The 121896-nt window shown below is 49.4% G+C and overlaps 1 protein-coding gene across 4 annotated transcripts; it reads right to left on the bottom strand.

Moving 5' to 3' along the window:
- Positions 1 to 363: 363 nt before the first annotated feature.
- Positions 364 to 114108, bottom strand: IQSEC2 (IQ motif and Sec7 domain ArfGEF 2). Of its 4 annotated transcripts, none has more exons than XM_055003284.1 (13): positions 114004 to 114108; positions 33589 to 33880; positions 30902 to 31300; positions 24979 to 25859; positions 20533 to 20694; positions 17555 to 17677; positions 8446 to 8612; positions 7362 to 7501; positions 7129 to 7254; positions 4958 to 5057; positions 4495 to 4656; positions 2754 to 2927; positions 364 to 1338 (listed from the first exon to the last, which is right to left on the bottom strand). In XM_055003284.1, the coding sequence occupies exons 1-13, from the start codon at positions 114015 to 114017 to the stop codon at positions 989 to 991; spliced, it is 3090 nt and encodes a 1029-aa protein (XP_054859259.1). In that variant the 5' UTR covers positions 114018 to 114108; the 3' UTR covers positions 364 to 988. The 4 variants fall into 4 exon arrangements, with proteins under 4 accessions (XP_054859259.1, XP_054859262.1, XP_054859261.1 ...); XM_055003287.1 differs by having other exon boundaries at positions 24979 to 25268; XM_055003286.1 differs by lacking the exon at positions 114004 to 114108 and adding an exon at positions 71811 to 71833.
- Between the last annotated feature and the right edge of the window lie 7788 nt (positions 114109 to 121896).

Genomic DNA, 121896 nt, shown 5'->3' with positions numbered 1-121896 from the left:
GGCACCATGGGGGGTGGGCCGTGGTGCTGTGGAGGCGGGTGGCCGTGGTGGACGGGGTACGGCCCCATGCCGGAGGGGGGAGGGGGCCGCTGAAGGAGCTGCGGGGGGTGGTGGCTGAAGATAAAGTGCTTTGGTGCCTGCGGTCTGTGCAGGGTGTGCTGCCCGGGCCCCCCAGGCTGATGCAGCTGCTGGGGGTAGGTGTGGGCGAGGGCGTGCTGGGGGGCAGGGCTGTAGAGGGGCAGCGGTGAGGTGGGCTGGCGCCCGTGGGGGAAGGGCGGGTGCTGGGGGGCCGCCGTGGCCATCTGGTGGGCCCGTTTCTGCTGGCTGGGGCGGCCCAGGGTGTAGTGGTGGTGAGGCTGTGGGGTGGGGAAGGCTGGGACGGCTTGCTTTTGCGGGGGGGCTGAGAGCGGAGGTTGCTGGGAGTGGTGGTAGCGCTGCACCTGAGGCGGCAAGGGGTTGGACGGCAGCGCTAGGGGGGGCGGAGGCGGGGCTGGCTGTGGCGGCGGCGGTGGCTGCTGCGGGTAGGGGGGTGGGGGTTGAGCGGAAGGGCCGTGGCAGTACTGGGCGTGGAGGGCTTGCAGCTTGGACTGGCTGCCGTCGGGCAGGGAGGGGTGGATGTGGTGGGGATGGTGTGGAGGGAGGTGGTGGTGTGAGGAAGACGCGGAAGAGGACGAAGCCGAGGCCTGGCTGGGAGGCGTCTGGAAGGGCCCCTTCCCCCGCTTGCTGCCAAAGAGGGAACCCAGGAAAGAGGAGGAGTTTGAGGGGGGCCGAGGCTGGGGCTTGTACTCCTCGGGAGGAGGCGGCGGTGGCACTCTCTGGTGGGGACGTGGGCTGCTAATAATAGACCCCTGAAAGGAACAGCAAAGGCGGGCGGGGGGGGGGGGAAAGAGGGAGAGAAAAAGAGAGAAAAAGACAGACAGACAGAAAAAGAAAGGCCGGGCGTCAGACCATCGGCTGCGTAAAACCCTCCTGTCGCTGTGGACTGCCTTTAAGGTTCTGAATGGTCAAAGAAGACCACCGTTTGCCCCCGACGGTTGGCGTCAGCTAAAAGCAAGGCATGCTGTGAAAATCGGACCCGCTCTCCCCTGCCAAGGAGGCAAACACTGCCTCCTTTGAACCTCTGTTTGAACGCCATGAACAGAGACGGGGTGGGCAGAGGAGGGGGCAGATGCACAAGCAAAGAAAGAACAGAAAGGCTTGCAAGGCAGAGAGAGGAGGGAGGGAGGGGGCGACCCCTCTGCATGCGGCCCACCCTCCCCACACACACACCTGGCTCCAGCCCACTTACTTCAATGGTGCTGTCCAGGGATCCCACGCTGTTACGGCGGCCCCGCTTGCCTGCAACAGAGCAGGGGTTAGCGAGACCCTCCCCTTTGAAAAAGCCCTCCAGCTTGGATGAGGGGGGAAGGGGGGCCCTTGACCAAGGACAGGCAGCTTCTCTGCCCCATTCCCCCCAAAGCAGAGCAGCAGAGCAGAGGCAGAGTGAACAGAGAACAGAGAGGGGGGGACAGAGGGTCTTGTCCCTGTTCTATTTCGGGGTGAGACGGTGCGCAGGTGTTACTTTAGGTATGAAATTGCTGGAGACCAAGCATGCGCTTGTCCTGCCCACTCCAGAACCCGCTTCCTGGTGCAAACAAGTGGGTCACACGGAACAAGGAAGAGACCGTCCTGCCTGTAAGGAAGCAGGCGCCCCCCCCCCCCCCCGCCAGCTGAGACCAACTCTCACAATACCAAATTCTGGGGCTCTGCATTTTTTAGTCCAGTTTGAGAATTAAAATTAAATATTCTTACACCTACAAAGGAGAGCCAAAATAACAAGAGATGAGTGGATTGTGTGACTAGGGCTGTTTTCCCACTGCTTACCGGTCACGGAACATCGTGCCGAGCTCCCGGAACGACCGCGTCTTCCTGCCGGTCTCGTGCAAAATGGCGTCAGAAAGACGCTGTCATTCCGGGAGCTCGGCACGATGTTCCGTGACCGGTAAGCAGTGTGAAAACGGCCTTCGATTCCACTTCAGAAAAGTTTCTGCAGAATTTGAATGTTTCAAAATCTGGATCTACCTAAATCCTTCTGGGAAAGACCCAGTTTATACACTCATCGAAATCCAACTTTTCTTGGACTGCACTGCTTCGAGCTACAGGTGATGAGGGGCACTCTATCTATGCATGCTCCTGTTTGAAAGAATTCCCTGCAAAGAGAAAACAAACATGCCAGGAAGAAGAACTCGGCCCAGTCCTCCTGGCATGCTATTTTTCTAAGTGCAAGGTTGTTTGTTTGTTCTTGTTCGTCTGAAGTGGGACACTCAAACACACAAGGTAACATTTACAGCCTGAAGTGACCTAGAAGGGGCCTGGCCGCTTGATTCAGCCAAATGCTCAGGCTGGTCCAGAGGCTTCTGCAACTGCCCCAAGCTCCCAAATGGGGCCCAGAACAGGTGCTGAGATCAGCCAGCCAAGCACACGTGGAGGTCCTACGCAAGCTGGGAGGTCAAAGGACGCGCCCAATCTGCCTGCTTATATTAGAAGTCACTATTCATGCCAGACAAAACGAAGGAGCTCCACACATTGCCACAAATTCCAGTTTGTGCAACATTTTGCAGCGTCCCTCTGAAACTCAGGTTGTGTTTTTTAAAACTGACATCAACAGTGAAATGACCCTCCCCCCCGCCCTCGTGTCTACCAGACTCCTCCCCAGCCGTGCCCAGCCACGGGGCCGTGGAAAGATCTCGGAGTCCGGGCCCCCAGCCCCTCACCAGCATCAGAGAGGTCCCGCAGGGAGCTGCTGAGGGCGCCACGCTTCAGGCCTTCCCCCACTGTATAGGCATCCTCCAGGCTGCTCCGGGCCAGCGTCCCGTTCACCGTGTCCTTGGGCCCAGAGGAGGGGGAGGCGTTGGGGCGCATCACCCCTTTCTGCTTTTCCAGCTCCGCTGTGGGTGGGAATAAAAATGGACACAGGCACTGAGTGGCTTGGCTCACACGCTGGGCCTGTGCATTAGCTGAACCAAAGGAAGCCCAAATTCTATGCTTGGAAACGATCAGCAAAAATTGCAGACAGCAGCAGGATCCAATTTGAAATGCCCCAACACAGAGTCATACCCCCTGACCACTGGAGGACTGCCCTAACCCCTCCATTTGATTTCGTTAGCCTCCCAAAAGCCACATGCCACCCACCCCCCACTTCCAAATGCATGTCCCACAGTCAAGGTCACCTTGGATGGCATTGCAAGAGAACCGACCCGAGCATCACTTTCTTCTCAACCCTCCCTCCCACCTTGCCTTCTCTCTCTCACACACACACACACACACACACCCCAGCATCTGCCTCCTTCCAGACCTGCAGCCTTTCTATCTACGGCTGCTGGTGTTTCCAGAGCCTGGCAGTGCCTTTAAGAACCTGGGAGGTGCCCTGCTGGATCAGACCAGGGGTCCACCCAGACCAGCATCCCGTTGCATGCAGCAGCCAAGCAGTTGCCGCCCTGCAGGGCCAACGACGGGGTATAGAAACCAAGGCCTGCCCCTGGTGTTGTCTCCTAGCTCTGCGCTTTCAGAGGTGTCCTCTGCTTCTGAACACAGAGGTCCCCCCTTCCATTGTCATGGCTACTATCCATTGATGGACCGCTCCTCCAAAAACCTGTCTAATCCCCCTTTAAAGGCATCCACGCTCGTGGCCATCACTATGTCCACTGGCACTGAATTTTACAATAGAATTACTTGTTGAGTGAAGGGCTTCCTTTAGTCTGTCCTGCACCTATCGCTCAGCAATTTCATCGGCAGAAATGTAGACCTTCCCGACTAAATTTACCACGTCCACCATGTCCAACAGTCAGAGGAGGATGAATTTCTCACACCTAGCTGGAAAGCAAGGGCCTCTGGTACTTCTATCTGTGTGCGTGTTCCCACATTCTGCAGAGCCAGTTTGGTGTCGTGGTTAAGAGCAACAGGACTCTAATCTGGAAAACCAGGTTTGATTCCCCACTCCTCCGCTTGAAGCCAGCTGGGTGACCTTGGCTCAGTCACAGCTTCTAGAAGCTCTCTCAGCCCCACCCACCTCACAGGGGGATTGTCGTGGGGATAATAACGACATACTTTGTAAACTGCTCTGAGTGGGTGTTAAGTTGTCCTGAAGGGTGGTGTATAAATCAAATGTTGTTGTTGTTATAACCGTGCCCTGAATCTCAAAGCCCCCTATCTGTGGCAGCACCCAAGGCTGTAGGGTACAGACACGGGCACTTCCTCTCAAGGAACTGCATCTCCTTTTTGGCTTTGAGCCACCAGGCAGCAGAAAGCCTTCAGGTGCACCACCGACTTGTGTCATTCTCCTCTATCCAGGCTCCGTCTCCCAGGTTTCTGTTTTCTTTCAAAGCTTTGCTCACTATCTCCAGTTTCCTCAACAAGCTTCCAGCATGCCGAGTCGGTTGCCGTGTCCATCAGCAAGCGCACACAGCTTCCCCATTTTCTGTCCCTTTAACTCCCCCCCCCCCGGTGATCACTCACATTCCACACGGTACTTCTCCATCTCTTGGACTTCAGCAATGGATTCCCGCAGGTCGCTGGTAAATCGTAGCCGGTCCTGCAGACTGGGGGCGTTGAAGATGATCAAAACTTTCCTCTCCCCACCAGGGACCGCTGAGAGCAGCTTGATCCCAAACTGGTAATCTGGTTGAGAGAGACGGATGCCGGGGGTGACTGGAGCGATGACGGTGGATGTCGCAAAGGAGTGGCTCTGAGGGAAGGGGGTTCTGACCCCCAGACTGACGGAGCAGGGGCAGCGGAGAGGCCAGACCACAGGCAGGCAGGCAGGCCTGACTGAATGGGCCTCTCGCTCTGAGGGGCAAAGGGCACAGCACCATTAGGACCCAGAGAGGACACTGGGGCTGCCTGGGGTGGGGGCCTGGCCTGGGGTGGGGGGGGACAGCATGCCCCACAAGACTTCTGTGCCTACGGTTGGGTCACTCACAGGAATTCTGGAAGAGCTGCAACTGCATCTCAACAAGAGGGAAGCTCTGGCGAAAACTGTAGGTCACGAGGATCTTCTTCTTCTGGAATATCTTCGTCACCTAAAACATCACCAGGGAACAAGGAGAGATCAACAAGGAGCAGAAAGGACAGCGGGCGCTTCGCTCAGCCCAACACCCAGAAGTGCTGCTGACCTCTGGATGCTGGCTCCTGCTTCCCCTTCCTGGTCGAGAAGGGCTGAGCTCACAAGCTGGTCTCCTTCTTGCATCTTATTTTATATTCAAAGAGTTACCACTTAGCATGTAGAGGGCCGATTATGTTACGAGGCCCAAATGGGATCCTCCTGCCCAGAGGACAGCACGACCTACGCTGCCCGTCACGTACATCCTTCTTACGTCAGCTGACTACCAGCTCCTGGAGGTCAGGCCTCATTGCCACAGAAAGGAACTATGGGGTTTATCTGGCCTACACAATTCCCCCCCCCAACCCCCCCCCTCAAGATGTGGGATCTTGGTCATATGGACACAGATCTTGTTCTGTATGTATTAAATGGTTCTGAGGTCATCCAGTAGAATATTGTATGTTTTTCTCAAACTCAGTTTAGGAATCTCAGCTCCTGAACATGGAACACATGAAAATTATCTTGAAACCGCATTATGTTGAATCAGACCATTGGGCCATCCAGCCCAGTATTTTACTCTGATGAGGTGCCGCTCTACAAGGTCTGTAAGGTCTCCAGAAGGATATGGGTTTTCCCCAACATCTCGTGCCTGAGGTCCTTGAAATAGAGATGCCGGAAATTGAACTTGGCACCTTTTTTCATTTTTCCGGCTACCTTACCCTATTTGTAATACCTTACCCTATTATATTATATTCGCTTGCAGTATTGTAATAAACAGGGCTTTTTTTCTGGGGAAAGAGGTGGTGGAACTCAGTGGGTTGCCCTTGGAGAAAATGGTCACGTGGCCGGTGGCCCCGCCCCCTGATCTCCAGACAGAGCGTGCCTCCTTGTCCCACTCCCCTCTGTCTGGAGATCAGGGGGCGGGGCCACCGGCCACGTGACCATTTTCAAGTGGTGCTGGAACTCCGTTCCACCGCGTTCCTGCTGAAAAAAAGCCCTGGTAATAAACAACAATAATAATAAGCACGTAAAGCTGAGCCAGGGCCCTCCTCGCATTGTGTTAAACCAGCCTCAGTTTGCCAGGGGTTTCCTCATATATTTCATTCAGCCCATACCTTCACTGGGTTTACTGGCTAAATCCCCCTCCCCCTTTCTTTTCTTACGAAGTCCACTTCATACACCAACCAGTCTCCTGCACTGAGATACCCCCACCCACACCACAGGGACCATGCACTGCCCTGCGAGAGAAAATAAAGAGGACAGAGCAGAGAGCCAAGGGGCACGCTCCCTTCAAGGAATTCTGGGAACTGTAGTTTGGTGAAGCTGCTGAAATCCCCCCGCCCTCTGTCCTCTTGTCAGTTTCTGTTCTCCCCCCTTCTATTCCCAACCTCCCGAATATTCAGAAGGACAAACAGTCCTCCATACACAGGAGGAATTGTTTTGCTAAGTTCAATATTTTGTCCCTTTCTCCCCACTCCATTTCTCTCCACTAGGGCCCATTTATGTGGCCATCTTACAGTCGAAACACATGAGATGAAATACCTAGGTTCAACTTGTGTTCTCTTACCTAAAGGTTTGTCGGGAAGTGTAGGCGTCCTTGCAGCTTAAAGTTTAGCATTTACAGAGCAGCAGGGAGAAGTGCAGGTGTCCTTGCAGCTTAAAGTTTAGCATTTACAGAGCAGCAGAGAGGGATGTGCAGCCAGGCGTCGCTCTGCAGGGCCAGGCCAGGCGAGGGGAAGGGAAAATGCCGTGATGCACCTTGAGAGTGGGAGGAAAGGCGCCCCATGCCTGCACTTCCCTCCTTGCTGCTCTGTAAATGCTAAACTTTAAGCTGCAAGGACGCCTGCAGAGTGCTAAACTTTAAGCTGCAAGGACGCCTGCACTGAACAAGAGCATCAAAGCCAAAGAGCAATTGGCTGTCCGCTCATGCGCAGGCTCACTTGGTGGCCTTAGACAAGCCGCTGTTCTCGCCGCCCGATCCCCTCCATTTGCAGCAGGAGCATAACACTGGCTTGCCTTGCCCGAATGCACCTTCGCTATTCCTTCCTTACCACTAACAGGTCGTTGAAGAGGAAGACCTCCCTTTGGTGCAGCCCAAGGCGCTGGGGCCTGTTGGGGTCCGGTACCTCGTAAAGTTGGCAGCAGCAAACCAGGCGCCTGTGGGGCAGTGAGAGGACCTGGGTAGGGTAAACAGGAAGATCATGTTGGAAGAGGAACCAAAAAAAAGGGTGAACCCTGAGCCAGCCTGGACCCTTTTGTTTTCCCAAAGGCCTCTTCCACTCACCGGCTTTTTGCCCACAATCATGCGCTCGACTGCCTGGACCTGAGAGACATGGTCGTCGTTGGTGCGCAGCTCCCGACTCTGAATCCGCTGGTAAATCCCAACCAATAGATCACGGGGGATGTCCTCACCGTTATCCACCCCTGCGGAGGAAGCAAAAACGAAGAGGCTGTAGAGAGCAGAGAGCCCGTTCAATGACAAGACATTCATAACAAAACACTTCAGAGCGCTCCAAGGGTCGCATTCACTTTCAAGAGCCCTGCAAAGAAGGCCACTCATGTTAAAGGCAGGAAACAGAGACTGCGGAGATCCAGACTGGCTTGCTAGTCCGAGAGTTTGTAATGGAGCTGATCCCAGCAGAAGATGCGGATGGCCGTGGTTCTTTCCAGCATTCCCTTCAGCTGAGCAGCCCTTTCCAGCCCCGGGAAAGCTGATTCCCAGGAACACGTGGGTCAGCAGGCTGCAGTGGGGAGGGGGAAGGGGACAAAACTGCTGGCGGAAGGAAGAGGGGAGGGTGATTTTCCACCTTGCCTCCTCCCCACTGCAGCCTCCTGCCTGCCTGGGTATTAGACCAAGCGGATCCTGTCACTCAGGGAACAAACATTCTGGGGGTCAGAAAAGACTGCTATGGGGAAGGAGAGACAGGAAAAAAAATCCGCAATTCTTGCACCCATGGATTATGGGATCCAACACTGTATTTTCTCCCTGGTATCTCTGCTTCTGTTTTGTTCCTGTCCTGCCAAAAGAAATCAAATGATGGACTTTTTCTTCTTTGCAGCTAGTATCCGGTTCAATGAAACCCCCTAATCTTTCTTTAACATTTCCATTGATTTATTATGGAGGTCTTTTGGACAGCCAGACGGACACTCTCTCTCTCTCTCTGCTGGACTGGAAAAGTACCCTTTTGGTCCATCAAAGCTCAAACTACCTATCCCCCTGCCCTCCAGTGCAGCTCTCGTGTGGGTAGTCTGCTCCCCTAAGATCAACACACTGCGTTTTAGTTCCAGTGTTTCAACAACCAATGGGGATCCCAAGGAAAGTAAAAGATGGGCAGCGAGAACCCTTTAAGCTCAAGATTCTTGTTCACCTCTCAAGTTCTTGATGAAGTCATCTAGTTTCATTTTCCTCTCTGCCTTGACGCTGGGGCTGTACATGTCGGTATTAAGCAAGATGATGGCGAAAGCCAGGATGAAGATGGTATCTGGGTTCCGGAACTGACGCACCAAGGGAGCATTGCACACACAGTAGCGCTGGCTGCAAGGCAAGGCACAGAGAAAACCAGCATCAAGGCAAAACTGCCAGGAAACAGTAGAGATCCGAAAGACAGCCCAAGGCCTTATTTATTTATTTATTCCAAATATCTCTACGCCGCCTCTTCTGAGTCCTGCTTGGGATGGCTTACAATGAAAAAGCACAGTATAAAAACAAGCCGTTAAACATAAGCAGAATATAAAAGCTATCCATAAAACAGAACAGACCATTAAAAAGCTGATAAAGCCCCAATTAAAAGCCTGGGTAAGAAGGTGTGTTTTAGGCTGGAGCCCTAGAGGAAGGAAAGTAGGTGCCAAGCGAGCCGCAAGGAGGAGACCGTTCCAAAGGCAAGGTGCTACCCCCAAAAATGCCGTCTCTAGTCGCCATCCGCCTCGTCTCTGAAGATGTGGGCACAGAGGGGAGATCATAACTGGCAGGCTGCACAGGGTGGGAGGAGATAGTCCTTCGGGTCCCCTACCCCAAGTTGTTTCGGGCCTTTAAAAGGGAGAACCTGCCCGTCTAACTGTGCCCAGAAACAAATGGGCAGCCAGTGCAGACACTTCACCCTTGCATGCAGCCAGCTGTCCAGGGATCCCACGCTGCAGAGCTCTTCATGGCCCTGGCCCGACATACCTACAGGACCGCCTCCCTCCCTATGTCCCACCACAGCAGCTTCGCTCATCTGAACAGGGTCTCTTGCAGGTGCCAGCCTGCACATGGGTGAAATCAACAGCAGCCTGTAGACGGGCTTTCCCTGTGGTGGCCCCTGCCCTGTGGAACGGCCTGCCTAAGGAGGAGAGGAGAGCCCCCACGCTCCTGACTTTCTGCAAATGATGCAAACCTGAATTATTCCAAAAGGCTTTTTTTCTCAGATAGGAGGGCTGTATTGTAGGGAGGGGGAGGTCTCAGATGATTCGCTAATGAGTTAGGGACCAAAGACTTCACCAGCAAGTTGCTTTAAATGTATACTCCTATGTACTACCTGTGCTTCATGTTGTCTAATGTCAGTCCTAGAATTGATTATGTTCTGTTTCAGCAATTCTTCCAACTCTGTATTGCATCCTTCTCTGTCTTTGTAAACTTGTATTCATTTACCCCATGACATTGTTTATGGAAATGTTCTTTGTCCGGGGTCTGGGTCCCAGCCCCCAGACTTGGTAGGAGGGAACAGCGGGTCAGCCGGGCTGACGGGCAAACAGAGGGGGCAGCCAGCAGACAGCAGGTCAACTGGTCAGCCAGCTGACAGCAGGTCAACCGGTCTGACTGGCAGGCAGAGGGGGCAGCCGGGGAACAGCAGGTCAACCCCTCCCACAGGCAAATGGAGCCAGAACCTGCCGGTGCCAGGGGCAAGGGGCAAAAGCCCAGGGCCTCAGGAGGCAGGGGGAGACAGAGAGAGGCCAGCGAGTCCCACTCCCCTAGGGAGGGAAAGGGGGCTAGGCAAGGCGGAAGGGGGCAAGGGCAGAGGGATTGGGAGCCCAGCAGTCACCCACCCAAAGACCTTACCTGAGGAGGAGAAGCAGCAGCAGCCCCAACAACCCAAAGCCATGCCCCAGCTAGAAAATAGTAGCCTGGCCCAGGAGTTGCCAAAAGCCAAGCCACTCCAGGTGGGGCTATTGGAGGCACTCTGCAGGAAGCCCTGGGCAACCAGCCAAGGAGCCGCAGCTGGACCCACCTTCAGCCATCAGCTCTGCCAGGGAGGCTGGGCTGCTAGCCAGGGGACTGCAGCTGGACATGCCTTCAGCAATCAGCCAAGGCAGGGAGGCTGGGCAGCCAGAGAACAAGGCACAGCTGGTGCTGGTCAGTGGGGCCAGATCAGCTACCCCAGCTGCAACTGCTTGGTGCAGCCCAAGGCCAGGCTGGAAGAGGGGTGGGGCAGTAGAAGGAAGCCCTATAAAAGCTGGCTGGGAAGAGCCCTGTGGTGGTGGGTGTGAGTGAGGAGTGATGATGTGGAGTGAGAGCAGTAAGATGCAAGGGTGGAGGTTTGGAGGAGAGTTCTGGAAGGAGGAGATGAAGGAGGACGCAGAGGGTAAGCAGGCCAGGTTGAGCAGGCCAGCGAGTGGACTGAGAGGGAGTCTGGGTGAGGTATACCGCCCCTCCTTCCACAGAGCAGGGTCCTGCAGAATCCCTGGCCCCCCTGTGACGTCAGGAGCAGACCGCCCAGTGCCACGCCCAGCGGCAGCGGCGGCAAGCCCTGACAAGTTGGTGGCCCGTACGGGGAGAGACGTTCCAACGCAGGCACCAGTCAAGGGGCGGCCTCCCAAGGCCGCCGCCCCAGCGGAGCTTGGACCGTGGCTGGAGGAACGCCAGGATAGGATGTGGGGAAAGCTGGAGGCAGCCTACCCAGCCGCTCCAGTAGAACTAGCACAGACAGCGGAGCTGCAGAGGCAAGCCGGCGTGCTCACTGAGGCCTTGCCAAGGGTTTGCGCCCTCGTTTGGGAAAATAACCCACCGCCTGGCAAGCAGGTGCAGAGTCTATGCGCCACCGTGAAGATAGGCCGGCTGATCCTACAAGCCCTGTTGGACTCTGGGAGTGCAGTCTCAGCAATTCGGCCCCAGCTCCTCCCAGCTGCCACCCCAGTGTACCGCTGGATCCCGGTGACGGATGTGATGGGCCGCACCCAGCCGTACCCTACGGCCCTAATCACGATAGAGTACCTAGGGGTCCGCCACCAAATGGAAGTTGCCCAGTTAGCTCACCTACCCGTACCAATACTGCTGGGAAGAGATGCCCCAGGGTTCTTCAGGCTCCTCCAGCAGGCAGCGAAGAAATTGGGAAGAGACACCCCAGGGACCGCCGGGTCTCGGCTGAAGGCGGCAGGGGAAGTGACAGACCCACAAGTTGCCACTGCTCTGCAAGTGGAGGAGGCCAACGACCCGGGAGAGGGTCCCTCCACCAGGCCAGGGGCAGAACCACGGACTGGAGGCCCAGCTGGAACCCTGGCAGACCGCCCATTCCGTGATGCCCAAGGGGCAGATGAGTCCTTGCAGCGCTTGCGAGAGACAGCCGCTCGTGAGGAGGAGCAAGTGCGGGATGAACGGAGGTCCCAACGGCTCCCTCGCATCGAGAAGCAAGGAGGGGTCTGGGTTCGCATAGCTCGTGCCCCAAATGGCCAGGGGGAGGTCCGCCAACTACTTGTGCCAGCAGCCTATCGGGCGGAAGTCCTCCGCACGGCCCATGAGCATGCTTGGGCCGGGCACCTCGGGCACCACAAGACCCTGAGGAAGGTTCTTGAGCAATTCTTCTGGCCCTCCGTGAATGCAGACGTGAAGGCCCACTGCCGCTCGTGTCCCACCTGCCAGCGGGTGGCAGCCCGCCGCCCGCCGAAGGCCCCCCTCTCCCCGCTGCCCGTCATGGAGACGCCCTTCCAACGCATCGCAATGGACTTCATCGGACCGCTGCCACGCACACCCCGGGGCCATCGCTTTGCCCTGGTGATTGTGGACTATGCCACGCGGTTCCCCGAGGTCATCCCGCTGAAGACCATGCAGACCCCGGGGATGGTACGGGCCCTGTCCAAGTTTTTCGCGATGGTGGGGCTGCCAGATGAAATTTTGACGGATCGGGGGGGCCCGTTCCGTGCCACAGCCATGCGTCAGCTCTGCCGGAATTTGGGGATCCGGCAGGTGTTCACCTCGGCGTACCACCCTCAAACAGACGGGTTGGCAGAGCGGCTGAACCAGACCGTCAAGGAGGCCCTGAAGAAGATGACGCGGGACAAGCCTCACCAGTGGGACTTGTACATCGACCCGCTCATGTTCGCCCTCCGGGAGACCACGCAGGCCTCCACTGGCTTCAGCCCATTCGAGCTGCTATATGGGCGCAAGCCAAGGGGGATGCTCTCCCGGCTGACGGAACGCTGGGGGCCCCGGGCCAGCAGCCCCGCGCCCCCCATACAGGAGTACGTGAGCCGGCTCCGTGACCGGGTGCAACAGTCCCAAGCGGAGGCAAATCGCAGACTGACTCGCACCCAGTCAAAGCAAAAGGCCGCCTATGACCGGGGTGCGCGGATGAGGACTTTCCAGGCCGGAGAGAAGGTCCTCGTGCACCACTCGGTGTTCCCAAGAGAGGAAGGGGACCCATGGAGGGGTCCCTACCAGATTCGAAGGGTGCTGGGCCCCACCACCTACGAAGTCCAGTGTGGGGTCGGCCGGCGTCGGCGGAAGACCCTGCATGTGAACCTCCTAAAGCAGTGGCACGAGCGCCCAAAAGAGGAGTGCGGCGTGGCTGAGGACCCGCTAGAGCTCCCTGACAGTGTGCTGCCTTGGACCACTGATGCCCCGGAGTTTGAGGAGCCCAAGGTGGACCCTCAGCTCGACCCAGCTCAGAGGGCCCAGCTACAAGACCTCTGGGCTCGGATTCCCGGGGTCTTCTCCCGCAGGCCGGGCAGCACGAGCCTGATCCAACATGCCATTCCAACGGACCCGGGGCAGACAGCCCGGGCTACCTGGCGCCCCATCCCCAGGAAGCGGTGGGAGGCAGTGGAGAAGGAGACCGACGAGACGCTCAGGCTTGGGGTAATCGAGCCCTCGCGAAGCGCTTGGAGGAGCCCGATAGTCTTGGTGCCCAAGCCGGATGGGACCACCCGATTCTGCATCGACTATCGTGAACTGAATAAGGTGGCCCAGTTCGATGCATACCCCATGCCCCGAGCAGATGTGTTGGTAGACCACCTAGGGTCCGCCCGCTACCTGTCGGCCCTAGACTTGACGAAGGGCTACTGGCAAGTGCCCGTGCGGCCAGCGGACCGGGAGAAGACAGCCTTTGCCACCCCACGAGGCCTCTTCCAGTTCAAGAAGATGCCGTTTGGTCTACACGGGGCAGCTGCCACGTTTCAGCGGCTGGTGGACCAAGTGCTGGGAGAGTGCCGGGCGTATGCAATGGCGTACATAGATGACATCATCATCTTCAGCCCGGACTGGCCCACCCACCTCCAACACTTGGAAGCTGTCATGAGGGCCCTCCAGCGAGCCGGACTACGGGCTAACCCAAAGAAGAGCCACCTGGGGTTCCAGGAACTCCAGTACCTGGGCTTTGTGGTCGGGGGAGGCCGAGTTCGCCCACCACCAGACAAGGTGGCCTCAATAGCTGATGCCCCCCAGCCCCGGACCAAGAAGCAGATCCGACGTTTCCTGGGACTACTGGGGTATTACGGGCGGTTCATCCCCCACTTTGCCTCCCGAGCCGCCCCCCTGACAGACTGCTTAAAGAAGGGGCTGCCCAACCAAGTCCGGTGGACCCCAGCACTAGAAGCAGCTTTCAAGGACCTGCGGTCAGCCCTCTCTAATACCACAGCCCTGTGGAACCCGGACTTTGACCGACCCTTTACACTGGCCACAGACGCTTCTGACACCGGCCTTGGGGCAGTCCTGACTCAGGAACATGACGGAACCGACGTCCCCATCCTCTTCCTGAGTCGGAAGCTGCAGCCCGCAGAGAGGCGCTATGCAACAGTGGAGCGGGAGGCCCTAGCGGTCAAGTGGGCAGTGGGGGCCCTGCAATACTACCTGGCCAATAATCCCTTTGTCCTACTAACGGACCATGCGCCCCTGCAGTGGCTCCACCACATGAAGGCACACAACCCCCGTGTGCTGCGGTGGTACCTCTCCCTCCTCCCCTTCCGGTTCACCATCAAGTACCGCAAGGGGGCGCAGCATGTGGATGCGGACTTCATGTCCCGCATGTTTGAGTCTGACCCTGACCCCCACAACTCAAAGCTAAGCGGGGGGGTGTGTCCGGGGTCTGGGTCCCAGCCCCCAGACTTGGTAGGAGGGAACAGCGGGTCAGCCGGGCTGACGGGCAAACAGAGGGGGCAGCCAGCAGACAGCAGGTCAACTGGTCAGCCAGCTGACAGCAGGTCAACCGGTCTGACTGGCAGGCAGAGGGGGCAGCCGGGGAACAGCAGGTCAACCCCTCCCACAGGCAAATGGAGCCAGAACCTGCCGGTGCCAGGGGCAAGGGGCAAAAGCCCAGGGCCTCAGGAGGCAGGGGGAGACAGAGAGAGGCCAGCGAGTCCCACTCCCCTAGGGAGGGAAAGGGGGCTAGGCAAGGCGGAAGGGGGCAAGGGCAGAGGGATTGGGAGCCCAGCAGTCACCCACCCAAAGACCTTACCTGAGGAGGAGAAGCAGCAGCAGCCCCAACAACCCAAAGCCATGCCCCAGCTAGAAAATAGTAGCCTGGCCCAGGAGTTGCCAAAAGCCAAGCCACTCCAGGTGGGGCTATTGGAGGCACTCTGCAGGAAGCCCTGGGCAACCAGCCAAGGAGCCGCAGCTGGACCCACCTTCAGCCATCAGCTCTGCCAGGGAGGCTGGGCTGCTAGCCAGGGGACTGCAGCTGGACATGCCTTCAGCAATCAGCCAAGGCAGGGAGGCTGGGCAGCCAGAGAACAAGGCACAGCTGGTGCTGGTCAGTGGGGCCAGATCAGCTACCCCAGCTGCAACTGCTTGGTGCAGCCCAAGGCCAGGCTGGAAGAGGGGTGGGGCAGTAGAAGGAAGCCCTATAAAAGCTGGCTGGGAAGAGCCCTGTGGTGGTGGGTGTGAGTGAGGAGTGATGATGTGGAGTGAGAGCAGTAAGATGCAAGGGTGGAGGTTTGGAGGAGAGTTCTGGAAGGAGGAGATGAAGGAGGACGCAGAGGGTAAGCAGGCCAGGTTGAGCAGGCCAGCGAGTGGACTGAGAGGGAGTCTGGGTGAGGTATACCGCCCCTCCTTCCACAGAGCAGGGTCCTGCAGAATCCCTGGCCCCCCTGTGACGTCAGGAGCAGACCGCCCAGTGCCACGCCCAGCGGCAGCGGCGGCAAGCCCTGACATTCTTGACACTGTATGGAAATGCCTGCCCTTGTCCTTGCTACTGATTTACTAATCTCACAGTATGGAATTGGCCTTGAGTCTCAGTGAGAAAGGCGGACTATAAATGACATAAATAAATAAATTAAAATACCCCATGCTCTCTTCACCTTTATAGAAAGGAGCTATGGCTCAGTGTTAGACCATCGGCTTTGCCTGCAGAAGTCCCCAGGTTCAATATATAAAATATAAAGCAGCTTCATGTATTTATGACTTGAACTTCCCTTGACTGAACCTGCCATTGAACAGAGGGGTACCTGAGCAGCAGAAAAAAACCATGGAGTCCTGTGGTACCTTTGAGACTAACCACTGTATTGTGCTACATGCTGTTGTAGCTTATGCCACATCCATGGCTGCATTCACACAGTGAAGGTTTTTGATTTCCTGTCATCGCTGACGAGAATGCAGAGGCCTTCACACTGGAAACAGAGTAACTGTATGTTTTCTGTGCCATTTCTTCCATCGGCTGCGATTTTCTCTGCCACACCATCAGAGGGCTTTTAAAGTTCGTTTGCTTTTAGTACCGATTTTTAATTTGAAAACCTCCCTGTCCCTCCGGCAGCAGAGGAGGGCAAACGGTGACTGTGAGGGACTGATGGAATGAACATGATGCCGAGGTGTAAGAGAACAAAAACGTGCACCTTCCCTTCCCGATGGCTTGCTAATGTGCTTGGACTCGACTCTTTCTGGAAAGATTGTACCAAACCAGGCCTGAAAAAGAAGGCGTCAAGGATAGGGAAAGCCCGGAATGTGGATGATCCAAGGACACGTTGCACGAATGCTCAGAAAGCAAGCAAACTAAAAGCCTGCAGCAGCAGGGGGAAAACCTCCACGTAGATGGAATCCATGTTACTTACTGAACCAAATGGGCAAAATCCCTCAGATCTCACTCAGGAAAACTTAGGCCCCATCTCACACAGCAGGCCAGTGGGTGTACTCTTCGCGTGAGGGGACAAGAGAGAGACTGAGAATTTCTGTCTCTTGCAGTCAAGAATATTCTGTGTTGCCAGGTTCCTATGCGCATACATTGCACGGCACATATGGGCCTATCCACCCATTTTGGTGGCAGATGGATCGAGTGGGTGGGACACAAGCAAACGAGATCGATGTGCAGAGAAGCCCCAGTCACAACGACACACCGTGGGAGGAGGCCTGCATGGGCTCTCTCCAGGAACCCACCGTGTGTGAAGTCTACTCGGGAGGACCAGTTCACACAGCGGCCACCCCAAGCAGACTTCACACATGGCGGCTTGATGGAGCGGCAGCTTGGACAGATCTTGTTCCATCCCTAAAACGCAGGCTTCTGCTGCCTCAATTTACCTCAGGGTTGGGCACAGTAAGTAGAGGCGTTCTCACCCTTCAATCTTCCTTAAGTTTTGCTAGTTGGAGCTGTGTTCCCCCTCTCTGATATTATGCATTTTAAACACGTGAATGACAAAACCTTGCCCTACCCTGAGGCAATTTGAGGACATACAAGCCTTGAGATGTGTGATCCTTGTCGCATCGGTTCAAGCCCCGAATCTGTTGAGACCAGGCTCACACTGTGGCCTCTTCTTATCAAGGGCCTGAATACTTTCTTTGGCCTTCTCTTTGGGGAACCGTCCATGAACCAGCTGCAACCATCCATACAACTTGCTTCCCCCTCTCGCTGCAGCCTGGGGGGGGCGGCGGCGGGGGGGGGGGGCTGACCCTCAAGAACAGCGTAAGAGGCAAGGTGGAGATCTGCAATGGGAAGGGAGAATTGGCAGAAAGTGGCACTCTTCTTCCACAAGTGAAAATGGCATTGTGCTGGAGGAATGGCATTGTGAAAGACATGTCAATGCTTCTTTTATTTCTCGCCCCCCCCCCCCACTTCTGAGTGTCAGCCACTTCCTGAGTGACATGCACAGAACCTGAAGATGAAGAAGGGAAACCGCTTGTGCGCACCTCCACCTCAGGACTTATCAGCCATCACATGCTGCAGTGTCACAGTTCAAACTCCAACTGTGGTGCTGAACTAGATCCACTCAGTCCCCGCTTTGCCCACAAATTATTTCCACGTCTGCTCCAAGTCTTCCCCAAACCTACCAAGAAACCTTGGAAAGATGGAGATGCTCTGAACATACCTGAAGGCCTCTATGAGGCGCTCCACCTTCTGAGCTTCACCTTGCACCCGGATATGGGACTGGAACTTCCGCAAAGCGTCATCCAGGTCCATGCCGGAGAAGTCCATCTCATCGACCACACAGCTATCAGGGAGCAAACAGGAAAAGGACACACTTTGTGGCGGGGGAGAGAGTCCTCCACATTTCAAGCATCTCCTGCTCTCCCTGACCCTACGTCCCTCTCTAGGAACAGGCGCAAGGCCCATCTCTTGTGCCATGTTCAGAGGATCAAGAGATCATATTCAATAAGCTGCCTTTTGTTGCTGCTACTTGGCTGCAGAAGGAAAGGCTGGGAGGACCGCTCACCTCCAGGCAGAATATACGGTTAAGGGATTTTTCTGAGGACCTCTCCCCTAAAATCCTATGTGAGCATTATTGAAGCGGACCACCCACACAAGAGGCAAATTTGCCTCGGTAGGCAGACTCTTTCTCCTTAACTGTAGAGATTAAACTACACGTCAGCTCAATCTTGCAGTGAGGCGAGAAAGTTCCTTTCAAAACTGTAAACATTTTTCATTGTTATCATTCCATAACTAAGGTTTTAACCCTGAATGTGTTACTTCCCAGAAGCTTTTTGAATCCATAACAAAAGTATGACTTTGGCATTGAGGTATTTACATTACAGTGAGATCTTACTGGTCTGTCAATCAGCATCCCTGGAAGACGGTTCTTCAGGCCTTTGTTCAAGTCCTCCAGAGGAAACGCTTCTACAACCTCCCAGCAACTTATGCAGATTATAACTCGCCCTTAAAGTCAGGAACTTCTCCCAAGTATTTTTTCTTCCCACTCTGAGGAAGTCCAGACTCCTCTCTTCTTGTCTTTTTTTCCCTGTTTCCTCTGTTCTACCTTTCATCTTTGTCAGCATTTTAAAATTGTTACCCATCTTTCTTTTCTTCCAATGAGAAATGACCATACCTAATCTCTATAGACTCATTCTGGTGTTTTATGCACCGTCACTTTAAACCAGCCATTCCGAGCATTCGCTACGATCGACATGGACTAGGCATGGCTATCCTGCGTTCTGCACCATTGAAAGAGAAAGTATCGGTGTAGTTTCAGACTTTAGGGGGGAATTGCAATACACGTCATTTTTTTTAAAAAATTCGTGCATGCGTAGTAACGTTGCAACGTTACTACATCTGCTGTTCATCATTCCCCTCTCCTTCCAAGTGCTGACATTTGTTAATTTGACAGTCCTACTCCCGCCGAAATTGCTTTGGCAAGGATTGGCAGGGGACTTTTGGGCAGCGGAGGCTTCAGGCTTGGCAGCAGAGGCAGTTGTAGGCTTGGTGCACCCCCCACCCTTGTGGGCTGCCAGCGATAACACGCTTGATGCTATGCTGGCTGGCTGGGGCCAGTCTCCTAACCCCACTGCCTTTTGCCCATAATTTGCGTATTGGTTCGCCTGCAAATAGCACCAAGTCAGTGGGCAGCGCAGCTGATGTACACTCGGGAATCTCCATGGAAACCTTTTTGCCCCAGTAATGTAATGCTTCAGCATTTCAACTTCTACCTTAACACAAGTCAGGATAACATGGGACACAGAACAGATTCTGAAACACTGTAAAGTGACCGTGCATAAAACACCTCTGTGTTCTACCAGAGTTTTCCTGCCTCTATTTGGCTAGCATTAGCTAATAATAAAAGTTAGTATAAATACAGTACTTTTCCTAAATGCTCAAATCATTTTCACGTATGTTAGTTGCTTCCACACTAGCTGTTCAACTTGAAAGTGTTCTCATTGGTTCAGTCAGTTTTAATGGAGAATTCAGATGGCTCGGTTGGCCACTCATTGCACTCCAGTCTTTTCCAAGCTTATATGCCTGTCTTTTTTCCAGTCCTGATTTTCAGTGATTTTTAAAAACATAACACCCAATTTCAGTAACAGTGTGGGCAGTTAAAGCACTACTGAGTTTTCTCGGGGCTACTGTCCCTTTAAATTTTGCTCCATCCTGTCTACTTCCAGCTCAATTAAGCACTTCCTGTTTAAAGGAAGAGGGGAATCTAAAAGTACTCTGTGCAGTTCTGGAGGCCCCACTTCAAAAAGGAGGTGGACAAAATCGAGAGGGTGCAGAGGAGAGCGACGAAGATGATCAGGGGTCTGGAGACTGAGCCCTATGAGGAAAGGCTGAGGGCCTTGGGAATGTTTCGTTTGGAGAAGAGGAGATTGAGGGGGGACGTGATTGTTCTCTTTAAATAATTGAAAGGCTATCATTTGGAGGAAGGCAAGGAGCTGTTCCAGTTGGCAGCAGAGGATAGAACTCGAAGCAACGGGTTTAAATTACATGCAAAGGTATCAGCTGGATATTAGGAAAAACTTTTTCACGGTCAGAGTAGTTCAAAGGTGGAATCAGCTGCCTAGGGAGGTGGTGAGCTCCCCTTCAGTGGCAGTTTTCAAGAAGAGGCTGCATGAATATTTGTCAGGGATGCTTTAGGCTCATCCTGCATTGGGCAGGGGGTTGGACAAGAAGGTCTGTGTGGCCCCTTCCAACTCTGTGATTCTGTGGGTTGCTTTTCTGTTTGCAGTTAAAGCCCCTGCTCACTTTTTATTATTTTCCTTTTGAAACTGCACTATTACTTCAATTAGAAATAAAATAACAAGCAATTGCTTTGACTGCAAAGAGGAAAGCAACGCGGTCATTATTCCAGCACTCCTTGCAATAACAATGTATGGGAGGTTTGTCCTATCATCAGCAGGTTGGGGAGCTGGGTAGAGCTCAGAGAACAGGATCTTACAGGCAGCCACCCACAACTGAGCTATGATTGGAACCAGGGGCTTCCTGTATCATTAATCACGCTGTTAACCATTATCCTCACCAGCACAATTCCCGTCAGCTTTCTTGTTTAAAAAGAAAATATTAAAAACACATAAATGGTCTTAGGAATAGGTTGGATGATACAATTCAAGTCATGGGAGGAAATGATGCAGAATTCCTTACTCAAGGACGTCTCGATTGAACTGCTTTTGCCGGTTACCGAGAAATTCACCGATCATCTGCCGGCTCAGCCCCTTTCGCTCCAGTATGAAGCGTGCCACGCCCACCGGTGTGTCCGATAGGAATCCTCTCTCAATCAAGTACTGGATCCCCTTCTCAGGTTTCCTGCCGGTAGGATGAGGAAGAGTCTATATGCATATCTGAAATTGTTTTCATCTGGGACCTACGTCCCTCACGTCTGCAATATTTTGCAAAGAAACAGAAGCTAGAGCACCCGTTTCAAAGCAGCATGAAGTTTCACGATGCCTGCCGCTGTACTAGAATCTCAGAGGACTTCCCCCAGAAGCCATCATCAGTTGAACGTGCCAAGCGCACAGTGCGTTTTCTGTGCAGGGAAGCCCACCAGCAAGCAACAGATTGAAAATGGCTTCTTCTACCAACACACTGCTGAGAAGAATGGGGAAAGGGTTGATAATCTGTGAAACAAAATCCCAGAATTCTTGCAGGGGTCATGTCTGGTTGATGCATCCCACCAGAAGGATAACCAGAGTTTGATGGATCAGATCCATAGGAGATTAATACAGAGGGAAGCCAAAGTTGAAAATGAGAAATCACCCTGGAAAGGGGGCTACATCAAGGGGCTAGAGAGACAAGACATGTGGAAGCTGACAAGACTGTAAGGGAAGCAAGGAGGACAGGAGAGGTGCAGGAGGGGGGAAAGCTCACAGGCAGAAAACGCTGGAGAAAGTCTGGTGAGCCACATAACCGAGGCCAGAACGCTGCCGCTGCCCCATCAAAAGACACAAAACAAGAAGCATTTTATAATCCAGGCACGTGAGAAGGAATCACTGGAGCACCTGAAGGGGTAGAGCTCCCCTGGAACCTGTGAGAATAATACGTTTACGGAAACGTCCTTGAAACTGACTGTGCTAACCTCACACTCTGCAATCCGCCTTGAGTCTCAGTGAGAAAGGCAGACTATAAAGGACATGAATAAAAATAAATAAATAAATACCGACTGCGTCACTTCCACTCTGCAACATTGAAGGGTGCCAGTGCCCAGCCCCTGGCCCCAACAGTCAGGACCAGCCAGTTCTATAAACCGAAACCCCAAGGGGTAAATAGGACAACTAGCAAGGGAAACGCAGCTCTAAAATCTCTCTCCTGGTCTCTGTGTCCAGCGGGATAAGGCAGTAGAATGGAACAAGCTGTTTCAGACTGCAGGAAAAGGGTGCCGTTTTTGAATGCTCTCATGTATAAAGAATTCCTTGCTAGTAAATTAAAAAAAAACTTAGCACACGAAGGGAAAATCCACCTGTACGCTTGCCGTGCTTGTTTTCTCTTAGCAGGGAGGTATGGGAGCCCTCTCACTTGTGCCACTTCAGGGCCCATCAGAACAGCTTTAATTTGACTGAGAAGCAGCCACAGGAGACTGGACTTGGACTGAGGGCAGGGTTAGAAGGCCCAGTGCTGTGGTGCTTCTACCAATCCCTCCCTATGGCTGACTTTTAAATAAAAAGATACCCATCTCTGATCTGCCAGTTTGTCTAGTTTGCACCCTTGTTCTGCCCTGCACCTAGATTCGCCTGAGTGTCGAGGTTCTCCCCGCTGACCACAAGGTGTCAGCAACATCTTTTCTTGTTCTCTGCTTGGGGCTGAGTAGAACAGCTGAAAGAAGTCATGGGGTGTGTGTGTGAGAGAGAGAGAATGCCACGAACATCCAGATCAAAGAGGACGATTTTTTTTCTCAACAGAATAGTAATCAGGAACCCCAAATGAGGCCCCGGCTTAAATGCTGCCGTTATTCTTTCAAACAGGAGTCTAAAGGGACAAGAAGAGTATTGGTTCAGAGATGGGCCCGAGTCTGGTGGTACCCCAAAGACCAACAAGATTTCCTCTCTGGGGCGCCACTGGACTTGGGTCCTGCTGTCCTGTTGCAGACTAGCACGGCTACCTATCTGATTCAGAGACAGTATGCCCCAAATACCATTTGAATGTGGGCTGCTCTTGCCCCCTATGGTGATCTAGAACCTGAACAGTACTAGAACTCCAGGGATCGCACATAAAAGAACACAGAGCAGCCCTGGACTGAGGCAGAGATGGCTCTGCCATTAGGCCACGGCTGGCACTTCCTCCTCGCAGTGGATTGGGGGGCCTGGAAAGAACAGCAAGCTGGGAGACAAGCAAATCCAGCTCAAGTCCTGTGGAAATGTAGCAGGAATGCACGCAGAAGGGCTTTGGGGCTCATTTCAGTGGGACACATCATGCAGGAAACATCGGGGGAGGGGAGCCCTTGCACCCAGGAGTCAATCATTGTGCACATCGAGGGCACCGCCTGGATTTTCCTAGCCTAATCTTGGACGAAACTGCAATCTCCATCTGCCAGGTGGGGCACAAGTGAGCAAGGATCACTGCTGGAGGAGCATTCCTGACTTGGCACGGTGCCCGAAGCCTCAATGTGAGTCATGACTCCAGCTGGTTTAATATGAAGTGATGCCTCCCAACCCCCCCCGCCCCCCCCCAGAGCTTGCCTCCTGCATCCTGCCAGCAAAGCAGATGCTGCCTGGCTCAGTAGCAATTAAATCACCCGGAGCAACGGGAAGCCAAGAGCCAGGCCCTTCCCCCAGCCCCCTGCCTTGGCCCTGAAGACGTGCCTTCGCTGCAAGCAGCAGGGACCAGCCTTGGACAGATGGAAAGAGAGGTGGGAGGGGAGCAAGAACCGCAGGGGGCCTCCTTCATGCTGGCCCTGCCCTGCAGTGTTCCAGAACAGCTTGATGTGCAAAAATTTTAGCAGGGAGAGCTTTCTCCAAGAAATACAGCTTGGTGGAAAGCAGCACTGAATTTCTGCACATCTCTTGGGGGCACAGGCGGATGGCAGCCAGGGACCCCAGGTAAAAATTGGAGAGGTGGAACCAAACTCTACAGCCCTCCCGAAGGGCCCAGGATCAGTTTCCAGTGGAAATCCAGCCCTCTGCCTCTCTCTGAGCAAGTGCCGGCCCTGCACTTCATTGCCCGTTGCTTCGGTTTAAGAAGGCATAACCTCCTCCTTGGCTCCAGGCCTGCGCAGTTCACCAGCTGCTCTCCCCCCTCCCCCAACAGTTCGTTAATAATCCCTGATTCAGCTTGTTGGCTCTGCTGGAAGGAGGGAGGACAACCCGGCAAAAATGGAACCATCCCAGATGGGAGGAATGGCGCAATTTTGACAACTGTAGATGGTGGTTGCTGAGCAATGGGCAAGATGTGATGCACCCTAACCCCCCAATACTCAAATTCTGCAAGCAGGAAATCCCCAAACAGCACGATCGAGACTGAGTTACTCCTTTTCTGCACCCCGGTCCACATTTATGTTGCAGTTAGTTCTTGGGTGCCTTTTAGATTTTGAGCTGTTATTTTGGCCAGACACAAAGAGGATGCTAAAGAGGAAGGGTGCAGAAACCCTGAAGACTAGAAAGCTATCAGTATATTTTAAAGATGCCAAGGTGGGTTTTGGGTGCACACTTCAGTGCTGTGTTTACTTGCGCTACTCCTCTTGAGAGACCGACAGGCAGGCAGGTGCGTGTGCGCGCACACCCCCCACAGACCAGAGGACAAGCCAAACAATGGGGCCACTCAGCTCAGCCCGGGCTATAGCACTGACAGGCGGTGCTGGCTCACCCAGTGCCTCCCCCTGCATCCACAGCAAGGGGCAGCTGTGTGAGACGACGCAACTGGTGAGCCAACAGCAGCCCCTATTCCTGCTCAATGGTCTGAGCCAAGAGGGCCCTGCAGTGTGGGCACAGCAGCCAGGGCTTGGCTTAGCTGGTACCTGGCAGCCAGCACCTCCTCAGGGCAGTGGTCCAATGAGAACTTTCCTGGTAACATAAACATCCAGCCCTCCTCTGCTTTCGACACACAGGTAGACAACATCCACAGCTGTTCCCTGTGCACAAGGCACAAGGGCCGGGACATTATTTGGGGCAACAGAAGGACAGACGTTCAGCCAACTGCCTGACTTGCTCAAGGGCAGCTTGGAGGAGGAGGAGGAGGAGGAGGAGGTTCTTCTAGCAGGGAGCAAGGACAGCCGAAGGGACCACCACCAGGCATGCGCAGTGGGCAGCCCCAGGCACCTGTTCTATACTGGGCAACAGCCCCCCCCCCCCACCTCCTCCAAGAAGGCACGAGACGGCCTGGGCTGTCCCACCTTCTCTCCTGCCTGTCTGATCGACTGGGGCAGCTTCCGATCAGGCAGGCAGGCCCGCCCCGCATGAAAGAGCAGCACCAGGGCTGGCATTCATGTAACCCGTAAGTATTAAGCCTGTTCCAGTGGCCCCACCCCAGAGCCTCCTCTCCGGCAAGGCCACGTCCTCCCAGCACTTCTCTCTCATTCCTGTATTCCCCCCAATTTCCACTCCCATATTCTGTGCCCACAAGACCCATCGCCCGGCCCCAGCACCACCCCACATCTCATACTTGTTGAAGAGGTTCAAGCCGATGCGGTACTGGCGGCGCTGCACGATATCGTTGTTGAAGGCAGGCGAGTCCCAACTGTGCCGCGTCTCTCGCTGGTAGGTCTGTTTGCAGGGCCCGCCGGGGGCCGAGGTGGTGGCGGGGGCAGGTGGGGGAGGGTCCCGGAGGCTGTCGCGGGAGGAGGAGCCTGAGCTGCAGTTGATGGTCTCGTTGGAGTTGGTGGTGCTGTTGAGGCTGTCGTTGTCTCCGTCGGAGTTGTCTGGCGGAGGGGGCGGGGGCAGGCGGCCGGGGGCCTGAGGGGGCGGCAGAGGCAGAGGTGGGGGTGGCTGGTTTGGTTCAGGGTGATAGTGCCGGTGCGGGTGCGGGGAACGGGTGGGCCCGCCGGGGTGCTTGAGGGTGCCATGGGGGCTGCAGCCATCTTGCTCATACATGAGGCCCCGATTCAGAGAGCCCCGGTCAGAGCGGTCGCTGAGATCCACCGAGCTGTCGCTGGGAGGCTCGATGGTCAGCAACGGGAGGTGGGCGGCGCGCAGGCGGAAGTCCCGGCATTCCATACAAGGCGTGCTGCGCCGGCTACCACCCCCATTCTCCCGGCTATCCTCCCGCTGGGGCCCGCCCCAGTACTCTGGCCGAGGGGGTGGTGGAATGGGCACTCCTCCGCCGGACTCGGGCGGCTCAGTACTGGGTGGGCGCTCCAGCGAGAGGGGCGACGTGGGACCTCCCTCGTCCAGGTACAGCGTCACGTCACTGAAAGAAGTGGCTGCGCTGTCCCCCTGCTGCTCCTTGGACTCGCTCTTCTCCAAAGAGGGGCCGCCCGGCCCTCCCTCCTGCCCCAGTGGGTGGCAGTTCAAAGCTTCGTCAATGGACTCTGCCAAAGATTTTACCTGTTGGGAGGCACAGAAGGAAGTTAGCCAGGGCGCAGTCTGATCAGTGCCGCGAGTGCTCTGCTCTAAGGAAGGGGGGAATGGGACCGAAGTGCACCCAGGAAACCCAAGCTCAGTGCCCTGCGTAAATTAAGCAAATGCGCGTGTATAGTTAAGTATTCGCAAAAAAAATATATCAAAGCATGCCTTGGGGGGATCTTTTACAGCACTGACGGAGCCCGTCCTGAGCAAAGTTGCACCCTTCTAAGTCCTTGGAAGTCAGTGAGTGAGAAGGGCATAGCTCTCCTTAGGATGGCTCTGTTAGTGTCATGGGATGAGGAATGAAACACACATTAAAGCCCGGAGCATGAAGAAGGCAAGCACCACTCTTGAGACGGCCAGGCCAGGATTCCAGCTCCCGTTTAACCACAAAGCTTACTTGGGTGTCTTTGGTCCAGCCCCTTCTCTAAGCCTGTGGTCACTTGCAAGGCTGTTGTGAAGATAAGGGGTGTGTGTGTGTGCATCCCGTCCACAGCCCTGAGCATTTTGGGGACAGAGCCAGCTACCGAGACAATTAATAAATGGATAGCACTGCAAAACAAGCAAATCAAAAAAGAGAGCGGTCCTGGCGATTTACTGCCGAGGCTCAACAAATTCAAGGAAAGCCCCACAAAGCCCACTGTGGATGCAAGCAGCAGTCTTTGAGCCCCCTTTGGCTTCTGGCTTCAGCACGTGGCAACAAGGAGGGCACTGGCACAAAGAAAGCTTTATAGAAAAGAATATGGAGATGGGGATCCATTCACGTGGCTCTCTGCTTCCTCCTTGCTCATTCCGGCACCCCTGTTTGGCCACTCTCCCCTTCCTCTCTGGTGAGTAACGGTTATCTCCAGGGGAGGAGACGGGGGAACTTTTCTGGAACTGGAGGAAAGCTAGCTCTCCCCCACTCGCCTTTTCTTTGGCCTGTCTATGCGTCACAAATGGCTTCTGCTGAAATGCCACTGGTTAGCCAGGCTAGTATGAACACCATGGGCCCGTAACCCACAAACTTAAGCTACTTCCATGAAGGGTGGCGGGGTGTGTGTGTGTGTGTGTGATTCCCCGTTGTGTACTTGCTGCTGCTAAAAATGCAGAGGCATTTTCAATAGCAATGCATCCTACGTATGGGGGAATTCTCTAGTTTCCTCTCCATATTCCCTTGCACTCCCCACCAGGAGACTTTTTGCAAGCTTTTTTTTTAACGCAGTAGTTGCTGTATTGCCCCAACCTGCATAGCCCAGGTGAGCCTGATCTCGTCAGATCTCAGAAGCTAAGCAGGGTCGGCCTTGGTTAGTAACTGGATGGGAGACCTCCACCGAAGACTAGGGTTGCAGACGTGCGCAATGGCAAACCACCTCTGTTAGTCTCTTGCCATGAAAACCCCACCAGGGGTCGCCATAAGTCAACTCTGACTTGAGGGCGCTCTACACCACCCCCAGTTGCTGTATCACTATAGTGTTATAACACTATAGCAAGATAGTAGCTAGTCGTTTAAAAAAAGAAAAAGTCAGCAAAAAGGCCGCTAAAGATGGGAAGAGAGGGCAACAGACGGGAACGGCAGGCTCAAGGGAGAGGAAATGGTGCTGATGTGTGAAGAAGGGTCCGAAAATCCCACCACAGAGTGACCAAACCTGCTTTGAGTATGACAGTTCCAGAAAGACCATACCAAAGCAAGTTTGGGGAAAGAACACAAACGAAGGAGAGGAAAATCTGGAAGCTGGGCCACGGCACGATTAGGTTGTGCAGCAGTCTCTTTTTTAAAAAAGCTACAGATCAGATGCGGATATGTATCTGCAAGGCTCTTTCACTGTGGGGTATGTTGAAAACCTACGAGAAACAGTAAGACCCCTCCAGCAGATCCAGAGGAGTGAGCCGTGTTAGTCTGTAGCTGCAAAATAGTAAAGAGTCCAGTAGCACCTCTAACCAACTTCCTCTTTTTTCCATCTGCAGCAGACCAGGCAACGTCTCTTACCTGTCAACCCGTGACTGGTATAGACTTAACTACAGCGATCCAAGCAATGGTCATCTCTAGGCTAGATTACTGTAACTTGCTCTACACGGGGCTGCCCTTGAGCCTGACCCGTAAATTACAGCTGGTGCAAAATGCAGCGGCGCGTGTTATTATGAGAGTGCCAAATAAGGCACACATAACACCCATCTTACACGAGCTGCATTGGTTGCCAGTGGAGTACCAGATCAGATCCAAGGTCCCTGGACCCAAGGAGGCCGCCTAGCCTCGACTAGAGCCAGGGTCTTTTTGGTCTTGGCTCCCACCTGGTGAAATGCTCTGTCTGCTGAGATCAGGGCCCGGCAGGACCTACTATCCCTCCGCTGGGCCTGCAAGACAGAGTTGTTCTGCCAGACATATGGCTGAGGCTGGGCCTCCACCGGCCTGAAAAAAAAAGGGGAGTATAAAATCTTAACCCTCCCTGTGAAGGCTGTCCACCATCCTGTTTTAAATGTGTATTAATAGAAACACACTGCTGTTTTAATGATGTTTTAATGTAAATGAATTTTTATTGTATTTTAATATGTTGTTATCTGCCCTGAGCCCTCTCGTGGGAAGGGCGGAATAGAAATTTGAAATAAATAAAAATAAACAATAATAATAATATTTGATTTATATACCGCCATTCAGGATGACTTAACACCCACTCAGAGCAGTTTACGAAGTATGTTATTATCATCCTCGTGACAATCACCCCGTGAGGTGGGTGGGGCTGAGAGAGCTCTGGAAGAGCTGTGACTGACCCAAGGTCACCCAGCTGGCTTCAAGTGGAGGAGTGGGGAATCAAACCCGGCTCTCCAGATTAGACTCTTAACCAGTACACTAAACTGGCATCTGACGAAGAGAGCTGTGGTTCTCGAAAGCTTATGCTACAATAAAGTTGGTTAGTCTTAGAGATGCTACTGGACTCTTTACTATCCCACAGCAGAGATTCTGCTCAGTATTTTGGTGGCCTCACACCTGGCCCTTCTCTGAGATGAGATGTCACCAGACGGGATCACCGGTTCCTAAGTTTGTTTCTAAGCCTCAAAGGGCTAGAAATATGAAGTTTCTCAGGAGACCACTTACTGAACTCAGGACTGATATCTGCACTCGTCTGGTATAGATAAGAAACTGTAGAATATACTCAGCCAAGGATACCCCCAGAAGCGATGGTGGCATTCATGTGTGAGTAGCAGGAACCCTATCAGTGAGAAACAGCAAACATCTAAACAACAATGGTGTGCTATTTAGGGAACAATCCCGCGGAGGTGTACTCCAGAAGTCAGTCCCATTTAATTCAGTGGGGCTTACTCCCAGGAAAATTATCTCAAGACCGCAGCCTTACAGTGCAATCCTAACAAGAGTTACTCCAGTCTAAGGCCATAGATTTCAATGAGCTTAGACTGGAGTAACGCTTTTTAGGATTGCACTGTGAATGTAGTAACATTTGCATAAAATCATATATACATATATATCACAAATTATAAATATATATCTCAAATAAGTTCTTAAAAAACCAAGAAAAACAAGTGCCCTAGGTTGCTTGATTATACTTCATAATACCTAGGGCTTTACGTAGGCAAAGGTAGTCCCCTGGGCAAGCACGGAGTCATCGGTGACCCATGGGGGGGGGGGGGGGGCGTCGCATCACGATGTTTTCTTGGCAGACTTTTTGTTACGGGGTGGTTTGCCATTGCCTTCCCCAGTCACCTACCCTTTACCCCCAGGAAACTGGGTACTCATTTTACCCACCTCGGATGGAAGGCTGAATCAACCTTGAGCCGGCTACCTGAACCCAGCTTCCGCCCGGATCAAACTCAGGTCGTGAGCAGAGCTTGGGCTGAAGTACTGCCCTGTGGCGCAGAGTGGTAAGCTGCAGTACTATAGCCCAAGCTTTAGCTCCCCCCCCCCCCCCCCAGGCTTTATAAGTAGAGTTCTTTCCCCTTTAATTTAATGTGTGGAAATGGGTAGTGGAAGGTTTTCATGGCATGGAGGTAAATAAAGTCAACTGGCAAAGAACATTAAATTTCTTGGGGGGGGGGGGAAGAGAAGGGTGTTTTTTCCTCCAGGTTGTTGATATTTATAGGATATTTTATAGGGCTCAAAGTACTTCTCATATCATTCCATTATAACCCTTATGACTCAAGTTGTGAATGGGTGACGGGGGAGGGGGGGCTTACTTAAAAGTCATCCTGGTGAACTGATTGCAGAGGGAAGATTCAAAGGAGGAAGAGCCCAGTTGCTGAGCTGTTGTGCTACACCAGTTTACTGGCAACGCTGCGACTACTACTAATAATACTAATATTTGCAAGGCAGCTAATACAAGCAAGGCATCATGCAGAGATAAAAGCCACAGAGCTTGCCTACAGGCATATAGCCCTGTTGATCTCTCAAAATCAGGAGTGGGAGTTAGAATATTCTGCGCACACATTTTCACGTATCTCCGTAAAGAAAAGGGTCAGAGGCTCACCTTTCCATTTTACCGAAAGCTGAAACTTCAAAGAAGATGCTTGGAACTTCCCAGGGGTGGGATTCCCCCACTGGCCACCCCTAGCTATGACCACAGCCTTTAGTATATCAGATGAACATGAAGAAAAATTACTTGCCCTTACATCTGAACCCACTATGTATAAATCCTTATTGCATCACTGGAGAAATGATAAAACTGCGTTTTCATACCAGAGGCTCACCCCTCTCTACAGCAGGGCTCTTTCAAGCCTCAATAACCGCCCCTTTATCTGTCAATTACATCTCTGTTTTGTTTTGTTTTTAATGGCAGTGGAACGTTTAGAAATGGGTTTGGGCTCTCCCTCATTTTACAAGTGAAGTGATGGAATCCAGCAGGGAAATTACATCCGGATCCTCCATTATGATTTGGGCAGTCAAGCGAAAACAGGGATTTGAGGCACAGAGAAGGGGAAGCCTCAAGGAGTCCCTGCAAAATAAGGAAGGCACCAAGAGGAACAATCATAAAGGCCGAGGAAGGAGAGAAGCAAGTTCAGACTAGACCAGAGCGGGACAGCTGGGCAGGGCCTACCTGCTTAGAGAAGGAGTCCTCCAGCTCCGTGATATCGTTGCAGAAGCCCCCAGACGAGGAATGCAGGGAGCCACCTTCCAAGCCAGCCCGGCAGGAGCCGCCATAGGGAAGGCCCCGGTCTAGCAGGTGCGGGCGAGCGCTGGCCATAGTCCCTTCATCCAGCGAGGCGGGCTTGCCCTCAAAGTAAGGGGCGCTCTGGGCCTTGTCATACTCCTCGAAGGAGTACTGCATCCGCATGTTGGACAAGATGATCCGCCGGGACATGCGGCTCTCGGACGCTGAACTGCGCAGGCGCTCAAACTTCTTGTTCATGCGATACTGGCGGAAGGCCGTTTGGATGGTGCGGGCTGCCCTCCGGCTTAGGAAATAGCCCCCATATTTCCGCTCCAGCATCTCCACCTGTGGAGAGCAGAAGAAAATCAGGAGGGGATCGGAGGGGGGGGATTCGGGGGGGAGGGAAGGAAGGGGAAAGTAGACGGGAGAATCAGGACACGGGCAGTCTGGAGGGGACCATGCAAACCAAGGAAGCAAGCACAACTGGCTCTAAGGAGCACCTGGACAAAACCCCACAGTGAGGGGCACAGAAGCTCCGGGCATGTTTCCGCTTCCGCTTGGAACGTTTCCCCTTCCCCTTCCCTTCATTTCCACTTGGGCTTGTGCGCCGATTCAGATCCTCCCAGAACAAATATACACGAAGAGACGCAGAAGATTTTCAAACTCAAGTTTGAATTGAATCCAAAAAATATGTTATTAAATATTCTACCAAGTAAAAAGGTAAAGGTAGCCCCCTGTGCAAGCACCGAGTCACTACTGACCCATGGGGGGGGGGGGGGGGGGGAGACACGTCGCATCACAACATTTTCTTGGCAGACTTTTTATGGGGTGGTTTGCCATTGCCTTCCCCAGTCATCTACACTTTACCCCCAGGAAACTGGGTCCTCATTTTACCGACCTCGGAAGGATGGAAGGCTGAGTCAACCTTGAGCCGGCTACCTGAACCCGGCTTCCGCCAGGATCGAACTCAGGTTGTGAGCAGAGCTTGGGCTGCAGTGCTGCCGCTTACCACTCTGCGCCACGGGGCTCTACCAAGTAGTTACAAAAAACCAGGGAGAACTCTTCCAGTATGTGGTCACAGCTGCGGGAGTACTATATGCAGCAAAATGGAAAAACAGAATCTTGCCCTAATAGTCCTGAGTGGATAGACAAACTGTACGAACAGGCATCGAAGGCTAAATTAACTTCCTATGTGCACAACAGACCAATATCAGAATTCCAGAAAAGTAGAAAGATTTCTTTGATTATTTAGCTCAAAATTAAGAAAAATTAATAGTTAATATGTAAAGAGAGTAATCAAAACACAGACTTTAAAAAAATGTTGAGTATAAAATATGAAAGAGATGGCTGATTAAAAACTATTGATATTAAAATGTAGGTATAAGCACTCAAGGAGAGGGGAACTATTACATCAGCTAGTTGTATTGTCACATATACTGAATATACTTCTTTGTTGTAGCTGAAACGTAGCTCCAATGCAGTGCTTGATATTTTATATAGGATTCTATGGACTTTCTGCTGCCATTTCTATTTCTTCTTCTAAATAAAACTTTTTTTTAAAAAAGATCCTCCCAGAGCCTCCTCCGGGTTGAACCCCTCCCTCTGAGCTGCCCGTCAGTCCCTGCACAGATCCGTCCACGCCCAGTGGTGGGTGGCCCTGGCTTTACGGAAGACCCTCCCGGAGGCAGGAGCAGGGCTCAAACGCATCCTGGCCTCCTTCTGGAAAAGATGTTTAGGCAAGCATTCGGCAGAAAACTCATACATGGAGCATTACCTTGAGGATGAGACTAGCAACAGTTTATTCTTCATTAGTCCATCTTTTAATTGTTTATTTCCTGCCAGGCAGGTCTTTATCAGCCACCTTATTTATTTATTTATTAAAATATTTACACCCCGTCTTTCCTCTTGGTTGAAGGAACCACGAACTAACATTGTTTGATGGGAAAGGCAGGACATAAATGTTTTTCTAAAAATAAATAAATAGGCATTCATTCGGTTTCTTCTCCTTGCTGTTAAAGACTTCCTGGCCTCACAGATCTCTCCCTCCCTCCCTCCTGGCATAGTCACCAAAGTTTGGGGGAAGGTAAGAGAGAAATCTCACCCTGCTGGGCTTCCAACCTATTAGGAACCCAGAACAAATTTCAACGTATTTGTTTGAGGTCTACGACCATTAAGAACCATTAACATATATTTACAACAGTCTCAAGAAAATGGGACCATATAAAGTTCCAGCATGTAAAAGGTATAATAATCACACAATTGAAAATACATGTTAATTAAAATCATTGAGTCAAGTCAAGAGGAGGGAAAAAGTACATCTCTATGTATGACCTTGCTGTTTGCTGTGGGATTTTATCACATGGGCACAGAACTTGGCTATTAGCTTGGAGATAGTTGAGTACAAAGTGAAAACATTTATCGGCAGGATTTCTCACTGGGAAGGGCTTGGAATAGCCTGGGAAAGTGAGAGAGATTTGAGCAGGAACCAGTATTCCAAAGTGTCCTGTGCTTAGCAGGGCCTTCCACATTAGTTCTCATGACGGTAAGGTCACACATGGCGATATACAGGTCCCCTGGGTGTAGTCAGGGCTCCCCAGCCCTTTACAAGTTGTGAGCACAACAGAACCTACTACCTTTTTGTCCTGAAGGTCTGTGGAGAGCTCATAGCTGTCTGACAACGCCTTGGAGCGCTTGCTTTCCTCTTCTTCCTGCTTCCTCAGCGCCACACTGGCTGGTTGTAGCCGAGCACGCTGGGCCCACGGCAGCCCTGGTGATGGTGTGTGACAGACAGAGGAAGAGGACGACGACGGCGCCAAATCGTAGTGCTCGACCTTGGTCACCTCGGGGGCACAACGGTACGAAGGTTGACTGCCCAGACTGTCCGCTATAGCACCTGTCTCACTTCCCGGCGGATCTCCTTCCACGCTGTGGAAAAGGGAAAAGGGATTACAGCAATACGGAAGAAGAGCGAGGACAGCTGAAAAACCACACCACAGTGACCCAATAACACTGACATTACCCCTTTGACTCCTGTCACAGAATAGCCAATCCCAGCCAACTGGAAGCGACAAGAGTTTCCTGCTGCCCCCTCAGGGATCTTCTGATGGCACTGGAGACACACATATTGCCCTTTTTTGGTCCCGAAGGTCAGAATCAAAACGAAGAAGAAACAAAAAATGGTGCACTGACTGTGTGACATCACAATCAGTGCACACAGAGAACAGACGTCCAGGAGAATTCTGAAGATCCCCCTGATGAAGCTGAGGCGGAACGCATAGGAGTTATACAACACTAAGAATTTTCTCTTTGTACCAGTTTTTGTTTCTTCTTCGCTTTGACCTGACTTGGTGCGCCCCCCCCCCTTCTTCTCCACTGAAGGTCAGGATGTCAGCCTCTTCCACCCAGCCCCACTTCACTCTGCTTCGTCTTCCCACTGCTGATTTTTGAACCACTGCTGTCTGAATACTAACCCCATGTAGCAGCCACGTTTCAAAATGAAACCCACCAAGATACTCCTGTCCTGGGTGGACCGCTAGCAAATCTGTCACTGTGTAATCTGCCATGATGGCCGGAGAATCACTTCATATACTATGGCAAACCTGTGGAGGCTGTGTCTGTATCAGGATTACACCCTGAGACCAATGTTCAGAACTGGACTGAGATTTGGGTTCAAACTGCTGCTGGGCAACCAAGTTCGCTGGGTGCCTTTCCCTAGCTGCAATGAAGCATCCTAATCTCTCTTGTCAGATTGCTGAGAAGACAAAAGTATACCACGTGGTATACCGCTTTTAGTTCCATGGAGGAAAAAGGGTTCAGATGTAAGGAACATGAAGGAGTTCTTGCATTGGATGCCATCAGTGACGTCACAGGTACTAGCCAATAGGTAGGTGGTCATGACAATCACACAGCCACATCTCAGGCATCACAAAGGCTTCTGTAGTAGGGAAATAATGGTATTTTCCTAGTAACAACGGGGTGGATCCTATCCTTATCCTACCTCTCCTCTGATCAACGTTTATTAATTAATTAATTAATTTTATTTATAGTATGTATATAGTCACCTTCCTCATGGAGACTCAAGGAGGATTACAGCGTGTGAGTCAACACAATCAATGGCTGGGACAGACAATAAACGATGCATCCCATAAACACCACAATAAGAATTAGAAATAAGCAGAAATCAGATAAAGAACTGGAACCATGCTGCATCAAAACCTAAGTAAATTGACATGACCTATTAAATGACCTGGACAAACTCTCCAGTAGCAGCCATATTGATACTTCCTTCTGTTTGTTTGGCTGACGTCCTTCTACAAAGGAGCGTTCTATCAAATTAAGTGGCTCTTCCAGTTAGGTTGGAAGAAGGCGAGGCTCCTTAGGCTGCAAGAAGACCACACGGAGGACGGCTGGATCCACTCCAGTACGTTTCTGTGTGCAGAGAAAAGCAGTATTCTTGGGGGAGGGGAGGGGGGGTGAGAGCTTCTCTAGGTGATGGAATATGAATTCCACAAAATTAACGAGTGACAACTGCCTATCTGTGAAACTATACACTGGTTTCATGAAAAGGCACCAACAGTGAGTTTTTTTACAAACATGGATTAGATGAGGAAATATAGTATTGTTCCCTATTTATTTATTTATAGTCCCCCTTTCTCACTGAGACTCAAGGCTGATTACATAGCGTGAGATTAGTACAGTCAATATCAGGAACATTTCCATAAACAACACCATACGGTAAATAGATACAAGTTCACAAAGACATCAGCATTAGCAGGAATCCAATACAACACAGTGGTGAAGTCTACGGCTCCTGACTCATCAGTGGATCATCGGAGATCCCCTCGCTACAATACCGCCCTCCTATCTGAGTCAAAAGCCTTTTCGAATAGTTCGGTTTTGCATAGTTTGCGGAAACCCAGGACAGTGGGGGCTCTCCTGACCTCCTCAGGCAGGCCATTCCACAGGGTAGGGGCCACCACTGAGAAAGCCCGTGTATGGGCTGCTGTTGATTTCGCCCACGTGCAGGGTGGCACCTGCAAGAGACCCTGTTCGGAAGAGCGAAGCTGCCACAGAGGAGCATAGAGAGGGAGGCAGTCCTGTAGGTATGCTGGACCAAGGCCATGAAGAGCTTTGTAAGTGATAACCAATACCTTGAACTGAGCATGTTAACTAACTCCGAGTTGCAAGCTGCAAAACCCAAAACAAGGATAAATCAACTAAGCTCCATTCCGAGCACTGTATGCTCAGGGTAGGTACAACTGTGAAGCGCAAACAGCTGTCTATTAAGCAAATTGCCAACGCTCAAGAGTGGTATTCGATCACCTGCTTAACTACCATATTCATTTAAGTAGGCCAGGAAATAAAGTGATCTCCCTTAAACATCAGACATCGCAATCAAATTTGGTTAGTAAAGACGTTCACGCCACAAGCTTTGCCCTACGCAAGAACTCATTGTGCAAGTGGGGCCTGGAATCATGCTGGCCTGCCCGCTATTTGTGTGTGACAGCTAACATTGATACACAGGTAGATCTGCAAGCTGGACCCTTTGACCACAGTGTATCTGGAGGGTGCCATTCGACTAGCCACTTAACTGTGCCACATTGAATGATGGGCTCCACACATACAAGCCCCGTGCCAAGTTGGTTCTAACAAGCCGCTGGGGTATGGAGGGGTGGGCCACCAAACAGTGATCTGGAATGGCTGCACAGGGCTTGCCTCCATACCGGAAGTTCTGGGGTGTGGTCTCATGCATATCCCCGCAGATTTTTAATCCACAATAGCAAAAACAAACACAAGTGCTTTTGATACTGCTCTTTCCTTTGCTTTTAAAAATGTTTTCATTTTGCTTCTTTTTTTTAATTACAGAGCTAGCACCACACAATTAAGAGCTGCAATCAGCCTAATGAACTAGTCCCTGTTTTAACACTGTATTGCCACTTCTAATGAATCACCCCCACCCCTCCCTCCCCCTGGAGCTGAGTGCTAAAAGCACATCCTCACACATAGCCAGCTTAAAAAGGAGCCACACCCAATTTAAATTTAAAATAAAGCCCAATGGCTCAGCTGCATGACTCGTGACCCACGAAGCTGAATGCAGCCACCCAACCGCCTACCAAGGCCTCCTAAGTGTTCGGCAACCCCACTGCTTTGGCAAGTGAAAAAGGAAGGCTACTGAGCCCCCGGGCTGGCCATGGTACAAGGTGGAGGGGGGGGGCCTCCGTTTGATCTGGAGGCTCATAAGTTGCACTGGCTTGCTGGAGAACAGCACTTTTCAGCCCTTCTGGACTTGAGATCCCACTTTTAAAGGTGGCAGAATGGGAGCCACTGCACAGCAAACACGTTACAGGAAGTCCTGTAGCATTAGAGACGTGGCAGAAGAGCTGTGACTTCACCGATGGGGAAGAGGGTCTGTGCACTGAAAGCATGCGCAGAGCACTGGGCGACTGATTGGGGACAGGTACGCCAGGGGAAAGAGAAAGGCGGCAAGGGAGAGCTGTTGCGGGGGAAGACAGCCTCGGGCGAACAAGGAATTGTCTCTAATCTTAAAGAGTTTTGCCACTCAGTCCTAGCATGTCTGCAAGGAGAGGCAGGAGGCACGGTGTGCTCTTGCTCTCTTACCACAGGCACTAGCAGTGGGTCCTTCCAAAAGCCAAGAACAACGGTGGCTCTGTAGGGGTGGTAACCCCAGCAAGTGGGATTCTGAGACCCACCAAAGGGTCATAGAATCATAGGATTGGAAGGGACCGCGAGGGTCATCTAGTCCAACCCACTGCACAATGCAGGAAATCCCCAAATACCTCCCTCCCCCACACATACACCCAGTGACCCTTACTCCATGCCCCAAAGATGGCAAAAGGTGGTCCTCCTCCTAACCACAGCTGTAGAAGAAAGAGGGAGGGAGGACTACTATTCACGGGAAACCTGATCAGGTCTTCATGTTCAACACAATGACTGCTAGGCAGGCCTAAGGGGAAAATTGGGGGAAAAAATGGGGGACCAAACCCCAGAATCCTCTCGCCCCGGATTTCCCACCAATTATTGCAGTGAGAAAAACTAGGAAAGGAACACAGAAGATCTCCCCACGATGTATGTATGTACGTATGCCACTTGTATTCCGTTCTCCCTGCAAACTAGGCTCAGAGTGGATCACAGTAGAAACGTAAAACAGGCAGCATAACAGTAAAACGCTTCAATAAAAAATCACTGCAGCATTCCTACTGCCTAGGTTGCAGCCGTTTCCGGCTTCCTCTCTAATGCTGTAATTTTGTATAATATTTGTAATTTTGTTTGAACATAACTAGAAATTTCTGCTTTTTAAATTTCATAAATATGCCAAACAGTACAATTTTACATGCCCGCAGAGTTATGAATTATGCATTTTATGGCCATCACAGTAAAAATAACTTTAGGTTTGCTACGTATTACAGATATTTCCATTTTCTCCAAAGCTTGGGGCTGGTTTTTTGCCATTAAAAGTTTCTTCCCCCACCCCCACCCCCAGCTCCAAATTTTTTGGAAAAATTAAATCTCTAATCATAACCTGCTTATGTCCAAAACCTTCACAGTTGAAGGCAAAAAAACAGGTATTGGGAAACTAGGAATAAGGCTCCAACTTCAGGAAAGCCTCAGGTCTTCACCAGCAACTTCTTTCCTTTCATAGAACCCTTTCCATGACAATTTAATTGCCAAGGACACTCTGGGCTTCTGCAGCAAATTCATTGCCCACACTCAAGGTTCATTATTCCCAGTTTTCTGTAGGGTGTCCAGAAACTTGTTAAGTCTAAATGTCACCCCACATGAACTGAGAAGAGACCCGAAAATATGCCCAACAGTACCCGCCCGCCCCGGGTCTTGTGCACTGCAGGGTCAACTGACTGAGAACCAGTGGGGTGTCATGTTTAGAGTGTTGGACTAAAACCTGGGAGACCCAGATTCGCATCACCACTCTGGAAGCTTGCTGGTGTGACCTTGGGCCAGCCACACTCTCTCGCCATGACCTGCCTTACAGAGTTGTCGTGAGGATTAAATGGAGGAGAAGAGAATGGGGTGAGCCACTTTGGGTCCCCACTGGGGGAAAAGGCAGGATGGAAATGGATCTGAATACATAAATAAAAACTCGGTGTAGAGAGAGCTGTGCACGCAGGCTCTGTACCATACCAGAGATCACTTTAAGTGCATGCATTACAATGCCTAAAACACACCCATGCTAGGACTGGCCCGAGGCTCTCCGGTGCCTGAGTCAGGAAAATGAAACAATGCTCCTCCCTTTCCCGCTAATTACTAAGAAGTTCTCCTGGACAACAAAACTGCAGGACAGCACTGCTACGCTCTCAATCCAGCTTGGGTCCTCAGGACTGGATGAGCCTAGAGGTCCCTTTCAACCCTATGATTCTACGAATGCCTAAAATCTGCCTCCCGAGGCCGCTGCATTTTCTTGCCTGTAATACCCTCCCCCCCCCACCCTCAGTTTATAACCTGGCTGAAAGAGCCCCCCAGTCTGAAGGCCTAGCAGTAAATGCTTCGGTCTACTGTAAACACTCCTAGCAAAACATGACCGTTTCAGGTGGGCAGCCGTGTTGGTCTGCAGCAGAAGAGCAAGATTCAGGTCCAGCAGCACCTTAAAGACCAACTAGATTTCCAGGAGATCAGCTTCAAGAGTCTGGTGTATCTGACGACGGGAGCTCTGACTCGTGAAAGCTCATCCTCTGGATCTGGAAATCTAGTTGGCTTTTAAGGTGCTGCTGGACCCGAATCTTGCTCTGTAGCAAAACTGGCAATGAAGTACGCCATCATATTGCATGTTTTTTCAGCACATGTTCTATATGTTATTTATATATGTTATTTAATTGATTCACTTGAAATGTGGTGCTGGAGGAGAGTTTTGCGGATACCTTGGACAGCCAAAAAGACAGGTAAGTGGGTACTAGATCAAATCAAGCCTGAATTCTCCTTAGAAGCTAAAATGACAAAACTGAGGCTACTGTACTTTGGTCACATTATGAATGAGAAGGCAAGATTCTCTGGAAAAGTCAATGACGCATGGAAAAGTGGAAGGCAGGAGGAAAAGAGGAAGACCTAAAAAAAGATGGCTGGACTCAATAAAAGAAGCCACGTCCTCCAGTTTGCAGGATCTGAGCACGTCTGTTAATGATGGGACACTTTGGAGGTCTTTCATTCATAGGGTCGCCATAGGTTGGAGGCGACTTGACAACACATAACACACACATATAGCAACCATGACGCCCAACCAATGGAACTGAAGGGCACCAAGGTAGACACAGCCAGGTATTATAGCCAGCCTAGCATTTGAGGCCACACACACTCTTGGAAAACCAGCAGTTTTATTTAGCCCCTAGTTGGCTGCCATGCATGGTTAGGGAGCAGGGTGTGTGTGTGGGGGGGCGGGGGGGGGGCGGGTACGGCATTCTTATTTCACAGGCTACAAAGTTATGCGGCTCTGGTCTTCTATGATCCCCAAGATCATGAAGTCAGCACAGGGGGCTAAAGTCCCACCATGCCAAGAAACGCAAAACATGGTGCTTCGCTACTTTTCATTCCCCAGTCATTGTTCCTCTACATCTAGTTATGTGCTCACGACAGCATAATGTGCAATGCGGATTTGGATTCAAAGCCCGGCTCATTCATAAGCTCACTGGGTAATCTTGGACTAGTCATCAGTTCCAGCCCACCACTGCCAGGTTCACGTAAACTGTCCTGACCCCCTTGGAAGAAGAGAGAGCTAAAAAAAAATCCCACAAAATAAAGTAATTATGAACACTGGAACCTATTAGGCAGAAGTTAGGCAAGAAACTGAGGGGGAAAATATTCTCAAGTAGGAGTCAGTCTGTATTACCATTTTTCCACTATCCGAGCCTCAGACCCAAGCTAGACAGCGACCTGGGACTCGATGGACTCAGGTCTTCAGGTTTAAGAGGGGAACAGGGATATGGAACATTAACAGCTGTGACTGGAAGACAACGTGAAGCCTCATAATTGGCCAGGCCTTGTATAAACACCGGTACCTTCTAGGAACAAGAACACGTGAACACGGGAAGCTGTCTCACACAGAATCAGACCATCGGTCTACTCAGACTGATAGCAGCTCTCTACGGTCTCAGGGGCAGCTCTTTTCGCATCCCCTACTGCCCGGTCATTTTAACTGGAGATGCCAGGAGTGAACCTGGCACCTTCTGCATGCCAAGCAGGAGCGCTCCCACTGAGCCGCGACACCTCCCCCAGAGATTTGCCCAAAGGTCTTTGCAATGTCCCAGGGACCTCCAAGAAAATGTCCCATTTCCTGACGGGAGGGATGCCCCAGAGGGCATGGGGAGCTGACCTTGCACAAAAGAACTCTGTTCTCCTGCCTCTCCTAACTACAAAACGGGCATTCGCTCCAGTGGCGATCCCCGTTTGCAGCTGAGAGCATGGCCGTTTCCGCACGTCTTACCTGCCTGCGGAACACTGCGCGATTCTCACAAAACTCCCAGATAACAGCGTCTTCCTGGAGCGATTTCGCGCGAGAAGATGCTGTCTTCCGGGTCTTTTGCGTGATGTTCCGCAGGCAGGTAAGACGTGTGGAAACGGCCCATGTCTGCCTACCCCTCCTTTTACCCTGACCGGCGTTGACAGGAGCAGGGAACCATCACACTCTGCTCCTTCCTCCCAAACAGAGCACGTGCGTGCACTCTTCAGGGGGCACAACGCAGGGCATCTTGCCCCACCTCCTCCCTGCAAATCCAAACCCATACTTGTTTAACGGGAATGCCTTTCTGAACGTGCATTCCAATGTGCCTCTGAACACAGACGTGGAGGCAAAAGGAATTCACCCCTGCATTGCCAAGACAATCAGGTAACGTTCCTAGCCTTGCGGCACTGAGCTGTGAGGGCGGTTTCATCACAGGGAGCATCATCAGGGAACCCATGCCTGTACTACAAGGGTGGCTTCACTACCCACCTTTCACAGTGCTGCACAGCAAGACAGGAAATACAAGCCTGCATTGCCACGTAATCGAGGAGAAGCTCCCTGCCTTGCTGTACTGTGCATCAGGGACAGGCAATAGATCTGCCCTCAGCATTCAGTGCAGGAGGACAGAGCTCAGGCCTGTGTGGTGTAGGCAATACAGGGTACATTCACTTCCCTCTCCCATGAGGGCGATGCTTCCACAGCCCTCTCTGATGATGCTCCAAAGTCAGATCCAACTGGTTATGTACTGTCGTGATGTTATCTCACTCACTCGGTGATCCCTGATTGTTTGGAATCCTGGAATAGGAATGGAGAAAATGGTACGGCAGAGGAGGAAAATGGGTGTGAATAGCCACCCTCCCCTGAAAAAAAAGGTGTGACTGGGATTTTCAGAAGGCGCTTAGTAATCTGCAAAACCAAACACTTGTATTGATTGATACGCAACAATCCTGCAAAATAGGTTGACATTGCTACCCTGCATGGAGAATAAAGACTGACATTGAGACGGCGCATTGTCCTGATTCATGCTGGAGGTATGACTCAAAGTGGGGAGGTCACAGCGCACACTTTTTGCCATTGTGCATCACCCTCTGTCATGGCCAAGTCACAGGCAGAAGGATCGCCCCAAAGTAACTTCTCCCACAAACATTCATGTGGCAAAATTATTCTTCTCTAAAGCTCACAATCAGGCAATTGGTGGTTTATATAATGCAGTGACTTGCCAGGGCCCTTTCACAAAACCATTTCACCACATGAACCTGGGGAGGGGCAGCAGACATCTGTGGTGACGACCCACTTCAAGAGATTCACATTGGAGCTGTTTTAAAAAGTCACACACAAAGGTGGTAGAACCGTCACAACTACCATGGAGCTGGGGGGGGGCCTTCACACACACACAGAATATGAAGAAGCAGCAAAATTGCTCCCTGGGGGGGGGTCTTCTTGAGTCTTAAGAGGCTCAAAAGTAGTTAGCAAAAGGCACTTGACTGCCACAGGGGTGGGAAGAGACAGAAGACGGTCACGGAGTGGGACTCCTCCTGCTTCCATGTAGCTTGAACTTTGGAGAATAAGCAACGTGGGGGGGAAATGCCCTACTGGCAAAACTCACAATGAACACAGAACACCGGTCTCCTGAAAACCTACCCTTGAGCATGCAACAAGCTGCCAGAAGGGCACAACACAGAGCGTCTGAAAAATACTAAACAATACAGTGTAAATACTAGCATGAAAAGAAAGCCCGACTGGACATAACAACACAATGGCATGTTACAAGGTTCATTGTGAGAAAAAGAATAAAAGAGCATATAATGCACTGCAGGTGTGTGTTGCACAAGGGTGTGCAAATGATCAAAATCAAAAAGAGTCCAGAAGCACCTTTAAGACTAACCAACTTTATTGTAGCATAAGCTTTCGAGAATCACAGTTCTCTTCGTCAGATGCATCAAAAGCTCATGCTACAATAAAGTTGGTTAGTCTTAAAGGTGCTACTGGACTCTTTTTGATTTTGCTACTACAGACTAACACGGCTCACTCCTCTGCATCAAATGATCAAAGTGCAACAAACTCTTTTGTTTTTTAAAAAAACCTTCCACAAACAGCACTTTAAAAATCACAATAAATATGAATTGCTACAGGCAATTTACAAACACCTCTATAAGCAATATTCACTACCGGGGGAAGCAAGCAATACACCAACTGAAAAGCCACAATTAGTGTTCAGCATGGGCACTCCTGAGGAAACTAGATCACCAGGAAAGCAAAAACATACCACCGTGAGCACGGCCGCATTATATGCCCGCACGCAACACACCATCATGGCCTCTGTTCTGACAACACAGCGACCTTCAAACGCTGGTTAGCTCAGTGACGGATGCCTTGAATCCAGGGGACAAAGCGCGGCAGAGTCCGGCCCCAAGCCACCTACGCCTTTTTTATCAACTCAAACAGCATCTTTAAATTCAGGTCTGCCAGACAGCCACAAGTTCAAATCCCAGCAGGGCCCTTCTCTTGCTCTTTCTTGGTCATTCCTGAAGAAAGACAGTTCTCTGTTGCTCGCAGACGCACTTAGGCCATCCTTCCTGTCTAAGAATTCGGACATGTTCAAAGGAGCATTCTTTCCTATCAGGCTTCTGGGCAGCAGCTCAGCTGAAAGGATTTCCACTCTCCACTCCTTTAAATACCCTCCCCTCTTCCCTCGCCCAAGGTTTTCAACCAGAAACAGAACGTTCCTTTACTTCCCGTCTCCAAATGCTATGGGGCTGAGAGACAACAGCTGTGGCAGCCCACCCCAGAGGCGGCTGCATCTCACTGACGGTTGACATTCCATATGGCAGGGATACAGGCATGATCAGTTCCCTCGGCGCTGAGATGCAAGCCTTGGGGACATGTGTCAGGAGGACTTCCTCGGTCTATTGCTAGGAGATCAGTTGCGTGTGCACACATCTTGGCTCCATGTGTCACCCTTGGGACACTCTGAACCCTGGCTTGCACCTGCTTGAAGGATGGCATAATTATCATAATCCCACCCACCCCCCAACTCCATCCTGACCTTCCCAAAGCGCACACAGCCTCCCATGGGGCTTTCCTAGACAACAAAACAAACCTCTAGATTTTAAGAAATGATGCTAGCATCTGTCTAATGCCAGCTTTACCTCCACAATGCATGAGGAAATAGCAAGTTTGCTGCTACTGAAACAGAAACCAAACAAATGTAGTAAAAGGTGGGACCTGACCCTGTTACAGAGAGGGTGTGGGGGGAAGGGGAGGGCTTGCTGGTGTTTGGGGGGGGGGGGTTGCTTTGTTTTTAAAAGGTTGCAGACACTATGTTCTAAAGCAGTGAGCATTCAGCATCTGCAGAATTTTTAAACGACTTATCAAAAATTTAGCTTACTGGAAATACCGCTCCAGTGTGAAGCAGAAGGGAAACGTTGAAATGCTGTCGAAGGCACTAGACCAGTGACATGCAAGCACTCGCTTCCGCAAGAGAGGTGAGAGATGAGCCTCATTTTCCCAGCAACAAAGGACCGTGGTTGTCTCCATGCTGGGAAAATGTGACTTGTCTGCGACTGAAACCTTTGTCAACAAATGTCTGGCTTCGGCTCAGCAGCACTCACTGACTGCAAAATATTGCCAGGAAAGACCTCATAGATAAAGGAAGAAGGAAACACACATACCCACAAAGCAGACCTCCTTTTTCCTATTCTGGAATGGGACAGAACTACTGAAGAGTCAGGGCACAGCTGGCTTAAAATAATCAGAAAAAAAAACCCAGTCTCTAGAAATCGTAGAAGTAAATTCTTACAATTAATGAACGACCCAAATGCTATTTATATGTCTTGCAGAATTATCAGATTTGTCTATTTTTAAAAAATAGGCATAGGAGTCATTTTTATGCTAAAAGAAACTCATTAAAGAAACTTTTTAACATACTGAATTTTGGAATCTGATGAAAGGTGGTACACGAGTGACCTGAAGGGCAGACCAGTCAAATGCTTGGTTGGAAGGAGGGAAATCACAGAAGCGTCACCCCGAACACTGGCACAAGTATTTTGGGAAACATGAGGGCTAGACAGCTCCATTTGGAAAACCCAAAAAACAGCAGTGCCGGGCCTCGGCAAGACAACACACACAACACAAATTCCGTATGAGACAAGGCACAAAAGAACACACACACACACCTTGCTTACAAACTCTTAATGGAAGAGAAGCGGTATAAAAATCGAATAAATAAAATTCCTGTCACGCTCCTCTCTGCTTTCAAATTCTGATCATGTTAGGCCTTTCTAGAGACCACTAAATTCACACAATACAAAATTTGTAACATCCCGACAGGAAGCTGCAGAAATGCCATTTGTTGTATACGATGAATGCACAGATGTCTCCAGGGCTTTTTTTCCTGGGAAAAGAGGTGGTGACTCTGGTACTACATGCGCATGCGCAAGTGTGCGCACGTTCCCGGGACTGCACAATGAGACGTCATTTTGGGTCAGCTGGAAAAAGTTTAAATCGCCCTCCGCGAAAATGGTCACATGGCTGGTGGCCCCGCCTCCTGATCTCCAGACAGAGGGGAGTTTAGATTGCCCTCCGTGCCCCTAAACTCCCCTCTGTCTGGAGATCAGGGGGCGGGGCCACCGGCCACGTGACCATTTTCAAGAGGTGCCGGAACTCCGTTCCACTGCGTTCCTGCTGAAAAAAAGCCATGGATGTGTCATTTTGCCACATGTACATGTGCTGGAACCAACGCCTTCTTGGCACGTGGTAACATATACACATATGTTCATCATGTTCCACACACATGATGAACAAACTACACACAATTTCACACAATTAAGAAAACCTGCTCTGTGCGAAGCAAAATGGTTAGTTTCTCAGATTTCACCTTTTGTTGCCGGCACACGTTCAAGCTCATCTCCCCAGTCATAAGTGCTAGAAACTTACCTCTTGTCGACACTACCCTGTCCTTTCAAGGAAAGCCAAGATTCTTAGGAAGCTGAATTCTACACCCAAGACCACAGGTAAGTTGGTACGGATGGTATCTAAGCTTCTGCCGAATCATGGCATACAAACATTCTGCTTATGAATGAGACAGGCAAATGTGTTTCGTGTATTCGTCACAGGGCAGCTTCACCTACAAGGGAACCCTGGACAGTCTAAGCACGAGGCGAGGAGTTTTATCATGTCACCACCACTGACTGGAAACACAGATTAGATGCGAGGTGGCAAAATACACTTTATCACATGGCTGAATGCTGAGTATCACCAGCTTCCTATGTGACTGGTTGGGCTGGCACAGGCTAAGGCGTTGTAGTTAAGTTTACCAGATAGTGCTCCGAGGCTTCCCTTCCTTCCTTCCTTCTTTCCTTCCATCCATCCATCCATTGGTCCTCTCCTTCTGTCCTCACAATAAACCCATGAGATAAATTAGGCTGAGAGGCCTTAAAGCCCTTCACAACCCGAGACCCACACATCTCCCCCCATATGTCCCAGTGTACAATCCCCACACAGTCATCTGTTGGCAAACCCACTACTTAGGGCGGCCCACTTGGTGTCAACCAGAGCTTCAGCCTTTTCCACTCTGCGGAATGAGGAGGTGAGGGGCCCACTCAGTGCAGATCTTCCGGAGGTGCTGCAAGGTAGGGGGATCCTGCTGTGGGTGGGGGATCCCCTGCTCCCACCCTCCACCCCCGCTTACCTGGCCATCAGGGGGGATGGGATGTGCCACCCGGGGTATGCTCCTGGGCAGTGCGGCATGCTCCTGTGCTCTGCAGCGGTCCAATTAGGGCCTGATTCTGCCCACTGTAGAGCACGCAGGGCAGCACGTGACCTGTGCGATGTCACTTCCTGGAAGTGATGTCATCACGCAGGCCGGGAGCACAGTAGCACTCTGTGCACGTGCACAAGGGACATCAAAGGGTAGGTGCTGGGCCTCCAACCACCCGCCTGGGGGGGAGGGTAAGGGGACCTGGCAACCCAACGCAACACCTGCACGTGTGCCGAGGCTTCTGAGGCGGCTTGAAGGGCGGACATCTTGTGAGGACGGATTTGGGAGTTATTGTATTTTGGTTTTAACTGGAGACATTTTTAATCTACTATAGTAAGCCACCTTGAACCACAACAAAAGGTATGAGAAAATATTTTAATAAATAAATAGAAATACCTAAGGCCTCCCCAGTGAGTTTCACAGCTGAGTGGGGAATCAAACTGCATGCTCCTTCGACCCAATTTTATTTACAATACTTATATTCCGTCTTTCTTGCCCCATCAGGGCTACTGAGGAGGCTGATTCAACTCTCCAACCACTATCCACCTTGAGACTCAGTGAGAAAGGAAAACATGAATAATGTAAATTAATAAATACAAAACATCGGCTCTTGATACCGCAAAGGAATCCTAATACACTTTAGTGACTGTGAGTAATGGAAACAGGAGTGGAAGAAACTCCAGATTAATTAAATAGAAAAGAGTCCAGTAGCACCTTTAAGACTAACCAACTTTACTGTAGCATAAGCTTTCGAGAACCACAGCTCTCTTTGTCACAATTCTCTTCATCAGAAGAGAACTGTGGTTCTCGAAAGCTTATGCTACAGTAAAGTTGGTTAGTCTTAAAGGTGCTACTGGACTCTTTTCTATTTTGCTACAACAGACTAACACGGCTAACTCCTCCAGATTAATTAAAATATTGTAGCCCTGAGGGATCCCATAGAACTTCATGTCTCCCACCAGAGCCCTCTGCAAGATCCAATTTAGGATCTCTTCATTCAACTGAAGTTCTGGAATCCAGAGTGGAGACCAATTCTGGCTAGCTAATGAAACGAGAGATCTTCCTTTGTGGATAGAATAGTAGATGCTGGGAGAAACTTCTTTAATAGACCACAAGGGGAAAAAGGCCAGGACAGCAGAAGTATCACTGCTATGGTGGTGGAAAAGAGCAAGGAAACTCCAGACAATATGAGCAAGATTCGGGTCTGGTAGCACCTAAAGAGACCAGCAAGATTTCCAAAGTGCGAGCTTTCGAGAGACAGAGCCCCCTTTGTCAGACTCACGGAGTGGAAAAAGGTAGGCATCCAGGCAGAGGGTGGGGAGCAGTATTGCAAATTAGATTGTCAGGAAGCTAGCTGTAATACATGTTGTAATTAGCTTGATAGAACAGGGGTGTGAAGTGTATAAAATTAGCATCTGTGATGTGAGAAAAGTCTTATGTCCTGATTCTACCCTGGGGACATCATCATTCCAAAGAACATGGGAAAGACATCCTTCAGATATCTGTAAATGGTATACTACAAAAGTGGACTTCAAGCTTTCCAGACTCAGCACTCCTGAGCCGCAAAGCATGTGACAGGAAGTCATGTGATACTGGAGGCATGTGATAGGGGAGGGGTGCGTCAGAATATCAAGGCTAAAACTGCAGGCAGCCGAGCCAAAGACAGGAAACGCAGGCTGAGCACTAGGTGGTTTTATTGGAACGAAGGACAAAGCCAAGGGTCAGACCTTCTCTATCACTGAATGACCTTGCTTGCTGCTGTTGCTACTCTCACCATACGCGGAAGTAAGCAGCAGGAAACTACAGCACCCTTGCTTTCGACACATGCACGCTAGCAACAGGTTCTCCCACAAGGCAGTTAAAAAGGGCAACCCTTATAGGATTTCGTGACCTAGCAGCTGGGATTCTGCAAGCCACGCAAGGGGTCAAACCCGTAGACTTGAGAGCGCAATGCTAGAGCAGGGGCCTGCAACTTGTGGTTCCAGAGCCAAATGTGGCTTAGTATGGAATCAAATATGGCTCTTGAAAAATAAAACGGCATTTCTCAGCTAAGGTCTATTGGAGGGGTAAGAGGGATGCTAGAATAACTGGTATGTGACAGGAATGGCAGGCAAAGATTTTTATAGGATGAAATGGCATCTTAGAGAGGCGTTCCAAAAAGGGAAAAGAGAGAAAGGAACAGTTGCTAGTAATCCAAATATGAACCATGTGCAGATTTATGCCAGTGCACTAAAACAACTGCACAAGGTGCTCCAGTCCTGTGTATATTTATTGCTCATTGTGAGAATTCATGTGCGCCACTTTCTTAATAAAAGACTTGCAACAAACTGTGTTTCGGCTGAGGAAACTTTATGGGTTATCAATCAATGTATCAATTATCAGTAATATTAAGCTGTATATGCAAACAGACTTCCTGATGAAACCTTGTTGATATCTTGCTCTGAATTTTGACGTTGCTTGGCTCTTTACTTGTAAACGGCTACTGACCCCTGTACTAGTGTGCATTTGATTTCCACAAGCCATAACAGAGAAGCTGACTGGTGGTTAGGGAAGGTGGGTGGAAGGGTACCAGAAGGCTTCCACTGACCAATAGAAATGACGTGTTTTCTACAGGGGTATAAAAACAGTAGCCCAGCAGCACCTTAAAGATTAACAAAATTTATTCCAGCAGAAGCTTTTCAAATACAACTGGACCTTTAGTTTGCTGCTACAGATTAACATGGCTACCCCTCCAGATTTATTCAGAGATATTGCTTGGAAGTTCCCTATTGGGTCGTTTAGGGAAACAGTCTATGGGAAATTGTCTGCTTGAAATTGTTTGGAGGTTCCCAAGAAGATAATGCAGAAGGGATTGGGGGGGGGGGGAGAGAGAGAGAGAATATGCAGCTAATAGGTATCTTTGGGGGGTTTCTAAAAAGGGAAGAATTTCTAGGCAGGGTCTCTACTGAACATAAAACACTGGTGGCTTCTTCCTTGGGATATTACTGAGTCCCTGCAGTTAGAGGCCAGAAGGAGAGAAGGTATTCCCCCCAGCACAGTTGGTTCACACCTGAAGAGTCAGCAAAGAGCAACCTGGGGCAGGTGCGAAGAGGAGCAATGGTTATCTAGGAGGCTCAAGTATTGGGGGGGGGGTATATAAGAGCATAGATCTGGAGTTGCTGAGGGAGGGGCAAGGGGGGCCTTTGCCAGAGGAGAGAGGCAGCTGTCGATCAGGGTGCTTGGAGCCTCCTGTTGGATGAAGCCAAGGGGGGTGGGCTGCACCGAACCCCCTCAGAGAAAGTGTGGGCAGAGATGAGACAACTGAAGGGGGCACTGGGGTTATTTCAGGATTCCAACCCGGGGGGGGGGGGTTCAGAGGCCTTGCTGGGTGCCCCGAGAGGGGGTGCGGGGGGGGGTCCCCTCAGATGGCCAGGTGACGGGTGGGCGCTGCGCTCCGAGGCAGCCACCTGGGGGGCGCTGGAGAGGCGCAGGCGGGGTGGGCCGGGGGCCTGCGATCGGGGGCGGGGGGGGGCTCCCTGCCCCCCCCCTTCCACCGAGCGACGCGACGCGCGGGGCCGGCCGGGGAGGGCTGCCCGGGGTGGGGTGGGGTGGGGAGGGGCGCACTCACCAGTGCAGGAGCTTGTGCTGCAGCTGCCCCGGGCGGCGCTCCGACGAGCACTGCAGGCACCACATGGCTGGCTGGCGGCCCCTCCAGCCCGGACCCGTCCCGTCCCGTCCCGCCGGGGCTCAGCACCGAGGGCTCCCCCAGCCCCGCCGCCGCCCGCCCGCCCGCCCGCCGCGGCTCCTCCTTCGCTGCCTCCGCCGCGCACAGCCGAGGAGGAGCCGGGAGGCGCAGGCACCGCCCCCAGCCGGAGATGCCCGCTCCCCGCCCGGCCCCTGGCGTGCTCCCGGGGAGGGTCAGCCGGCCCCTGGCCCGAAGAGGAGGTGCCGGGCGCGGGGCGGGCGGGGCGTCTCAGCTGCCGCCTCGCCCTTCCTAGCCGAGCTGGGCGTGGGCAATCCTGCTTGCTTCTCTCTTTTCAAATCTGAAAACCGCCGGTTCTTTGTCTTGCCTCCCGGCTCCCTGCTGCTTTTGCGTTGTGCTGCTTTTTAAAAAATCACTTTGCACGTGCTCAGAGGCAAGTTTCTTCCTCAGCATTGTCCAGGAAGGCAGGCTTCACCTTGACACTTGGTTTACTCATTTGGATCCCAGCAGGGACCCAAAGCAGCTGACATCAGTCTACTCTCCTCAATTTTATCCTCACAACAACCCTGTGAGGTAGGTTAGGCTGCAAGTAACAGCCGGGTCCAACAGCATCTTAAAAGACCAACTAGATTTCAAGGGAGATAGATCAAGATGAACAGCCGTGTCTGTAGCAGCAGAAAAGAGCAAGAGACCAGTAGCGCTTATTAGCACTTATAACCTTTTGAGCTAATAACAATAACAACAAAAACATTTGGTTGTTGTGGGCTTTCCGGGCTGTATAGCCGTGGTCTTGGCATTGTAGTTCCTGACGTTTCGCCAGCAGCTGTGGCTGGCATCTTCAGAGGTAGCACCAAAAGAAAGGGATCTCTCCACACTGTGACACTGAGAGATCTCTGTCTTTTGGTGCTACACCTCTGAAGATGCCAGCCACAGCTGCTGGCGAAACGTCAGGAACTACAATGCCAAGACCACGGCAATACAGCCCGGAAAACCCACAACAACCATCGCTCTCCGGCCGTGACAGCCTTCGACAATACAACAAAAACATTTGATTTCTATACTGCCCTTCAGGACAACTTCATGCCCACTCAGAGTGGTTTACAAAGTATGTTACTATTATCCCCATGGATAGGGATGAGAGACCTCTGTAAGAGCTGTGACTGACCCAAGCTGTTTCCACACTGCTAACGGCAGTTCTCGCACAAAATTGTGCCAGGAAGATACTGTTGTTCTGGGAGCTCGGCGTGGTGTTCCGTGGCCGGTAAGCAGTGTGAAAACAGCCCCAAGGTCACCCAGCTGGCTTCAAGTGGAGGAGAGGGGAATCAAACTAGGCTCTCCAGGTTAGAGTCCAGCCCCTCTTAACTACTACACCAGACTGGCATACAGTACGTGTAAAATTCCTTTATTTTGTGTGCTCTGAATCTACTGCCAGTCAACTTCATTGGTGACCACAAATTCCAGTGTTATGAGAACCTTCCATCCCGTTTCCATTAGGCCTTTTTTAGTTTTAATGAACTTTACCGCTAGCTTGCCTGCTGGCATTCACACTATTATGAGTCACTTGCCAAAACCAAAACACAAAACTGCACACATGTATATACCCTGATTGAAGCATGTATCCATATCTGATACAGGGAACACCATCTATACACTCTTACGGAAGCAGCCCACCCCATAGCCCATAAGAGAGACTCACACACAACCACTCAGCTTTCAGAATAGAGGTCAAGTAATTCTGAAGGCAACAGGCCATAAACGCGCGCATATGTGAACATTAAACTTTGCCCACATGTTCAGCCTGTCAAGCGCATGAACACTGACACATTCAAAGAGGGAACTACAAGGGATGTATGGCTATATGATCAGAAACCTCTTTGTGCTCACTTCAGCCACAGTCACAGAACACACCCTGATATACCCTGCTATAACCATCTTTTAAACATATGTTCACATAGGTCTAACTATCGTTTACATTTTCCCTGGACCCCTCCTTGGGTCTGCGCAGAGAAGTGCCTAGAGTTCCCTATTCAATTCTCAGGTGCACCTGGGCCAATTCAGATCAAGATCACATCACTCTTCTTCCCCACCCCACGCTGTTTTCCCTACTTGAAATGCCCTCCAGGGAGGAGGCCTGCTATTTGCACCACAGGAGAAACACAGGTTTACACCCATGCGTGCCTGTGGAGTCAGCAGTGTGGCAAATAGAGCCCTCCCTGTCAGGGCCGTATTATTCATAAGGATGACTAGGCCGAAGCCTAGATCAGAGCTGTAGGGTTGCCAGCTCCAGGCTGGGAAATTCCTGGAGATTTGAGGGGTGGAGCCTAGAGAGGATGGGGTTTGGGGAGGGGAGGGACCTCAGCGGGGTGTAATACCATAGAGTTCACTCTCCAACTCAGCCATTTTCTCCAGGGGAACTGATCTCTACGTCCTGGAGATCAGTTGTAATTCCAGAAGATCTCCAGCCACCACCTGGAGGCTGGTAACCAGGCCATATTATTCATCAGGCTGACTAGGCTGAAGCCTAGGGGCCCCGCAGGGACGAGGGGCCCGTCAATTTTTTTTGCTGAGGCACACCCCACATAAATTACAATTAACTGATTCTCTTATATAACCTCAATTAATAAGATAATTAACTGCTTCCTTATTGAAGTGAAACAAATTGTCTCTTATATTAAAACAATTATTCATACATTATATATTTTAATAAAAAATAAAAATTTTATTCACTTCAAAGTATTACAGTATTGAACAATTATACCCCCAAATGTGCTTGCCTGAAGAGTTCTACTTGTGCAATAAAAATGTTCTTAAAATTGTGAATAGAATTCTTCAGGAGATCCTCAAAATGAATACAGGGCTATGTACGGTGGTATAGTACCTACCGTACCAGGGTCAGGCTGTAGGGTTGCCAGGCTCCCTCAACCTCCCGGCGGGGGGACAAGGGCCTAGCACTTACCTTTGGGGAGAGGGGGGTGAGTGTGTGCAGAGTGTGCACACGTGCCCCCCCCCAAGCGTGATGACGTCACTTCAGGAGTGATGTCATTGCACGCCCCCTGAGCAGGCCCGTTTTCGGGAGCTGCGGAGCGCTCCTGTGCTCTGCAGCGCCAGAAATGGGCCATTCTGCAGCAGATCCAGCCCATTTTTGAGGCACTGTGAAGCGCAGGAGTGTTCCTGCGCTCTGCAGCGCCTCAAAACGGGCCCGATTCGCAGCAGAATGGGCCCATTTTGAGTGCTGCAGAGCACAGGAATGTTCCTGCGCTCCGCAGCGCCTCAAAACGGGCCCAATCCATGCCAAAACGGGCCCATTTTGGGATGCTGCGGAGCACAGGAGCACTCCTGCACTCTGCAGCTGCGGAAAAGGGGCAGGTTTGCCGTGGATCGGGCCAGTTTTGAGCGCTACAGAGCGCAGGAGCGCTCCTGCACTCCACAGCGGCCCTGATCCGGGCCAAACCAGGCCCGATCCCAGCAGCTGCGGTGCACAGGAGCACGCCGTGCCACAGGGGAGCGCACAAGGAAGGTGTGCGCCCCCCCCCACTGCTCAAGTAAGTGGGGTTGGGGTGTGGGGAGCGGAGGCAGGGGATCCCCCGCCCCCACCGGGGGTCTGGGATCCCTATCAGGCTGTCAGCTGTAGTGGGGTGAAAGACTGAAGTGCTGGAGGGGCCCCGAAATACCTGAAGGCCTAGAGGGCCCAGCCATGGGTTAATACGTCCCTGCTCCCTGCGCTGTTTCAGGTAAGGAAAACAGAGAGGGGGGGGGCGAGGTGAATCCCCTCACACATCATGTTCTGGATCTGAATTAGGCCTGCGTGCATCTGGAAGCTGAGTTCCTGGCAGGAACTCACAACACATGTTCGAGTCCTCTGGACAGGTTAGGGTAGTCTATAAACAGGGCTCTGGAGAGGGGATTCAGTCAAGGCCTCCAATATAGACCATAGTTAAATTTTAAAAATCTAATCTGTACTTTGTTTTCATGTGTTGTCTTTTATAATTTTTTCATATGGCTAGGGGCTGGAAATGGGCGCGCTCTTCTTCCCTTCGCCTCTGAAAGAGCCTGGCTATAAATTCCAGTAAAGAAAGCTCTACTCACACAGATACATGCATGCGCACATTTGCAACACCTGAATCTGCATAGCTACAACATACACATACACTCTTCCAAAACATGTATATACCCCCCAACTTAGACAAATAATTCGGTAGTGTTTGGAGCACACCCTCAGTTTAGTGTTTCCCCACTCTATCACCAGCTTATTCTCGTCTCCCTGGTTAAAGGCAACACATAATGAAGCCTTCCTCGTTCCCCCCTTCTTTCCTCTGGCTGCACTGCTGCCCTCCCCCTCTGTTCCCCTCCTCAAACAAGTGACAACAACAACACAGCAAGGAAATTATTGATGAAGCAGAGCAGGCCTCAGATGTGGTTGCCATGGGGATGAGTGTGTGGGGGGGGGGGGTGAGATACTGTGTTGCCATGGATCCAGCAAGAGGGAGGATGGGTACCATCATCACCAGGGTAATGCTATGGAAGCCGACAGAGATGCTCAGCGGCCTGAAGAGGGAGGGTGTGCAGCCAGGATTTATGGGAAGGGCATCCAAGACGGATGGAGAGACCCCTCCCATTGGGGCTGGATTATGGCAGGAGGAGAGGATCTGGGAGAGAGGCTTCACAAAGAAGGGAAATCCTCTGTTTTGTTCAGCAGCGACGTTCCAACCCCAGACCAGGAAGGCGGCAAATTACATTTTATCTATGCACCCCCCTCCCACACACACACTTCAGTGGCAATGTGGATGTTGTGATGCTGTGGAATGTCTGCTAGGCAAAAGTACACTCGGCTGGCATCCTGAGAAAAGCAAGAGATGGGAAAGAAATTGGGATTCCTGTTCCCAAATTTACATGAAAGAAAAGAGGGTCCAGGGGAAACCAGGAGCTGAGCCTAAAACTGAGAGAGGGGGCCAGCTCTGACTGCAACACAGGAGTAAGAATGCAAGGGTTTTTATTCCTATCCCAAGAACAGAATATGCAGGGGAAGACTGGTTGACATATAAAGAGATTCTTGAGATAAATCAGAACAATTATTTGCTTAAAGGCAATGATGAATTGCCATTCCAATATGGATGGTTTCAATATATGCAGATAAAAGACTTATATGAGAAAGACAAAAGGAAAAATGGTTTTAGGTTACAAAATTCTGAGATTGAGAATTGTTTGCTTCAGGGGGGGAAGAAAATAATTTCTAAAATATATAAGATATTACTGAAATGGTTTACGGAGGAGGAGGTTGTTAAAGTTCAGATGGTCAAATGGGCAATAAATTGTAATAGGGAAATTTCAATGGAAGCTTGGGAAAAGGTGTGGAAAAATGTAGTTAAAATTTCAGCATGTACCACTGTGCGTGAAAATGTATATAAAATGTTGTATAGATGGTATTTAACACCGAAGAAGTTGGCCAATGGTAATAGCCAGATGTCTGATAAATGTTCGAAATGTAAGCAGCATGAAGGTTCATTCTATCATATGTGGTGGACTTGTGATAAGGCTAAGCAGTTCTTGGGGGATATAATAAAAGTTATGTCAGATATTTTACAAAGGAATATAAATAAAACCCCGGAATTGCTGCTATTATGTATGAACCTAGAAGATTTTGATAAAATGGACAATTATGGTATTTTATATGATCACGGCGGCCAGAATGTGTTATGCACAGTTGTGGAAGACTCAGGAGATACCATATATGGAAGATTGGATTCTGAAAGTTTTGAATATGGCAGAAATGGACAAATTAACAAGGAAATTGAAAGAACAAGAAGAACTGGAATATACATTCAGTTGGGAAAAATTCAAGAAATACGTGGAGAAGAAGTGGGACATGAAGGGGAAACTGTGGTCTCTGGAGAATTAAAGGGGAGATAGAAACTTAACTTAAGGTCAAAAAGGGGTATATTTTATTGTATTTTATTGGATTAGTATGGAGTTATAGTGTTATAGTAATAGGTATTTAAGGAATAGTATGTTACACATATATATGTATCTTTTTTAGTTAGTATATTTAGTAGTACTTATTAAATACTTATAAAATTTTTATATCTTTAATTAAGATAAGTAATATAGCAAGTGTAATAGTTAAGATGAGTAAAGAGATTAGTATGCATAATATAGATATACAGTATAGATTTTAAGAAATTATATGATATACTTTTTAGATTAAGTTGGGTATGGAAAACTGCTGGGAGTCACTAGAAAAGGGGGGGAAGATGGGGAAATAGATATGGGGTAGATAATGATTTTTGTGTGTGTTTGTGAACCCATCCAATAAAAATTTTTTTTAAAAAAGCAAGGGTTTTTATTCCTGTCTTTCATCAGGCATCGTCTATGCCATTCTGCCCCCTTTCCAAATGGCGCCCCTAAATAGAACTGCAATTTGGAGTTGCCAGAATGGTTGCACGCAGGCCCACTGTCATGGCAACACCTCCAAAATAGCTCTCACAGAAAGGATCCAGAAATGGGGAGGGCTGCTTAGTAAATAACTGCTCACCGCCAAGTAACTATTTAGATTGTGGGAGATTATCACTACACCCCAAAGGTCACATAGGGAACAGGGGGTTGTACATGTCGAGGTTTGTCACCCTTGGTGTGTCTGGGGATGTTACTCGCCCCCCCCCCCAGACACGTGGACACATATTGGTGCCTACACAAATACTGACACACACCCTGCCAGCACAAAAACACATGCCTTCTGACATATGCTTGATCACATCAGCAAAGACAGGCGCACACTGACTCAGCAAAACCTGACAAGCAACGCCTCTCGCTGCCGTGCTGCCTCTGCACAAGACTGCACAGTCCACAGATACATCAACAATATAAACACCAACGGCATACACAGCAGTGTTGTCAGGATACACAATGTGCATTGCAAAGTCTTCCTGCCCGACGGCACATATCAGCAAAGAGTCAAAACACATCCACCGCCAGCAACTTGGTGGGATACCAACAGCAAATAAACCCTTGAGACTCCAACACCAGATTTCTAACAGAAACACATAGAACATGTTTGGCTCTGGAATGTAATATTCTTCTCCTATACCGATCTAATACCTTGGGTGTTCAAAATACTTCGCATATATTACTTCAGTAAATTGCACAATAGCCCTGCAAAGTAGGCCAACTCTATTGTCTTTGGATTGCAAACAGGGAACTGAGGCTCAGGGAATAATGGCATGCCCAAGGCAAGAGAGAACATGGCTGAGACAAGATCTGAATCTGGGATTTGCTGCTCCATGGCTCCAACTTATTACCACCACACTAAGGGGCTGTGGAAACTTGGTTAATGTGTACTATACACACCCCACCGAGGAACCCTAGGGCAGAACACACATTCATCCCAAAGACAAACATCCACCAAAATTATTACAAGCTCAGGAGCAAAAAGGTTCCCAGAACCCATCTCAAATGTATTGCTTTGCAGAACCAAATCTGGAACCCACAACGATGAGGCACACAATCAGCCAGCCAAGATGTGTAGCAGCAAGACAACCGGCAAACTCACTCTCCCAGCGTTCCCTTTTTTTTAAAAAAAAAACTTTTATTAAACATTTTTAACAAACTAACAAACAACAACATTCAACATTTCCAAAGTGCAATATTGTTATAAGATTTCCATAATAAAATGTTTAGTAGCAAGTAAAATCTAGTCCTATTGGGTTTCTCTAGTTCTACCTGGGCCGTTTCCAGACGGCTTACCTGCCTCCGGAACGACGTCGCGCAAAACTCGCGCGAGAAAATGCGATATTTCGCGTTTCCCCGCAAGATGGCGCAACGTTCCGGAGGCAGGTAAGCCATCTGGAAATGGCCCTGGTTCCAAAGTAGTTATGCCAAATAGTAAAACCATACCTACATTAAGCTTAAATACAAACGTTCAAATTTCTTTCCAAAAAGGGTACCATTTCTCATAAAACGGTGTTGGTTTAAGAGAGTCTACAGATATTTGTAATCTCTCTGTGATTTTTTCCCTAGAGAGTTGCTCCCAAACCTTAAGGTACCCTGTGTCCAAATTTGGAGGAAACGGCGATTTCCATCTTGACGCTATGGCGTTTTTAGCTGCTGCCAATAACGAAGATATTAATTCTTTATGCAAAAGCACCGCACATGCTGTTCTTTCCATATATCTAGAAATATCAATTCCGGTCTAAATGGTACCTTAACTGATGGGATTAGGAAGATTTGATGTAGAACTGAATTCCCAGCGTTCCCTTGATAACCTCCCACTCCCAACCAAAACAACTTGCCAAAGGTAAGAATGGTCCTACCACGCAGGAATCATTTGCACAGTGCCCAGATGCAGCCTCCTCTGGAGTAGAGGCAGTTGTTTCTTTCAATCTGCCTCACTTGGCCTATTTTAGTAATCTAACAATGTTTTGGGATGGAAAAACAGGGATACACTGAACTGGAACAGTTTAACAAAACACATTACCTTTTCTTCAGTGGGGCAAACAGCAACTCCACTGAGGCATTTGAAATCTGGAACACTTGAAGTTAATCCTCCCCACCCCATCCAGAAAGATGCCATCACAAATTTCTCAGTATCTCATCTAGTTTGGTCATCTGACATACAAGCACGTGGGAAGAAAAGCAACAGAATATACTCGAGATATGCAACGCCCGTGCAAAAGCACAGCCTCCCCAGTTTCACTTTTTGCAAAATTTGGTAGCAAAGTCTAAAGGAGTGTGTGTTTGTGCGCATGTGCACATGAGAGAGAAAACCCCTTCCACCATCCCAGAGAAGCCCATACAGATATTTCACCTTGCAAATTTTACTAGAGAGGAAATTCAACGGCGATTCTCCTGCACAGCTCCCTTCTTCTCCTACTTCCAGGCGGTGCTTATTTCAGTCATCCCAAGCCCAGGAAACTGCTCTTGCTTACCCCATGGCTGCCTCCTCATCACTAGCTACAACATACAGCTGGCTACAAATCAGGTCAGAAGGGTTAGCCCTACCAGGCTGGAGGGGGACGTGGGCAAGGAGCTGTTTTGTTCCCCTCTGCTGCCCAGGGCGCTGCGGGCCATACTGGCTGCAGGACGTTCCAGTCTGACCTGTTTGGGCTGGGGAGGGTTCGCTTCAGCCAGCACTGCTTGGTTGGCTAAGCACCTGCCCAACTCACCTGATGCAACTGGACAGGTGGCAAGAAACGAACCCCGCCCTGGATACTAACAAGAGAATGCTGCCCCCAAATTCTCTTACAAGCCTTCAGATCTAAAGTCAGTGTTCCCCATCACACACAATGTAACCTCAGTCACTTAACAGAACATTTTAAAAGCACAGTGTCTCTCCTGTACACTCACACTATGCCAAATCACACACATACCAGCACCTCATGCACAAGCCTCTAGTATCTCCATCCCAGTTAGGAAAGGAATCCAGGATTCCTGGATCAGTCTCTTCTGGCGGGCAAACAATGTGTTACAATTTTTAACATGTGGTGTTGGGGGGTTCCCCAGCCTGACGCTGGCTCAGTCACATGTCAGTTACAAGGGGGCTCATTTCCCAAGAGTGCAGGGCCCTGATTCGGATTGGGACCAGGGCACAGGGGAAGAAGCAGCTCCAGGCCTTTTTCTCACACTGTTTCCGAATAGCGTCAGGGCACTACTAGACCCTTTTGTGAGAGGGGGCCTGCAAGTGAAGTCCATTATTATACACGCAGCCCCTCAACAGAGCAAAGAGCACCCTCCCGGGTCCACTTTGGTTTGCAACAATGGGCAGAGAGAAGGCTGAAGCCCAGGGCCCCGCAGCCCCCTTCTGGCCCTGACCTGCGCGCTTGAGAAATGTAGTCCTCCTGAAGCCCGACTGTACCATGTCAGGCGGGCTTAGCAGACTAGGCCCACAGAGAGGTAAATCCTGTGTCTGGAAATGCCATTTCAGCCGACTCACATGATTCAGTGCTCTTCCACACCCAGCCCACCCCTCGAAAGCCCTTCCACAGAACACTGCATATTCGGAGACGGGATTCTTGCCTCTCCTTTTCACTGATTTCTACAGAAAAGCATTCAATTACATCAGCCCCCTTCTTGCAGGCTGCATTGCTCAGACACAGGTCCAGCGCCTCAGCAAGAGGCCAGCTTGGTGTGGTGGTCAGACCATCAGACTAGGATCTGGGAGACCCAGGTTCAAATCCCCCCTCTGCCACGGAAGCTTGCTGGGAGACCTTGCCAGTCACGCACTCTCAGCATAAGCTACCTCACAAGGTTGTTGAAAAGATAAAATGAAGATGGCGAGATTGTTGTAAACCAATTTGGGTCACCAGTGGGGCGAAAACTGGGGGATGGATGGATGGATGGATGGATGGATGGGTGGGTGGGTGGGTGGGTGGGTGGGTGGGTGGGTAGGTAGGTAGGTGGGTAGGTAGGTAGGTAGGTAGATAGATAGGTAGATAGATAGATAGATAGATAGATAGATAGATAGATAGATAGATAGATAGATAGATAGATAGATAGATAGATAGATAGATAGATAGATAGATAGATAGATAGATAGATAGATAGGAGCAAATTAGAGGATTCTTGGGTAGCAAAACCTACCAGGTTGGGAACCTTTGAAGGAGGGTACTCCATTTGATAAGCAGGGCTTTCTGACAGGGTACGGCAAGCCTTTAACCTCGTGCCTTTTGCTAGAGTTAAGACAACCGCCCAGGTATGCCCAGAGCAGATCCAGCCAGTGGATCTAGTGTTTGTTATGATAACACAGACTTGCCGTCTTCTTTCCAGAGGCACACTGATGCAAAGGAGAACAAGGCTCAATAACACCAGCTCTAAAAGTATAAACAGGGTACGTGTTGGAGTCTTAAAAAGAGCTGGGGTTGCCAACTTTCTTCTTGCCAGGGCTCCTGTGACTTTAACAGCCGGTAAAAAGTTTTCCCACCAGCAGCTCTTAAAGGCACAGGAATATGCCCAGGAGAAAATAAGCCGAATGAGAGGCCTGTGGGCTTTGTGTTTGGGCATCGTCTCCAGGTAGCATTGCCATCTCTTTTTCCTACCCCAACTCCTCTGTCTTTTGCTGTAGTTAGACCTGTAGCAACTTAGCAGGCGAAGTTTTTCCTACACCTTATCTCCACACTTCTCCAAGCTTCAGCCTGCTCCATTAGCAACCTTTCTGCCATGAATAAGGCCAGCAGAAACAGGTGGCAACATTACTCCCTGGTCCGAGAAGAGAGCAGTGGCTGATGGATCCAGCTAGCAGGCAGGACTTTTGGTCGGTCAGCAGGCAAACGTGAGGGAGTGTTGAAAGCCAGATACGGTTGGGCCGCGTGGTTCTATGGCTAACGCCCTGGACTACAAACTCGTGCTCAGATCGTAGTCCAGCCTAGGCTTTGGGCAAGCTGCCGTCCCTCCACTCCTCAGTGAGCACTGAGGTAAAATTAGCGTTTCTTCCTCAGTTCTTCAGATTATAACATGGGAACAACAGTGACGTATCTACACGGATCACTGCATGAAAAAAGTGCTTGCCGCACAGCGTGTGTTTCTGTAAAATGTTGAGTCGCAGCCGATTTGTGGCAACCCCAGAAGGCTTTCAAGGCAAGAGATGTTCAGACGTGGTTTGCCATTGCCTGTCTCTGCGTAGGGACCCTGGACTGCTTTGGCGGTCTCCCTTCCCAGTACTAACCAGGCCTGACCCTGCTTAGATTCTGAGATCTGGCGCGAGTGGGCTAGGCTGGGCCTTCCAGGTCACGATTCTCCCTCCTGTGTCCCTGACCTCATACAAAAAGGCAGGATATGACTCTAGAGGCACACCCGGACAAGAATTGCCTTTTCGGACAGAACCTTTCACATGCACACACGCACACACATCTTTCTCCATCCCAGGCACAGCATTTCCCTCACAGCTAACCAGCTTCTTAGGCATGGCCCAGTCGACAGCTGTACTGTTTTAAGAGAGTGAGAAGGGAGATTTCCTTCAGCGCCTCCCTCAGCATTTAGACCACATAAAATTATTTCTCTGTAACACTTCTGGTCAGCTTGCTGGTATGGCTGCCAGCCACCTGGATGAAAAAAAGTCCCTGTCCCTTTCATAGAATGGGATGTCCTTCATTGCGAGATCTATTAATGGCTGTGCCACGCAAAGCTCCAGCTGCCCATTTCCATACATTATGCCTCTAGGAAAGGGACACGAGCAGGGCTTTTTTTCTGGGAAAAGAGGCGGTGGAATTCAGTGGGTTGCCCTCGCTGAAGACGGTCACATGGCCAGTGGCCCCGCCCCCTGATCTCCAGACAGAGGGGAGTTGAGATTGCCCTCCGCAAGGGCAATCTCAACTCCCCTCTGTCTGGAGATCAGGGGATGGGGCCACCGGTCATGTGACCATTTTCAAGAGGTGCCGGAACTCCGTTCCCCTGCGTTCCCCCCGAAAAAAAGCCCTGGACAAGAGACTTTTCTCCAGGCTGGTCAGCAACCGTATTGGCCGGTTCTACTCATTAACTGGCCAACCCTATACATATTTTAATCAGAAGGAAGTCCCGCTCTACTAGCCCATGATAAGCATGGTCAGGATTGCAGCCTACACAATTAAATACGCCTCTAGGTATACGTGCCACAAGCATAAACGCCTTGGCAAACAAAATGAGGGCACCATTGTCTGTTAACTCCCATGGGATTTGTACAGGGGGAAACTTCCTAGAGGAGTATCCTTTTGTGTGTCCGAACTCTTCAAAACAGCTCTTCTTCCTCTCGTGATGTCCTGCCTGCCTTACTTACTTTTTTTTTTTTGAAAAATTTTTATTGGGTTAGAATCCATTATTTCCACATTTACATTCAATTTTCCCCAATTTTTTCATCTCTAACCCCCTCCCTTTCCCCCCCTTTTTGTTGACTTCCAACAGCTTTCCAACCCTTTGTCCCCTTTCCCTTACTTTTATTAGCTTCCTCTATCTAAAACAAATATATATTCTCCATTATTCTAAGCAGTACATCCTTAACTATTTTTAACATTATATGCCCAAACTGTAAGCCTTTGTTTCCATCTTAGATAAACAATTTATCCCAATTTTTCAATTTCAGGTATTTCTATATATCATAAACCATATAGATCATACATTCGTTTATATCAAACAATTTGACTTATTCTCTATATATATTACTCATTCTATCTTTTTATAATAGTTCTATATATCTCTCCTCACGTAGTCAATCAATTTGACCCATCTATATCTTCAGACATTCAGTTTGGTACAAAACTTGTCAGAAAAAAAAAGAAAATATTGTTAGTTAATCGCTCCTTATATTTAGTCCTTATAATTAATTATTTTCTCTATGTTCTGTTTGTTAACCTATATATATCTATATATATGTCAATCTATTAATCTGACTGCTTATTAATTCACATTTATCTCTTCTCCCCCCGGTAAAGTCTCCCCCCTCTACTTCAATACTTCAGTAGTTCTCAAACTGCCACAGTTTTCCTCCCACCTCCCATTTCTTCTCCAGGTATTGTTTCAGCTTCTCCCAGTCTGTGTTGAACTGCCCTGAGTCCAGATCTCTCAATTTTCTTGTCATCTTGTCCATTTCAGCCATATACAGCAATTTGTAAGTCCAATCTTCAATAGTTGGCACTTCTTGTACTTTCCATTTTTGCGCATACAAAAGTCTAGCTGCTGCTGTCATATAAAATATCAACGTCCTGTGTTGGGCTGGAATTCCCTCCATTCCCAAGTTCAGTAGCAGGAGTTCTGGGTTCTTATTAATTTGAAATTGTAAAATTTCACTCATTTCTCTTATTATTTCCCCCCAGTACTGCCTGGCTACCTCACACGACCACCACATATGATAGAGGGAGCCCTCATGCTTCTTACATTTCCAGCATTTATTAGAAGTATTCGAATTCCCTAGCGCAATCTTCTTTGGTGTCATGTACCAACGATAGATCATTTTATAAATGTTCTCTTTGATATTAATACATGTCGTTGTCTTCATTGTAGTTTTCCACAAGTATTCCCATGCCTCCATTGTTATTTCTTTATTAAAGTTTATAGCCCATTTCACCATTTGTGTTTTAACTATCTCATCCTCGGTATACCACTTCAACAGTACTTGGTATACCTTGGATATTCTTTTCTTATCTTCTTTAAGAAGGGTCTGCTCTAGTTCCGAATTCTCTATTCGTATACCTCCCTTTACAGAGTCCGAATTATATAAGTCTCTGATCTGTCTATACTGGAACCAATCGTAGTTAGGTGATAGTTCCTCTTGTGTCTTTATTCTAAGTTTGGATGCTTCAGTTTTAGTTATTTCTTTATACGTTAAACATTGTTGTTCATTATCAACAGCTCTCGGGTCTATCACCTCATATGGAACCACCCACAAAGGGGTTCCTTCTTGTAGATAAATTCTGTACTTCTTCCAGATTATGTATAGACTTCTCCGAACAAAGTGATGCAGGAACATCGAGTTGACCTTTACTTTGTCATGCCATAAATATGCGTGCCATCCAAATATTTTTTTATATCCCTCTAGGGCTAATAGTTTCTTGTTCTTTAATGTCATCCATTCTTTCAACCAAACTAGGCAGATTGCATCATAATAAAGTCTCAGATTGGGCAGTTGCATTCCGCCTCTTTCCTTTGCATCTTGTAAAACTTTCACTTTCACTCGAGGCTTCTTGCCTGCCCAAACAAAATCTGATATTTTCCTCTGCCATTTTTCAAATTGTTTGGAGTCTCTGATGATTGGTATTGTCTGTAGCAAAAACATTACTCTTGGTAACACATTCATCTTAACTGCTGCAATCCTGCCCAACCATGACAAATTCAATCTATTCCATTTAATCAAGTCTCTCTCTATCTGAGTCCATAGTTTTTCATAATTGTTTTTGAATAGATCTATGTTCTTTGCAGTTAATTCGACTCCCAAATATTTCACTTTACTTGTTACTTCACAATCCGTTGTTTCCATTAACAATTGTTGTTTCTGCTTAGTCATATTTTTGCATAATATCTTTGACTTCTTTTTGTTAATGAAGAAACCTGCCAAGTCTCCAAACTCCTTGATCTTATCTATCACTCTTGGCATGTTCTCCAATGGGTCCTCTACAATTAACATTATGTCATCCGCAAATGCTCTGACCTTGTATGAATAGTCCTTTATTTTTATTCCACGAATTTCATCATCTTGACGTATTTGTATCATCAGAATCTCCAATACTAAAATGAACAACAATGGAGATAACGGGCAACCTTGTCTTGTTCCTTTACTTATCGTCAATTTCTTGGTCAATTCATCATTCACCACAATTGCTGCAGTCTGGTCTCTATAAATTTCCTTAATTGCTCTGATGAATCTTTCTCCCAATTGTAGCTTTTCCATAGTGGCAAACATAAAGTCCCAGTTTAAATTGTCAAACGCTTTTTCAGCGTCAACAAAGAAGAAACCAACCTCTTTGTCACAACGCTTGTCATAATATTCAATAGCATTGATCACTGTCCTTAAGTTGTCTCTTATTTGTCTGTCTGGCAAAAAGCCTGCTTGTTCCTCCTCTATGACTTCCGAGAGCCACCCCTTCAATCTCTCCGCCAATATCTTCGCAAAAATTTTGTAGTCATTGTTGAGTAGCGATATAGGTCTATAATTTTTCACATTAGTCAGGTCTTGGCCCTCTTTTGGGATCAATGATATATTCGCTTCACTCCAAGTTTCTGGAATCCTTTGATCCCTTAAAACCCCATTCATCACCTCTTTTAGGAATGGTGCCAGTTCATTAGCCATTGTCTTATAGAATTTAGCCGTAAGTCCATCTGGCCCTGGCGCCTTTCCTAGATTTGCAGATTGTATTGCCTTACTTATTTCCTCGTCAGTTACTTCACTATTCAACTTATTTCTCCAAGCTTCCGAGATTTCTGGAAGTTTGGTTTTCTCCAAATATGACGCTATTGATTCTTTGTTTACTTCTTTTTTATTATACAGCTTAGCGTAAAATTTATAAAAGGCTCTACTAATGGTAGCCTGCTCCAAATACGTTTTGTTATCTTCGCAAATTTTATTTATTATCTTCTTTTCCCTTTTCTTCTTCAATTGCCATGCCAGGTACTTCCCAGGTTTATTAGCACCCTCAAACGCTTTTTGATTCAGTCTTTTGAGATTCCACTCCAATTCTTTATTGCTCATTGCTGTTAGCTGTTCTTGAAGTATTTTAATTTCCTGGTATACCTTCTTTTTCCCTGGTCTCTTTTTTAGCTGTATTTCTTTGGCTTTTATTTTCTCCTCAATCTCTTGTCTTTTCTCCTCTTTCTTCTTTCTTGCTCTACCATTTAAGTCCATTAGTATGCCCCTTACAACCGCCTTGTAAGCATCCCAAACTTTATTGGTTGGTACTTCTTTATTCACGTTGTATTGTATAAAAAACTTTGTCTCTCTTCTCAGTATTTCCATATTCTCTCTTTCCTGTAACAAGTCCTCATTTATTCTCCATGCTTTCCTTTTTCTCTTTTTTCCAAATTTCCACATAATTGGGTTGTGATCTGAGCCTACCATAGGCATTATTTCTACCTCCTTAGTCCATAATGCTAAGTCTTTTGAGGCCCAGATCATATCAATTCTTGATAATGTAGAATGCCTTGCAGAATAAAAGGTAAACTGTCTGCTTTTAGGATATTCTCTCCTCCATACATCTTCAAGAGTCTCTTGTTGAATCAACTCAAAAAAAAGCTTTGGTAATAGTCCTCTTTTCTTTTGTGCCGTTGTAGTCTTTTTGTCTAGTTCCAAGTCTGTCACTCCATTGAAGTCTCCAGCAAGAATTATCTGGTCGTATGCAAGATCGTCTAAATGCTTCCTTAAATCCTCAAAGAAGCTTTCTTTTGCACCGTTAGGTGCATAAAGTCCGACTACCAACACTCTCTTTAAATTCCAAATACATTCCACTGCTACAAATCTAGCTTCCACATCTCTCATAACAAATTTTGGCTGTAGCTCCTCTTTTATGTACAACACCACTCCTCTTTTTTTCTTGTTGGAGGCCGCTACATATTCTTTGCCCAATTTTCCAGATTTTAAATATTTTACATCCTGCTTTCTGATATGGGTCTCTTGCAAACAAACAATGTCACATTTTTGTTTTAGTAGCCAGTGAAAAGTATTTTTCCTCTTATTCGGTGAGTTTAGTCCATTTACATTCCAAGATAATACTTTACACTCCATACTCATGATCTTGTTGGTAAGTCTTTTTCATTGTCCTTAATAAATCGCTCCATCTCTCGCTCAGATCTGATGCGTTTTTTGGCCCCTCCAAACTCAAAGGACACTCCTTCCGGTAACTCCCATCTGTACCTGATTTTCATGTCCTTCAAAATCTGAATTAGCACTTTATATTTTTTCCGGTCCAGTAACACTGATCTGGGCAGTTCCTTCATTATAATAATCGTCTTGCCATCAATCTCCAATGGATCTTGAAACTGTTTTGTCACAATCCTCTCTTTCATATTTCGTGTTGTAAACTGCACAATCACATCTCTTGGTAGTTTCCTCTGGGTTGCTATTCTCGAATTCACACGGTATGCCACATCTAGGATAGCCACAACTTCCTCCTCCTCCTTCCCCAGGTACTCAGCCAACACCTCAGTCATCTGTTCTTGCGCTGACTTTCCTTCCACTTCTGGCAAGCCACGAAAACGTAGCTGCTTCTCCATATGTTTAGTTTCTGCAACTGACATTCTCCCCTTCACCAATCTCATCTCTGTTTGTTGCGTGTCTGCTAAATTCTCCATCGCGTCTTCTACTGTTTTAACTCTCTGCTGCGTTCCTTGTAATTCATTTCGTATTGTTTCCATACCTTTTTTCACTTCTGACAGCTCCGATTTTACTGTCTGTGTAACCTCTTTAACCTCTTTTATCAGCTCCAATTTCGTGTCCTTAAGTTCTTTAATCATATCTAAAAGTTTTTTGTCCAGGTTTTTATCCAGGTTTTCTATTGCCGATTGCCACTCTTTTTTTGACATCGTGGGGCTTGCTTTAGCTCGCTCCCACGAATCCGCTCTCTTCCTTAACTCCGTGGCGTAAAATTTAACGTTTTTCTATTTTAAATGTCCCGGTCTTCTTATAGAAATTAAGTTTTAAAGAGTCCAAAATGTCGGGCGTCTTTTCTCTATGGTTTCTCTATGATTTTGTAATCCAAGATGGCCTACTTCCTCTTCCGCTGAAGCCGCGACCCTTCCCCTTTCAAAAATGGCGATTCCCTACTTCCTGCCCTCCAGCAAGGGCCGCTTCTCTCCAGCCACTCTATTGTTATTACGCACTTCCTGTCTCCCGTCTTCCCACAGCAGATCTCGCGATGGTGTCTTTTTCTCACAGCTCCAAAGCCACAGGTATTCAAAACAATAGTCCCATTTCTTTAATAACTTCTTTAAACTTAGTCTCTTTTTAAATTCGATTCCTGCCGAGTCTTCCCCTCCTTTTCACTAGTCTGTTGCAGTTTAAAAATCTACTTTTTTTCCTCTCTGTTTTTATCAATCTGTCCCGTCTCAGAAGATAATGATCTTTACCTTCTCTTCACTTTTCTCGGGTTGTAATCGCTGTTTCGATTTTAAGTTCTCCTCTCAGCTTCTTCCCCCAATCGATGCTTGGGTATGTAGGTCTTATGCCAGCCGAATTGGCCCCAAAACTGCCGCAGAGATTATAGCCGACCCGTCGCAAGGTGGGACCTCAAGGATCGGGGGGAGACTCGTTGTGTAAAGCCCCCCCTCATCCGAGATCTAGCTCACCCTAGGGTCTTGAGCGTTCTTTGCCTGCTCCCCGCCTGAGAGCAGTCGGCCGCGGGCTATTTTCACCCCGCCGGCCGGTTAAAACGGCAGTCCGGTCAGCTCCGCAAGTGGAGCTGCGTTAGACCTCCATGGATCCCAAACAGGAAGTCCCCTGCCTGCCTTACTTACGAGGAGGCTTCCTCCTGCCTCAGCAACTGTGGTAACTGACCCACTTTACACCAACATGCAGCGTGCTCTCTCTCCAACACCAGTTTACTTCTTTTGATTAATTAAAACTTTGCCAGCAAGCAGACACGTGGCGGGGAACAGGGTGTTGATTTGGAGGGAGGAATCAATCAGGCAGAGACGCTGTCTGGCTGGTTGCACGACAGCCAAGGTGTGTGTGCATAAAATGGCAAAAATTAAAAGGTAACAGCAAGAGAACTTGATATTCAGTTCCCTGCAGCCCTAGGCTGCTGGTGATCTGTAAGCACCAAAATGACAATAACAAGAAGTCACAATCCCAGACGCATGTCTGTGCTACAGGATCCAAACATCCTTTGCTTATTCTACAGAAAGTTGCTATCCCTGCCAAACTCTTGACTTCCACAATAGCAGTACCCAGGGCTTTTTTCCCCGGGAAAAGAGGTGGTGGAACTCAGTGGGTTGCCCTCGGAGAAAATGGTCACATGACCGGTGGCCCCGCCCCCTGATCTCCAGACAGAGGGGAGTTCCCCTCGTCTGGAGATCAGAGTTCCCCTCTGTCTGGAGATCAGCGGGCGGAGCCACCAGCCATGTGACCATTTTCAAGAGGTGCCGGAACTCTGTTCCACCACGTTCCCGCTGAAAAAAAGCCCTTGCAGTACCAACTACTTTTTACCAGGCACTAATAAAGACATGACCGTGGCTATTTTAATCTGTGTAACACATAGTGGTGTGTATTTTTTTTAATCCCTTGCAGATTGGTCTTGAACACACGCACACACCCTGCCAGGTCGTCCCACCCCCAGAATGGGAAAATAAAGCCCCTTTCAGCATAAACTGCCTTGAGTCTCAATGAGAAAAGTGGATGATAAATGAAGTAAATAAATTATATATATATATATATATATAAAATAAAATATAACATAGTCTTGTGACATCTTACAGAGAGAAGCGCAGGGGTAGAATTCTAATCCAAAAAGGAGGTCAGCCCCCAAACATTATATTTATCTGCCACGAGCCACAACATGCCACCAACTCAAAATGAGAATCTTCGGATGATAACTTTTAAAAAACAAACAAACCTGAATTTTAATTTTCTAACTATTTCTATTGTTTTCTATTAACACAAGTAACATTTTAATACAGAGAACCTAAAATTACAACAGTAACAACAACAACAACAAGGTAGGCTGTACCCATCTTTTAAAAGAACTAGGTAGACCAAGCCCACTTGAAGTCCACCCCTGCAAAAATGTGTCCTCAGCTGGCAGATCTATCATAGAGAAGAATGTCCGTGTGTGTGTGTGTGTGTGTGTGTGTGTGTGTGTGTGTGTGTGTGTGTGTGTGTGTGTGTGTGTGTTTTTCCACTGACAAATTTCACAATACATTTTTCAGTCTTCAAAGTGTCATGAGGTTTTTTTTTTTAAATTCCGTAACAGACTGACACATACGTTCCTCTGAAATTTCTGAGCTTTTCTAGGAAGGTGCTTCAATACAGGGAAGCAGGACTGGCGTCCATGCAGCGGTTTGGAGTATTATTATTTGTTTGTGGCATGTATTATGCTGCTCTCACAGCACTGTGTTCTAATTCTGCCAGGCCATTCTCTGCATTGTTTGTGTATCATGTTTGATACTTTTTTGCTTCTAATTTTTGTAAAGCCATTATGCTGTTTGATTGCATGTACCGCATTATATCCTTTCAGTTTCAGTGAGGAAGGTGGACTATAAAGTAAATATTAAAAAAAATACATTTCCATCACAATTTATTTATTAGAAATATTTGTATCCCAACTTGTAATATTAATGTTTGATTGGTTTCATTTTATACATGGCATGTGGGACATAACAAAGACTGATTGATAATATCATACCGTTCCTTCAAAGCACCGTAGTCTCTTAAAATGAAGAAGCTGTGCTCTCACAGACCTACACCCTGCTACCTTTCACTGTCAAAATTAAGCACAGCCCCTCACCTCCCTTAGCATACTGAGCAGATAATTCAATTTTTCTTTTTCTCTTAAAGTACTCCTGCATTGCTTACCTTTGTGTTGGTACTACTTGGAGGACCCTTTAAAAAAAGAAGATAAATCTTATAAATAAATGCTTTACCATACTGCAGAGGGATTTCAAAGGGGGATTAGAAAGAGAGACTGCTGAATTGTAGCTGATTACGAAGCTCAAGACAATGCATCCTCCTGGATTGAATAGAGACCTAAGCTTCCTGTCTCATTATCAATGCTGATTTCTCCACACCCACTACTCCTCTGCATACCCCACCCTATCCAATCACGCCTGCTATTGACACTCACTGGCTTTTGTTACTTATCTGCTATTGATATTCAGCATCTGAAAGCACTCCACTCACCAAGATATAAGGACAGATGGACTCACATTCTTGCTGTATCTGAAGAAGTGAGCTGCAGCTTATGAAAGCTCCTACCCTACCACACATTTTGTTAGTCTTACAGGTGCTACTGGACTCTTGCTCTTTTCCACTGCTACAGACTGACTAACATGGCTACCCATCTTGATCTTGCTTTACCATACATCCTCATTTTCACCTCTGAATATTACACGTAGTAATAACTGGTATCGAAGAACGAACAGTCACCTTCCCAAGCCACTGCACCCAAATCCAAGCAGCGATTCTCCCATCGGCCTCTTTGAGCCAAGGTGTCTTTAAACTCATGCCATTCATCCACTTGGCCCTGCCAGGGTGACTGCACACTTTCCGCCCTTGAAGACGCTGTTGGGGCTTGGTACCCGTCCGTTCTGGAAAGGAGGGTGCTGAAGTGAGGGGGTGAGAATAAAGGGCGTGCAGGACAAAGGCGAAGTGTGTTTAGATTTGCACAATGAGCAAGTGGGAAGCAGCTCGCGAGTCTCTCTTCTCCAACCCGCCAAGTGCAGAACAGACGAATCACAACATGCCTCCGAGCACCTACTGTGTGTTGGGGGGGGGGGTGCACTTCCTCTTATTACTTCTGCAGGGAAAGGTGCGCCAGCCCAGCTGAAAGCACAGAAGCCTCTTACTCCATCTGCAGCCCAGCAGGCGATCTCTGCTCTGAACAAGAGGAACGCTGCGTAGCACCACGCTTCTGTGCCCGGGACTGAACTATAGGCCCGGAATGGCTGCTGCGATTCTCTGGGGCCCTGGTCCCGTGCATCCTACAGAACTGTACCAAGAGGGCTCATTCCTGATGAAGTCGGGACACTTGAAGCTCTCGTGGCAGCACCCCTCAGACACTTGCAGTTCCTTGCACTTCCAGATGCACACCAGTGAACCAAGCAGACACAACCGCTGCTACTGAGCAGAGCTCAACATCCTCTTTTCAAGATGCCAGCCCCACACTGGCCCCCTTGACACACCCTCTACCCCCTTTTATCCTTCTCACCTCCACCGTGGCTACGGCTGCGTCCCAGTCCTTCATACGGTTTGTCAGGGTGTCACTTCCAGCCAGACCTCCGCATCCAAGACACGGCCGAGTGCTCTGTCCCTGCCCGGCCACTTCCCCTTGCTGCTTCCGTCCTCGCTCTTCCCCCTCCACCCAACTGCCTTGGCTAAAGAATCACTGCGTGGCCTCCTCAACAACTATGCCCCCCCACCCCACCCCACCCCACAACACACAAGAGCGGGCTCACCTCACCCAAGACATTCTGGTGCCTGAGGCACAGAGGCCAAGCAAATGAACAAAGAGCCCCCTCTGCCAGAAAGGTGCCCTCACGCCTCCCATTCATTTCAACACAGAGTGGATCGTGCCCCTTTGCCACTCTTAATGGCACCCCGAAGTCACCAGCTCACCTTGCCCCACGGGAGGGCCGGGCGCCTTCTGCAAGCAGCTGTCAAAGTCTCCACCTGACCCACGTGGCTCTGAAACACCCAAGGAGTGCCCCCTGCAGGGACTGGAGTGGCCCGTCGAACTGGGAGAGGCAGCCCGGGTGGCTTTGTGTGCATTCCAAGCATAGCTCAGGAGGAAGCCACACGTTCCCCGGCCGGCCGCTCCTCTCTCCTGAGTCATTATTTCCTCTCCACAGAAGACTCCCTTCCCTTTGCTCAGCTTGTCCTCCTTTCATGCTTCCTCATTCAGGGAGGCGGCAGCTGCCACCGGTCACCACGGCCAGGACGTGAGTAGTAACGAGAGTGCCTTCCCTGACACCGGCAACCCCACCCCACCCCACCCCACCAAAAAACAAACATGCAGTTAGAGTTGTGCTCTTCAATGGTTTCAGCAAGACGTGTGCAGGAGAGTTTCTGGGAGGGATCCTGGTGGGCCGTGCTCCTTCTAGGGCTGCTGCACATGACAAGCAAACCAGCCTCCCTCCCTCCGAGGTGACTGCCTCCTCTTGCCTTACAGCAAGGGTCTCTCTGCCTGTGCAAAAATATTCCATTTATGTGGACGTGCGGCTGAAAAAGAGCAGCAACACAAGCGGCAATCCCAGCGGACGGAGTATTGATTTGGGAACCGAGGATCAGATCTGAACACAACCACAGGCTGACCTTGGGCTGATCTCTAGTGCTTCATCCAGCCTCAGTGCCCCAATCTGCAAAATGGGAACAACAGTGGCCTAGTGGCCTCACTTAGGTGGATGAGCCAGACGACCCAAACTGCAGTCCCAAGGCAGGCCTAAGCATAGAGAGGCAACAAGCTATAGCATCGATCTTTAGCACCATTGTTGGGCACAAGGGGCAGGAAAGGAGCAGTGAGTCTGAGTCCCCAAAGCCACCACCTAACTCCTCACCGCCGTCTCCCCTCCCAAAGACCGTTTCTTTTCAGCATTGCTCCCCTCGCTCCTTGCAAGCTGAGGCGAGCATTTGGAAAGGGTCCTCGCCAAGAAACAGGATCACTGCATCCAGAGTCCGGGAGGCTACATCACAAGGCAGGAAACCACTCTAGATTGCATGGGGACAGGAGAGGACGCCTGTTCGGGGCTGTACCGAGAGAGGAAAGCATCCCCACGCTGCAGCCGCCACCGCTACCCCATCCAGGGCCAGCAGGCCCAACCAGTCTCCAGCTTCGGGGACAGCTTCCGTTCCCTCCATCCTTTGCAATGGCACGAAATCCCCCAGAATCCCCTGCGCAGAAGAGACCCTGAGTCCCGAGCTGTCATGCACGACCTTTCCAGAGTCCCAGCTGGACCCTAGATTTCCAATCCCAGGTGGGTCAGCAGCAATTCAAAGAAGCCCCGTGTCCATAACGGCTCTGCCAATGAAGGGAGGGGAAAGTGTGTCCCCCTCCCACACGTACATGGATCTCCAGGGCCCTGCAACTGTGGGGAGTTTCCAGCAGCTCAGTTTCCCACTGGCTTTCCCTGGATTCCAAACTTACACACGCTGCCCGACTGAACCACAGACAGAGGCGCAGAGCCAAAGGCCCAGCCAGACGGAGATCAGTTTCTGCAAACGGAAACCAGTCCTCCTTCTGTTAATTTGTTGTCCAAATACTGCTGACTTTTCAATGCCCAATAACAATGCGAACGAGAGCAGCCAGGCTCCTCCTGCTCTCTGCTGCTGCTGCTGCTGCCCACCTCCTTGAGCTCCCTCCCCCTCCCCATATCCCAAATTGGGCCCATGTTGAGAAAAAAAAATAAGGGGGAAAACTCGTTCTATATCTCTAGCGCATCCACCTCCGTATACAGGAATCGTGGCTCCAGTTCCGACCAGTGTTGAAAGCCCGACCCCCCCCTCCCTGAAACCCTCTACCCAAACTGGCTTTACAATGGAAACAGCTCTGGGAGGGGACCAAACATCCTGAAACTTCGTATAAATGCCATGTTTTGGCTGAAAGCAATGGTCTGTCCATTATTGGCTAAGCACAATGGCTCGGAAGCTCCCCCTCCCTGTTCACTCCAGCTTGCTGCACAGCCTGAAGCTGTGCCACCATACGGCGGGCCCGGAAGAACAGTGTGGTGAAAGGGGCAGTGGGCAAAAATCTGCCTCCCCCTTCCTCTACAGATGGGGGGGGGCAATAGTCCTGTTGGAGAAGCCTGTTGCCGCTCCTGTAGAGCAGCACCTCAGGGTCCAAGCCTAGAGTTTCGGATCCAAGATTCAGTACGGGGTGAGACTCCAACACAGGAAAATGATCTTTTGGGTGACTCCGTTCCAGAACAGCTGCAGTCGGAAGCATGCTTACTCGCAAACACATCTCATTGATCTTAGTGGGACTTGCTTCTCAGTAAGCAGGCTTGCCAATGAACAAGAACAAGCACGGTATACGAGCAAGATTAGGGCCCTGCAGCACCTTCAAGACCCACTAGATTTCCAAGAGTCAAATCTCCCCTCACAGGACCTGGCTCACCATCCCCAAGTGGACGCATGAGCATGGCGCAGGGGTCACTGGGGCAGTTGTGAATTTCCTGCATTGTGCAGGGGGTTGGACTAGATGACCCTAGAGGTCCCTTCCAACCCTCTGATTCTATGATCCAAACAACTCACCAGCAACAACAGACAGGTCAACAGAGAGACAAACCCGAGGCTACAACACACGACTGTGCCTGCCAACCGCGTCTGCTCAAGTGACACTGGCACAGGACCCAGAAGGAGACGGGCGAAGTATATGCCAGGTACACGCCATTGTCCATCAGCACTAGACTGGCCAAAGAACAGATTGTCCTTATGCAAGAGAATAAATGGACAGGAAGGGGAGATATTAAAAACAGAGACACTCTAAAGGCAATGGAGGAGCATTTCATTCTCCTCCACGGGAGGCTCAGAAGTTGCTGTCCTTCACCTCCCGAAAACATTTCAAACGTGTGATTCTGCTCAGCTGAAATTCATCCACAGATCCGACACACCAGCTTGGGCTCAACAGAGACTGGAACTGGCTAGCTCGCTACAAAAAGTAGTCCCTCATCATTTATGTATGCTATTCAATTTGCTTTGCTAATTCATCACCAGTTGGGACCGATCTACACCCACTTACTCTTTAGAGAGCATAGCGAAGAAACAAATTGGGACGGACTGGACCTTCCACTTACCGGACAAGTTCTTGGAGGAGCCTGGCAGCCGCGTGCAAGCCCAGCCATGCAACGCCCACAATGCCAGCAAAGCCACAGGCGGCATTTGGTTCAAACTGAGGCTGTAGTGTGATCACAACGGGTGTAGCTTTGCTCATAGGTGATCCTAAATGGCTGCCGCTGTTACAGTGGCGTGTGCTCAAGCCATTCAGCTCTGCCAGCCCTACAGCACTACTTGGCTTGGCCTTCTCCAGAGCTGCTCGAACTTCCTATGCAATGCACCTCCTCACCTCATTTTATAAGGATAGCTACCCCCCTCCCCCCCAATCTTTCTCCTGCTTGTACCTTATGTATTTCTGCCAACTGCACACAGCTGTCCTTGTGGGCTCGGGCCCACAAAAGCTTGTGCCACAATAAATGTTAGTCTCAAAGAGGCTAGAAGCTCTTTCTTATTTTGTCTGCCAAAAGACACACAGAGCGGAAGAGGAAAGAGGAATGGCAGTGGGTACGTTCAGTGGATTTACCTTTCCACTTGGGAAGAAAACAGCTGGGAATCAAACTGCACAGCTGGACGCAAAGGGCAGCTCTGTAATACATTTCTACAGGCACGTCCTGTCCTCCAGAGATTCTGGCTGCTGTCGATCCGCGAGGAATGCTACGGGTCCCCAAAAGAGAACGCTCGGCACAAGAGAACGCTCGGCACTTCACCAAATTACAGGTCTCAGGCTCCATTAGAGGAAGTCATGTCAGTTTTAAAACTGTTGTAAAGGAGATATACTGATGTTGTGAAATGGATATAACTCCCTCTTTTCTGCAGAGCAGCAGGTTTCCGTATTGGCTGCCTGCTTCTGGGTAAGACTCTGTGTCAGTCTAGCGCCACGCCCGGGTGAAAACCTGGTCTGGTCAACAGAGAACTGGGCTGGGATCTGGCAGACCCATCTCAGCCCCGAATGCTCTGTGCAAGGTTGGGTGCCACAGCCTGTCCGACACTTGTTAAATAGGAATGGAAGCCTGGAAAGTCCTGCCTGGACAGGTGGCCAGTAGGTGCGATGGAGTCCTAACCCCTGGGAGCACCTTTGAGACAGCACAGAGGCTCACATGGCCCAAACCATTTCATCAATAGTGGACAACAGAATGAAGATTGTGAAGCCTTGTGGAAATTAAGGATATAGTCAAAACTCCTGGCAGTGCAATAAAAACTCAGACACAGGCATGAAGGCCAGCACTCATCATAATTCAAGAGTGAATCCAGAGTCTGTGCTGTCTCTCTTGTGTTCTAGGCAATGCTGTTTGACCCATAGGAGAGCTAAATTGCCTGGATCTAGCCTGCAGAGGAAACCCCTCCAGCATGATGCTTCCCCTTGAACACCCTCCTTGCACGCTGACCCAATTTGAACTGCAGAATTCTGCTGACAGCCCTTAAAAAGCTGTTTTTGTTTTGGGGTTGGTGGCACTTTTTCACTTGCATATCTACACACTTAGATATACTTAGATATATAGATCACTTAGATATACACACACAAGCTTCACTTCAGGTCAAAATGGCACAGGCATGTTTCGATCCTTGCTTTTCTCAACAAACTCTATGGAAGCAGGGACCATCCTAAATTGTCCTTTCCATGTATGGGATTAAGAAAAGCGAGACACTTTTGACTACAGGCACACAGCGCACACTGACACAAGGGGCGTATGTTCTGCCTCTGACTTCTCTACCTGGTTGCAAAATGCCAAGTGAGAAAGTGTTCCCCAAGCATGGGGCAGCATGCGGGCCTCAGTGCTCTGTGTATGCGCAGCCAAAGCCAAGCATGTTGATGGGCCAGGCTTTGAAGTGCATGAATTCCCACGTGCACACAGATCCCGGGAGTGTGCGGTCACACACTGGCAGCCCTGTTGACAGGGACCTTTTCACACCAGGGCCCGTGGGAAGCAGGTAACAGGGGAAGAGAAAAAGAGAGCAGGCTTCAGTGCCAGCTGACGGGTGGGCCAAGATCCTAGCCACTGGCAGGCGTGCCAGCCTCTCCCAGAGCGGATGAACACTGCTTTCAGTCTTGTGCTTCATTGCAGGACCTCTGATGTGGAAGTTCCCCTTCCCAACCTCTTTAGTTCAACTCACCAGGGTATGAATCACTCACACGCAGCTGTCTAACCAGACCCCTGGACCATCAAGGTCAGGACTGACTACTCAGCCTGCCAGGGGCTCTCTAGGGTCTCAGGTCGAGGTCTTTCGCATCACCTGCCATCTGTTCCTTTTAACTGGAGATGCCGGGGATTGAACCTGGGACCGTCTGCATGCCAAGCAGATGCTCTTCCACTGACCCACGGCCCCTCCTCGGACTCTGTGTACTGGTGTGAAAATGGCAGCCATGTGTATTTAAAAGGTTGATCACAGAAGAGTCCCTATTATTATTTTTTTTGCCAGTAATGAAGTAGCATTGATTCTGGAGCGAACGGCAGTATCACTTCTGTAATTTTCCTAATTAAAAATAACAAAACAAAGAAGAACCCATACTGCTATTTTGCTGGGAGTGGGAAATCTAGCTGCCCATTAACTTTAGATGACTGCTACAGGAAAATTTGGGATCCGATCGTTATGGAAAAAATAAATGATAATCTGAAACGATCAGATTCTCAATCAATCTGATTTCGAATACACCTGGTGCCCTGTTTTGAAAAATATGGCTGAACAAGATATTATTCCCCTTAATACGATCTATAGGAAATTGTTATATTTATGAATGAACCTCTGACTTTGATTGTAAACACAATTTGAATTGAGATAGATGGACCCTGTGTTTGTATTTAGCAATTGGACAAGGTCATAGTTTCCCACTATGGGATAATGTGTACGCTATGCACTCTGAATGTTATATTTCACAATTTTGTTAGTATGTGTTTCTTTTGGAAATAAAACTGTTCTTTAAAAAAACAGAAGAGTCCCTATGAAATGCTTTTTAGAATTCCAATGCACACCCAGCTGACTGTATTTCCTAATGGCACTTCTTGTGAAGATGTTTTGTCTCAAGCTATGCACCTAGAATCACAAGTTCTGACTGAGAGCCATGCTACGATGAATTACACGAGGAGGAGCACGTGAAGGGAGCTGCAATGTTAGCCGGGAAGCTGAGTTTTAAAAGAGATGGGAAGGCTCTGTCAATGTCCCCTCTCTACAGAGCCACGGAGATGGCTGCTTAGAGGGTTTGTTAATTTCCTCTTTGCCTCTGGAAAGCTCTGTCAGTTTCACCTCCCCTTCTAGGAGGCAAAGAGGAAATAAACCTTCTGAGCTGTTTCTCCCTGGCTCTCTAGAGAGGGGAAATTGACAGAGCCTTCCCATCTCTTTTAAAACTCAGCTTCCCGGCTAACATTGCGACTCCCTTCACGTGCTCCTCCTCATGTAATTCGTCTCTTGTAGCATGGCTCTGAGATTCCTTCTGCCGAATCCTCCTCTGGATGGAAGCCAAAGGTGGGAGAATACATTTTGGAATGCCCCCCGGACCCTCAATCTCTGGGGCCAAGGTTTAGAGACCCTGTTCCCATCCTGTTGGTACCTCCCTCCAGAGTAATCTCAATGCCTCTGGAAGAAGGTACAGACAGGAGGGGCACACATCTGCCTTGCTCACATATAACAGAAGGGGGGGCTAATTTTAAATTCGGGGGTGCAGATGACGGCAGCCGGACCCTCCTCCCTTGCCTCACCACTCTTGTGCTCCCTCACGGCGCGCATTTTCTCCCAGCCCAGAAGACAGCCAAGTTGGGATGCAAAGGACTGCACGGGGGAATAAAGTCGGAAGCACTGAGGCAGGGGAGGGCATGTCTCTCCTCAACGGGGTGTGGAGGGGCAGAATCACTGCGTGGGGGAGGGAATCGCCACACGGAGCACCGAACTGGCTGTAGGGGGTAGAACTATGTATCCTTGGGGGAAGCGTGGGATAAAAATAAAAATATACAGACAGCATTTCTCATTGCAGTCCTTTTTGATGTTTGCATTAGATCTGCCCCACACTTCCTATGTGAATGGGGAATACACAAGAACAACCAGCATGGCGAACACTGTCCCATATAGTCTGGAACCCCAGCAAGTTAGCCTTTGTATCCCCATCCTAAGACACAGGAGCCCCGTGGCACAGAGTGGTAAGCGGCAGTACTGCAGCCCAGGCTCTGCTCACAACCTGAGTTCGATCCTGGCGGAAGCCGGGTTCAACTAACCAGCTCAAGGTTGACTCAGCTTTCCATCTTTCTGAGGTCGGTAAAAAGAGTACCCAGTTTCCTGGGGGTAAAGGGCAGATGACTAGGGAAGGCAATGGCAAACCACCCTGCAACAAAAAGTCCAGTAGCATCTATAAGACTTACAAAATCAGTGGTAAGCTCCTATCCTACCATAAATGTTGTTATTCTTCTAGGTGCTACTGGACTCTTGCTCTTTTCCACTGCTACAGACGGACTACAAACATGGCTACCCATCTTGATCTATCCTCATAAGGTTGTTGCATGTTGTAAATATAGAAGACTCAGGCATATCACTATGTATTTATATCTACTTCAGTCATACCCTTCGTTTCTCCCCAGTGACTCCCCCAAGTGGCTTATGTCATTCTTTTCTCCTCCATTTTCTCTCCACAACAACCCTGTGAGGTAGGTTAGGCTAAGAGTGAGTGTGACTGGCCCATGGCACCACACCAAACTTCCACGGAAGAGTGGGGAATTTGGATGTGAGACTCTCAGATCCTAGTCCAACACCATCCATTTCATCCTACCTTTCTTGCAAAGATTTCAGGGCTAGAGATTTGAAGGCCGGGGGCAGGGGATAAGAAAAACAGGGAAATATTTGTTCCATTTTTTCCCCCCTTGAAGCCTTTGGAGAGCTTCATGGGGAAGGCCTATGAAATAATTTTTTATTTTGCAATTCCTATCTCCCAGAAAGCACCACTTTACCCATCATGGATGTTGAGTCTCTATATACCAACATCCCTCACAAAGATGGGCTACAAGCTATCAAGGACGTTATCCCTCATAACACCACGGCAGACCTAGCTACCAGACCTTGCTTATCGGTCCTTTCTCACAGCTGCTCCAACAGTTTATACTTTCAGATTAACAGCACTACCCATGGGCACCTGCACGGCATCACGGTATGCAAACATTTTCGGGCTGACTTAGAGCAATGCTTCCTCAACTCCTGCCCATTGACAACTGTCCTAGTTAAGACTTATCGATTACATTTTCAACATGCAAACACAGAGGGAGGGAGCTCTCAAGAGACCCCACCAGCACTGAGCAATTTTCACCCCATCATCAACGTCAGTGTGGATCCATCCAGACAACAAATATATTTCCTGGACACCACAGTGAAACTACGTCATAGGCATATACGCACCCCTTTATACTGGGAAAACCCACCAACAGCCACGCATACCTGCCTGCTTCCAGCTACCACCCCAAATACAATCTATAGTCTACAGCAGGGCTTTTTTTTCTGGGAAAGGCGGTGGTGGAACTCAGGACCGCACAATGCTGTCACTTTGGGTCAGCTGGAACGAGGGGGGAGTTTTTAAAAGTTTAAATTGCCCTCAGCAAAAATGGTCACATGGCCGGTGGCCCCGCCCCCTGATCTCCAGACAAGAGGGGAGTTTAGATTGCCCTCTGGAGGGCAATCTAAACTCCCGTCTTGTCTGGAGATCAGGGGGCGGGGCCACCGGCCATGTGACCATTTTCAAGAGGTGCCGGAACTCTGTTCCACCGCGTTCCCGCTGAAAAAAAGCCCTGGTCTGCAGTCATATATTTACAATCCCATTTCCTCAATCTCTCCAACAAGGACTCTCACCTGAAGGATTTACGTCACAATTCCCACGGAATGAAGTAAAGAGTCCGACTGGCAAAATCAGACTGACAATCAGCAAAGCCTGCTACGACAGGCACAAACCACAGCACACTACCAGTTGTCACCCACAAGTCACAGCTCAGACTGGTCCAACACATCATTAATGATGTACAGCCTCTCCTGCAGGAGGAGATTTCTCCTTCACAGGCCTTGGGTAGAAGGCCTTTCATTGCTTACAAAGCTCCCCCCACCCAGATTTAAACCAGCTTCTCAGCAACAAACATGAAACTCTCAACAGAGAGACAAATCTAGGGACCAAACCCTGCAACAGACCTAGATGCCTACTCTGTCCCCATATACACTCAGCAAACCAACAAAAGGAACCCCCTGGCTATACAGACAACACAAGTACAACAACCAGGGTCACAAAAATTAATCATGCAAGGTTGATATAAATTTTTGTATTAAATCCAAAGTGCAACAGTGCAGAGGTGCAATATATCTCAAACAAGATTTAAAGTGCATATATATACAAGAAGAGGTAGTCTATCGGGTAGACAATTGCAGTTCCAAGTACACCGATAGTTACCATCGGTGTACTTGGAACTGCAATGGTGTGTGGAGTGAGGGGAGATGCCAGTGGACATCCATAGAGTCTAGCCCAGGATGAAGAAAGACCGAAACGGGAATTGGAAATAGCAAGCTGTAGCCCGTCGGCTAGGTGTCTCTGGACACATCCTTTTTCCACTCTTGGACATATGGACATTTCCTGTGTGCATCCTTCCATCTGTCTACACTCTCCCACCACCAGAATATTCATTGTATATAGAAATATATTTATTGTCTACCCGATAGACTACCTCTTCTTGTATATATATGCACTTTAAATCTTGTCTGAGATATATTGCACCTCTGCACTGTTGCACTTTGGATTTAATACAAAAATTTATATCAACCTTGCATGATTAATTTTTGTGACCCTGGTTGTTGTACCCATATACACTCAAGCAATACCAATTACTGGACCAAGTAACATCAGCTACACCTAAGGATGACAGGGGGTGGCCTGGCATTCCAGGGAGCTTTAGAGGTGGGGTAAAGAGTGGAAATTACATTGGGCTACATGCTGATGTCGTGTCTGGACAAAACCCCAGACTTCTTGCCAGCAGGTCAACCAACCCCCTAGAAACTCCATGGTATTAACCGCAGTGTGTTGGTTATGTCTGACATCTCATCCAGGTTTTTGCCCAAACGTGATGTCAACACACAGCCAGCCGTCATTTTCACCCTTGGGCCTGAGAAGCAAGCCCATGAGGGGAGGTGGAGGGGCGTTCCCCAGGAGACTAGCTGCCCAAAGCGGGCACTTGGGAGACCCTGGCCACACCCTCCACTGGCACATCCTTGAATGCAACATATGCTATCACCTGGCAACAGAACCCCTTCTGCTGTCTACATTGGACCAATAGGTCAGTCTGTAGGGGGGGAAAGGACAGGAACATGATGTCAAAAATTCCACATTCAAAAATCAGACGGGAAACAATTTGATCTTCCTTTGATCATACTGTTGCAGATCTAAAAGTGGCTCTTTAAACAGTGGTTCTTAAAAAAAAATTTTCAAGGGAAAAGTGCTGAATTAGAACTCATCAAGAGATCAAGGACCCTTTTCCCATCCGGCATAAGGAGAGATCCTGCCCTGCAACTTTTCTGAGCGTAAGCCACGCTTCATCTAATTGAACTTACTTCTGAACAGACCTGCTCAGAATTGCCTCCAATAAATATTCCCCACTCGCTGGGATTGCTAACAGCTCAATGGGACTCACCTTTTAGAGATGTTAATTGCTTCTTCTTATCATGTTGTTATCATATTACCATGCTGTATCGTATTGTAATCATTTACAGATGTTAATTTTTCCTATGCTTCACCCCACACCTCTCTTGATTAGACGTTGTTTATTACACTCTACTCATTTTCTATCCCTTTGTATCTGCATCCCATAAAAGGCTAGAACCTCTGGCCTCTCTCATTGTTTGTGATAAGTAGTAACTTAATCCCTTCCCGTCCTTTACACAGGGACTTAAATCTGAATGATTTACACAACAGGCCTCACTGCTATGACTCCTTCTCCCTACCACTTATAATATTGTTTATAAAAATCTCTGTAAAATTATTTTGCACTCCATAATACACCTTATGAAATGAGGTTTGATTCATGAAAGTGTATGCTGAAATAAACTTCATTAGCCTTTAAGGTTCTGTCAGACTTTTGTTTTATTGAAACGGTATGATATCATTTCTGTCTAAATAATACATTTCCTTTTGTATATTTTGTATATTACTGTATATTGTATATTCCTTTTGTATATTACAAACGGTGTTTTCTGTTTTCAACTTTCCTTCTTCTCAGATGGGCAAAACTAAGATGTATATGCTAAGGTACCATGGAGTAAAGAAGTCTACAGCGCTCTCTCTCACATATTGGGTACACTCACAATTTGCTTGTAAACAATTTGCTTAGAATTTCTCGTTAAAAAGTGCAAGCACCGAGTCATTACTGACCCATGGGGGGACGTTGCATCACGACGTTTTCTTGGCAGACTTTTTACGTGGTGGTTTGCCATTGCCTTCTCCAATTATCTACACTTTACCCCCAGGAAACTGGGTACTAATTTTACCAACCTCGGAAGGATGGAAGGCTGAGTCAACCTTGAGCTGGCTACCTGAACCCAGCTTCCTCCGGGATCAAACTCAGGTCGACTCGTGAGCAGAGCTTGGGCTGCAGTACTGCAGCTTACTACTACGGGGTAGTTCTATGTTGTTTAATATGCCAGGCTTAGAATTGCTTATGCTCTGTTTCAGCATTTCTTCAACTCTGTATTGAATTTCTGCTGGTTTTAAATCTTTGCAAATGTGCATTATATATCCTATTATGGTTGTTGTGGATTTTCCGGGCTGTATAGCCGTGGTCTTGGCATTGTAGTTCCTGACGTTTCGCCAGCAGCTGTGGCTGGCAGCTGCTGGAGAAACGTCAGGAACTACAATGCCAAGACCATGGATATACAGCCCGGAAAACCCACAACAACCATCGTTCTCCGGCCGTGAAAGCCTTTGACAATATATCCTATTACATTGCTTATTGAAATTGTCCTTGAAATTGACTGTACTAAAGCACACTCTGTAATCCACCTTGAGTCTCAGTAAGAAAGGTGGACTATAAATAATGTAAATAAATAGGGGAAAATTTCCAAAGCATGTGAAGGCCTGATTTGGACTGGGTCAGTGGTGTGCAAGGGAGGGGAGCAGCATTTTGCCAATTTGAAACATTCCCAGAGATGCACGATTTGCCCCTGTGGGGGGCTGCATGTGTGGCCCGTCAATGTAACCCATCTGTATATGTGTAGCTCCCCAATAAGGCAAATAACCCTGGGGCTGGCAAAATGGCATGGGGGGTGGCTGATGTACATTCTTTGGTGTGCTGCAGTCTTAATTCTAACTGGGTTCCCGTGTGCTCAGGAAGTGAGTTCCCAGATGCTGATGTGTGGCTAAGATCTGAGAGCTGGGTCAGGAAACCCACGAAAAATCATAATGCCTAGTTTGGCCCTTAGTCTGTCCCTCTAACCATGCGACCACACTCAACTGCATTTTACTGCTTTCACTTGTATTGCTTTACGGCAAGGACCAGAAGGAGGGGGGGGGAGACCTTCTGTCCTGCTGTGTATACCACTGGAGCGTCATGGAGGAGGGACACACAGCTTATTACGCAAAAAGGGAGAATTTCTCCTTCCGTTGTGCAAGTATCAAAGCTGCACCCTCTCCTCCTCTGCATCTGGTCACCTTTGCCAATACTTTTAACTGCCTCCAAGGAAATCCCTTTCCACCGGACAAATAATTCCTTTCTCCAATGATATTACCCCCTTCCCAGGAAAACAAGAATTTTACAGTGGGATCTGACTCAAGGGAGAGAAATCCTCCAAACACAAAAACGAGAGAATGAGGATACTTGGGCAGAGGACTAGAGGTCTTGGCTATGCTTTCGTCTCTCTCTTCTCAGCACGAGCCCCTGCTCATCCCCCAAGATCCCGTTTTCCAACCCTGCCCTTCTCTACCCATCTCTCCCACAATCCTCACTGCAAGGGGAGAACTCAGGACACACACACACACACACACACACACACACAATCACATTGCAGCATGCATTGCCCACCCCTCTCTGAAACCACATGGGCCTTGACAGTGGGAGGGGGGAAGAGTGGGGAGAAAGCTGACTTCAATTCTTAAACTAGCCCTGGCATGTATGGGGGGGGGGAGGCAGCAGAACTGGGGGTTTGCTGCCACCTGGTGTGTTGAGCCTGTAAAAACACACGCATGACACATTCCAGAAAAGGGAAAAGAGCAAGAGTCCAGTAGCACCTGTAAGTCTAACAAAATTGGTGGTAGGGCAGGAGCTTTCTTCAGCCGCAGCTCTCTTGTTCAGGTATCTGAAGGTATCCAGTATCTGACAGAAGTGAGCTGTGGCTCATAAAAACTCCTACCCTACCACCAATTTTGTTAGTCTTACAGGTGCTACTAGACTCTTGCTCTTTTCCACTGCTACAGGAGACTAACACGGCTACCCATCTTGATCCATCCCCAGAAAGGGTAGTTTGAGTTATCCGTAACAGCAAATGGAAGAGAGCTTTGCTGCAGAAGCACTGGGGCATATGCTTTCGTGGTATCAAAAAGCACGACCCTCGTTGAAGGTGCCACCCAAATCTGTTTTGGTTTGTCTCTTTTGTTTTCTAAGTAATAATTCCAGAGGTGCAGCCACGTTAGTATGCTGCTGCAGAAAACAAACAGGGGTCTAGCGGCCCCTTAATGACTAGCAGGATTGTATTCCAGTTTGTGAACTAAATCCCACTTCTTCAGATGCCTGTAGTGGTCCTCCTTAAGAAAGGACTCACTACAGGCACCAGGCAAAAGGGGCCCTGGTCCACAAATGAGGGAAGGAAATCTTGCTAAATGTTAAGATGCTTTCAGGTGGTTAGCCATGTTAGTAGAAGAGACCAACGAGATTTCCAGGGAAGGAGCTTCCAAGAGCCAAAGCTGGCATAAATCGAATCAGTGCAGCTTTTCAAAGGCGGAGGGAAACGGGGCAGTGGTTGACATTCTGCTCAGCATGCAAATGTGGCAAAAAGGTGAATACCCCACCCAGAGGATTCTCTGCCACAGAGTTCTGTAGGGTTTGTGGCGGGGGGTGGGATGGGACGGTATGCGTAGCGGTTACAGCGTCAGACTAGGACTCAGGTTCAACCCCCCCCCCCCTCTACTATGGAAGCTTGCTAGGCGACCTTGGGCCAGTCACTCTCTCTGGCCAGCCTACCTCACAGGATTGTTGCAATGATAAAATGGAGAGAGCAATGACGTCCGCCACTCTGAGTCCTCGTTGGAGAGAGAGGCAAGGTACAGATGCAGTAAAATAAACGGGAGAGGCTGGGTCGCCCCCTCTCTCCAAGTGTCACTAACATGTCATGAGCTTTGCAAATTTAAACAGGTGCGCCACCAAGAGTTAAGATTTGAGGGTTTTTTAAAAGCTGCTTGGGAAACAGGGTTGGCACTCTCCACCTGAGGCCTATATTCTCCTGGATTTACAACTGACCTAACGGAGGAAACATAGAACTGAAAGGGACACCAGGGTCATCTAGTCCAGCCTCCTGCTCCATGCAGGAAATCCACAGCTCTCTCTCTCCCTCTTCACCTCCCCCAGTGACCCCCGGCTCTATGCCCAGAGGAAGGGGAAATACCTCCAGCATCCCTGGCCATTATGGCCTGGAGGAAAATTCCTTCCTGACCCCAAAGAAGCAATCAGCATTACTCTGGACATGTAAGAATGGGCCACGAGAGCCAAGCACCGGCTCATGCTTTCCTGCCCTCCCGCTCCAAGTCCTGATCTGTGTATATTCATACTGAGTTATAGAATCATCATAGCTGTCGGGTGGCCATGGCTGCTTTGGAGGGAGGGCTCTATGGCAGCACATGCCTGCTGAGCTCCCTTCTCTTCCCAAATTCCCCCCACCCAATCTCCAGGAATTTGCCAGGCTTGAGTTGGCAACTCTATTGGGAAGAGGGGAATGAAGAGTCAGTGTTAGAAGGGGGACTTTCAGCAGATGAAGCTTCACTCAGGCTTGTATGAGAAGCTGGCCCTACCAAAGTTCTCCCTCCTGCATAATTCTAAGGACAGAAGCTGCGTTCTTTGGAGCATCTGTTCACCCTAGGGGGGAAATACAGCCAAGAAGCAACCCAAGCATGGGATTAGAAAGGGACCTCCCCCAACAAGTCTTTCTTTCTCTCTCTCTTTCTTTCTCTCTTTCTGCTGTTTTTCAGCCAAAAATTGTTACCCAAAGCAGCTCACCGCAATTGAATTCAATGCAAATAACAAATAAATAAATGCACAACGCCACTGTGCGAAGAAGGCTTTCCAGCCAGAGTTGCACCTAGGCTCGATGGAAACATGTCTGGCTGGGGCCCCAGGACTTTATTTACATGTTTGTATGTGGGGTGGGGAGTTCAACAGTGTCAGCACAAAGAGACAGAACTCCATCCCCCATGTTTGCTTTGTCTTCTTCCAATCAAGGCTGTGGTAACCGATGGATGCTGAACATCAAAAGGAAGGAGGAGGGGGGGACCCATGACTTTCTGCAGTCTGCTCCCTCCCCCTTTCCTTGGATCTGCTTGATCCCAGAGCAGAGGACAGAAGGGGAGTTTTACCAGCCGTGGCCTTGCATGGAGAACGTCTTCCAATGACTAAAGCTTTATACGGCATTCAACTTACCTGGTCATCATCTTGCAGCTGAAGGCAAAGACGCCCGCCCTTGGGAGTTATCTCACCTCGCCAACTGAGGCCACAGATCTCCCGCCTCGGTGCAGTGCCTCCCAGAATGCAAGGGGGCTGTTTCATTCCTCAGCTGTTCAGAGCAAAAGTACAATGCAGCAGCAAACCGAGGCGCTGCTCCACCCCGCCCATGAGTGGCTGCTTTGTCCGGACAACCTCTGCCACACAGTAAAAACTCCCCGCGTACAAAGGAGCCCTGCCTGTTCTTGGTGTGAGATCCAGCCAGCTCAGGGACTGAGCTCATAACTGGCGCTGCAGCATAAAACCTTCAATTCTCCTCCTAGGACACTCTGATCCAGAATTCCTGGCAGGGTGCAAATTCACAAACACGGCCTGGCCAAATGGACAGGGGGGGGGGGAAGTGCCTGGGAGGGGGTGGGGGGGTCCACACCCTCATGCAACGTGTGGGGTGAGCCTGGGAAGGCCTCTCAAACGCAAGTCCTCTTGAGGTGGCCTCTCCGACGCCTTGTGTGTACAAAAAAACCCTCTCAGAAAGAGTCCTGTAGATCTGCTAAGGATATTCTGAGAAACCCCTGCGGGGCCTTCAATGAATGGGGAATTCTGCGTCCCAAACAGCCCCCACCCTCAAACGCTGCTGCAGGCACAAGACAGTTTTACGGAGGCACAACTGTGAAGTGTGAGGCTGAAGTCAGGCCACCTAACCCATCCCGGCAGATAGGAAACGCTGGTCGGGGCACCTCCTGAGCCCACACAGAGGGCAAGGCCCGAACCTAAACAGGGGCTGAACAGGGGCATGTCAGGCTATTCAGCTTGGTACCAGCAGGGCTGGCCCAAGGGTTTGTTTTTTGTGGGGGGGGGGGCACCCTAGGCCAACTATGACTTTGGTACCCCCTTCCATTCAAGAGAGAGAAGAGAGAAGTCTAAAATGAATGTCTGACTTACAGGGCATTCAAAACAAACGCTGTAGAAAAAAAAAAGAGTTGATAGAAAGCCCTCCGTGGTCCATCACGGCAGCAACATGAAAATGAGAGTCAGTTGATACAGAGATTCTAGAGGCCGGTGAATGCCAAGGGGAGGGGTCTCCCCTCAGCTTTTTGGTGCCTCTCAAAATCTGGCGCCCTAGGCAATGGCCTAGTTCTGCCTGGCAGTCGGGCCGGCCCTGGGCACCCAGGGCCAATCCTCTGCTCTAACAACTCAGGCAAACCCCTGCAGTACGGCAGCACTGCTGGGGTCAGCGGGAGAAGGCAACAGGGATAGTTTGCGCCCATCAATGCAACCCAGGCCTGCGCAAGCCCCAGCCAGGACTTGAGGCGAGTCACCAAGGAGCTTGCCGGGGCCCCCAGAGCGCAGCTTGCTCCTTTTCTCCTCGATGCCTCCATCGAGGAGATGCCACGTCTCTCTTTAGCGCACCAGCCAAAAAGGTTACTTCCCTTTGTCCTACCTTGCTGAGCGCTGTGCCCAGCTGTTTCCATTTGCCCAGAGATCTTGGAAATGACGAAGGTGCCGAGCGCCTCCCTTAACAGTTGAAGTGGGAAGTCCATTATTAAGGCATTCAGGTTAATTGCATGTGCTCATCTTTTGCCTAACAATTTGACATGCTCTGGCTAGCAGGCTGGCTTTTGACTGTTTGCCTCTTTTCGTTCTCTTTTGAAGCTTCTTTCTTTGGGTTATTGCTGGCTGCATGGAATAGCCTTCTCCCACATTTACTGAGCAACTGAATGTGTCGGGCAGCTGCAAAGCCAAGGCTGTGGATCTTTCCATTTCCAGGAGGGAAGGACAGTGGCGCTATGGCAAACCCCACGCTAAAGGCAAAGGCTCAACAAAGAATGTACCCCCATTAGCAGCACTGCTCTCAATGTATAAAGCATTCAGCAAACAGATTGTTCTTAGTAATGCGGTTACAGGACAAGCTGCATACTTTCACATAGCTGGGTTTCAGAGAAAGAACGAACCAGGAAAAACACAAGTGGAGTTTCTGGTAAGGAAACTTGAATAAAGGTCTTAGATCCAGAGGAGTTAGCAGTGTTAGTCTGTCGTTGCAAAATAGTAAAGAATCCAGTAGCACCTTTAAGACTAACCAACTTTATTGTAGCATAAGCTTTCGAGAACCACAGCTCTCTTCGTGAGATGTATCGTCAGCTTTCGAGAACCACAGCTCTCTTTGTCAGATGCATCGTCAGCTACTGGACTCTTTACTATTGAATAAAGGTGCGGTTGAGGGACAAGAAGGCTAGATAAGTAACCATTAAAAGGCAACACTTCTCAGTAAATTCTCTGTGAATGTTGTAATGTCATAAAAGAAACACATTTGATTCTTTCACGTTGTCTGCACATTATATCATGCCTATAGAGAGCAATGGAGAAAAGACAGGGCCCTTGGCCAGGAGAGAATCCTTAGTGGGATCCTGTTTGGGGTGCTCACAGGTAACCCAAGCCATGAGTACAGAGCCAGTCCAACTGTGCAACCCTAGGCAGAGTGCCTACAGTCTAAGCCCATGATGGGCTGAGGTGAGTCCTGCACAGGCCTTTTGCTCTAGTTTTGGTCCCCAACTGCAGTGGATTATTTCCACGTTTCCACACAGCATCACTGGCCGTTACTTGAAGTGTTGTGTCTTCCTCTGTTTCTCAAACCACCTTGGATCTGATGTTTTTTGCCGGCATGCAGCCAAAGCACATTTGCCTTCTGCACACAAGGTACGCAGCACTTCAAAAGGAGTCAGTCCATGGTTACCAACTCCACACAGGGAAATTCCTGGAGATTCGGAAGCGAGGCATGGGGAGGCCAGGGTTTCGGGAAGGAAGGGGTTTTAGCAAGATATAATGCCATACAGTCAAACAGCCATTGTCTCCAGGGGAGCTGATCTGTGTTGCCTAGAGGGTAGCTGTAGTTCCAGATGTCCAGGCCATACCTGAAGTTTGGCAACCTTATGCCACCTACTTCGGCACAGTTTCCTTTGAGTGCCATTTTGTCCCCTCTGTACCAATGATGCACTTTTTTTAAAAAAAATCAGAAATAGTAAGATCATTTTAGTGTAGTGTTACAGTGATCAATTCTGTCTCCTGAATTCCCAGCTTTCACTTTTCAAAAAGAGTCTCGAGTCTTTTTCCTTGCCCAAATTTCCCCTTATATCACTGCAAAGAGGCCAGAGACTTACAGAAAGAAAAAGGAAGAAAAAGGAAAGGAAGCTAAGAATCCACAAAACATAACAAATAGCTATACCATCACAACACACTAACCATCTAGCTACAGCTGATTAAAAGCACAAACAGGAGAGGACGGTGACTGTGAACAAGCAGGGCAGGGAAACTGCGAAGAAACCCCCCTCTCTAGAAGCCCCATCACCGCTGGACTGGACTGGAAGTTGCAGCAGCAATGGGGAAATGACAGGGAATTGTGTCCACATCTAAGGCACTGGGCCTGTAACAGGAATCTATTGCCACAAACGTGCTCTTTCTAGGGCGAAGCAGCTCTGCCCCCAGCCCTTTCTCACACGCTGCTGAGCTCTGGGACAGACGACATGAGGCAAAGTCACTGGCTGGTGGCTCCTTCAGTGTGCAAGGCACACTTGCACCCGCTCACTGGAGCACTCGGCGCATTCCTTTTGCAGACCAGCATAGAACAGGCTTGCAAGAAGAGGCACACTGTGGGGCACCAGCTTGTGTTTTGCACACCTGTAAAGTTTTGTGAAAAAATGGTGTCGGGACAGCTATTTTTTGCACTCTGAACGTGCACCACGAGCACAGGCAGGGAAGAGACCAGTTAAGGATTCCAGGGTTGTATGTTTTCTTGGGGGGGGGGCATGGGCACGAGCTAATATTTGGGCAGGAAGGCATGGTTCATGTGCCAAAATTTTGGTGAGAAGCATCATGGGCAAGGAAGCAGAGTCAAGCCAACAGCACTGCTTAGCGGAGGCGGCCAAGGGCTCCTTTCTTGACCCTACTCACTTTCCGTCCTTCAGTACAAACCTCCCCCAACCCTCCAACCTCCCGCAAGGGCTTGAAAAGCAGACCTGTTCTTACTCGTGCACCTGGCAAAGGCGGCGAGAACAGACAGAAGAAGCAAGGACAGAGGCAGCCGAAGCCAGGAGTATCCATTTAATAGCTCTTTTCTTTATTGTTTGGTTCAGAGAAGACAGAAGCCTTTGATTTATTGACTGAAATCATTTTTATACACAAGAGCATTTGTTATAAAGACTTTTTTCCTCTTATTTACACAGACGGTCTGGGGTGGGGGAGAGGCATGGAGCGATGGGCTTCCTCAAGCAGCACACATTGATATGGTACAGCCTGCACGCAGCGGGAAGAACCGGATCAGCTGAGCAGAGAGGGGGCCAGGAGACACCCCAGAGAGGAAGAGAGAGCGAGAGCGAGCAGCATGCGTCCTCCTGACACGCTCTACGGTGGGGCAGCAAGGAAAGGAGCTTTTCTCTCCAGCCTCTCTCCTTGTGGTGCATTTTCAAACCAACTCACCCAAGGACCTTGCCGCAACTGGTTGGCAAATGGCTACTCTGTGGGTAATGCAGGCCTGATCCGGTACGCTGATCCAAGGCACGCTTGTTTCACACATGGGGCACTGCAGAATCTCTCTCTGCAAGCCCAACATCCAACAGGGAGCGGGGGAAATCATGCACTTTGCATACCTGCCTGGGGGGGAGGAGGCAGGTCAACACACACAGTAGTACACACCCATGTTGTATACCTGTAAATTGGTGCAATGCCCCCCTGCACACAGTCAGAACACAGGAGATCAGACAAGGCATCAACACTTTTGCATACCTGAACAGGTGCAATTTGTCACCTTTTGAGAGCAGTTGGCACAGCGGCTGTGCCATTCCACCCCATCCTTTTCACCACATCAGCTACGCAGTGAGGAAAAGATCAGCGTGGCTTACAAAATATGCACACGTGAACTGTATGTTGGAGGGTCTGGGAGAGGGGACAGGGGGTTCTAGAAATCTGCCAAGGCACAGCAGAGTGTGCTACTTGGCTTTTCAGAACTGGATACTTGTGAAATCCTGAGAACCTGAGCATTCTCAGGGCTTTTTTTCTGGGAAAAGAGGTGGTGGAACTCAGTGGGTTGCCAGCACAGGGGCAACTCCTGGTGGAAGGTGGTGCCCCTGCTACCACATGCAGGACTGCACAATGACGTCACTTTGGATCAGCTGGAACAAGGGGGTAGTTTCTCAAAGTTTAAATCTCCCTTGGCAAAAATGGTCACATGGCTGGTGGCCCCGCCCCCTGATCTCCAGGCAGAGGGGAGTTGAGATTGCCCTCCGTGCCAAGCAGTGCGGAGGACAATCTAAACTCCCCTCTGTCTGGCAATCAGGGGGTGGGGCCACTGGCCATGTGACCATTTTCAAGAGGTGCCGGAACTCCGTTCCACCGCGTTCCAGCTGAAAAAAAGCCCTGAGCATTCTTAAAACAAAACGAAGACTGAGCAAGTATCTAGCCCTCATGGTTACAAGGGGGTGGGGGGAAAAACATTCTGTAGGAAATGGAAGCAGGGAACATTCTGTTGTCCATCATACCTCAGAGCAGATCCTACACCCTATCACTTACCTCCCCAACCTCTCCCAAGAAAAAAATTTCTTTGGGGTGCTGTGGAGAGCTGGGAGGCTCTGTGCTGTTGTCCCACCACAAATGCTCTGATCTGCACAAAGTCACTGGCCTTGACCTTCAAAGCCCTACACAATCTGGTGCCCAAGATGTCCAAAGGAACTTCTCCTTCCATACAGCAGCCTGCTCAGAGGTGCCCTTCCCTGTGTGCCCCCACCTTTTAAGACGAGGCAGACAATGAGGAGGGTGAAGTTGTTGTTCTTTCCAATGACCAGGCCACATGTATGGAACTCTACCCACCCCTTCAGATTTTCCAGGCAGGTTTCTCCATCTGGATTCGGGCACCAGGAGGTGATATGGTCATTTCATCCTGTTTGTGTTTTAGATGGGGTTTTTTTCTTTTATTTTCCTGATGGGGCCTTTTTTCAAATTGACCTCTTGCCTGTTTTTTCCTCTGTGCTGGATTTTCAAGATTTTTTTTTTAAAAAACCCACTCTTGCACATTATTCTGCATTTAAGATTTCACAGCTCCTGTTTGAATCCAATTTGTTTAAACAGTTACCTAGTTTTTAATGTTTGTATTGGTTGTTTCAGTATGTCATAAGTCACTTTGAAAGTCAAGTAAAATAGAGTATAAATACAATAAAGATCACCAAGGCATGATTCGGGGTCATTGCACTCAGAGTCACACCAGCATACACGGCAGCATCTACTGTCTAAGGGGAGGCAGAGAAGCCGAGCAGGAGGATGTAGAAACATGCCTCTAGTTAACCAAGTATTCTGGGGGAAATGAAGGACGGGAGATGTGGGTTGGCAGCAGCCCTGAAGTTGTACCCTGAGTTTGGCTCTCGGAAGGCTGGTGCGGGCGTTATGCTACGGAACGATGGCTAAGAAACCAAGAGAAGGCATCAGGATTGCACCCTCAACCCTGTGATCTTAACCACAGCTATTGCTAACCAGAGTTTCCATCTTAAAAGTTGGTTAACGCTAGTTAGGAAGAGGGAGCGCAATCTCCCTCTTGAGTGAGGAATCGCAGGACCTACCCTGACTTCTTAACCAGAGTTGAGCAAATGGGGAGCACGGCCTCTCCATCAGCAAAGAAGCCGAAATCCCCACTGGAAGAAGGCGAAAGCAAAAATCATGCAGCCAAACGAATGGAAAAGAAGCAAGTAAGAGTCACATGTACTAGACTCAGCATAAAGCTCAAGTGCTTCAAACATGTTAAGATCCAACTCAGAAATCACTTGTATGCAGGAAATAACACACAACAATCACGCGCAGGCATGATTTCACTGCAGCACACAGCAAAAATGCAAGCCTGTGCAATCTATATATGGCTATGCATGTTCTTTCCTGCTTAGAACTGCTTTCCAAGCTGAAATTCGGTTACGTTTACTCTCCGCCCAGATTTGGCTGTTGGACTTTCTGGTCATCTGATTCATGTGTTACTATAGTGATGTAGCTGTCATCCAAAACACGCTTCCATGTGCTTGGCCTCCTCTTGGAGCCTCCTCCTGACAGAGGTGCAGTGTTGGTATGGAAACCAACCCTCTGATCCAGGTGGCCCTGCATTTTCTCCTCCTGCATATGTGAGGGCAGCAGCTCAAGAGCGCAAAAGCGGGTTTTCGGCAGTAACCGAGTCCCCATGGCAACACAGGAATTAGCCTCTACCTTTTTACACAGCAGTTGTTTACTCCCACGTTAACTTCGGGAGTAAGGTGCTTCACTGTGGTTTGCACGGGCACTTCCCTGAAAGTTAAGCCTCTTTTGCTTCCCACCAGTAGTGGCTGCTCTACAGTCCCTTGCTGTAAGGGGGTGCAAACAGGTGGCTGTTGCCTTTTGAGAAGGGAAGGAAGACAGAGAACACGTGACTTCTATTTACAGGACTGTCTACTCTGGCGGCTCTCTTTCAGCCCCGCTACCTGAGATCCTTTCACTGGAAATTCTGCGGCCTGAACCGGAGGGGGCCTTCTGCATTCAAAGTATGGGTACTACTGCTAAGCTCCGGCACGTCCCTTCCACAGCTAACTACCGTTTACTTCAGATACGGGATCTTTCATGCTGTCTTTCCAGAGAAGTGCACAAGAATCATTCCAAGCAGAACTCCAGAAGTCCCAGCCTTCATAACACTGGGAGCTGCATGAACCAAGCCCCGGGTGTTTTGATCTCTCTGAAAACCAGACAGTGCAAGGCCCAGTTTCAACTGGACTGTGGAATGGGGGCACGGGGCACTCCGTCAAGCCTTCTTCCACATCCGAATTTTCCCAACCTGAAATGGCCCCCTGAGACCTGCTATTTTCCCCACTGGGGCACACGGACCCACACATGGGCTTGTATGTTTCCCCAACAGGGTAAACAGCTGCTCTCCTCCACCCAAAGGATGAGGGCATTGGAGCTACTGCAGTGACTCCAATAGCCACGAGAAGTCACATGCTGGCTAAGCACATAGCCGTATGCAGGTGGTGCAAATCACAGTTCACACACTGGTTTTTCAATTGTACAACATGGGGGGAAATCACAAACATTAGCCTCACTGAACAGCAAGCCCAACACACTCAAAGAATTTGGAAAATGCATTACACCCTCCCCCCTCCCCCCTGCAAGCCACTCTCTCGAAAGTATCAATGTTGCTCTGACGAGGAGAGCGCAACATCCTCTGGGCAGATGTGCGTACAAAATAACAGGTGGACAAGATCCATGAACGTGCAGAACACACTGGGCTGCCTGTTAACGTCCTCCAAAGGTCTAGGGTTCCTGGCCCACACCCAGTCTGTGATGCTGGAGCAGTTTGCTTGTCTACGCGGGAACGCTCGTGTCCAAGGTGCTTCTCGGGGGGTACAGAGAGCAGATCCCGGAACCAAAGGAAACAGGCAGCTTGAAGAGAGAGACAGGGAGAGAGACGGTCCGGAGGGGATACAGTCCTGAAGGGCAGAGGCTGGTGCACTGTGAGGGCAAAGTCCCGCAAGGAACAAGCAAGTGATACCGCTTCCAAAGAGCGTTGCTTTTTGGCTGGTTTCAAGGTTCTTTGGGGCAGCGTCCTGTAAGCACGGAGCAGCAAAAGGCAGGGAAAGTGCGTGTGGAGGGAGGGGCCCCCGAGAGGCCAGTGCAAGAACTGCAGACAAGATGGGGGGGGGGGGCAGCTTAGGGTGTCGCTTGGGAACGCTCTTACCCTCCCACCCTAAATGGGGTGGGGGAGGGAGATAAAGCAGGAAAAGGGAGGGGTCAGATTTAAGGCTTATGCGTCTGCATAGAAAAAATGTGTAAACTGTGGTTGGAGCATGAGGTCAGGGGAGAGGGGGCAATTCGCCAGAGCCTGTTCCAGAGACGTTCCCATTCCCAGTATCAGTATTTGGTGGTTTCCCCAGTGGAGCAAAAACTGGCTTCCTGGGGCCACTTCAGGTTAGGAGAGGGGTGCGGGAGAGGGGGTAGGGGGATTCCTTCTCTCTCTGCACGGTGGTCCCAATCCATATGAGATCCCAGGCACCTGATTTTTTAGAGAAATAGGACTGCCCGGCAGTCCACTCACAGGGTCGCATCTGCTGGAAACTTGGGGGGGGGGGTTTGCCAGCCAGGCAGCCATTCCTGTGTGTTTTCACAACACATTTATTTATTTATTTATTTTACTTAGTTTACTTCATTTATACCCCACTTTTCTCCCAAATGGGGACCCAAAGCAGCTTACAACATGATTTTAATTTCCTCTATTTTATCCTGAAGACAACAACCCTGTGAGGTAGGCTGGCCCACGGTCACCCAGCAAGCTTCCATGGCAGAGGGGGGATTCGAACCGGAGTCTTCCAGATTCTAGTCAGACACACTAACCGCTACACAACACTGTCTCTCAACGTCAGTTGCCTTCATGCTTTAAAACTTCAAGTCTAAATCTAAACCAGCAACTGAACAAAATGTCTCAAATGTTCCAAGGAAACTTGAAATACTGGGAAAGTGACGAAGCACCCCGATGCTTAGGGCATCCCACCACTTCCCCACCACGTAAACCAGGAAGCGCTTCTTCAAATGCAACAGGGTCTGAATGGGTTTTTAAATGGACGGTGCTTCCACACGATGGTGTGGAAAATGTGCTGCAGAAGCTGCAGAGTGCGGCATGGAAGCTCGCAGGGATGGAGTCTGCATGCCCCGTCCCCACACCGCTTGCAGCTGTCACCACTTCCACGCCCCTGCATGCCCCTTACAAGCAAGGATCAGGACTCGGCAGGGAAAGTGAAAAAGCCCCTTAGAAGGCCAAAGGGGTGGGGGGTGAGGAGCACAGCTGAGCTCGCCGGGGCATGCTGGCTGCCAGCAGCCCGTCCTCAGACGCAGCCAGCCCTGGTTCTTCCTTTGAGACTTATCAAAGGAGGAAGCCACAGGAGGCCTCATGAGTCTTGCACTGAAGGACGCGACAAGGTGTGGGGGCTGGCGGGTTGTCCTCCATTCTGGGGAAGAAGTTCTGGTGAAGGCCGGCTGCCCTGGTTTCCCTTATGGAAAAACAGGAGGAGGCCAATAACGAGTTAAGCATCAAACTCCCAAGTGTCTGGGCGCAGGAGTGCTTTTACAAATGTCCTCTAGGCTGAACAGGAAGCTAAGGATCAAGCCAAGATTTAGCCCTAGGGTTAAAAAGATAACTAAAAATCTAGCAATGCCTGATGTGAGCTCGACTTGTTGCTATCAGCCTGTTTTGGAAGCTGGACCCAGCTCTTCCAGTGTGCCAGGATCCGGGTAGGACTTGTTCCCGACAAAGCTAGAGGCTTGCTTCAGAAGACAGCTTCTGAGAAACTGCAGAGTGCCATTTTCCCACAGCCAGCCTCATACATTTCAGTAGGCTTGCCAACTTTTCTACTGGCTCTGCTCCTGTGCCTCTAAAACTTTACGAGGAAGATAGCTATGAATTTCCTGCACTGTGTAACAGGTTGGTCTAAATGGTCCGTGGGATCTCTTCCAGCTCTGTGTTTCTATGTTTCTTTGCATCCATGCCAGGAAAGGTGTCACCTGCTTAATTTATGCAGGTTGGGCTGCTCCTAAAGGAAGCCCAACATTTCTGCAGTTAGAAAGCAAAATTGGGGGGCCAGTGAGCGTGGCTTCCAAGAAAGGCCAGGGTTGCTAACTTGCCTGGGGAAAAAATGTCCTGTGTTTTTCATATTTACTTCCATGACATGAAAAGTTTCAGTGACTCATTTCCACTATTAAAGGGACAGGACATTTTTCTCCATGACTGCTGGGAACCTTACAAGGGGCTGGATCCAGGCATATGTCGTCCCTGTGTAGTGAAATTTAAAATGGAATGGAAGAGGAATGTCAGAAACAATATCAAATTATAAAAAGATCCAAGTCAATATAGAGAGGCAGAGGTTAGCTAAAAACTACGTGAAAATGAGGTTAGAAGTGAATGGAGGTGGGGCAGGAGACTAGTTCCAAGCTCAAGCACTTAAAATATTTTCTCCCTAGGGCTCTTTAACTGCAGCCCAACCTGCCCATATGCAGTAAGTCAAGCTTTTCCAAGCATGAAATACAGCAAAGGGGTAAATGTTTCACCCAGTACACTTCTGCATGCGGGACAGCTGTTAAAGGCACAGGAGCAAAGTTCAGTGTTTGTTTGTTTTTAAATTCCCCACAGAAAAGAATGGGAAGGTGAGGGATTAACTTCACGGTAAGTTGTCCACACGCCCTCACCACCGTGCCCACGATATCCACGGGGTTTGTCCACTAGAACTTTAGGGAGTATCATGCTCAGAACTTAATTCCCAGGTGTGCAGGGGCCTAATCCAAAACAGGACTAGGAAAGCCAGGAGAGGAAGTTTAAGCCTTCCCACACGCGCCATTTCTTTAACCTAAAATGGCCCTCGGGCGCCGTTGCTTGCCCCATTGAGGATACTTAATGTGTACTGAACAAATCTTTGCTCCCTGGGGCCATCTGGGGTCATGAAAATGATGCTCTGAGTCAGCGGGGGAGACTACAAGGCCAAACTACACGAGACGTCCAACACGTGTTGGGTTCTTGCAAGTTTACCTGGGGAGTGTAGTCACCAGCAGGGAGGGAGGGAAAGAGTCCGCGAGGGGAGCCTGAAGCTGCCAGGTGGCTAGCAGTGGCAGAAAGAGCTGCCCTGCCGCCATTGCTAGACTCAACCATCCATTCTCCCAGAGAGGAGGAGATTCTTCCCCCCCGCCCTGTGCGAATGGGTGGTTGAGTCTAGCAGTGGTGGTGGCAGTAGCAGCGAGAGCTTCAACAGCTCCTGCTGTTGCTGCTGCTAGCCACCTGTCAGCTTCAGGCTCCCCTCACTGACTCCTTCCGTCTTGTCCTGATGCCAATTACAATACCGAGGTAAACTTGCGAGAACCTGATACGTGTCGGGTGTCTTGTGTAGTTTAGCCCACAGTCCCATATCCTCACATACCACCATCCTGATCTGAACGGGGCCCTTTGCACCTAGGAATTAAGTTCCGAACACAGAACTCCAAGCTCACACCTGGCAGGCAGACAGAGATACACCAATCATGTAGTTAGACTTCAGTACCAATTACAGGGAAACACAACGATCCTACCACCCTCGGGTGCTAGGACTGGCAGAATGTAATCACGGGAGGCAGAAAACTGATGCAAAGATCCGAGCTCATGGGAGGGTAGCGGAACGACTAAATCCAACAGAGTGGTCAACTTTTATTTTACTGACCCCATTCCTGATACAGAGGAATCAAGCATGTGACACCCCCCCCTTTCCCGAGAAAAGTTCCCCTGATGAATTTCCGCATCTCAGGCTGCTATTAAAGGCACAGGAAAAAAAGTTGGCACCTTACTGCTTAAAAAAAACAACACACCAAATACGGTGCAAGTGAATGGCAAGCCAAAGATGAGAAAACAAGACACGCACACACACACGGATTTGCAGGCTTCAAAGCCAACATCCAGGCGGCAGCTTTTTGATACTCCCTCTGGTTTAATCTACATGGGAGGTCTCTGGAACAGCCTCTGAACTTTTCCCCAGGAGTGCTGTAGGGGTGAAGCTGGTGCTGTGGGGTTCGGGGACTGGGTCGGAAGGTGCAAGGCGTGGAAGGGGGTGGTGGCGCCCCCTCCAGGTTACCTAGAGGAGGGGCTGCTGCACTCAGAGGCAGGGCAGCAAAACTGATGGACGTCCTCCGCCTCGTCATCATCCCTAGAAAACGGGGAAGGGGACAGACAGACAGACAGAGACGGATTATAATCCGGTGGACATGCCCAGCATGGAGGAGACGAGTGATGGCTGACATGAGATGGAGTTGCAATGTGGCTTGCGGGGTGGGGAGGGGGGGAGAGAGATGGGCAGGGAAACAAAGACTCCAGGATCCTCTTGCCCCACAACCCCAGGTTAAGGGTTGCCAAGCAGGGCACAGGATGGCTTTCCACCTAAGCAACCACTTGGGGTGGCAGAATGAGGAGCATGCCCAGGTGGCACAAGGGCTCAAATGGGCTCCCAACCAACCACCAGCAGCATGGGAGAGGCCAGCAGCCTCCTACTGGGCCCACGTTGCCCCCAGGAGGGTCCAGTCCAACACCCGGCAGTGCTGACACAGATGTTTGGCCTGGCCCAGCCAGTGGCAGCCCCAGCAAGCACGGGAGTAGAAAACCCCTGCTGGAGAATTCTCCTGTTTCTTTAGCAGCGACAGAGAAGGAGGCAACAACAGCCTTCCTGGCCCACTTCTTTCCCCAGCCTGCTGCCCACTTTCCCCTCCTGCCTGCAAGTACAAGGAATGTTTTTTGCATCACATTATGGCTGGGGAGACAGGAGCAGAGCAAAGGAAGAGCAGCCGGGGGCTCCAATACCTGAGCACTTGAAGAGTCGGGAAACTTCTCTAGCTTTGAGACCACCTGGCAATGTTAAGGTTGCCAAATGACCAGAAGAAGACAGCCTGGCTTGCTCCTCTGCTTTGAACAGCAGCTTGACCTGCAGAAATCATCGGCAAGGTCAGCTTTTTACAGCACAGAAATAAACCTGATCTGCAGGTAATACTTGAAGAGCAAGCGACTGTTAACGGCACAAGAACAGAGAGCAGAACAAAAGGTACGCATTCTAGGTAACCCTCAGTCTAAGGAGGCCAGGTTACAACCTGGAGATCTGTCCTGGGCTTCTAAATTCCTTGGGACACAGCTATTCTTCTTCCTACCGCCCCCCAGTTGTGCAACATAGGAGAACGTGTCCAAGTGAGAAATCATGGTGGCCTGTCCCCCCCACCCCACATACACACTGGACTCTGTCTGGGTTGCAATCCAGCCTGCTCTTCTCTTGCGTGCTTCATTCAAGTCCTAGAGCACTACATGACCATACTTGGTTCTGTGTCAAAGCACAAATTCCGTTAATATTTCCATTTTCTCTCACTGGGTTCAGAAGAACAAAGGCAGCTATTTTGACTTCAATTAGGTTATTTCTTGGTCCCTCCCTCCCCATTAACTGCAGGACAGACAAAAAAAAATACAGTAGGTGATTTTTTGTTCCTGGCAAGAAGGTGCTGTGCTGTGAAAACTTTGCTTGCTGGCACGGGGGAGAGAGAGAGAGAGAAGGAGAAAGAAAGAAAAAGACATTCTCCTTTGGCTGTCCTGTTACTTTTACAGTGCATGTTTAATCAGAAGAAACTTCCTCAGAGTTCAGTGGCACCTATTTCCAAGTAAGCAAGCACAGAGTTGCAGTAATCTAAATATCTATATAGTTTGTGCTTTAGTTGTATATCTGTCGTATGGCACGTTTGATTTGGGTACCTTTATTGTACAAATGCAACTTTTAAAAAATAAGAAATTTCTTCCTGTCCACAATTATTTTTATATCAGAGATTCTCTTCCTACTTCCTGTGGGAATGAAGGATCAAGTTCAGAGCTTCACAAACTTGTATAGCCAAGTCTAGCAACGGTATCCCAGAATACTCCTGCTCTGCCCGTTTCCATAACTCCATAACATTTTTTGCTCACCAATAAAACGAGGTTGGCAACTTGAGCAATCTGAGCACCGCCTTTGACCAAAACAAGATGAAACTTTGAGAAGCCACATTGTATTGGACTGCTAGTTCGATAAATCAACTTTCTGGGCTAGAATGTCACGCTTTTGAACGGGCTGGTTTTTACAGACTGTTTCCAAAAATATCCATCTTGTACAAACTTGTTACAGTTTATGGCTAACTCAAATAAATCTGAACTGCACTGAAGTTCAAAGCTACTTTTAACAACCTTGTGTAGTCAGATCAAACAGGGCTTCCTTGCTGTCTACTTCCCCACAATTCGTTGCAAGGTATGAGTGACCCACATTCTATTACACACACCAGAAGTAACTTCACTACAGACTGGACAACCCATCTAGAGTATCTAGGGAAGGGAATGGAGGCAGTAAGTGGGTTCGGTCCTTCTTTCAAAAAAGGGGATCCTATTCTTTCTTCCTTGTACTGTACATGAACACTACAGATGTTAAATCAGTTCACCTGTTATTCTCTCTTTCCTAGGAATTTTAACTTGCAAATGAAGCTAAGGAGTTCTAAGAATTCTCGGCATGTCACTAGTCTATCAGTCCTGGGATTCTTTGGAGGAAGCCCTAGCAATTAAGAGAATACAGATTTGTTGTGCAGAGAGAGAGAGAGAGAGTTAACTATTCTCACAAGGAGAACAGAACAGGAATCAAAACACATTACGGACTTATTAAATCGCAGTACTTGGTTCATGAGAACAAGGCTAAACACAGCCATGCTCTGACTCTAGGACTTGGAGGTGCTAGCACCCTATGTGAGTCCAAGACATTTTGATGTCCAAGGCGGAAAACCCAAAGAGCACTTTTTGGAACTGGATACACTAGAAACTGAACCTCGGATCAGTTGCACGCAAAGTACATCACCTAGCACTAAGAGAAGGTGGAGCTAGGAGGCTTCCCTTTCGGTCGTCTCAACCCCAAAAGGCAGGTACAGACTGGAAGAAGATGCCACAAAAGTCTAACCAGAGCAGCAGTTCCAATTTGAGATGAGAGAAGCAGATGTGCCTTTGGGGGGAAAGTCTGCCCCCTTACTTGCGCCTGGCTTTTCACCCACACTCTTTTATTCCTCCCCCTGGAGAGGCAAACCCCGAAATCAGGGGCAGGCTGGAGCATTAAAACAGCCCTGGAGCAAGCTGGGCCAAGGGGGCCTGCAGCCGGGCAGCAGCTTAGCTTGGGCGCAGGTCACAACGGCAATGAGGAAGAGGCGCCTGCTCCCATTTGTCGGCGTCGCTGCAGTCAAGGTTTGGGCAGCGGCCCCTGCAGAGCTGCCAGCACCACCATCGCCCTTGCGCTCAGCTTCCTCCTGGCCTCCCTCCAGGGCTGTGACCCACCAGGAACATTCCCAGTAAGTTAAAGGGCTGGTCTGCTTCTGCCTGAAACTTAAGACCAGCCCTGAGGATACAAAAAAGCTGCCTTAAAGGGAGTCCAACCATTTAGCCCAGATTTGTCTCCTCTTCCTGGCAGTGGCTCTCCAGGGCTTCAAACACAGAAGGGTCTTTCCTCGCCTGGCTTCTGGAGTTCCTATTAGCTCAAGTTGCTGGGGATGGAATTGGGGACCTTTGGGATACAAAGCCGTCGCTCTGCCACCAAGCTACGGGTTCTCCAACCCCAGGCCTGCTCCCTGAGGCAGCCCTGGCACCTTTTCCTCTAACAGGGTATGGTGGAGCCCTTTGCTTGCACAAATGCCACCCCATCTCTCCCACAGACCCCCACTGCTGCCACCAAGACAGAATGACTACTTCCACCCGGGAAAGGAGAGATGGGCCGTTTTCACGCTGCTTATTGGCCACGGAACATCGCGCCGAGCTCCCGGAATGACAGTGTATTCCTGGTGTGATTTTGTGCGAGAACGGTTCTCACGCAAAATCGTTCTCGCGCAAAATTGCACCAGGAAGACGCTGTCAATCTGGGAACTCGGCGCGATGTTCTGTGGCCGGTAAGCGGTGTGGAAATGGCCACGGTCTGCAGCTCCTTCCCATGATCTTCCTTCAGGCCAAAAACCGTAAGGAATGTGTGCCGAGACACAAAAACCGTGTGTGAACAGTAGTGGATTAAGCCAGTTGTTTTGTCTGCCTTTGTACATGTGAACCCAAGCAAATAAAAAAAACTGTGCAATTGCCTTCTCTCCCAGAAACTCATGCTCACACTTCCTCGCTCAAAAACTGACTCTTGCCCATGCAGTCTTGTAAACAATAATAGTGGAAAACCACAGAGGAAGGCAGAACAATAACACTTTTAAACAATAACGAGAATTACAACGAATGAGTATGTATACAATCAGTATAATCAATCAATTTCTACAATAAAGGAAAAATTTAATAAATAAGTATGTATATGCTCAGTATAATCAATCAACAAACCAAAAATTACAGATGCAACGGGCTGAACCAAAGCGCTGTATATCCTATAAGCACATACATGGACTGAAAGGAACAACAGTTCGTCAAAAGGTTCATGAAGGACAATGCCAAAATCAAAGACAAGGTTCCTCAGTCCTGGAAAGTCCAAACGGATGGTGCCCGGAAGACACAAATTCCATGAACAGAGCCCCCCCCCCCCCCGCCCGACATTCAGGGCCGGCAGGTTCCTGATGTTTCCAACGGTCTTCCTCAGGGGCGGATGAGCATCAAACACAGCAAAGGTAATTTTTCCTTTATTGTACAAATTGACTGATTATACTGATTGTATACATACTCATTCATTGTAATTCTCGTTACTGTTTAAAATTGTTATCGTTCTGCCTCCCTCTGTGGTTTTCCACTACTGTTGTTTGCTCGCTTAGATTGAAGGTGCCTCCTGTATTGTTTGTGCATGCAGTCCTGTACGCAAAACTTACAACCGTGCATTGGATGCAGCATTCAATTTCCACTAACAGGGAGGGTCTATTTCCACTAATTCCCCCATCCCATTACAGACCCCCAAATCACCTCTCATGCTTTCCCCCTAAGCGGCACTTTGGGGGAAAATCTGGGCTGGATCCAGAAACTACTGCTGGACCCCAACCTGTGCTTACTACACTGCATTAACACCCACCTGGTGCTGGTTTTCACAATGCATTTTTTTGCCTGTAAAAGCAGTGCTGAGTCCCTGACTTTTACCAGAGAAATGTAACGTCTAAACCAGGAGATACGGATTTGAAACTACCAGTAATGTACACAATTGTGAAGAAGAAGGTGCAGTCGAGTCACAGCCGACTCACGGCCACCGCACCCATGCGGGGTTCCACGCAAGAGATGAGCAGAGGGGTTTTGCACAGCTGCCCCAGTCTCTCACAGTGGCCTCCCATTCAAGTATTGGCAGCAGCCAACCTTGATTAGTTCTCAAGTTCTGAAAAGGTCAGGCTAAGCTGGGCTAAAAAGGACTGACTGAAATCAGAGGAGTCATTGCTGACTGTAACTTTCATTTGCTGGTGTGAGTTTCTCTTTGCAGAGGATCAGCGCTGCTCATGTTGCCAAACTGCATTGTGTGAACCAGCAGCCCAGAGCATCCACCAGGCCCGCACAACGTAGGACCCACTGGGCCAAATCCAGCCCACCATTCACGCTCTGCCAAGTGGGCGGCAGCTCCTTTTTTACAAGCAAGTACAAGAGAATTGGGGGATCCCTGATGGCGATGGACTAAGGGTGGTGCTCATCTTTATGGGCTCCCAGTTCCACAGACCGGGTGTAGGTACAGCCTCTTTGTGGCTTGGCTCTTCTGTCTTTAGCAGCCTTACTACCACTGGGCAGATTTATTACTACTACGTTTCAAGTTATTGCTTTGAAATATACTTCTTTGAATGAGAAGAAGCCCCTTTTCTGAACTGCTGGAAGAAACTCATTGGCACTTTGGTAACGACTATACTGTCGTATAGACTGGTGTACTGGGACATTTGGTCTTGTATTCGTTTCCAGATTAACTGGTTATGTAACTGTTTATTGAAGAATGTGGATTCTGGTTGCCTTGTATTTTTGACAAATTGGTACTAGTAACAATATCTGTGTGTTAACTCTAGAAAGGACTGACTGTGATATACGTAATTGGAATAATATTTTGTATATATATGATTGATTGCACCTTTGCACATTTACATTTTAGTAAATTGTTATATTTTTGAAATTTAAGAGGAGAGCTTTTTTGTCTGGGACTGTACGTTTTCTCCTTTGAGTGCCTCTATTTGCTCTACTTTAGCAGCTATGGGACATACCAAAATCCAGCCGCTTTACCCTGCCAGGATCTCGGGGAATCTCATAGCAATACATAAAAAAGCAAGAAATGATTCTTCCGCCTTCAGCTGTACAGAACAGAGCAGTTTTCGTAGAAAGAGAGAGCTGTTGTGTAGACTATAGGAAGCAGACCGCAACAGTCTCTCTCTCTCTCACACACACACACACACACACACACACACCTTGAATACAGCAACCATCATAGTGGTGTTTTGCTTTTTACTGGCCCTGCTCTTATGCCACTGACTTCTCCCTGACATGCTTCAGGCAGGCAGGTAAAGCATTTCCCACCTCTTATCTTTATGGCTGCCAACTCTGGAATCTTAAAACTGCAACATTAGCAGCATTTTTATTGGCAAGATCAGGCATTTCACCATGTAAACTCTGATACCTGCTCACTGTGGAAGTCCAAGCCACTGCTAAAAACACAATGACGAGAGCAAGCCCAGAAGTTGGCAACCTGACACACCTCCATCTAGTTAATTCCCAGATGTCCGGTTTCTGTTACAGGCACAAAAGCACAGCCCATTCAAAAACCTGTGGTCCATCTCTCTGACCCCTGGCTATTTTGTGGTCCCTCTTTTGGAGCCTCACACTCGTTGCCATGGCTGCAGCCTGGCTTGCTTGCCCTATGCTCCTGCAAACCTCCAGGTGCCGGGTCAGGTCACTGACATGCAAACCCCCCCCAACCCACATGCATCCATGTATGCTTGCTCCCACTCCCCTAGGCATTCTCTCTCTCTCTCTCTCTCTCTCTCTCTCTCTCACACACACACGCACGCACGCACGCACGCACGCACACACACACGCCCCTCCTGCCTGGCCTGGAACCCTTTCATCAAACCACCCCAGAGCTCTGGGACTGCATGAAATGGACTTCGTCACCAACCCTCTTGCCCGAACCCTCTTGCCCGAACCCTCTTGCACCAACCCTCTTGCCCAGCTGAGACTGTCTTTCTTCTCTGACCATAGTACTAGAGGTGGAGGGAGGGCAGAGCAAAAGGCTATGAAATGGACCTGAAACCAGTAGGGTTGGAGGGACAGCAGGATCACATGGCTGGTGTGATGGCGGATGCAAAGAATGTTGGTGTGTATGGATGAAATCCAGTATTCCCCTAGATAAAGCTCCATGCATCTCCCACTGCCTACAGGTGGAAGGAAACCCAGGTGTGCTGGCTCCGTTCCTTCCCCTCCTGTGCCAACCCTGTGGGACCAAACTCCTCCACAGCACAGGAAAGACCCCTGGCCAGCCACCGTACTCCGAACCATCTGGATTCCCAGGGTGGGCCCCACCCCTCACTCAAGAGCCAAGCTACAAGTGAGGCCTGACACAGGTTGGACACTTGTCAGCTTCCCTCAAGTTCTGATGGGAAATGTAGGCATCCTGGTCTTGCAGCTGTAATGGAGAGCCAAGCTACAAGACCAGGACGCCTACATTTCCCATCAAAACTTGAGGGAAGCTGACAAGTGTCCAACCTGTGTCAGGCCTCACTTGTAGCTTGGCTCTCAGAGACCTGCAGGGGAAGTCAGGAAGACAAAAGGATGCTGGATTTGCAAGTACAATGGCATGTCGAGAGATGGGGTGGTGGTGGCTTGGAGCGGGTGTGAGCGGCTTACCTGCAGCCCGTGTGCCTGGCAGGGGAAGCTAGCTGCGAGTGGAGAAGCGACTGAGCAGAACAGCAGTACTGGTGCAGAGTGGGACACGTGGACGACCTATAGAAGGCAGCAGAGAGACGGAGCAACAGAGAGAGAGAGAGAGAGAGAGAGAGAGAGAGAGAGAGAGAGAGAGAGAGAGAGAGAGAGGAACAGAGTGGTGGAGGGATGGATGCAGGGATGGAGGGATGGATGGGGGAAGGCATATGCAGAGAGGTGCAGATGGAGGTAGGTGAAAAGTGCATATTGGAATGAGTTGATGGAAGGGCAGAGAAAGGGGAGGAAGAGAAGAAAAAACACAAAGTCAAGAAAAAGAAGGACAGCACTAAACAAACAGGAAAAAAACATAGCTACTGCCCCCAGGCCAAACAAAGAGACCAAGCCACACACTGGGCTACGGAGAAAAGAGAAAGGGAGAAAGAGAAAGAGAGAAACAGATAGCAGCAGTTCCCAGGGGTCCACCACATCAGGCTACGGAGCCAGAAGGGAATGGGGGGCAGGCAGGGGGACACGGGCCACACAGTCACTGGCTCTGTGATATGAAAGAGCAGGAAAGCGCTGAGGGCTTCGGAACCAGACAAACAAAAAAAGCAAGGGACGGATTCCAGACCAGGAAGAGTAAAAAAACGGGCAGCAAGCAAGGCAGGCCCCAACTTACATTGCAGAAAGAGTAGGGGGGCTGGGGGCACATTGGCTTTCTGTGGCTTAGCCAACAGGGCTCACCTGCAAGCCAAGTAGCCCCTTGAGAGGAGGCAATGTTTACTGGGGCCCCAGCCAATCAGAGGGGAGCCCCAGGGCCTTGCAAACGCTTGAAGGATCTGGAGCCGAGACTGGGCTGTGCTGCTCGAGGTCAGCAAAACACCTTGGGGGACCCTGAGCATTGTTAAAAAGGCCTGAAGGGGGTTGGAAAGGGGGCTTCTGGAGGGGGAGGGTGCGTTAAGGATGCAGGCTAGGCATATCCAGGAGGAAGAATTCACAAGGGTAGCAGAGGTCAGAAAAGCAGGAGGTCCAGCTACAGAGGGCGAGGGTGGGCTGCAGAGTTCAGAAGTGAGGAGAGGGATTGGGCGGAACTAGCTAGTCTTTGAGAAAGCAGACCCCCCCCACACACACACACGCACTCCCTTGCATGCCGGACCCCGGGGAACGCATCGCACTGAAGAGGATCCCAGCCCTCTCCTCCAGTTCCAGTCTTTCTTCTGCCCCCAGAAAACCTGCGAGAGGCCAACCAGCCGAAGGGGGAGAGAGGGGACCAGGAGTGCAAGTTTGTTTAAAAGCCCCCCTCCCCACCATCCACACACAAAAATATCAGGAACCAGCTGCCTAGGGAATGGGAGAGAGCAGACCCCGGACGGTAACAGCAGGTGCCACAGAAGGGAAAGCAAACGGCGGGTCTGCTCCAAAGACTATTCAAGCCAGGCCCCAGGCCCCCTCCCAAGCCTGTCCTTCCCCGTGTGTCTCTCTCCAATGTGCCCCTCTCGGTATGCAGAAAATAACATTGTGTAGCAGAAGAGTGTCAAAAGTAAGACTTTGCAGGTTGCAGTTACTTTTCTTTCTATACTTGACCGACTTATTGCTTGAAAAATATATGTTCAGATGACCTCGCTGTCCGTTTGTAAGCAAGTTGGTGCTCTCTTTTCACCTTCCCCACCAATCTAGATTTGTACTGTTATCCCCCACCCCTCTCACACACCCATCTTCTGTCTCGCAAGATGTTGGGTAGGTAGTTAAAAAAAAACATATTAGCGTTTTATAAAGTATTATATATGTCGAAACATCAACTGTACTTTATTGAAATACACCCTCCAAGTAACATAAATTGCTTTTATTTTCACCATGTTGTAATACTAAATAAGGAACCATTGATTAGAATAAGGAACAAGTGGCAAGTTTACTGGTGGGAAATCATAGGGGCCAGAAATCAACAAATAGAAAATACACACACACCCAAACACCCTAAAATCTATTCCTCCAGGATTCTTTAAGTTCTTGGTGGCCAATTTTCACATCTCTGAATTGTTTCCTTATCTAGACGACTCCCAACACGTTCTTTTGGGGGGTAATCCACTCTCTTTTTCTTTCGGTTAAGTCATGAAATCCTATTTTCCTTGATTACATATAATCCCTGACCTTACGGCTCTGGTTTTGTAACTTTTTTGCATGGGCCACTTTACTATTAGATGTTCTTACTTATCTAGACTCCGCCTTTCCACCCGATGGGGACGCAAAGTGTCTTACATCATTTCATCCTCACAACAGCCCTGTGAGGTAGTTTAGGTTGAGATTGTGTGACTGGCCCAAGGCCACCCAAACAGCTTCTATGACAGAGTGGGGTTTTGAACCTGCGTCTCCCAGGCTGCAGTCCGACACTATATAGCCAGGTTGTGGGTTCCATCACACAGCCAAGAAAAAGAACTCGAGGGGGGCTTATGCGGACCCTTCTCTTCTTCCTATACTCACCAACAGTCCCACTGCACCATCCAACCACCTATCATAACAGCAAGTGTTCTTCTAGTTTGGAAATTTAAAAAGGTGCTACTGAGCATGTATAGAGAGCCCTTGCACCAATACCAAGTAGCCACAACAAACCCACACATGTATCTCAGATTATGAGGCAAGGAGGAGACAAAGGTATGATTTCCAGGCAGGCAGGCAGGCCTGCACCCTAAATCCAGAAGCACCCCAAACTATGAGATGCCCACTCCCCCTCTTAGAGGTTGGCCTTTGTGCCCAGGAGTCTAGGCTTCCAAACCTCTTCCCGCCCCTCCCTTCTGCCCCTGGACTCCGCTACCCTGGAAGGAACAGAGTAAAAAAAACCTGAACATAAGTAAGCTTTGCTTCCTGTTTACAACCAATCCATGTTATTTCAATATATTAAAAGCGGTGCCAATGCTAGTCTCCGGAATTGTAACAGGAAAGGGGAGAAGAGGATGTTAAGAGGGGACGGGAGCTGGTCTCTATGAGAAGTCCTGCACTGAACCTGTTCAGAAAGCTCTGTCAAAGTCACAGGCTGTGCAAATCAGTTATCAGGGCCAGGGGATCCCTGAGCCAGCACAGAGTGCGTTTCAGCCATGCTACGCAACCTCCTTACACAGGATGCCTCCTCTAGGGAGGCAGCAGCCCCTCTCTTTTTTCAAATCAAAGGCAGAGTCATTACCAGTCTAGTGGAATCCCCAATATTTCTGCATCTTCCCCCCACCCCACCAGTTCAAGCTATTCCTGAAATCCTGGAAAGGATTCCCACTTCTTCACCATCCACCGCTCTCCTGATTTCCAACCAAGTTTCCAGAAAGCGTTCTGGGACTTAGAGAAACGCCAGCGAAAAACTATGCTGGAACACAACCTGGTTGTCTTTAATGTGCCACAAGACTCTGGTTCGTTTAACATTTTCTGAATATACTTTTCTGTTGTCCTTCAAATTTAGTATCTGGTATTTCGTATCGGTTTCTACGCATTTTCTATTGTCGTTTGTATTTTTCTTTTCATATAAAAATCTAAAAATTAAAAAAGACTCTGTTTCTAGCTAGTTTCAGGTAGGTAGCCAGGTTGGTCTGGGGGAGAAGAGCAAGATTCGAGTCCAGGGGTGCCTTAGAGCCCAACTAGATTTCCAGCTCACCCCCTGGAAATCTAGAGGAGTTAGCCATGTTAGTCTGTAGTTGCAAAGTAGTAAAGAGTGCAGTAGCACCTTTAAGACTAACCAACTTTATTGAGGCATAAGTTTTTGAGAGCCACAGCTCTCTTCGTCAGATGCAACTTTATTGTAGCATAAGCTTTCGAGAACCACAGCTCTCTTCGTCAGATGCAACCTAACGGTTGCATCTGACGAAGAGAGCTGTGGTTCTCGAAAGCTTATGCTACAATAAAGTTGGTTAGTCTTAAAGGTGCTGCTGCACTCTTTACTATCTTGGAAATCTAGTTGGTCTCTAAGGCGCTCCTGGAGCTGAATATTTCTACTGCTGCAAACGGAGGCAAGGCAGCCAGGAAGGAAAGGAGGCCCCCCAAGAGGCCAGCCCTCGCCAGGTCCCCTGCTTGCACGCGAATGATTCCTAAGGCCAGAGCGCAGCCCGGGTTAAACGCCCCTAATCGGCGGCGAGGCGCCCCACGTCAGACGCCTCTTCCCGGGATCGGGGCGAGCCTCCGCTAACGCCCTGGCCGTGCCTCCCTTCCAGGGCGGGCGATGCCCCTCCTGCAACTCAACGCACCCGTGCTCTTCCGCCCCCAACAGCACCCCAAGAAACAAGAAGGGTCCACTCACGGGCCAGCCTCCATCGCTGCTTGGCTTCCCCCTTCCTGCAAACTTCGCTCCTCTTGCAGCCTTCCCACCCACGTGGCAAGGGGGGCACAGGGCGGCAGCAGGCGGGGGCCCCTGGCCTGAACTGCCCCCCGGCAGGGTGTGGCAACCCAGAGGGCCTGCCTCGGCCCTCCCTCCCGTCAGCTGATCGCCCTACGCGGAAATTAAGCTGGCTGGGGCAACCGGGAGGGAGTGTCTGGATTAACATGTTAAATGCTGGTTTATCCTCATCCTAGAGCACACCAAGCCTGAACTCTCCCGAGAAGCTAAAATGACAAAACTGAGGCTATCCTACTTTGGTCACACCATCAGAAGACAAGACTCTCTGGAAGAGCCAATAATGCTACAATAAAATAATGCTACAATAAAACTGGTTAGTCTTAAAGGTGCTACTGGACTCTTTTTGATTTTGCCACTACAGACTAACACGGCTAACTCCTCTGGAATAATGCTAGGAAAAGTGGAGGACCTAACCAGAGATGGCTGGACTCGATCACAGAAGCCACATCCTCCCGTTTGCAAGACTGGAGCAAGTCTGTTAATGATAGGACATTTGGGAGGGCTTTCATTCATAGGGTTGCCATAGGTCGTATGGCAGGTAGGTTAACGGCACACAACACACACAATCTTCACCCAAGTTTCACGGGATGAATTGGCCCCAATAGGAGGGGGGGGGAAACTATCAGGAGAGGGTGGAAATAGGCGCCTGCAACCTTCCCTTTCAACAGCACATTTTATTAAACAATTTCAGAAAGTGATCTCTGAACACGTGATTTGTTTTAGGAAGAGATGACTTCTTTAAAAAAGGCATGAATTTATACAAATGTCATAATATTTGAAGGGGGGAGGGTGGTCATTACTTAAAATTTAATAACCTCTCAAAAGAAACAAAGAATAAAAACCACAGAAATCTTTCTTTCATCCACCTGCCCTCCTTCTTCATTCTGTCCTGGTGGGTGTTAATAGAGTTCACGATGTAGCCGTAAACTGCACAATGCAAAACTTCTTGCAAATATCTGGCACAGCAACACTAAATATCATGGTTAACTATCTGATAAACTTACTTCTCTTAAGAAATCTACGCTTAATGCCAAAATCCAACCATGACTTGTGATGAGGATGAAGCAAGAGAGGAACAGAATCAGGTAATCAGAAGCGGGATCGTTCCCCGTTCCCCCAATCAGACTACAAACAAATGAAAAAACCCACCTGCTAGATCTGCTCTTAGGCCTTTTGTAGCAGTGTAGTCTGCAGAAATGGGTAGATTATTGCTTTTCACAGCATAGAACTGAAAATTATCACCTGAAAAATGTCAACCAGCATTAACCAGATGAAAAGGAACCGGATGAAAAGTTGGCAATTCTACCCTCCCTCCACCCAGCCACTAGAGTTTACCATCCTAGAGCTGATAAAGAACAAGACTCCCCAATTTTACTTGCCGTAACTCATCAGATTTTGCTACCAACCCAGAGAAATTCTGAAAGAGGACTGATTGTGTCCAGGCAGGATACTATTCCCAGAAGCAGGCCAAAACAGTACATGGATCATAGCCTCCAGTTTTATCTAGTAACACACTTTCTAACCATTAGCAGAGTTGCTTCAAATTGTAGCTAGCTTTGTTTACTTTTGCAAAAATGTGGACTTTGGGATTTTCTGCACCTTGGGATCATAAAATGTCCAGAGGAGTTGGGGAAGGCAAACTTCATCGGGCAGGAACTATTAACAGTTCTACCTTAGTAGAAGAATGAGGTTTCTGCAGCTTAAGAATTCAGACCGGGAATGTCTATTTTCCAAGTATATCTACTATTAAATTTATATATTGTATTGTCAAAGGCTTTCACGGCTGGAGAACGATGGTTGTTGTGGGTTTTCCGGGCTGTATTGCCGTGGTCTTGTCACAGTGTGACACTGAGAGATCTCTGTCTTTTGGTGCGACACCTCTGAAGATGCCAGACACAGCTGCTGGCGAAACGTCAGGAACTACAATGCCAAGACCACGGCAATACAGCCCGGAAAACCCACAACAATTAACAATTGAATTAAATGCAAGCTAAGACCCTTTTACGGTTATAATTGTAGCTGGGAAGATGCTGGGAAGTTCTCCTGCAGCTCCCAGTGTGGCTTGCACAGGAAAACCTCCTGGCGGCCTGGTCAGCAGCTGTGTGGGATGAGCAACCCGGTCCTAAACCCCAGCAGGACACCAGCACGTTACGGATGACGCTACAGCAGTGCCAGCTAGGTAGGCTTCCCGCTTGCTCTCGGTAGATAAATGAAACAGAATAAAAGACTCAGCTTCACAGAGCTAAAAGTACAGCAGCTACTCTGGAGTCCCTGGCAATACCAGTCATATACGCCAACCCTGGAGCGGCGTGTTGATGATACACCCAAGACAGCCATAAAGGAATTAACACGTGATGGTGTTGATATACCTCCCTAACATCACCTTGTTCCCACCCAAGGACAAAAAAACCCCAGAGGGCATGAAGGAAACAAAAACCCCTAACCAGGGCTTCTTTTCAGCGGGAACGTGGTGGAACAGAGTTCCAGAACCTCTTGAAAATGGTCACATGACCGGTGGCCCCGCCCCCTGATCTCCAGACAGAGGGGAGTTGAGATTGCCCTCTGCGTGCGGAGGGCCATCTCAACTCCCCTCTGTCTGGAGATCAGGGGGTGGGGCCACCGGTCATGTGACCATTTTCTCCAAGGGCAACCCACCGAGTTCCACCACCTCTTTCCCCAGAAAAAAAGCCGTGCCCCTAACCCTGATCTCCTTGGATGGGGGTTCGATTCCCCTCCTACAGTCACATGCCCTTTCAATGATTAACAGAACACCACGAAAGCTAACTACAAGCAGTCACGGAATTGTTAGAAATATTTATATATGTTTTGTAAAGTGCAAGGAAGAATAAATATGTTTGTTTTAAATAAATATGTATGATTTTTGTACAATAATTTCATGTCACAATATTCAATTCCACAAATCTCATTGACAATAGAAAATAGGCAGATACAAGTCAATGCTAAATAGCCAAAAACCTCAAGCCTCTATAAATACTTTAACCATAGCAGGGAATTTTTTACTTCATTTAAAGGGCTAGTGCCAGTGAGTCCATTCATAAATAAATTTCAAAAAACGTCAGCAGAGTCCTGCTATGTAAGAAATAATCTAAAGGGTTCAAGAGTCACTTGAAGGAGACCCAGTCCATCTATGATTATGATGGGAACCCAGCTGTAGACCTGTTTCCACCAAGCTTTTTCAGAGTAGTCAAGACAATGTTCAGATTAATCTCATGTTCAGATTAATTCCTTCTAAGTCACAATGAAGAGGCGCACATGCCCTTTCAACCCAGAGAAGGAGGCATGGCCACTCTGACCGTATTGCCCATATACCTCCACATATGGCAAATGGAAAAACCATGACGTCTTCCAGGAAAGCCTCGGAGTCCCTGTGGGGCATAACGCCCCGGGGAGTGCTGTTTCCTACAAGGCAAAGGAGGCACAGGCAGCAACCACAGTACAGTCGCAGAAGGCGTTCGTGACACCCTCCAGAGGGCACACTGGGTGATGCAATGGAAACGGGGAATAAGGGAGAGCTCCGATTCTGCCCAGCATCAAGGCCATCAACAGCCAAACAAGAGGAGGAGGGAAGAACCCACACTTCACACACTGCAGACCAAACCTCACACCACACACACTCTGCTGGGCAACCAGGAATCGTGAGCACACGAACGTATGGAGGTGCTTTATACTGTATCAGACCAGGGCTTTTTTCCAGCTGGAACGCAGTGGAACGGAGTTCTGGCACCTCTTGAAAATGGTCACATGGCCGGTGGCCCCGCCCCCTGATCTCCAGACAGAGGGGAGTTGAGATTGCCCTCCGCGCCTGCGGCGTGGAGGGCAATCTAAACTCCCCTCTGTCTGGAGATCAGGGGGCGGGGCCACCGGCCATGTGACCATTTTTGCCGAGGGTGATTTATACTTTTAAAAACTCCCCCCTTGTTCCAGCTGACCCAAAGTGACGTCATTGTGCGGTCCTGAGTTCCACCACTGAGTTCCACCACCTCTTTTCCCAGAAAAAAAGCCCTGTATCAGACCATCGGTCTAGCAAGGTCAATATCTACTTCGACTGACAGCTGCTCTCCAGGGTCTTCAGTAGAGATCTCCCACATCACCAATTACCTCAGCCTTTTAACTGGAGGTGCTGCCAGGGAGTGAACCTGGAGCCTTCTCTATGCCAAACAGATGCTCCGTCCCTGAGCCATGGCTCCTTTCAAATATCATGCATCGTGGAGCATTTGAAATCCTTTGCGGTCCCTGCTAACCGAACCAGCCGTATATACCGGGGTGGAAAAAACTGCAGAGGAAGACCTAATGCCGTGAATGTCGTAGGCTTAATATGAATGAGGTCTCCAGCTCACACCACCACATCGCCTTACACCCCCAGATCTACTCTCTGGGGATCGGCCATTCATAGTCTCTGTCACCAGCCGTTTTGCTTTGCACTTCCCATGCCGCCACCCCTCTGCTGCATTCATGTGGTTCATTAGTGTTGCCGGCTGCCAGTCATCCCAGTCCTTATTCTCCATCCCCCCTCCCTGTCATGTTGCATAGTTTATCACACGGCAGCGATCAGAGGAACTAGGAACTGGGGGGGGGGGCAAGGCCCCTAAGCTGTGCAGACCCTGAAGAACTCAGCGCCACGCTGAAGCTAGCCAAGGTTAGTACTAGCAGGGCGGAGAGCCCTACCTACCCAAACCAATTCAGAGAGGCAGCTGCGAAAGAATCCACACGTTTATTGGACTGCATCAGGAGTGCTGAAGGAGAGTCAGAGGAATGGGAGCGGCCAACTCTCTTGCTCTAGCGAGGCTCCTGTGCCTCTGAAAGCTGCACTGACAGACCGCAGAAGCACAGATACAGCTGTCCTGATGCTCTGTGTCGGAGAAACAACTGTCTGTTAAGCGACTGCAAAAGCCAGGCTGGAAGAAGAGAGTCGTTCTGCCCCACGGGACAACTGGAGGCAGGCTGGCCACTGCAGCTGTCGGTCCTCTTGCAGGCTCAGCCGGTGGTGAACGGGGTCCGCTCCGGCCTCTGCCCCTCTCGGCGGGCTGCCTGCAAAGAGCCAAAAGGGACACAATGACAGTGAAAAGCAGGAAAGGCCCACAGCAGCAACAGACCGCAGGTGGGCTCAGGAGTGGCACCTCCCAGGTGCTCCTCAAACCTTCCCCTTGGGGATGTACTTGGAGGGGGAGACTGTGCAGTCACTGGGCCAACACTCACCCTCTCTGGCAGGGAGTCACGCTGGAACACCGTCTGCAGCTTCTCTTTGGGTTTCTCCGTGGGGCCGTGACCCTGCGAGGCGAAAGGGGCTATGAGTGTCTGGCCAGCATCAGCGAAGGCTGGTGAAAGTGAAACCCTGCCCTCAAGTCATAGTTGACTTATGGTGACCCCTGGTGGGGTTTTCATGGCCACCCAGCAATGTCGTTGGTCTCCTGTTTACATGTGGAGGTGGCACCAGCATGACACTGTGGCGATGCTCTGCCAGTGTGTCTCCAAAGGGAGGAGGGGACCCATTACACACCGTGCATGTGTGAGAGACCCCACTAGCGACTACTAAGGGAGAAAGGGTTGTTGAGTCAATACGCAGGGGATACGTGTTGCAAGGCAGAGGTGGGGAGGGGGACATTTCCAGCCATCTAGTTTGGAGACAGGAGCGCTCCCTCCCTTTCTTACCTGTGTGGGGTTCATTGTCCGTGAATCCTCAGTTGGCATTTGTGTCTTGATGTGGAGCACCTGGAAAGGTACTGAGAACAGCAGTGTTAACAAAATGCCGTAACAAAATTTGTTCTCATCCTTGGCTGTTTCTGCAAGCTGCCTTTTCTGTGGCATCCCCCTCTCCAAAGTTCTCTGCATGCGCTTGTTCTAAGTACGCACAATCAGACCGGCTAGGTGTGGTTCCTTGCTGTATGCCTGATCATCTGAGATATGCACATTCTTGCTGGGGATTGTGTAGTGTTTCGCTGCATTGTGATGGGCTACAGACACTGGGAGTGGGTCCAGAGATCCACATCATTCAAAGGGGCTGACACCAATGGGGACCCAAGGTGGCTTGCATCACTCTCTCCTCTTCTCACCACAACCCTATGAAGGTAGGTTAGGCTGAGAGCATGCGACTGGCCCACGGTCAAACTGCGAGCTTCCGTGGCTCAGACTCTAACCACTACACCATGTTGCATCTCAAGCCTAAGCTAACCTGAGGTACGCTATGCCTGGCTGGTGGAAAAACTTTTTCTTTCATCCCCATTGTTTATACTTACACCAGCATTTTCACTGGTGTAATGTTATGCTGGTACTGGGAACATGAAGTGAGCTACAGAGGCTCAGGGTCCCAGTGAAGTCCTGTTCTGCCCCTGGTGCCACCCACTTCTGGTCCGCTACACCAGCACTAAGGGTGCACCAGCACAGCGCTAGGAGGGAGCTAATCTCCAAGTTATGCCTTCGCGGTGCTCCGTTGGCTAAGCAGGTCTACTCTGAATCCTTCTCAGGTCTGTTTAATGGGATCTGAATTGCACCACAAAGCAGTTCATAGACTGGCCTCAAGTCTCCATCCGGCTAGCAAATCTGTTGCAAGGAACCAGCAATTCCACAGAACTAGAGACAATTGCAAAATGCTACACCGGTGGATTTCACAACTGGATCTTGGTCCTTCCCCATCAGACTTCTCGTCAGAGTGAAAACCAATCTTGGGGAACCCAGTGAGTTGTGTGAGGACCTGCACATTTGCTGGTTTTTCTCACCTGTATTTTCCCCCATAGGTGTGCGCAAATCAAAAACAAACAAACAAAAAGAAACCTTTTCAAAATTACCTCTTTGTGTATATAGATAACTAAATAGATAGCTTTTAGCTCACAAAGGGGTACATTTAAAGATTTTTAAAAATTGTTTCTGGATCTCAGCAGTGCACAATTGCACACCTCTGTACCACAGAAACAACAACAGAAAACACAACCCCCTTCCAAACAGGGTGATTCCCACCCCCACCCCCCGGCAAACAAGGGTGGGGGGAGATCTGACAGGCTTCTGTTCCTCTGCCACTGCTGCTGCTGTGCAATGCAGCTAGCGTAATGGACAGCTGGGCTAAATCTGAGCGACTCATGTTCAAATCCTCTGATCGGCTATGAAACTCACAGGGTGACCCTGGCCAGTCACCCTTCCTCAGGATAAAACGGGGAAGGGAGAACCATGCTATGCTGCGCTTCTTGAAAGAAGGCTGGGATTAAATGGTACTCAACAGGTTCGTTTGTGGGGTCATTTTCAAGTCGAGGAGGGAATGCACTTCCATTCCTGTGGAATGTTGTATAGAATGTGGTTGCGCAAATGTAACAGGCATTTTTGGTCTGCGCATAGGATGTCACAGACTGGTAGCAGCATGCTCCTCCCACACACACTATCACGCCCAGGTCATTTTGAGAATTTTAGTAATTTTTTCCCGTTTAACACGGAGTTAGGCACACCTAAGCCCATTGCTCCAGCCTCAGCAACCACATCACCTTTCGGTACTGATTGGAGGAAGGAGGGGAAGCAAGCAGGCCTGAGAGTCCTGGAGTCATAATCACATCTGAGCTACAGGCTCTGGTCATACGCATGCTTCTTGCAGCAGTGAGATGCTTGATGTTAGACTGGATTCTGCCTGCCCCCATTGTTCTGCGGCTTTTTTCTTAGTTAGCTTGTCACGGCGCTCTTGCTTTGTTCTTCTTCCCATTCAAATATCAGCTAAGTCATGAACTCGCCAAGATTACACAGGCCAGTATCTTTTTCAGATGGGCAGCCATGTTGGTCTGCAGTAGAACAGCAAGATTC

This window comes from Eublepharis macularius, chromosome 19, assembly GCF_028583425.1.
Source record: "Eublepharis macularius isolate TG4126 chromosome 19, MPM_Emac_v1.0, whole genome shotgun sequence".
NCBI lineage: Eukaryota > Metazoa > Chordata > Lepidosauria > Squamata > Eublepharidae > Eublepharis > Eublepharis macularius.
Note: the sequence above shows the minus strand (reverse complement) of the source record. Positions and strands in the feature narration are given on the sequence as shown.

What these genes read in the sequence shown, in the direction of transcription:
- IQSEC2 (XM_055003284.1), bottom strand. An exon ending in TGATTGTGGGCAAAAAGCCG is followed by an intron (nt 7,255 to 7,361) that starts GTGAGTGGAAGA and finishes TACCCTACCCAG; the next exon opens with GTCCTCTCACTGCCCCACAG. An exon ending in TCTTCAACGACCTGTTAGTG is followed by an intron (nt 5,058 to 7,128) that starts GTAAGGAAGGAA and finishes GTGATGTTTTAG; the next exon opens with GTGACGAAGATATTCCAGAA.